The sequence below is a fragment of the Thunnus albacares genome, chromosome 9, assembly GCF_914725855.1.
Source record: "Thunnus albacares chromosome 9, fThuAlb1.1, whole genome shotgun sequence".
Lineage (NCBI taxonomy): Eukaryota > Metazoa > Chordata > Actinopteri > Scombriformes > Scombridae > Thunnus > Thunnus albacares.
The window spans coordinates 27900301-28044479 of NC_058114.1; the positions used below are offsets into that span (position 1 = coordinate 27900301).

At 38.3% G+C, this 144179-nt stretch overlaps 3 protein-coding genes across 8 annotated transcripts; 1 reads left to right on the forward strand and 2 right to left on the reverse strand.

Annotated features, from left to right (window-relative positions):
* Nucleotides 1-4216: 4216 nt before the first annotated feature.
* LOC122989682 (gamma-aminobutyric acid receptor subunit gamma-3) lies at nucleotides 4217-70494 on the reverse strand. Of its 3 annotated transcripts, XM_044362714.1 has the most exons (9): nucleotides 70125-70494; nucleotides 69718-69863; nucleotides 51181-51248; nucleotides 29264-29484; nucleotides 25163-25245; nucleotides 15641-15778; nucleotides 11175-11327; nucleotides 6937-7136; nucleotides 4217-5277 (listed from the first exon to the last, which is right to left on the reverse strand). In XM_044362714.1, exons 1-9 carry the CDS (start codon nucleotides 70175-70177, stop codon nucleotides 4999-5001), a joined length of 1341 nt encoding a protein of 446 aa, XP_044218649.1. In that variant the 5' UTR covers nucleotides 70178-70494; the 3' UTR covers nucleotides 4217-4998. The 3 variants fall into 3 exon arrangements, with proteins under 3 accessions (XP_044218649.1, XP_044218650.1, XP_044218651.1); XM_044362715.1 differs by lacking the exons at nucleotides 69718-69863; nucleotides 70125-70494 and adding an exon at nucleotides 51875-51954 and having other exon boundaries at nucleotides 4218-5277; XM_044362716.1 differs by lacking the exons at nucleotides 51181-51248; nucleotides 69718-69863; nucleotides 70125-70494 and adding an exon at nucleotides 36710-36783 and having other exon boundaries at nucleotides 4218-5277.
* A 9257-nt stretch (nucleotides 70495-79751) lies between these two features.
* On the reverse strand, nucleotides 79752-105716 carry gabra5 (gamma-aminobutyric acid type A receptor subunit alpha5). Of its 2 annotated transcripts, none has more exons than XM_044361569.1 (10): nucleotides 104116-105716; nucleotides 102847-102931; nucleotides 102515-102639; nucleotides 100385-100452; nucleotides 99641-99861; nucleotides 96243-96325; nucleotides 86540-86683; nucleotides 82194-82346; nucleotides 81819-82030; nucleotides 79752-80450 (listed from the first exon to the last, which is right to left on the reverse strand). In XM_044361569.1, exons 2-10 carry the CDS (start codon nucleotides 102927-102929, stop codon nucleotides 80160-80162), a joined length of 1380 nt encoding a protein of 459 aa, XP_044217504.1. In that variant the 5' UTR covers nucleotides 102930-102931; nucleotides 104116-105716; the 3' UTR covers nucleotides 79752-80159. The 2 variants fall into 2 exon arrangements, with proteins under 2 accessions (XP_044217504.1, XP_044217505.1); XM_044361570.1 differs by lacking the exon at nucleotides 104116-105716 and adding an exon at nucleotides 103915-104031.
* Nucleotides 80200-134912, forward strand: gabrb3 (gamma-aminobutyric acid type A receptor subunit beta3). 3 transcript variants are annotated; one of them, XM_044361566.1, is made up of 13 exons: nucleotides 80200-80282; nucleotides 84215-84268; nucleotides 84865-85310; nucleotides 105730-105777; nucleotides 107973-108064; nucleotides 108158-108225; nucleotides 120750-120970; nucleotides 121912-121994; nucleotides 122589-122726; nucleotides 124990-125142; nucleotides 130109-130353; nucleotides 132079-132159; nucleotides 133178-134912. In XM_044361566.1, exons 3-13 carry the CDS (start codon nucleotides 85141-85143, stop codon nucleotides 133523-133525), a joined length of 1647 nt encoding a protein of 548 aa, XP_044217501.1. In that variant the 5' UTR covers nucleotides 80200-80282; nucleotides 84215-84268; nucleotides 84865-85140; the 3' UTR covers nucleotides 133526-134912. The 3 variants fall into 3 exon arrangements, with proteins under 3 accessions (XP_044217501.1, XP_044217502.1, XP_044217503.1); XM_044361567.1 differs by lacking the exons at nucleotides 80200-80282; nucleotides 84215-84268; nucleotides 84865-85310; nucleotides 105730-105777 and adding an exon at nucleotides 105788-107885; XM_044361568.1 differs by lacking the exons at nucleotides 80200-80282; nucleotides 84215-84268; nucleotides 84865-85310; nucleotides 105730-105777; nucleotides 132079-132159 and adding an exon at nucleotides 105791-107885.
* The last annotated feature ends 9267 nt before the right edge of the window (nucleotides 134913-144179 follow it).

Genomic DNA, 144179 nt, shown 5'->3' on the forward strand with positions numbered 1-144179 from the left:
CTTCTTCTAAAATGTCTTAAATTGTTCCATAATTGCATTTAAACAAAACACTTTTAATTGTAAAAAATGATTGCACTCAAATATATTTATGACAAAAAAACTTTATTCCATATTTTCTTGTCCTTTGTAGTAATGCACATCTCAGATATAAAAAGAACTATCGGTATGAAAATAGCATGGGCATCAGAAATGGATTGTAGATGCTGTAGCCAAAGGAGCAATATTATCAGAGCAACCCCACTCACAGGACACCACGCTGTTGAGGAGTACAATCTCAACACTTGCACTTGACTGTACCACTGAGTAATGAGATATCTATGTCACACTGAATCCACAAATATGAAAACACAAAGCAGAAAAAAGTGTACAGTAAGTTAGATAGGAGATAATATGTGTCAATGAAAATATGAATCACCACTGTTGAAATACACTGCAGATAGCAAAAGTCTGGCTACAGAATGAAAGCTTGTGGTAGAAACACTTTCTGCACAGCAGTAGAGACACCCTTTAAAATCCTCCTCAGCCTCTTTCTTCCACAAATAATACAACAGTGGATGAATTGTCAAATGACACAAACCATCTTGGAGCACTTCTATGCTAATTATTCTGGTTACGCTCAGTTTCCAATCATGTTTAAATGACACCTCACAATATTGCACTCAATACATGAAAACGAAAAACAACAATTTCCTCATGATTTCAACTATCAAGGAATAAACAGAAACAGAAATGTCTTTGGCTTTTTCATCACAATAATATTTACTGAATCAATGCATGATTGCACTGAGTTTATTGTACTTCATGTCACCAAAACAATACACATACTCTGAAAATTTGGTCACAGTTTAAGTGACAAAATTTTCCAAACCACAAAAACACCAAAACTTTCTTTGCAAGGGGTTTACATAGCACATTAGTGACAGACAGATAAGTTTCATGTCTAAATGTCTGTCACTGGCTCAGTCCTTCAGATGCCCAATCTGCATATAAGTCCTGCTGATCCTCTGCACAGATGACACGCTGCCCAGAGCTGGTTCACTGGTTCAGTCTGGAGCCACACACATGCCCAAACTGGCCTGGCATCAAATACCAGCCTGAATCCCTCCCTGTGTTTACCTTCTTGGCTTTTCCAGTGTCTGGAAAGATAATTACCGGAAAATGTGGACTGTCCAGTTGGAAAAACTGTCATGCAAAATCATTAAAGGAGAAAGGAAATGAGGCTTCTTAAACTTCAAATGGCACATAGGGCGTGATGGGGACAGCCAATGGAAAACCAATTTAATGGCACATTTAATTCATTTTGTCCAAACGTGCCATCATGTTAAATAAAATCCCAACTTTGCACCTCTATGAATGTTCTATGTAAATCCCTTTTTCAAGAGAAACACCTGCACCAAAAACTCCAATCTACAATTTTTATTTAACCATATTAGACAACATTTCAGTCTGGACTGCATCTTTGTCCTCTGTAAATCCCTTAACCGCCATATGACAAAAGCCTTTTTTAAGTAGAGTAAATAAGGTAAAATACAACCATCCAGAGCCATGTTCACAATAACTCTTATACATTTGTGTATTACTGAGGGAAAGCTACTCAGTTAAATGATACAAGAACTTTCTTGTGTCTGTTGCTGCTGTGTGTTTTAAACACTATTGCCTGATAATACTGAGTGAAACAAGAATGTGTTTAGTTGACAGTCAGTATGATTTTAACAGTCAGGGCCCATTTGGCAGAATACAAATGTACAAATGGGTGCATCCTTTCTCTGTCACATGTCGTCCCTATTTCCTTCTAATAAAGGCAAAAATGCTCCAAAACAGTTTGTAATGAGGCTAAATGTGTATGTTACTTGAACTAAACCTTTTACTTTAATTGGACTCTAATCTCTTTTTATTCCAAAGTGGAAATGCAAGAGTTATTGTAAAGTATAGCACCATTCAGAATACCTTATTGCATCCCCCTTCATCTGTCGGAAGAGGGGAATCAGAACACTGTAACATCCAGGCTGCACAGAACAAACACTGCAAACAAACACTGATCACAAAATGTGCTATAAAACAATAGTTTTGCATTCACATTGTGGACAACATGTGGCAGGTTAACTTTTGTGGTTATTATGAAGTATGATTACTTGTATAAATGACTACATTGCCAAAGAAAGGAACCAAAAAGACTGCCAGAAGAAGTGCTGTCAGTAGTTTGAGTTTGTTGAAGAGACACGATGAGCAGGTGCACATACATACGTGGCTACATCCATTTTCATTCAGCATCTTGTTTGTGTGCAGGCACAGTAGGCGGCACTTAACACCAGTGCTGGCGGAGTTTGCTGTTGTTCTCCTTTTGGAATTAACGACCACTTTCACATCCACTGCATACTGCCACAATGTGAATGCAGCATCAACCCCGGCACTTGCTAAATACTCTAGAATTCAAAAGCCAACATTATATATATTATTTTTCTTCTTGAAGTTTCCAACATCTGCTGTCTACACAGACAAACTCACACAAACGCACACACACACACACAAACACACACGCACACGCACACACACACACACACACACACACACACACACACACACATACACACACATACGCACATGCACACGCACACGCACACACACACCACATTATACTGTATGTGCAGTACCATATTAAACACATTAATATAACCATTTTAGGGTTCAAACTTGAAAACATAAATGACTGGGCACATATGTGAAATATTTGGCACATACATAGCAAATATAATAAAAAGAAAACAGCTCATTAAGGGTTATAAAAAGTTCCACATAAGTATACTGCCCAAGGCATAAGAGTAGCCTTCGCTGAAGTGAGGTCTTCACCACGCAAGGTTATTATCGGAGGTAAATACGTATTTCTGGTGTTCATCTCAGCTCTGGGCGGGCTACACTAAGGCAATTCAACGGTTGCTAATGCCAAGTCTAAACACAGGGAAATCAAATTATGATACAAATAGTCCATATTAAAACTATATTTCTGTCTCCAAACATATTACAACTTCTTCAGGGTATTTTTTAATTGTTGATTGCATGCAAACAAGAGTCAGTGGCCAAACAAAGATGAGTGATCCTAATGAGTGAGATTATTATATTTGTGCCTACAGTAATGTACAAATGATACCAATAATATTTAATATGGGCATCATGTTCACTAACTGTGTTAGGAAAAGAATCGCAAGGTCAGTGTTAGTTTAACGTCTGAAAGAAGAAACACAATTCTTTGCCTATTCACGTTATCTAGTGTGTGTTAACAACTCTAGCAAGAAGTGGCTGCTGTGCAGCACCAATACATGGTGCGACTATGTGTAACATGAAACAGAAACACTTGAATTACACACATGTTCTTTGTTCCCTGGGTGTTTCATCTCAAAGGGCTCCATTTTGTGACAATGCAGTTTGTTAGATATAGTGTATGTTTTTAAGCCATTGGTCTATTATTTTATTTATATTTAACCCAAGATCTGTTCTCTAACAGCATAATGCTGTTACAGAGAGAAAAATATGGACCCAGACATAACTCATATCAATCAATAAACCACTCATTGCTCTCATTTCCCTAAAAATAGTTTGACATTTAAGCTTACTTGATGAGACAACTGATACTACTTTCATGTATGTACGATGCAGTATGAAGTTAAAAACCTGCAGCCGGCTAGCTTAGCTGAGCACAAGGACTGGAAATAGGAACGGCTAGCCTTGTTCTGTACAAAAGTTAGAAAAAATCACTACCACCGCCTCTAAAACACACTATATAATATGTTATGTCTCATTCATTTAATTTGCACAAAAACTGAAGTGCTTGCTGGCTGATATTGTTAACTTTGGACAGAGCTAGGCTAGCTGTGTCCCCCTATTTCCAGTCCTTAAGCTAAGATAAGCTAATGGTCTACTGGCTTTAGCTTCATATTTAGAGTATAGACATGAAAATTGTATCAGTCTTCTCATCTGACTCTTGGCAAGAAAATGAATAAGCGTATGTACTCCCTTGAAGGAAATGTGTTTTTAAAAATATCTCATTTAAAGTGTACATGGGGTTTGTGTTCTGTGCTAGATTGCCTTTTGTACCCATAATAATTTTATGTTCTCTTGGGCCCCAGGACGCCCTGATGATTGATCCAGCCATATATACACACAAATACAAATAAGCTATAAATAACCGTTAAAATTAAAAAAAAAAAATTGACTTCACATCCTAAAATGTGTAAAATGTTGCCAATTAAGTACAAATGATTCTTTCTGCTGTAAAATTATAGATATATACTCTTCCCTGGGAATCCATTTATTTATTATACCGTATACAGTAGAGTACTAATAGTGCTGCAAGCAGAAGGAATAAGTCATTAATGGCTGAGAGTCATTATGAAGAGATAAGAACCTAATGATTCTTTTTGTGGTTGTTACCACAAACAGCTGTTTTATAAATGTAACTCAAAGCTCTGAATGAGAACAGCCATAATCAGTCAAAGCCAGACTCTTCATTCATTTTTTTTTTCATATAAATCATTATTCCCTGATTATTGTAGCAGATTGTATCTACCCCTCCAGAGGAAGGCACTATGAATGGTTTGAATGTCCTTGGATTTTCATCAACTGGGTTTGACTGATGGCTGGATAATAACGCGCCTGTACATTCCCTACAATATAAGTAATCTTCCTGACTGAGAAGTTTAGGGTAGCAAAACCCATTTCCTTCTTTGTCTTCATATTGTCATCAGCACACAGTCCAATCTGTCCTCACTCTGTGTACAGCATATGAAGGGAATAAGGAAAGTGTTTTATTCTCATGCCTGAAATCACAGGCTGTAATGTCTGCCAGGCACAGGCCTGCAGACACACGCTGGCCTCTGTTTTTATGTCCAGATAATTGCTTCAGGTACCACAGGAAAGAGTTTATTTGGTGTTACCTTTAATTAATCTTGAACTTCTTCTGTTAAACTGTTCTGTCCTTGTTTTGTGACAGGCACCTATAGTGTGCTAAAGGTAGAGATAGCCGACCCAGTAGACAATGTTGAACAGCAAGAAGGAGGTGGGAAAAAAGACGCGGGAGTACGCATCCAGTTCAAGTAAATCTATGTGGACACGTCCTTTTCTCCATGCACCTCCTTTACACTCCTCGTAGCAGCAGAAGAAGCTCTGGCAGTCTTTTCCGTCCAGACACTCGTAGACACAAGCATCCTCAAAGTCCTGCCAGTACATGGAGTTGTTTAGAGCGATGACAGTGTGTGGAGGTCTCACATCCAGGACCGAGTAGTTCTGAAAAGATGAAGAGTCAGTCACACAAAAGTACAGCAAACAAAGCTCATTTTGGAGTTTAAGTCCTGCTTACTCATCATATTAGTAGGTTTCCAAATTCAAACATGTGTTTCCTGTTTGGGCGTGATCCCTGGCAGACTTGCAGTTCAGAGTTCACCCTTGTTCAATTTTGTCTGTGAAGATGTGCGCGGCCAAGCCAATAGAAACACGAATGCACTGAATTTGGAAATGTAAAAGTCAGTATTCTAGCATGTTTATCACCTTGTTTAGTACAATTTTACTCTCATTTGCTCTGCTGAATATTTATTATTGTCCACATCAGAACCATGACATCACATATTTTTTTGACGGGTAGTTTTTATGAACAGAGGACCAATGTACCATTAGACCCTAATATGGATCAACCTTGAAAAACCTGCATCCTACACTTCCCATGATACAACTGGGTAGTGTCTTTTCATTAGACTCTCCCTGACTGGCAAAAGCCCACATCTTTCGAACTCCATGTCCCCAGTTTGTAGTGCAGACTTTCTTTTAACAGTTGTAGTCTCCAAGCCCATGTCCAAAATAACCCTGATGACATCATAAGGGTTATTTTCTCAAACTTGTCAAAGCTTCTTAAGAGCCAGAGAAGACATTATACGATTGTTTTCACAGGCTGAGTAGTACTTGTTGCCACTAGTAAACACTAAATCTTCATGTGTAAAACAGGTGGAATGCCCCTTTAGGTTGTTTAGTGTGGCCCTTTTTGGTTTTGGGCAGTTCAGTTTAGACACACTTGAAAAGCTACTGAAGTAAATATCAGCAGGAAAATACTGGACACAAATGAAATAAATGGATAAAATGGTTTAGACAAGCTACATAATATTTTGTATTACTAATGGATATTCCAAGAAAGTAACTACAATACAATACTATTTCCTTAATCTATCATTTAAATGCATAGATGCATGACAAAAAAAGTTGTCCACAGTTTGAAGATGTATTGCAACTTTAGATATCACTCAAAAATATTTCCAAATACAAACAAGTTTCTTGACATATCATCAACTGATAAATTTTGTAGTAGCTCCACTGAATAAGAACAAAAGACCAACTTTGTGAAACACCAGATTCTATATCAAGTTTAACTACAGATATACGAATATTGTAATTTTCACTGCAATGAAAATAAGCTAAAAAAAGCTCACACTAATATCCACAGAGTCAAACTTCAATCCTGCATTAATGCTGGGCAGCCGTACATTTAGTCTGTCTAAAATCACAGATTAAAGCTTTGTTTTTTAATTTTTTGAAGAGGACATGCGGTGACAGTCTGCACTGCCTTCACTTCTCTCAGTTGTCGACGGGCTAGAAAAGTGTCGTCTGTCTTGGAAGCTTGTTCAGATTGATGCAGTGTCCCTTAAAATAGTAACAGTCTTATCAGAAGAGCTTATAAAGGGCAGCATCACATCATCTCAACCCTGAAAGGTTTTCTCGCTTCCATCTTGTGATAACAAAACCAAAGCACTATCAGAGAGAAGCTACTTTTGTAACAAGTGACAGTAATCCTGTACATAGGGTCATCCAATCAATCTATATTGTAGCATTTTTAAAGAATATTTCTGCAAGAATATTTAACAATTCTGTATAAAAAACAGTGATTCAGGGTCAACTTACTGGTCTTTTATTTTCGATGCAACTGGGTCTTCGAGCACTGTATGAGTAGTAATTTAATGTTGCATACTCCATCAGAGCAGCAAAGACAAACAGGAAGCAGACGGTGACAAAAAGGTCCATGGCAGTGACGTACGACACTCTGGGAAGTGAGGTCCTGGCCACAGTACTGAGAGTGGTCATAGTCAGCACTGTGGTTATGCCTGAAGGGCAGAAGAAAGGACAAACTCATCTTAGGCACTGTTCACAAGTAATGATGGAAATTCACAAGGTTTGTGTTGGATTTATTTTTAGTTTGGTTGTGACACTGAAGTGTGCTAAAGGTCATATTTGCAGTGTTCCCTCTGCTGGAAGAAACTCTAGCTAATGCTGGTCTTGCTACTGTAATACAAGCAGCTAAGACCATAACACTCTCTGTTTAATCTAATAGTTGTTGTTCCTTTAAAAATAAAAAATATCACTAAAAAATATTTAGTGAAAGAAAAGCCAAAGCCAACCTGCTTAATATTTTAAATCTTCCCAATACAGAAGGCATATGGCAAACATGTCAGCAAACAGCCTATACATCCAGCAGATACAGAGTAACATTATCATTCATTAGGAGTTGTGTTTGTTCAATATTTGGTGTCTTTTTTAGGTTTTTGGTCTCCACCAATTCCTGAGGGAAATATTTGGCTCTCAAGCTGCTAAATGCTAGTTGCTAACTTTTTTTGTTCTGCCATTTGGTGTTGGTGTTTTTTCACTGAAAAATAGCTGCCTGCTGCATCTGGAAACAAGATTAGCGAGAGTTGTGAGAATGAACCAAAACAGTACAGTTGCAGGCCGTAAAACCAAAACAATGAGCTGAAAGATAATAAAATTTTCTTTAAAGCTGAAGGAAACTGCATAGTTGGGTGATAATTCTCTGTGGGTTCATCACTACGGGCAACGAAATGACGGCATATCTCTGCCAAAAACCTCAGAGCGCAAATGAGATCCATGTGCATGGATGTAGAGGAGTTGTGTGCACAACTCAAACAGCCATGCATGCATATTGTTTTGGTGAGGGCTTTCACAGCACTCACATGCAGAATATCTCTGCTCGCACCAGCAATATTGTGGCCTGCAAGAAAACCAGACTCCGAAGGGGTGCGTGACTGTTATCAATGGTGATTGGGTCTGTCCACTTACTGCCAAAAAGAAAAAACACTCATGAGCCAGCAGGTGAAAGTTTTGCGAGCAGGAGAACAGTGATAGTAGTTGTGCGCTTGGGGATAACAGTCACATGCTCCTTCGGAGTCTGTTCATGCTCAGCGCGTGGTTTTCCCCTTGCAGGCTACAATATTGCTTGTGCGAGCAGACATATTCTGTGGGTGAGTGCTGTGAAAGCTCTTGCAAAAGCTTGCTTGAACTGTGCATGTGACTACTCTACATCCCCACGCGTGGATCTCCTTTACGCTCCCAGGTTTTTGGCAGAGATATGCTGTCATATGACGACTTTCACAGTGCACACCATCATTTGATCCATTATTGATATAAAAATATTAATTAGAGTAGCTTTAAATGCACAATATGTAATTTCAGCCGCTAGGGGTCTCAATCAAAACAATAACAAAAGACGGAGTGTGATGACGGTGTGAAGTAGCAAGGGATCATGGGAGTTGTTGTCTTCGTTGTTAAATAACCAGCTTCACCGGGATGGGATTACTCCAGTGTTAATCGTTCAGGATGTTTTTACCGGGAGCTGAATTACCCGCAGAGGTCTCCTCCTCTCCAGAACAAACGGACCTGGAGATTACAGGTAAAAACACTGAATAAAGCTGTTTCACCTAAAAAAACCATGTTTCTCCGGCGATGTATGGCGACCACCGGATGTCCAATACGCGGGCTGTTGCAGCTGAGCTGCTGCTAACACTTGTTTGCTTTATTTCTCTTATAACTTTAGATCCAGACATACGGCAGGTTTCTCCCAGGAGCCGAATTATCCGCAGAGGTCTCCTCCTCTCCAGAAACAAACGCAGATTAAAATTAAAATTAAAATTGTTAAAATACTAATTAAAGCTGTTTTACCTAAAAAATCAATGTTTCTCCGATGATGTACGGCGACGACCGGACTTCCTGGAGGGGCTGTTAGCCGAGCTGCTGCTAACGTTTGCCCAGTTTATTTCTCTGATAACTTAAGATCCAGACGTCCAATGACTAAAATCCTTCTTCCGGCTAAAAGATACAGTTAAAAATGACTTAAATTTATCATGAAAATGTGGCTTTAAACTGAATAAAAGTCCATTTATAACAGTTTCTGCCAATGTATTATCTTGTGTGTGTGTAAGTCACTCTTTGGTAGACGCCACTGTAGCGGACAAACACAGCGCCGCCGTATGCATCTCGTGCGTGTTTACTCTTTGGTAGAGGAGGTATGACGCCATTGACATGGGACCAAATGAAACGATCCGTTACTTTGATTAAATTACAGATTTCTCTGGGTTTGAACATTGTTGGAAACATTTGGGGTAATTTAAGTACACAACTCAATATATATATGACATGGGTCTAGTTGTTTTTAGACATTTTAATGTGGAATAATTACATATTATGCCTTTAAGGCTCCCTGGATTTACTACAAGTAAAACTGCATTTTCACTTCGACAGATTTTGTTAACGCATCCAATCAGGTGTAAATCTGATTGACAGACATAAGAAAGATATCTGTTTCTCCAGCATCTCTGGATGATTTCATTCATTCCCCTCTCCCATCTCCTTCCTCCACAAGCATTATAGAGATGCCCATAAGAAAAAAAACCATCTGTGACTGTTTCACTGAGGTTCCCATGGTAACAAGCTGGCCCCATCTATTTCAGGCGGACATCTCACACTTTTCCTTTAGCCTCTGCTGGCTACAGTGATTACCCTTACCTGCCTTCTGCCGATGCTTTGGCACAGACTCGAGAGTTTTTCTTTTAAACAATAGAATGAACAGATTTGAAGAGAAGAAAACTTTCAGAGGCATTTATCTTTACTGACAGCTTAATGTGGATGAAATTGTGAGGTTCTGTATGTGACGTATCAAACATAAATGGCTTTAGGGCCCAATATATGTGTCCTTCTTAAAGAATTCAGCCAAAATAATGCTGAAATCTAATGAAAGCGTGCGCTAACTTGCTACTGATACTATGCTATTGAGGCTCAGACCTGAGCTGAAAAGTGTGCTGCCATAGGCTGACTCACCCTGATCCTTTATGCAGGTTGGGATTACATCTAAAGTGCTTTATCTTTTATTCCCTCACTGGCTTGCCTTGTCCCTGTACTTTTACAATCAGCCTACATCTATGATGCATTCATTATCTTCATTCTTTCTCTTGATTTGCATGCAATTGATCCAGAAGCTTTAAAGCAAAGATGACAGATTAATGGCACTCGTTATTCATTTTCTACCTTTGTTCTTTTCATCAGTCGTGAACGTACAGTATCGCACACAACGTCTCTGAGCAGATGATACAACAGCAGGGCGGTGTGACATTGGCTGATGTAACATTTTGGTGATACTGGGTCACCAGTGATAGAAGGCACAGTTTGTTAGGTTCTTCCATTAAATACTGAGGGAAAATTACTAAAAAGCCAAAAATATAATTTCCCGAAAGGCTGGCATAGATGGCTCACTACTTTGCACTTGTAATGTTGAAAAGAGGCATAATTACGTTGAGGTAAACACATACATGTTTGCAGAACAGCTATCAAAGCTTCTTCATATTTTCTGCAACATCCTTCTAAAAGTAACATTTTTCTCTCAATCCTTGATTAAAGATCTAGGCAAACACATCATCACTCAAACATGTGAATAATGGATCAAATGTTGACAGAAAAAAAGCAAAGAAAAATTATGAATCAATTACCTTCACCAAAATGTTCCACAGGACTGCACAACAACAAATAGAGAGCATGTACAAAAGAGGGAAAAAGCATAACAGAATAGAAGAAGCAGATGCAGTGACTCAAGTTAAGTGATGAACAAATATCCATGCAGTGCAGATAACAGCACATAAAGACGGAGCATATTCAAAAGAGGCAAGAAAAACATGATTAAAGTGTACAAATGAAAAAAAAAGCTCAAAAGTAGGAAGTTGAGGTGATGTCTGCAACACTGTTACCTAATTATCTCTACAGCTTTAATGAAAGCTATTCAAAGCTGTTTTTCAAATGTAAGCCTGCAGTGCGTGCCGGTATGAACAGACCTTCTGAACTGCAATGAGTCCACAGTACTTTACCTAAAGCGGTTCTGGCTGGAGTGGCGTCTTTTTTGATCCAGAAGGACACCCAGGAGAGGACCACGGTGAGGATGCAGGGGATGTAAGTCTGAATAGTGAAGTAGCCCATTCTTCTACTCAGGTCAAAGTACACCGTCATCACCACATAATCACCTGTGTGTGAAAACAACTGATTTCTCAAGGACACAGGACATTTTCAAAGATCTATGTGTGATATGACTTCATTACTAACATCCTATATGCTTTGCTGCATGTTGTTTAGTCTGGTTTTCAGTGGCTTGCTGTGAAGGTTAAATTTAATGAAAAATACTATATGCAAATGATATTTAACATTTCTAAAAATAGAGAGCTGAGTCAGCTCTACGCAGATAGCATACAGCTTCCCTTTCCTCTTAGAACGGATTCATCTCTTCAGCTGATATCAGTTAATATTAGTAGTAGAATAATATAATTGCATAATAAGCCTGTGAAATGAATATCAGACTGCAGAAGTCTGGCACACTGGCAGTTATGTCCTTGCTCTCAGGTCGGGGGTGCTGCACTAATAGCGACCGGCAGAAGTAGTCGTGTCTTGTCTTGTCGTTGTTTCCTCGTGTTTCTGACACTTTTTGTGGCTGTGTTCACCCTGTGTGAGTTTGACCAACTTCATGGATTGAAGTATAGTCGGGAGTTTCTTCTTGAGTGCTGAAACACTAATGAAGCAGCACTGGAACCTGAAATTTTTATTCCACCAGCAATCCAGAAAGATTTTGGAGAGAATGCCAACTCTACTAGGAACAGGAGTGTTCGACTAAGGACATGAGGAAGGAGGGGTAGAGAGACTGTGTCCCTGTATGTAAACAGCTGATGGTGCAAAACTGTGGTCATTAGGGACACTGTGTGTACCCCTAATATTGAACTTTTATCTGTTTCACTTCGCCTGTTTTATTTGCTACGTGAATGTCACACAACTATTTGTCACAGTCGTTTATATTCACCATAAGGCAAATGTGGATAACGGAAGAGCAACCCCGGTCAAAACTGCAGTGTTTACAGACTATATGTCCTGATGCACCCAATTTTATCATGGGAGATTTTAATCATTTTTATAGAACTGAGTCTCTGAATCATTTCTTCCAGTACATCACCTGTCCAACAAGACGGGGTAAAGTATTGGATCAGTGTTATGGCACCATTAGAGGAGCTTATAAATTTTACGTGATGACTCCTCTGAGTTTGTCAGACCACAGCACTGTTCATTTGGTCCCCACTTATCAAACAGCCCTGAAGGGACGGAAAAAGTAATTCCGGTCTCGACTGAAGACTTTACACTGGAACTGAAGGACTGCTTTGAATGTACTGATTGGGATCTATTTAAAGACTCTGACTTATGTGATCTCACAAACACGGTCTATAGTTACATCTCTTTTTGTGAAAATACAGTATGGTGATTCCTTGCAAAACATGTACTATTTTCCCCAATAATAAGCCCTGGATTAGTAAATCTCTTTAACATGCTCTTAATCAGAAGAATCTGTCTTATTATGAGGAAGATCACAATGAAAGGAGGGAGGCAAATAAACTAGTTAAAAGAGAGATAAAATTAGATATAAAAATAAAGTGGAGGGTGAGCTGAATAAAGGGTAGGCTACTCAATGCTTGGAAAGGGATCCAGTCCATGGTTTAGATGTAGAACAAGGACAGAAGAATATTTTATCCTGAGAAGCCAGATGCTGAATTGGCAGAAGAGTTAAACAAATTCTACTCTAGGTTTGATATCTATGATTTCAATGATGAGCTTTCTAATTTTAGATATGGGCCTGCAGGCAGTAAGATTAGAATTGATGAGGTGATTGTATGTAAATCTTTTGGTCGTATTAAAGAGAGGAAAAGCCCTGGTCCTGATGGCATAACGGGGAAATTATTGAAGTGATGTGCCTGGCAACTGTACAGTATTTTTGGTTGGATTGCAACAGTGGAGCCAGGCCTACACACAGGAATGTCTGTCCGTCACTGACTGACTAACTGACTGAGTGATGAAGTTACAGTATTGGTGCAACCGGCCAAATGTTGGAATTTCTCCATTGGCTGTAGCTCTTTCAAAATGAATCACCACAAAAGGTTTTCTATTACGTCCTCAGGGGGCATTTACAGTAACCTAGGAACCAGAAGAATCTGTGAGCTCATGTTTTATTTGCTCTGGCCTTTGTGAATTGTGCTGGTGATGCCAGGCTCTGTTTACAGCAGTTTCACTCATTGACTGCAGCTCATTCCAAATTTATTGCATGCTAGAGCGCCCTACAGCCGAGCTAGCAGACACACTACCTCAGTCTGCACCTGGACTCCTGTGGCATGTTTGCACGACTGTTGGAGAAGCAAGTGGAGGCATTGTTGCGCTTGTCCCAGCGCGTGAGGTCTGCCGCCTCAGTGCTGGTGGGGAGCGTCATGTCGCTCCTCGGGATGACGTCGGCAGCTCACCCAGTGGTGCGCCTGGGGCTGCTGCACATGAAAAATGGCTTTGGCTGCATCTGAGCCGGGACAAACAGCGCAAGCTCACAGAGTAGGAGAAAAAACAGCCCTCCATGTGCCAGGAGGCATGAGGGAGAGCGCATAGTTAAAGCACGCCAAATAACCATCACTCTGACAAAACACTCAATACAGAGTGAAAAACAACAGACATCCACAGAGTTAAACACATGAAAGAGCAGGTGGAGTTAACAGGTAATTAGATTAGTTATAATTAGAATTAAAATAAGTTCTATTTCAAATTAAACATCCCAAGATATGAGTGGAAAGTATTGTAGTAGTATTTAATATCCAGGACTTCACATTATAGACACTACCACCGCCTATCCCTGTAACAAACTGGCCACAATTTCACACATTGACCATACGCGGTCCAGCCATATACTAGCTGTTGACCTAATCTCATTTCATGTATTTTCTTGTTTTCTCCTTGGAACAACAGGAAGTTCCTAGCATGCTTTTAATTGTATTCAGCCACATGTCCTTGCACACAGGCTCTTACCTAATTTTAATATGGATTTTAGTACAGTATATTGGCTCACTGACTTCTTAATGAACAGATCTCAGAGGGTCCGGGTTAATGGAACCCTATCCAGAAATCTTCCACTGGATCCCCTCAGGGCTGTGTGCTTTCACCACTTTTACTTGTTTTATATACAAATGAGTGTCAGAGCAATCATGTATCAAGATTTATCCTTAAGTATGTTGATGACTCCGTGATCGTGAGTCTTCTGCAGGATAGTGTGGAGCAAGATCATGGCCCAGTCCTTGATGAATTTGTTAAGTGGTGTGACCAGTCTTTCCTCCAAATAAATGTGGCTAAGACCAAAGAAATGTGTATTGATTTTCGGAGGAGGCCCCTTCCCCCTGTCCCTGCTCTGTGTGATTAAGGGTGAACCAGTGGCAGCAGTGCAGCAATATAAGTATTTAGACACTGTTCTAGACAGATAGAGAAATTTGATGCAGATACAGATTTTACTTACGTAAAAAGGCAAATCAGCCGTTGTTCTTTTGAAGGAAGTTGCAAAGTTTTAATGTGGACATGACACTGAACATGTTTTATTCTTCTTTTATTGAGTCTGTCCTTTCTCTTTCTATGATTTGCTGGTTTGGCAGTCTTAGTCTTAAAAACAGGAACAAAATGGAAAAATTGTCAAGCTGTGCTGTAAGATTACTGGTGCCACCCTAATGACCTTCATCATCTGACCTTCAACATCCTTTATATGTTGAGTTCCAGATGCTTCTATCAGGGCGAAAGTTTAATCTCCCCAAAGGTAGCACTAATAGATACAGATTGTCCTTTGTTCCATCTGCTATTGGTTTTTTAAACAAACTATAACCCCAGATGTCATTGCAACTTTCTTTATTTTTTCCCATGATTCATGTTGACAGTGTAGTAGATATGGATCTTATGCTGTGTTGTGTATGATGTATTGTATGTATTTGTGTTGGAAGCAAATTGACTCGTGGGGACATTAAAGTTTTTTGAATCTTGAATCTTTGATGCAACATGTTTGATGACATGTAAAGCACACGACTGTTGAAAATGCTCCAAAGAGAGTTTTCTCTGACTTTAAACTTAAATATGTCAGAGATCTGAAATATAAGAACCCTGTATTCATGAGGAAGAGGAAATCTATTAGCAGCTCTCATAAACTGAGGGTGATGATTGAGGGACAGGAAAGGACAGCTTACTCAGCAGGGCACCTGCAAAGCAGTCACTGAGAAAGTCATTGTGCAGAGCAAATTAAAGTGGCCTAATGGCAGATTGAGAGGAGGGGAGACAGACGTGTGTTTTTAAGACTTTCAAACACAATTTTGAGCACAATTAATTAAAGGAAATAATGAACTGAAAATGATTTCTGCCACTCATTACAAAACAAATTTCTCTGACAAGTTCTCATTGAGCTTGTTAAAAGCATGGGTACAAATGTTAAACTTGGGGAAGAACCAGTGCTTACCTGCTGTAGTCTTTATTATATCTGTAGTATTTCTCAGGCCCATAAAATCAAACTGGTAGAGGCGCCAGGACTTCTGGTCAGCCGCCTCCACAGAGTTCTTCCTCCACTTGTAAATCATCTCATCTCGTGGGTATCCATCTGCAATTACACAGAGCATGTGTGTGTGTGTGACCCTTGGCGCTACATGGCACATCCTAATGATGGATACCCTCCGCAGACAGACCTAGGGCCACCCAGAGCAACATTTGTCTTGTGCTGGAGGCTGGCTAATGAAAAGACAGTCTGGAATGAAGACAGAGGCAGAAGGAAGGTAGATTAAATGAAAACTTTGGTTCAATAATGTACTGAATCCATCTTGATGTTGGGCCTGACCTTCACATGATGTGCATGGAGGCTGGGAGTGCTTTTACAATCGATCATGCAAGGTTAATGATGGGTTAATCATTCCATTTCTACTTTGGTGTTAGCCTGAATCTTTCCTGTCTTAAACAGACACATAATCATTTTAAGTAGAAAAACTAACAAAATTATGATCTTGCCTGATAGCAATTTGATGTAATAGGCTTTCAATAAACAAAAACATTAACTGTGACGGAAGATGGTGCCCAAACTACTAATTGTTTTCAAACATGCTTTATGAATGAATTCCATTAACATTTGCCACACTTCTCTCATTTGCTATTAATGATGTCATTAAAGATTCAGCAATTACTATTCGAATTCAAAATGTTCAGAAAAAAACAGCTTATTGCTGAAAACAGCTCTTTTTAAATGAGCAACTTTATAAATATTCTGTAAGACATTTGCATAAAACAACTCGAGGCACAATTCATGATGCATTTATAAGATGGATAAAATTGTAGGTTTACACTCTCCAGGTCACATTTTTGTCAATATAATCATATTATCATATTTATCATCTACATAAAACTACATATACATTTAAGTATTATTTCAATATCTGCAATCACAAGTCATCTGTACCTTAAAGAAGTACTGAACCCTGGCATACTCTTAAACATCATCTATCCGTGATGTACAGTATGTTCCATGAGATAAATGTTATAAGTGACCTTTTTGTTGGACTGGCTTTCACTCTGCCTGCCTCATCTACCTCTACTTCAGTTAGTGGTTCTCCACATGCCTGAGTGTGTTTCTATTCAACTGTGGATTATTGTTGGAGATTGTGGTAATAATGACAATAGTGGGTTTTCAGAGTGAGTTTTCCAAGTTGAAAACGTATCAAGCTCTTTACTCAAAATGCAAAATCTTCTAAATAATTTTTCACTGTATTTTCTCTGAGGTCTCTTATATACTCTTGTATATGATTACAGGTTCTATGAATCTGATTGTGAATAGCTGACACAGACAAATGACATTTCTCATGTGCACTGTTTTGTGTTAAACACACAATATGTAATTTCTGCCGCTAGGGGTCTCTCAATCAAAACAACAACAAAAGATGGAGTTGGATGATGTTGTGAAGTAGTGTGGGATCATGGGAGTTGTTGTATTCATTGTTAAACAGCTAGCTTCTCCCGGTTAGGATTCCTTCAGTGTTCATCGTTCAGGAGGTTTTTACCAGGAGATGCATTATCCAAGAGGTTTCCTCCTCTCCAAAACAAACATACATGGCGATTAAAACTAGTAAAAACACAGAATAAAGTAGTTTCACATAAAAAATTAGTGTTTCTCTGAGGCTGTTCGGCAGACAAAGGCTGCTAGCCGAGCTGCTGCTGACGTTTGCTCAGCTTGTTTCTCTGATAACATTAGATCCAGACACCCAATGACTAAAATCCTTCATCTGGTGAAAAGATACACTTAAAAACGACCAAGATCTAAAAAGTTTATCGTGAAAATGTGGCTTAAAACTGAATTTCTTGAGTTTCTGGTGTACAATCCCAATGCTGACGTATTATCTTGTATGCGTATACTCTTTAATAGATGCCATTGTGGTGGACAACCACAACACAGACACATGTGCACAAGACAATTATCATCTTGTGAGCGTATACACTTTGGTAGAGGGGATATGATGCAATAGATAGAGAGATAGATAGATAGATAGATTTCTCTGGGTTTGAAAACTGTAAACATTTGGGATAATGTAAGTACACAATTCAACAAAATATATAAAACTGGTCTAGTCGTTTTTAGACATTTTCATGCGAAATAGTTACATATTATAGCTTTAAAAGAGAGCTACAGTAGCTGCACTTGAATCATCTAGATTTGACCAGTCATCTATTGAAGGTGCAATATGTATAATTTAGTGGCATCTAGTGGAACGGACTTGACAGAAATGGCATATAATATTCATAAGTATGTTTTAATTAGTGTATAATCACCTGAAAATAAGAATCATGTTTTCATAACCTTAGAATGAGCCCTTTATATTTACATAGGGAGTGGGTCCACCTCCACAGAACCCACCATGTTTCTACAGTAGCCCAGAACGGACAAACCAAACACTGGCTCTAGAGAGGGCCTTTCGTGTTTTTCACAAATTTCATGATCATCGTGGGTGCCACTACACGCATATAAGTGGAGGGGGAACGGTATTCAGTTGGTTGCAATCTGCAACTTCACCACTAGATCTAAAATCTAAAACTAAATCCTACACACGGGTCCTTTGGAAGTGGAAAAAGGCCAGTGTCACACTATGGGAAATCCCCTGCCCCCCCAAGAGAACTACTAGAACTACAATCATTGAGCAGTCTGTGCAATCCCTCACTCTAGCTAAATTTGCTCTATTCAATGCTATCTATAATTTGGATTTTCTGATTTTGACGGAGACCAGACCTGGGACTGCTGTCATTTAGTCGAACTCTGCCCTCCCAACTACAGTTATTTGAACTCCCGGAGGTGCACTGGCTGTGGTGGGGACCTTGCTGTTGCCTACAGCTACCATTTAACTTGTAAACACATTGCTGATGATAACTTTCAGAGCTTTGAGATGTTCATGTTTAAAATCAACTGTCAAAACCCTGTCTGCTGTATTTAAATCTATTGCCCCCCTAAACCAAACAACAGCTTTTTAGTAGAATTTTCTGAATTTCTATCCCCCATTGTCCTCAATCATGATAGAATTATACTTGTTGGGGATTTTAATATCCACATCAATGACCTATCTATTCACTTTGCCATTGAATATCTAAACATTACTCATTCATTCAACCTGGTGCAGCATGTTCTCTGGTTCAACTCATAGCTGAGGCCACACTCTTGACCTCATATTTATTCTAGGCCCAACTATAAAATCCCTCTCATTGATAGACCTTGTCTCCAAACATAAATGTATTCTATTTGACTCCTGCATCCAGGCAACTGCTTCAATTAAGAGGCGAACAGTATGTTCCCACATTTTTAATAACATGTCTGTTTTCATCTATTTTCTCTGATTTATATAATAAATAATTTCAACCCTCTAACATTAATGATCTGGTCAATAATTTCAATAACCTGTGTTCCTTAGCATTAAGTGTCATTACACCTATTACAAGCAGGTCAGTAGCTTCCACCAAATCTTCTCAGTGGATAAATGATGCAATCCGTAGCTGTAAGCAGGACTACAGGAGGGCTGAGCACAGATGGAAAAAGACAAAACTCAATATTCATTTTCTACACATGAAAGAGCTTTTGACTTTGCTCAATCAAAAAATCAAGGACACAAGAACAGCTTACTTCTCAGACCTAATTACTACTAATAAACACAATCCCTGAGCTCTGTTTAGCACAATCAGCTTGTACAACCTACTCCCACTGCTATCTCTGTCACCTTGACTGAAGACTGTGAATTGTATTTATCATTTTTTGTCAACAAGATCAATAGATTCAGATCCAAGATTGTGCTTCCGATCCACTTTTGATCCACCTAGGAGTGTTTTAAATTTACTAACCCATTTTGCCCCCATTACCATGCACAACCTCATAGAGACAATTTCTCATCTGTGCCTGTCTTCCTGCCATCTTGATATCTTACTCTCCTTAGAGGTCCTACCTGTCACTGGCCCCGCTGTACTCACTATAATAAACCTGTCCCTCACCTCGTTATGTCCCTGATCAATTTAAGACAGCTAGTGTCCAGCCCCTTCTAAAAAACCTGGCCTTGATCCATCCATTCTGAACAATTTTAGACCCATCTCAAAATTACCTTTAATTTCCAGAATACTGGAAAAACTTGTTGCTGTGCAGCTCCTTCAGGTTGTTGAAGGGAATATTATCTATGATAATGATCAATTTCAATCTGGCTTTCACCAAAAACATAGTACTGAAACTGCTTTGTTACAAGTCACAAATAACATCCTTATGTAGGCTGATAGGGGGAACACTCCATCTTGGTCTTACTTGACGTGAGCACTGACTTTGATATCATTGATCTCTCCATCCTCATTTATCGATTAAATACATGCGCTGGTATCTCAGGGAAAGCTCAAGGGTGGTTTGTGTCATATTTGTCATGGTGGAAAAATGCTAATCTAAAAAGCAAATATGCATTTTAATATCATCATCATAATAAAGCTATAGTAGCAGACTAGTGTAAACTAATAAGTAAATTTGAAAACTTTCATGTTGGATGTAGCACCTTGTAATTTGCACCTCTTTGCACAGCTGTTTTTCCCTGCTATTTATTTATCTATTTTATTTGGCAGGCATCGGCAGCAGGGCTCTCTGTGATGACATCACAACCATTGATTGGCTGGCGGAGTTGCTGTCCCAACTATGCTGCATATTTGCATTGTACTCATGAATGTATAAAGAGAACTGGATACAGCGTCAGAGGCGGGTCCCGTTCATTCCTATGAAAGTCGCTCAGTGGCGCATGAAGCCAAAGAAGTTCATCTTCTTCCACATTTCCTCTGCATCTGCCAAGCCGGCTACTTCCGATTTATACCTCTGGCTAACTTGAATGAGGATAAATTCAATCGTGTGGCTCTTCTAGACATTCGAAATGTGATCAGCCTATACAGATCAAGTTATGAAAGTGAAACGAGTCATTTCACAGGGTTTGTGATGCTCAAAAAAATGTATCCGCTGATTTACAGACATCTCTGTATCTCTGCATCATGTGACGCTGCAATTACACAGTTTTGCCGCTATGTCAAATTTTCTTCAAAGCCTGGTGCTGTCTTTATACATCCATGATTGTACTTCAGTGTTTCCCCCAGGATTTTTTTCAAGAGGGTAGTAGGCCCCTGAAACCATTAGTTTTGTCATGGGACAGGCATGTCACGGATACGGATACATGGTGTCAACACTATTGTCATAGATGTGCGCAGTAAGGTGGTTGTCCTTATTGTTGTATTTCTCTACACTGAGCTTAAATGATGAGCAGCTGACAGTCTTCACAGGACATGTTGATAGAGTAAAAAAAGAGGTGATGTTGTCTGCAGTCCCCATTGGCTAGCTAGCTCCAATGCTAAAAACAAGCCAGTGCTAGCAGCAAATCCGCTTGTGGCAGGCTAACCCAACCAGGGGATTTAAAACTTACAATCCGAGCATCCGATGGCTAAAAAACATATACCTTGTTAAAAAACATATAGGTAAAACAAATCTACATATCTAAAAGAGTAGCATAAAAATGTAGAGTAAAACTGGATAAAATGTCGATTTATGAGAAAGCTTCTGGTGGACAATGTGCTTTTAAAAATATATACAGAACAGTAATTCATCTAGATAGAGGTGTAAGTCAGACCTTAGCAGTTTTTTCTGCCTCCTGCTTTGAATTTGTTCATTTCCCTCCATCACCTGTGTTTCTCTTTCCTCAAATGTTTTCTTCTTGATCTTGAATCAGTTGCACCTTCCTCCTTTTGAATCAGTTCTTTACTTCTTGTTTTTCTTTCAACACCCTAGGGTGTTGTTACTCCCTGCAATTCTTCCTCACTTCTGTCTCCTCTCTCTTGATTCCCTCACTCTGGAAATGTAAAAAGCCTTTCTTTTAAAAGTCTGACATGAAGCGGAACTTTAACTTGTATGGTGTTAATTACAGTAATTGTGGACAAACGACACACAGTGGGAATGCATCAGCAGTCAAGCTATCCAAACTATCAAGCTACATTAACATTACTGTCATGTTAAGCAGCAGCACTAGATACACTAGACAGTTACAGTTTTTGCTAGCTACTTACTTCATTATATTTTTTTACAGATTATTATTTGATGCCGCACATGTCAGTTAATATTATACATGATCCTCTGAAAACAAAACAAACATTCCTAGAAACTATGGTAGGAGCCATTCTGAGCTAACGGCTGTAAAGTGATGGAAGTTTGTGTAAAAACTTTCTGAATTTGAGAGGAGGCTAAACGCATTTACGTGCGTTCAGCCTCCTCTATGGCCCTAATTACAACACACCATATACAGTCTATGCGACGCACATGAACACGTGCGAGCCTATTGTGCTCCCGCTATCCTGATAGTATAAGTTACATTTGTTCTTATTTGTTTCTTTCAGGAGGGATGAGGGGTCCTGTTGGCAAGGTGGGCTGCCCCTCCTAGGCAATGGTAGCGGAAACACTGTACTGAGTTGATTATTCAAATGCCCCAGAGGTATGACGGCTTTAAAGATAAGCAAATCTGACTTAATCAGAAAACAGAGACATCATCATAGAAACCAGTGTAATGTCTAGGTAAGGAAATGGGTTTAATGGATCACAGCAGGATGGGTCCACTGACTCTAATATACTGCACAAGGTGCAAGGTCTTATCAAATTAAATCACTCTGTAGTCTTGATAATAAATCTCTCTGTGAGGCCACTATAAATCCACAGAAGATAACACATCAACAGTACAGTATGCTACATTCTTCACACACTGCTTGATTCCTCAGAGCATCATGAGGTTTAATGTATGTCCTGCTAGACAGGCTGGCAACAGGTCACATCCAAGCATCAAACAGTGGGTATAAAACCTACAATGTGAATTTTAGAGAGCAATTTCTGCTCTGTAGGTAAAATAATTTCACCTTTTAGAGCTGTCTTGAAGCGAGTTTGGACCAAAGGATAGCGTACAGTATTTAAATAGCTTTAGGTCACAGAAACACTTTGGACCAAATCCACAAGAGGATTGTGCAGCTTTTGCAGCTGCTAAACCCATGCAAATGAGACAAAAAGTTAGCATATGATTCACAAAGCATCCGCAAATGGTGAACTGCATTGCAAACTAAGCCAAGCAAATAGTGTCATGGTGCACCTGTTCCATCTGCATGTATATCAATTAGTTAATATTCATACATTTGGTGCAAAATTGGCCCATTTTTATACAAATAAGCCTTGTTGCAAAAACAGTCTAATTCTCAAAGACTAACTGCCACATGCATGGCATTATCAGCATCTTCAGATAGTTGGTGCTAACTGTGTGGACACTCACTCTCTCTCTCACTTCAAATCTTCAAGCTTGTGAGGCCTGAATGATATTGAATTGATATTGAATGATATCAAGGGTGAAATCTTCAGTCAGACATTGGGGGAGATCAAGTGGGTATGGGGTGGGAGGCTTATCTTGGAATTTCAGCTACTTGAAAATAAAAATGTCCTGACAGCTCTGATGGAGCTCAGCATCCATCCATAAGGGCTGCTTGATTACAAACAATTCCACCATATAAACCTGAATCTGTGTGTAACAGCTGATCTGTGTAGATGTGTAGCAGAACACAGAATATTAAATACCGTCAGATCCTGACTGAGCCAGTGTTAATGAAGTTACCGCTGCTGTGCTGCTGTGCTGCATGCGTAAATGCGCACAGCCTCTTTCTCAGTTTGGAGACACAGTTATTGTTTCAACTGCTGTTTGATGCTGCAGCCAGCTGTGACACACAGCCAGCTGTGGGCAACAAACAGAACATCAGTACTGATGTTTCTGCAAAATCCCAGGTACATTCAGTGACACCTGAACAACATAATTGAAATGTTCTGACATCAATCTAATATATTTCAAACCTGCTTGAGTCATATATAGCTGTAGCCTATTTTGATAGACATTTCAGTAGATTATGTTATAGATGAGAAACACTATAGAAGTAAAAGAAGCAAAATACATGAAATTTGGTTTGTGATTGTTGAGAGCTCTGTGTGTGTGCACCTCTGCTAATTAAAGGAACACAATTTAAGGCTTTTGTGCTCTCTGCAGTTTTCATTATGGCCCAATCTGTGTGCTGAAATGTGGAGAAAAGCCTCAAACACTGGAAACCACTCCGCTCCCTCAAACAGATGTAAAATAAGGGCAAACTGCAGTCAGCTCCAAAACTTTATGGGTGTGTTTGCGCCGGCATATCATTAGCGCAAAATCTTTTGTGAATAGGACCTTAAAATGGGGCAGCTTGCAGGTGCAAATGCTGCACAAGTCATGGTGCGGTTGAAATCCATTCTTTGTGGATTTGGCCCTTAGTAGAAAACTGCTCTCTTGTTCTTTTTGACATACATTTGCTTCTTTTACTTCATCAGCTGTTTGCACTGGAAACAGATGTTGATGACATTCACTTCAGTGAATCTGCATGAATTTGCGTCTCTACTGATGCTACCTTTAAGGAATTGTATGTATTTGTGATACAGATGTGTTTCATGGCACCTTATGTACTTATATACTTATTTTTATAAAGGACAGACAGTCTGCTAGTGGTGTTTAAGCAGTTTAGTACTTTAGCGGACCTAAATGCACTTAAGCTTCAGATTACCGTACTTATCTTTCCTTTAGTTCTGTAGATACCTCTGTATGAACTCCCATTAAGCCAGATTGTTCAAATGTTGCCATAGCGACCTGCAAACGGGCCTGAATGTGAAAAAGTAAGGATTTAACATGCTGCTTCCCTATGATGGCTTCTGAATGAACTCAATTCACAGCAGGTTTTGACAAATGGACAGTAATCATTGTACATATTATGTGGATCTCCATGATGTCAAGGCAACAGGGCAGCACAGTCATCAAAGTTAAGATATTTTATACTTGTTGGACAATAGTATAAATACTATGGAAGTATACTTAGGCAATGCAGTGAATCCATAAAGCTCCATATTGTACAAATGTAACTACTGACAGTCTCTGTGTTTAAAGTTTCCCTCTCTGAGTAATAGAACATTGCAAAAAGACTGGCACAAAGAAATGACTATTGACAGAGAAGAAACTAATCTGTACACTCTGAAGTATCAGTACACAGTGTAGTGCAGCAGTGGGCATGGCATAAACAACGGAACATAAATCACTCTTACATGAATGTTTTTGAATCGTCCTTCAGTCCCCTGGCCATCATTGTCCCTCATTACTACTTTTGCTGTTTAAAAATCGATTTTAGATCACTTGGACTTCTAAAAGTGTGTTTGCCTTGAAGTGGCCACTTCAGAAATGATTCTGTTTTTCATCTTCTACCTTTCTACCACGAGCAGCTATATCCAGGTGTTTCAGCAGATACTCACATGAACTAACTGTACATGAGTACTTGCTGTACAGAAAGAAAAAACAATTCAACATAATAACCAGAAACACACGACAGAAAATGGAGTACTTTGTTGATACTAAGGTGTACTCACAGCTGGAGAAGATGAGTGGGCAGGAGTGCTCGTCCATTGGAAAGTTGTGCAGCTGTAGCTGGCATTCTGCATTTATAGTCAGTCTGCGAAGACAACAACAGCATTATTTTGTGATCTAGGGTATGAAAGGATTTTTTTTTTCGTTCTGACCTTTAAAGTGTCATATGCAGTCTCTCTTAATGTGGACATAAATACATGAATGTGGATGTAAATGCTGGTAACTATGTCTCAACCGCCAGTGTGGCAGCAATTCTTCACAAGTGGTGTGAGACATAAATAAATAATGAAGTTACAGTACATGTTCTACAGGGGAGGGGAAGAACCCAGTACAACCACTTCTTGAATTCCCCTAAAGACTGTTTGTAGTCAACAACCGTTACAAAAACACATGAACTTGTAAAGAACATCATTCTCCATTTTTATTACAGTATTTTTTAAAAAGTTTTGCAAACTCTGGCAGAAAATATCTAAATCAAATAATAAGAACTTTGACCCAGTTTGCATTTGATTCTAAATCTCGTCCACACGTACAAGGATACACATTCTTGACCATGCGGGTGACATGATACACATCGCTGCCAATGGTTTCACACTACTCTTCTGATTGACAGGTGGTGGTAACACACACCAAAAAAGGGAGAAAGTGCCAGAAAAATGCACAGGGGATGAAAGCAAGCTAGCAAACTTGGATGTAAGCAATGCAAGTTGAAAAAAAGAAAGCTCATAGAGTATCTTTAATTTCCAGTACTTTCATAACTGATCATTCTTTCAGCTATTTTTCAAGCAAAAACTCCAACCTGATTGTAACTCCCCTGTGAAGATTCGCTGCTTTTCTGCTTTATATTTAAAAATATCTTTGGGTTTTGGACTTTAGTTCGAACAAATTGTGACACTGAGTAAATAAATAATTGAAAGATAATCAATAATAAAATAATTGTTAGTTGCAGCCCCAGTAAATATCAATATCCTCAATTAGAAGCCAAACTAATTTTGTTAGTAGTTCAAGTATCTTGAGCTATAAATCAAATATACAGTAGTTGAAAATATCATTGCATTCTCTCTGTAATGTTGCTATAAACGACATACAGTATCCGTGTGACTCAATACCTCACTAGGAAAAATTAAAGGGGGATTACTTTAATGAGCCTCCAGTGGCAACCAAGGAACTGCACTGTTGACAGACCGTCGGCAGCCCTCAGTGGCCTCTAATTCACCACTCTGATAAAAAACACATTTTCAGGGATATTGAGTGACCAGCTGTATCCACTCTGTGAACCAGGACTGAGAAACACTGGTGTGGAGAGACAATGTGACATTGTATATCTTGATATTTCTCACTGCTCTGGCACCACGTGTGCTTCAACAAACCTGCACAGATATTATCACGTGTAACTGCTCGGGGAAATCTGCAGTTAGAAAGATCGGTGATGTAGCCAAAGGCCAGCTGCCCCTTAAGACCAGACAAAACTGTGGATGTAATCATGCAGCCAATATGTCGTTGACCTTCAATTATAAACCAGTTAAAGCAAGTCACATTTCTTATCTCCCTGGGAAAAGAGGCTGCAGGCAGCGTTAAGAGTGCCCTGACCTCAAACTGGCTGGTTTGACAGATCAGCCTAAATTAAGATGAAGATAAGCATTTCAAATTTGGGTTCCCTTGAAAATACAACCACCTGACTGAGAAAACAGAGAAGAAAAGGAGAGGAAAATATGTTAAAACCTGGAAGTTCCTCTTAACAATGGGCTTTGTCCACTCAATACACAGAGTGCAAAATGAAGTCCACAGTATGAGAAAAAGAAAAATCAGTATGTGAATGAATCAACAAAGATAAGAAAACATAGGAGAAGCAGAGGAAAGAAATCTTTGTACTGTAATTCTGGTATGATCTTTCAACCTCATTAAAGCATGGAATTGGGACAATACCGTGCATGTGGGAGAGGCATGGATATCACAAAATGTCATCTCTGTTTACTCCAGCCAAGCCAATGCTCAATTAATACCAAATGACATTTCATTGTCTTTCTCTCATGCCATCAACGGATATTACTCCTCAAAGTTTGCACGCTCCTGAATAGTCAATATCAATAGAGCTCCATGAGGGAGAATCTCACTGGACTTTGTTTGTGACTTGACTCACTCATAGCAAATGTGATACTTCTTTTGTTCTTGCAGAAATACGCGCGCAATCTCTGAATTGTCACATTTCCAGGAGTCCAACATGTTCTTTTACAGGCAGTGGAATCTTATATATATCCACATATGTACAAAAGATTAAGCTAAAAACTCAGAAAAGTCCTTATAAACATTGTCAATTTAAATCTGGAGATGTCTTATGTTTAAACATAAGGCCAGTGCCAAAAAAGATTGAGGACAGTTTAGAGATGCTTATTACTGAAGGAGCAGTTCATATTAATGTTGAGTGCTCCAATTACAAAAAGGGCTTTAGGGCACGAGAGTGGCTGCCTTAGTAAATTGGTCTTTAAGCTCACACAGGCAATTTGCACTTACAATTGGTAATGACAGGCTAATTACTTTTCCACTGCTCTTTTTGGGGAATGTTTGTGTCCCAAAGTGTTTTGCATAAATTTCTTAGTGAATAAAATGAGTATGCACTACATACTGTACCAATCTTCATAGCATAGTGTTTCTCAGTGTTTCTCATCTTAACTCTTGTTATTTTCTTCATGTTATATGTTTATGTTTTTAACGCTGTAGCACTTTGAGATTCACTGCAAATGAAAAGTGCAGTACAAATTAAATGCATACTAATACTTTCAAACGTTAAGCAATAGTTGGACATTTGGGAAACATGCTTATTCACTTTCTTTTCAAGAGTTAGATCAGAAGATCAATCTTCTCATCTTACTCTCAAGAAAGCAAAATATGCATATTTCCCAAAATGTCGACTATTCTTTGAAGATCTCCTCCAGACATGTTTTAAAATGTATATAAAATACTCTACTTTGAATAATAATTTGTGTGTCGTATGTTTTTTCCACAAAATCCTTAAAATTACATCTCATCCTTCTCCCTCCATAAAAATCCAGAATCAATAAATATGCAAATATGTTTCATTTCAGAAATTTAACTGCTGGACACAAGATGTACTTGTGTCCATATACTTCACTGTAAAGTCCATTCTCAGTGTTTGTGCACTGGAGGCCACAAATCATGCTCACAGGCCCGCTACTAAAATTTGTATTTTCAATGAGCACAGCAGATGAATGTGAAAACAGCTTTCCAGTGTCAGACTCTGCACATACTGTACATCATTCTGCACAGTGAAGCTCAAACATCCAACTATTGGAAGGCGAAAAACATATTTTTGAGTAGAGGGGGACTTTAAATAATAAGCAGTTGTTTTCCTAAACTTTAAAACTTGATTTATTCTTCTTCAAGATTGGAGAGGGAGTTGCCTCATCTCTGTGCAAAATTTGTTTTATCTTTTGGCTCTATGAGCAGCTTCGTTCCTGCTGTGCATTGGGACACATGTCATGTAACTATTCAACAAGTTAAAACAACAGAATCACCAGAATCAGAGTAAAAAGGTTTTGCATGATAGCATTCAGCAGGCAAATAGAGAGAGCAAAGGTACAGTACAGTACATGAAATCAAAACAGTATGCAGTATATGCATGCCTATATGCCTAACTAACCTGGCTAATACTCTTACTGGGTAATATAGTACGTTCAAGCTACTTATTTGGAATTTCACTCAAGAACTTATCCAGACTATTGTTCCCTTTATAATGTGGTTGGCATATGTCCAGTCATAAAACACCGAAACACAACCAAACCTAGTGTTACTTCAGTAACAGTCGACTTTAGTCTGTGCATCCCAACAAGTAATTTCATAATACACATGCATATCAACAGGCCAGCAGCCGTATACTGTAACTAAATGATACTGTAAGTTGTGTACTGGTTATAGTGATAGCACTATTCATTAATGAAGAATATAATTATAATATTTCCATTTCAAATTTGTCTGGGTATGCAAAAACATTAATTCTAAAGCTTTAACTCTGCAGTGTATTTCTTCACTGAGACACTGAAGAGAGGAAGAATAAATTGGCCAAATAAAAGCTTTTCTGTGTTTACCTCAAGGTGTAAAGTATCTTCCCATCATTCCATATTCTGAGGAGCTGGTTCGGCATTGTAATCCAGTGGGAATCTGCATTCTTGGAGTTTCTGAAGATGGTATCTGGGAGCCAAATAAGTCCCACCATATTGCTGTTCAAAGTCAATATTTTCATTGTGCTGTTGTATCTGAGACGGCTGTCTGTCCATGTCTGAGCAAAGATGATGTCGATTTGGTATTCCTAAAAGAGAAAATTAAAAGACGTGAGTGGATTAACAGTGCAGTAATATTTAATTTCAATGACATCACTAATGATGTTTTCTGTCCTTAGTTTAGTGAAGGATAGAAAAAAACAACTTCACTTGCTTCTCAAGAGTATTTATTTTCTTTTTAAATGACACTGAATTGAAGTATTATGAGTTTCAGTAACACATCTCTGTACGGCATTTATCATTCATTATTTTCACCAGCCAGAGCATTTATCATTTTACTGGTTCACTGGTCCGTATGTTGAGCACAGACCTCACCTGGCACCTCTCAGTGATCTGCTTAACCCACCATTGTGCTGACAGCAAACTCTCCAAGGCTGCAGTGCATCTGGGAGTGAGCCTCTGGTTTTAAGCTCCTGTCAGCACCTCCACAGCTACCTCAACTTTTGTTACCAGAAATGAAGTGTTGGATGGATACACATGTTACAGCTAATGTAAAGTTAATGAAGAGACCCAGTTACACTACAGCTTTGGAGAGCATACAGTCAGTTGGACTACTGATGGACTGGCCTATCAATTCTGTTTGTATCATTTAGTTTTTTTTTCCAATCTCATAACAATTGATGCACTTGGGGACTAAATGACCATACAAAAATAAATGACCTATGAGCTGCTAAATACAGAAAAAAGCTGACGGTTCATCTTGTGTTTTCCAAAGGTTTTGGTGCAATAATGTCAGTGCATTGGCCCAAATCTGAGATATACTGAATCATCTCTAGTTGTAAAAAAAATGGAGCCAAATGCAGGTGGAATTAGTAGAAACTTTGGTTAAACAACTTGGATTCATCAACATAATCCGACAAATAAATCTAAATAGGCAAATGGAGGAAGGCAGGTCAGAGACATGCAGCACGTTTTAAACCCAGGTGGCAGATAGCAAGGTGGTTACAGGAAGGTATAGGTAGGAAGGAATTGCTGAAACACTACAGCAGGAGGGCAACAAAGATAATCGGGCAAATGGGAGAAGGAAAGTGGCTGGTATTTATGTACAGTTGCTTAACAAAGTGATGAGGGACAGGTATGCGGGGAGGAGAAGGGTCAGGTGACCGGCAGGAAACTCAAGAGGGACGACTGGTGGACAGACGAGGAGTCACGGTGTCTGTGAAGGACAATGATTAAGTTTTCTGAGGCTGAAGATTGAGATGTCATATTTCTGCTTGTTTCTAAAAGTGATTGAATTGTTCACACTGTTATATTCAATACTTAAATAACTTACTGAAGTCCTTTACTTTTACCTCAGTTAAACTTACACAAGTCGAATTTAATCATCAAAGCTGATCTTTCTTTTACTTGACTTTCTGTAAAATCAAAAATTCAAACTGGCATAGTTTTTGTTTTCATATTCCATTAAAGGGATAGTTTGACATTTTGAGAATTATGTTTATTCTCTATCTTGCTGAGAAACATGTTTTGAATCTTATTTTTACACTTCAAGACAATTGTCTTCTTTTACACATTTTACCACAGTGATTGTGTGTTGAGTTCTGAATGCTGCTAAAACTTTTGCAGGCGACCTGCACTCAATACTGTACTTACATCCATCTTATGACACTGAGAGGACTGAAGCTGCTGCTGCTCTGCTAACGTGCTGCTTTCGCTACTGCAGGCTGTATAGACATTGTGTTAGCTTAGCATAAATGCTGGTGAAACAGCAAGCCTGGCACTGTCCAAAGGTAAGACAATCCACCTACTCCAATGTAATAACAACATGGGATCTTATGGCAGGTTCTGTGCTAGACTATTTCTTGGCTGGGCACAGTGACCTCTAATCGTTTTTACATGTTGGTTTTCATATGGAGATACAACATGTTAATTTGTGAGATTTAGAGGTGCAGTTTTCATTTCTCAAAATGTCCAATTATTTGTTTAAATACATGTGAAAAATACTGTACTGTCTTCCCATGATGCAATCAGGTATGGGTTTGTTCAGGCTTTGCCTGACATATCGTAAAACTACTAACTATGCAGAGTATATTTGCAGTATCATATTCATTCAGGCAGCGATATGTCACATATATCAAAATGACACTATCCACTAGACTGCTGCTGTAGAGTTGAAATGCTTTGCCACTCATCCAGTAGGCTTCAAATGATGAACATATTATATGAGGTTGGGTACATATCATATGTGGTACTGTAATTTGTGAACATCTGAAACTAAACACAAAGATTTTCATTGCTCATGTTTCATGTTGCTATTTTTGATCATGTACAGTATTGTTTACATGAGAAAAGAGGACACCCTATACAGGTCGTAAACCCTCAGATGTGACAGTTCCTGGTACTTGTTGTGATTTTAGCACCTTGAGGTGTGAAGTAATAAGAGTGTAAAGCCAATTCATGTTGGTTATGCCATTACCCAGGGGTAAATGTACATTCCCAGTGTACATTCAGCTTCTGTTGTAGTATAGTATGATACAGGCACATGATTTGACTCTTGGCTCTGTGAACCACTCAGTTTTAGGGGATGTGTACAACAGTGACATAGGAAACAGTATGTGCGTCATACAACGCCAGTGTGTGTTGCCCTTTAGCCTTACTGGAGGTCCTGTCGTGCTGACCTGCAAGTTTAGGAAAGTTGCTTGTATCAAACAAAACCCTATAGCCAGTGGACTTTTACTGAATAAAGCTAATTGAACAAATTGAGCAAGTTAAAACATCTGCAGGTCTTTAATTTGTTTTAGAATCGTACCAGCGTTGTGATTAAAAAAGAGACACTGACTGCTGCCTTACATTAATTACTAGATGCAATTTAATGAGGCGAACAATTTCTCCATTATTTGTGTGTAAGAAGATATGTGGCCACTCATAGCTACTTACATAGGTGATGATGCAAACAATGTCTATGTTGCAACAACAAAAGTTACTAATTATGCAAATAAGTATGCCTAGTCTGTATTCTAACTAGCCTGACACCAGTGCTGCTGTACAAGCTCAGTGGGGCACATATATAGTATCTGGCTTAACGGCAGACAAAACCAAAAATCTCCACAAAAACAACAGTTGAGTTCTTATGGTCCTCTTTAGCAACAATATGTTTGAAGATATACAAGACAATTGAATTAATAATAGTCTTCCCTTCTCCAGCAACCCACATCTTTTCACACTGATGCCACCGCCTGAAATGCATTTGACCTTTTACCCATTCACTGCACCAGTTTGAATAGCTCACCAATTAGAATGAAGTCTATAATCAAGAGAACCACTGGGTGCTTATGACCTTTAATTGTGTGGAGCTCTGGAGATTTGAAAAAAACTGAACATTATCCAGGATTTAATGACCAGTGGAGGGAAAGTGCTGCAAATCAAGTAAATAGAACTTGATATGAGCTGAAGCAATCGCATCTGGAAATAGCAAGCTGCAGATGGAGACTGAGAGGTAAATTTCGTATAATAATACAGCAAAATTTCTAGCATTGTAATCTGTTATATAATTTCACATTGGAGGGTAATTTTAACTATGCTGAAAGAGTATCGATCTCACTTCTGCTCCCCACTGCTTGCAGCTGCTTTCAGCCACTACAGCAGGCGTTGCTGTGAAGAAAATGGGTCTTTCACCTCAACTGCCTCGGAGGAGCTGCTTAATTAAGGTTGCTGATTTACTCACAGTAAAATTAAAGATACTACTGTACATTAGAAATGGACCCCACATGACATATTCATTCAAACTGAAGTACAGAAAAGATTATCCTCTGGGACATGCAGATCTGATTCTGAATACTGCATGGAAATACCATCTGTATCATAGCAGTGAAACTTGTTTTAGTGGCAGAAGACTGAGGCATATAGCCCACCATATGGCTAAAAATATATGTCTGCCCACATACTTTTGGTCTGGGGCTGTTTTTCATTAAGAACCCTGACCTTAACCCCATCCAACACCTTTGGGATGTATTACGATGTCACGATGTCCAGTAAGATTGTATTGCCCAACATCGTTTCTGACCTCTAATGCTCTTATGGTTGAATGGGAGCCGCTCCCTGCAACCAGGTTTCAAACCTTGTGGAAAGCCTTCCCAGAAGAGTATATGCTATATATTAATGGTTTGGGAATTAAATGTTAAATGGTGTCATTTAGGATGTAATTTTCAGGTGTCCACATACTTTTGTATGTATCCACAAGAAAAATGAACAGATCTGAAAAATATGGAAAGTATTAGATCAAAATTTTAAATTAAAGATAAAAATAAAGTTGAATGTTTAACACTACAAGAGTTTTGTGACTCAATTTATTTAAACTTTCTACATAAGACAGACGAAATATTAACTTATAAGGACACTGTTGACCAATAGCAAGCAGTCTTGACAGTGCTGACCTTTGAGGGTCCAAAACAGAGGAAGCTATCTTGTTAGCTTTGCTGCTTTTTATTTAACTCTCCTCTGCTGGAGTATAAACTGCTTCACACCAGAGAGTTTGCAAACAGTTCTGAAACAGGAGTCGATGGTACAAATGTTTATTTTATTAAATTTATTGCCCTGTTAGCAACCAAGTGAACTAGCTTGCTCATTAACATTTAGCAAGCGAGTTAGCTTGGTTGCTAACAGGACAATAGTACACTAAATGAAATTGGATGCAGCCACAATTCTAATTACACATGTGCCTTTTCTGCTATGTCAAAATGTCTGCTGTGAAAAAAGGTCTATTTAGTTGAGAGTTTGAGGGTGTGAGAACAACACAACTACAGTGAGAGGATGGGACTTTATGCAGTCACTGGGGCAAACGTTAAGATGCCTGTTGATGGTCAGTAAATATCTCCTAACTGTAGACTGACTGCATGTTGAACACAGAAGATGTAATTTGGATGTGGAAGTTGTTGAGCTGGATGGAGTAATGAAAGTAATGAGTAATGTAACTAATTAGATTTGCGGTTGAGTAATTATTTAAGTAATTAAATAAAAAATTTAATGAGTAATATGTAATGTGTAAATGATTGCATTTTTCAAGTAAACTGTCCAACACTTATTAACTGTAATTGCAAAACACCCACTCTCTCTGTCCTTTCAGTGTGGTTTTACTTTTTAAAGATGCTGGGGGAAAATTAATTTCATCATTTATCATTCTCTCCTGTCTAAAAGTTGTTACGCTGGGTCACACTGAACAGATTTACTCTTATAATGGAATATTTCCCCATCAATTTTTCAAAATCGTGTGGACACATGGGAATATTAGTCATTATTGAAAATCTGCACATGGCTTAATGTCGACTGATAGGTAAGGAATCATTTTGCCACAGCTCACCCAATGTTTAAAATTGCCAGAATACAAATCAGAAAGCGACTGGGCTGACTAATGGCTCAAGCTGGGATAAACAGCCTGGCAGAAGCCACCTACCATGACGACACAGCAGCTCTGTGCTGCCTGCAGTGATGCAGCTTTTCATTTCTGTGAAAAGTGAGCAGAGGCATAGTCTACTGACCTTCCTGTCCCCTTATGCAAATAAGCATTATTAATGATATTTGAAATGTAAAGCTTTTTAAAGTCGAGATGAAATGAAAAATGCCCTTTTAACCCTTTTAGATCACATCCCTGGTCATATGGCGGACCTATATATATATATATATATATATATATATATATATATATATATATATATATATATATATATATATATATATATATATATATATATATATATATATATATGCCAAAAAAAATCAGTTTCTTCGTATTCTTATTATCAAAATTTGTGTTCTTCCTTTAAACAAAATATGACATGTGCATACGTAGGCTTGAACCAACTAATTTCAACCAATAATATCATAACATCCACCCAGCAATCAATCTTCAACTTTTAGCGGCACAGAGTTAAGATTCATTATGACAAGCCCACTTTTCAACATTCAAATAAAATTCCTCCCAATGTTATGTCCCACCTGTCTATCCTGTTAGATACTCTCGAAATGCTATTTCATCTGGACTTTGAAGATGAACCTCAGTCTAGGCTATGTTGTCTGAACTGGGAAGGATACCCCTAATGACTACATACTGTACCTGCATGGAATTATCAGTCTATAAATGTATAGTGACTAAGAAACATATAACATTACATTACAGTGCCTTTGTTGGGTTGGTGAGCAACATATTGGTTAAAACATGCTGAACAACCTTTTCACTTAAAACTTACTTTTCTTATATTCATGCATGTTTTTTTGTAGTTGCACCTTCATGTTTCTGACATGACCATGAACTCAAGGGTTTTGATAAAACCTCTATTTTTCATCTCTCAGCCATTTATAACTGAACAAAGAAGTACTTTTTTTCTCTTTTTAACAGTGAATAGACTTCCACTCCCACTATTCTATTATCATTTGTCTGTCTTTCTCCTTGTTTCACTGCATTTCAATGTAGAAATAACCCATTCTAATTCAGACAAGGAAATATACCCTTATTTTCAAATGAACATTTTCCCGACAAACTCTGTGATATAAAGTTGGATAGTTTATTTCCTGTTCAGAAGTCCAGTACTGGTCACTGCACCAGATAAACTAGGGCAAACCATACTCCTCTGCAGTGTGAAGTGGGTACTTAATCATTATGCAGGACAAGGCATACAGTACATACTGTATCAGGCCTGTGCATGTTGTTGTGTTCCTTTGTTGTCTTGAAGTCTCTCCTTGTGTCCTCATTAGAGACAGCTAAAGGTCGCCTGGAAGACATCCGTCATCCACCTGGTGTGACTTACACACGTCTTAAAAATATGAAATGTGTCCAACTGTCACTTTTACTGTAAATGAGTATTAGAGAGGGTAAGCAAGCCATTTTTTTTGTTTTCTATGAAAGTATTATTGGAGCAAAACAACTGAGTACCTGCAACAGTGGAATTTGTAGTTGTAGAAAATAGTCACACATGTGTATCAGGAAATTTGAAGTCACAGAGAAAAATGCTTTAGGAGCTGCAAACTTGTAGAATTTTTTTTTCTCACCCACAAACATAACACAACAGCAACACCTTCTCAAATTCTTCACTGCAGGTGTACAAATCCTTTTCTACGAATCACAAATTAAGAAACTCATATGCTCACATTTTTTCTACAGTTGCTGCAGTGAATATGGTGCAAAACACATTCACACACCCGATCCGCAAATCAGTATGTGAATTCACGCAATGAGAGTTGCACACCTGTAGAATATTTTCTCATAAATACATTTTTTACTTGGATATTTTTCTAGAAACACAAGTCTTTAATAACACCTACTTGAATTTGCCGCTACGAGTCTCAAATGTTGTTTTTTTGCTCACAAATGACAAGTCCGCTCGCTCTCACTTTTTCACCACATATCTCAGTGAAATGTGGAGCAAAAGTGATTTGTGCACCTGTAGAGCCAGGGGTGGGCCCTGTTCAGAGTTCAGAGAACGCTTCTGGCCAATCAAAGCAGCTCGTTTGAGAAAGGTCCAGCAGTCGCACCTTATTGGTTAATTATACTTTTGTTTAGACAGTAGTTTAAATATACATGCTGGTCAGCTACATTGGAAATCAGTGTCTCTTATTTAGGTTAGCTCCCCTTGCTAGCTAATCCCTGTTGCTTTATTTAGCAATCAGCTATCAGTTTGCTGGTAGTAACTCTACACTACAAATCTGCCTTTTTGTCTCACAGTAACATTATGCTTTTTATGTCTAGCAGTTTACTCTCAAATCACATCCAGCAACGTTATACAATCCACATTTTTTTTTGAAGTTCTTAAACGTTTGCGATTTGACACTTACTGTTGATAACCAGTGATATAACTGAACAATACTTAAGACCCACTCCACAGATTAATTAAAAATATTTTAGACTATATTTACTCATGAACAGTTATTACCCTGTCTACATGAAATATGTAATACTTTGAAAAGTCTTGTGTTATACTTCTGTCCATCAACAGGCCTGCAGCGAGGAGCAAAGCTGCATCACATTGAGTGATGAAGACCACAGCAGCAACATGAGATGCGTGAAGAGAATGAAACTTGATGCAGGATTGAAGCAGAAGCTGCAGAACATCCACCAACTGTTCCTTAGATTAATATCATCCTCTCAGTCTGCACAGCCAAGAGAGACAGCATGATGGCGCCCTGTGTTGGTGTGTTGATGAGAGCATCAGCTCGTTCAGTTGTTTCAGACAGAAGCATCCAGGGGTTGGGCTGTGGCTGCTGTAATCCTTCACATGCTCCTTTTGTAAAATAAAGTTTTAGTCTATAAAATCTGATGTGGTGTTTTTTCCTTCATATTATACATTAAATATACTGAAGTGTTGGATGTGACATATAAAACTTTTTTTGTAATCATGAAACCTGAACATAAATTACTTGCAGCAGTTTACTGAAAATAATCTAATGCTGTTTGGTTACCAAGTGTCCACATCAATCAAAAATGTAATAATAATCCATGATGACAAGTCTACTGACCTTGTATTGGCTTTAATGCTGTTACTGTACACTACATTCAAACAATTACACATGTAATGTGAGGTTAACTTTTCACATTAACACTGAGAAAAATAAGAATCACATCCAGGTCTACTCAGGTAACAAATACATTAACACAATATAAATGTTTTTGATTTCTGTGAATGTTCAAACTTTTGTCCATCTCTACATTTCTTTCAGAGACTGTTAGAGTAGACATGAACAGTAGAGCTACACTGTACTGTGACACATTCTGCTTCTGTTCATACAATCACATGGGTAAATTAATTGTATATAGATCAGTTTAAGCTCAATGTCAGTATATGTGATCACTGAAATACAAACAATACCTAACTTTCCTCCTTTGTTCAGTATGATTACTATTGTCACTTCACAATAAACTTAGCTAAAGTTCAGATAATTATTGTTCTTCACGCTGAATGGACGCTTCATCACTGTCATAGATGTCTCCCTGCTCCACCACACCTGATTCAAATGAATGGGTTGTTATCAGGCTGCAGAGCTTGATGACGAGATGATCATTTAAATCAGGTTAGTTGGAAGAGGGAAACATTTATGACATGCAGGGCAGGGAAGCCCCAGGACCAGGAATGAAAAACACTGCAATAAACAGTTCAGCATTAGTAAACAAGCATCAATACAGTTAAGCCCATGGCGCCCCAATTTAATAATTTATCCATTTTGCATAAAACAAACCTGAAATAAAAATAAAATACTGGATTTCAGTCACGACACAGCTCCAGGAGGCTCTGATAAATACGACCTATCACTCACTCACATAGTAAACACCATTAATCTCATGTTAAGTGCATACTCATGATATGATACTCACCTGCAAAGACTCACCCTGATCTGAAATTTTTCTAGAAGAGGAAGTAATTTAGTATGAGTGTATCTTCTGCCGACTAATTAGCGTAAACTAATGTAACAGTGTAATTTGTTAGCCAGCTTAACATACCTGTCAGGAGGCAAGAGGAGCTAACCCTAAATAACAAATGTTGATTACCAATGTAGCTGACCGGCGCTCATATTTAAACTACTGTATAAGCAAAAGTGTAAAACATACCTTAAACATCAGAATGTCAGCTCCTCTGCGGAGTCGGGACGGTCGGGTAACATTAGAAGGTGGAGATTTGAGGCTGGTGTTTTTTTTTTCTGTTCAGCGCCAAGGGACAGGACAGCCGTCCAAATGAACCAATAAGATCCGGCTGCCGGACCCGTCTCAAACAAGGTGCTTTGATTGGCCAAAATGATTCTCTGATCTCTGAACAGGACATGCCCCTGGCTCTACAGGTGCATATATCACTTTTGCTCCATATTTCACTGAGATATGTGGTGCGAAAGTGAAAGCGCGCGGAACTTGTCATTTGTGAGCGAAAAAACAGCATTTGAGACTCATAGCAGCAGATTCAAGTAGGTGTTATTAATGACTTGTGTTTCTAGAAAAATATCCAAGAAAAAAAAACTGTATTTGTGAGAAAATATTCTACATATGTGCAACTCTCATCGCATGAATTCACATACTGATTTGCGGATGTGCAAATTTTGTCCATGACTTCACATGATTTGATACACGCGTGTGAATGTGTTTTGCACCATATTCACTGCAGCAACTGTAACAAAAAAATAAAAAGGTAGAAAAGGATTTGTGCACCTGCAATGACATATTTGAGAAGGTGTAACTGTTGTGTTTGTGGGAGAGAAAAAAAATTCTACAAGTTTGCAACTCCTAAAGCATCAAATTTACTGATACATGTCTGACTTTTTTCTAAAACTACAAATTCCACTTTCACAGGTGCTCAGTTGTTTTGCTCCAATAATAATAATCCAATAATAGTTTTCACCCAGTCTAAAGAAATGAAAATCTGGTGAGATGGAAACTCTAAATTGCCCATAGGATGTACCCCACCTCTCACCTAATGCATGCTGGGATAGGCTCCAGCCCCCCATGACCCTGCACAGGTTAAAGGTGTAAAGAAAGCAGATGGATAACAACATGCTCCACTGCCCTGAAGGTAGCTTAATGTTATACATGGAAAGCTTGTTATTGTTGTGTATTATTTATGTTTCACAGTTCAGTTCATTTAATCAACCCCCAACAGAATTAAACTAGTTGTCTCACATAATTTGTTGTCTTTTGCTATGCATACTCCTCAGCCTATCACACAGTTCTACACCGACTCTGCCTCTTTTGCCAAAAGAAGGTTTTCTGGCTCCAGTGATTGCCGAGTGAAGCAAAGAAAAAAACCCAAATCCAAATTTCAAAATGTAGACACAGCAGAGACCAATGGGTACTATGGATAAAATAAGCTCTTTTGTTGTCATTTTATGCCAAGTTTGATTTCAGTGCTGCAAATGCCAGGACAGCAAATGAGAAATATGTGAAACAAGCACCCTATTCACTTAGTAAGTTTACAGTAACTGAAACAGTTGTCCTCCCTTCAGTGTTTTGAAAATCTTGAGGTAGATTATTTGTAAGGGAAACATGCCTTTTGCCTATTTTTTTACAATCTAACTTCGTTGAAAGGAGAAGTGGATCAACAGGTTATGGAGAGTCCCTTGGAAGCACTTTGCATGTGTCAGTAGCTCAGCTTTATCTCTGGGGAACACCCTCAACAAATCATTTTTAAAATATTTGTATGAAACAAATATTTGTATAAAACTTTGCCTTTGCTTTGTCGAATAATGTATTTGTATTCGGGCACACCCCTAGTAGCTACTGTGGCTTGAGTGACATGAGTGAAAAAACTAAAGCATTGCCAGTTTGAAAGTGTTAGAGAGGGTTGGTTGGGAAGCCCTGCTCAGAAAGTTATCTGCATAAAGTGTTCTACATAAACAATGCTAGAAGTTATAACACCAGGATATACAGTATTGTTGCCCTAAATCCATTTGTTTGATAACCGCTAATTCAACTCAATGTCAAACTACTGAATTGTTCCTTTTTTTCCATTTTACAATATCAGCTTTCAAACACCAGTTAGTAATGCATTACTTCTTAAAGTCTCTAGTGGCTTTGATGGTAGAAGGCAGAGCAGTGGTGATACAGTATGTCCACTGCTCCATAAAAACAGTACAAAACAGTTCAAAATGAATCTGTTGTTCTGCAGATCAAGTGCAGTTCTCCTCACACATTATAGCTGCATCATTGTGTGTCTGTCTGCCAACACTATAAAACAGACCGAGGACGCTCTGCACTGTGGTCACACAGGTATCATGAAAGTTATGAACACTGGTAAAACAGGAAAAGATATTTTTTTCTTACTTCATTACATGATGATTGAACCACACTCGCAGCACATTAATATTCCACTGAGATCTGTTCTGTTGTGAGCGTTACCAAGAGCCTCATTATATGATCCTCATGCTGATGACTTCATTACCCAAATCTTCCACCCAGAAAAAAAAAAAATGAAAAAATGAGATGCAGCACTTGAGCTTATTAAGTGAAAGCATGCTTTTCATCTTGTCTTGAGTTAGAGGGTGTGAGAACATAGTTACAGTCATCTTGTAACTAAGTTGAAACAGCCAACCCGCCTATTGTATTGCAGAAAGACTTTTTATGATGTGAATTAAAAAAAATAATCAAGGCCATTTTGTATCACAGCAGGTACGAGCCAAACAATTACAGTAGGCTGCACATTTCAGGAACATTACAAATTAATATTCTGCTGGGAGCTAAACAAAACCGCAGTATCAAGAATGTTGCAGTAGTCCTGCCAGCAGTGGGAAATGAACTGGCATGGATATTGTATTTGTCTTGGTATCCGGTGTGTTATAGCTGGTGAGTGGGCTGCTCTCTCCACAGGGTGAGAATAGCATCGGGGACCCCACTGGCACTGGCTTTTGTTTTGGCAGAAATTCCTCCTGGATTACATGAGGTTGCCTTGGACACTACATGACCCATAAGTATAAAAATAGCAACTTCTTTATAATTACAAAGATGCTGCCCTCTCCAACTTAACATATTGCTTATTAAAACATAGACCGGTGTATTGTTTCTTCTGAATGGCTCATGCATGGGTCTGCTTTTCATTGTCACTGTGCTAAATGAAGAGAAAATGAAGGAAGAGTAGGTAGAGCATTACTTTTCATATAAAGATAAATATTTGTGCATACTTTAATTTGCTTTATTTGAGGAAAACATCATTTTTTGGTCAGGTCAGGTTTAAATGAATCCCTTTTCATATCACTTCTAAGTGGACTCGTGTTATGTTCAGGTTTGTTCAGCCATGCAAATGATGGAAACCGGTTCATTTGTGCACAGGTGTGATGAAGTCATTAAGGCTCTGCAAACAGAATAATTGCCCTGTTTTCACTTCTAGTGTCTTTGTGACTCCAAAGTCTTTTTTTTGTAATCTTCACCTTCTCTTTCTGGGAAGAGGCGCAGGTTCAGCCTTTGAGTCATTTCATGCTGTGTCCTCTACTGTAAATTGGGACTTAGCATAAATTTCCCAGCTTCAGAAAGTCCAAATGGCCAAAACTGAATAAATATGACACCACAAAATAAACATTATGAATAAATACTGACAAAAACATAAAGTAATAAATAAATCCACTCATTATGGGATCTTATTATCATATATATCATTCTACAGTCAGTTTTTTCTGCTGCTAAAACTGGATTTTCTTAACACACTGCAGTTAAAATTGCCTATGTGCTTGTAATAGAAAGCACCAAATTAAGGTTTACAGATTTACATGCATATTTCACTCTACTAAAATATAAGCTTAAAATTATGAGCTTGTAAAGATTAGGTGGTGTTTGATGTTTGAATCTGAATCAAGTACATTGTTTTTTTAATATGTTTTTGAATGCACCACCAGTCATTCATAAAGAAGGAACTTTTGCTTTCGCATACAATTTTGGGTCCTTTTCTTTTGGTAGAACATGGAGGAGGAGTCAATTTGCAAAGCTGTCTGATAGAGTTGTTGAACTCTGAACTGTGGAGTGCTCTTATGTTTGTGAACAGGAGGAAATTTTGGTACATGTAGCACAGAATTATTCTCAAATGAGTCAGTAAAAGCTCTCGTCCTGTCCTTACTTCATTAAGGCAATAGAGACATGACATGCAGTACATTATCTATTGAGTGGACTTGCATGGACCTGACAGGCTTTAAAGACAGAGCTAATTTATCAGCTGTGGCATTTTCTCAGTAGATTCAATAAACAGTCAATTAAGAGCTCTCACCAACAAGATGATCAAATGTTTATTTTATGTGCAATAATTCAATGTTTCCAAGGCATATGGACACTAACATTTATGTCTGTCCAAATTTGCAGCATTTATTGTGATGCTTTACCTATAAAGTCATTTTAATTGATTATTTTTTCATTTTTGCTTTTTAGCAAAAGAAGAGAGTCTGACCTAAGCTCCATGTTCAGTTCCAGGATGTGTTCTTCACATCCTACCAGCTACCATGCAGCTACTTTATATCAGTTTCATTTGTCAGTACACAATATTTTTTTTCAAATCTCTATTGTTTTGGAAGTTGTGCAGGTCTACTAATGATAATAAAGTTGCTCTATGTTATTCCACATTATTGTAGACCGCACATGAAGAGGATAATACTGGAGTTGATTATTCTAGATTTGATTGTGATAAGATGGGACTTCTAAGAAGTTTGGAACCAAGAATGATTTTACATTAAAAACTTTGCACCTTACTTAAGTCTGTCTGTCTGTTATAAACATCACACCTAGAACGATGTCTAAACTTGTGTGTGTTGTTGTGAATTCATTTAATTTTTTCCAGGCCACGAGTCGTGAGAACAGACCTGTTGTTACTGTATGGTCCAGCCTATAGGGATATAGACTTTTCACTGTATCTGCTGTACAGTATATTGATTTAGTCTCAGGGACCAAACTGGTAGAGAGGCGTATTTGCACCCTCTAGAAAGGTTGTCACTGTAGCAGCCAGATTGGGTCTCTGGGCACTGAGTCACGGCAGTTTTTACTGTGACCAGTGTAGATATTGAACTGGGCTGAATGAGCCACCAGGCCTCCAGGTGTTCTTTTATGAACAGTAATATATATATATATATATATATATATATATATATATATATATATATATATATATATATATATATATATATATATATATATATATATATATATATATATATATATATATACACACAGGCAGCTTGGAGGAAAGAACGAACCAGCTGGCCTATCGTAGCTTACTGCACACCTTTTTATTTATTCTAATACAGCTGGTTTTAAAATTCTACCTGACTAATCAAATTACAGGGTGAGCACTCAGTTAACCACAAAAACATCCCAGGTCTGTCATATGGGAAATGAATCAGCCTCAAATTTTAATCAAGTGGAAGATGTTTTTGTGCAGAGGGAGGCGAAAAAAGTATACAACAGCTCAGTCTGTGTTTATGTTTATGGCTAGTTTAGCTGTGTTACCTTTTTGCAGGCTTAAAGATCAATGCTGATTGATATAAGGTCTTTTATAATGTAACAATGTTCAGTCAGGTTTTTCGCAGCTGTTAGTCATAATTAAATTTGATATAGCTTTGGATAGAAAATGCAGCATTTCATTTTACTCTCTGATAAGCAAGTAACTGTGTTCATGTTGTTGAGTCTGATTTTGTTGCCCTTTGAGTGATAATTTTACAGTCATCCCTGCACTGACACAAATATAATGTGCAGTCAAATATCTGCAAGTTTATCTTTTGCAACCAAACACCAAGAATTTCATACAGCTGCAGGTATTGAGGTGTGCAGGTGTTGGCTTGTTTGATTTTGATGCAGTGTGCTCCTCTGCTTCAGGGTATAGTAATATCATTTTAATGAATAATAAATGTATATAAGCCTTTAAAAAGCAATGGGTCTGCATGAGAATGAGCTATAAAAATTGACGTCAACTTTTCACATTCACGTGGATGGATGAATGAATGGAAGGATAGAAGGATGGATGAATGAATGGGTTGTTCGATCACTAACCGTTTTAGCCATTCAGGCATGAAAGTGATGTCACCTTTTGTTAAAAAACAATACAAATGTCACTGTGATAGGGCATAAATGAAAACTCAGTTTCTGTAGTGGTCTCTACTGAACTCAAACCACTCAGGTTCTGTACGTAGGAAGTGCAATCTTTTGTCAAAAGACCTGGTACAATAGTTTAGTGGGCTAATGAACATCAATTAGACCATTTAATTGAAGTTTAAAATTCAAATTTGTCCATATTTGTGCAGAATAGGTTTCTCTTTGATTGTACATTTGATTTGAAAATGGCCTCATTTCTACTGAGTTTTATTCCTAAAGTGAAGGGAATTAATCACCATCTGTCTCCTGGAGAACTCATGACACCCTGAATTATACACTGCATTGTAATTAGAAACAATACAAGTATGACAACTGATATCGTATATGAATTCCTCTCTGACAATGTGGCTTAAAATTAGCTTGTCATGCAGTAAAGAGAGGGTGCTTGTGTGTGTGCTGTAGTAGCACCAAATATACACTAAAAATACTAGAGATGATTTAAATTAAAGTAAGTAACAGGCTCTCATGTAAACTTTCAGTATATGCTGAATATTCTAAGAATGCCAATATAAGCACAGGACTATGCTTTTCATATAGATATGTTACATATAGTGTAGCAATAATACAATGCTTACAAGCACAATATATGACAGGATTAACCGCACTGTTTTTTCAAGACACAATTAAGCAACCACGTAAAACATAATCTGTCCTGTCATTAAAGATAGAGCATTTGGCTCAGAGTGTTATCCTTACCATGCCATCCTTGACATTTAAATGGTCACTTACTGGTTGTTGGATGGTGCACAGCTTACTTGTTTTAGGACTCTGCTGGTCCTCTGACCAAATGTGGCTTTCTGCTTGCACAGCCAGCAGCTGCTCTGTGAGCTAAGCGCTGGATCAAACTCAGGAGAAAAATGCTGATGTCTGCTCAAACAGTAGCTAAATTCCCTTTTGAGATAAAGTCACAAAAGAGGTCTAAACATTTGTTAACTTCAGAGACAAAGTCATGCAAACGACAGCAATGTCTACAAGGCAATTAGAACCACACAAGTGCTTTCACTTATTTTGGCTGATTAGACATTGTCAGTGTGTGTGTGCACAGACTGCTTGATTATGTTGCAAATGTCGGGTTGGAACAACCCATGTCACACCCAAATTAAACCTGAGAGAAGCTTTAATCACCCAGAAAACCTGAAAATAGTTTTTTTTTTTTTTTTAGCAGGGCCTTAAAGGCGACGCAAACATGTAAAACATGTAAATGTTAACATGCAAACTTTATCATTAATCTAAAGGTAACAACTGAGTAAAAGTATAGCAAAGCCTCATTTCCTGAACATTTCAGCTCTCTCTGACAGGACAGGAGAAAACATTCTCTACCTCATATCACCAAAGTCACTGAAAGAAACAGTTCAACATGTTGGGAAATGTTTCACAAATGGCCAGCAGGGGGCAACTCCACTGGCTCCAAAGAGAAGGCCGATTGTATGGAATCTAGGAGAAAATGACCCAACTTCTCACTTGATTTGTTAGCTCAGTAAATATTTTCCTAATGAGTTTATGGTCTCAATCGCTAGTTTCAAGTCTTCTTCAATAAAGCATGATGTTCATTTTGTAAATTATAGTCCCATTGAGAGTAAAATAAATGATAAAGCAGAGTATGCTTTAGGGCATGGCTATGTTGTGATTGACAAGTCGCTAACACCGCGACAATGTTGGTTTGGTAATGTAACCACGGCATAACCCCAGATTCACAGAGTATAGTGAGTATAGTTGTAGTTGTCACTATTTCACTGTTTTCAGTTCATGAAAGTTAACTGTAACATTTTGGTTGCCTAAAGAAGTCTTGTTCAGCGTTTATTTGTACTAAAAGACCCTCTAGGGTATTGGATGTTCAGTTTTTCCGGTAAGAACCATTTGTTTTAATGGTTTTAAGCCTGTTTTTTCACTAGCGAAAATTAGCATTAGCGTTATCACAGTTAACCATAGACTGTAAATGCACCATACTAACCAAGCTAGCAGGTAGCATTAGGGTTATCTCCACCCTCTTGTCCAAGTATGGTCACTTCTGGCTCCAAAAATCCAAGATGGTGACGGTCAAAATGCCAAACTGGAGGATTCAAAATGGGAGTCCACAAACCATTGGGGAACGTCACATTGGCTACATCCATTTTTTTTTTTTTTTTTTTACAGTCTATGGTTTTACCCTGATTCCAGCCTTTATGCTAATTGCCTGCCAGCTCCCTCTTCATATTGTAACTTTAGGTAAGAATGCAAATAAGCACATTTTGTCAAACTATTCCTTTCAGTCATATGAATGACAATAAACTGCTATGAAGGAGCAGCTAAAAATGTATTTACAGGTAGCTGCAGAAATATTTGTGTATAAGTGGAGCAGAATTTTTGACATGGAGCATGCCACTAAAGTCCTGCAATTCACTAACATACATGCCTGTAATGCTGTTCTTCGTGTCATGTATGAAATGTTTGAGAGAATGTAATGATCAGCATTTGATTTTGATTAGGTAAGCTGCCCAAAAAATGTACTTGTTCACCTCAACAGTATCCTCTCTCGACTTAAGATCTCCTCTCTCTGCCTGTCCATTTGATCGTCGATACTCTCTGTATTCTTTTCCAAAACCCATAACTCTCCCTTACTTGATCATTCTTCACATACAGTCACTTCTAAGTATCCTAAAACCTCCTGCCTCTCGCCCATCTCTTACCAATCTCTGTGCTTTTCCTCCTGACCGATGTCTGTCCTAGACTCCCTCATCCCCTCTGATCTCCCTCTCTTTCACTTGGACTTATCCTATTCCCTTCTTCTCAGCCAGTAAGTCAAAGCCTCTCTTTACCATCTTCCATTTAATCCTGCAAATTCAGATACCCTAAAATCTAACAGTATCAAGACAGTTTGACACTCCATTGGACCTCCTGAGTGCATTTTTGCCCAATTAAAACTGGCACTCACAGTCAGTTCTACTAAATCTGCAGTCTCACTCTGGTGACAGTTAATACTATAATTAATTCTTTTCTGGTTTCAGGCTGAGAGAGAGTTTTGTTGATGTTTACAGCTGTTAATTGTCTTATATCATACTAGTTGACTAACATGGACTTTATATGAACTATTGCCTTTTCAACAGTTAAATGTGAGTGAAAGGGCCCTATTTTAATGATCTAAAGTGGACGGTCTGAAGCGCATGGCACAAGTGAATTTAGAGTGTGTCCAAATGCACTTTTGCTATTTTAATGGTGGAAAAAGATGTCGATGCACCAGGCACATGGTTCAAAGGGGTTGTCCTTAGTCTATTAATTAATCATGGCTGTGTTTTCGGCATAACATGCAATAAACCAATCAGAGTGTCATCTCTGATTCCCTTTAAAAACCAGGTGTGCTTGCACCTATGCAGATTGCTATAATAATGGCGCATTTGCCAAGTAGTAAGAAAGAACGCTTCTCTGCAGAGGAAACGTATCTGCTTGTGCACAAAGTGAAAGCGCACGATCCATAACGAGCACACTGGCAACTGCTGCTACCGAACCCTCCTGTGGCCAGCCCCAGACCACAGGTTGATGATCCTGTTCATTGATTTGTTGCAAATGTATTTTCACTCGGTTTTTGAAAAGGTTTATTTTTTTAATTACAGCTTTGGTTTCTTTAAAATCATTTTGCTTAGTCATGGAGTGACAGGTCAAATCAGCAGGGTTTTAATTGCTGAAAGTATGGAAACCTGATCACTGTACTCTCAAAAATGTTTATGAATATTTGTTAAATATTGTTCAAAAATTGAATCATTAATTTTAATCATGTAAAGAATCATCAACACAGTTGTCAGCTCTCCAAGGTGCTGATCCTGCTGCTGGCAGCAGCTAGAAGCTGTCCAGATTTATTTCCTTCGTTAGTTTAATCATTATTTTCACCTCATTTATTTCCTCATGTGTTCCTCATGTCATGTATTGTTCCTCATGTATTGATGCAGCAAGAAAGTCGATCTGTATCTGATCCATTATTGTCTGTCTGTTTAAATACCTATGTGTATTGCCACAATGTGGTCAAATAATTAAACAATTTTATCCATCATTACAGCAATTAGTTAATTCTGATAAATATTATGACTAAGCATTATGACCTGTATTTTTTAAACTGTGTTGATGTACACAATAATAATCGTTCACATTGTAATCCTTTTATTTGTAATCTTTTGCATGTCTGTGCGCTGCTGCGCATCCTGTGTGTGTAACAAGCAGGGTTTACGTTGTGCACCCGCCTATGTAGGCGCATATTACTATAATGATAATGGGCCCTTAAAATAACAGTGAAACACTGTGCCATTGACTTTAGACCAGGTTTTTGTTGGTCAATAGCGCAATCACTCTCTGCTGCCTCAAGATAGCAATGCGCCATCAATGCGCCTGACCACACCTTACTTTAAGACCAACATGCCCATGGGCGCTCTGATGGGCGCAAGTGCCATTGCTATTTTAACAATGTGGGCGCTGGAGGGGAAAATGACAAGTGCATCAGTCTTAAACTAACAAAAACACTTGCGTTGAGCTTGGCGCCGCTTTATGCTGGGCGTAAGATAGGGCCCAAAATCTGTCAGACGCAACATTATTAAAGTTTCCATGTGTCAAATGTTTTATCTGATTATAGCATCTTTAAAATAATTCTGAGTACATTTGTTTTTGTATGTAGAAAAATTAAACACATTTCAGTAAAAACCACAACTACACAAGGATTGCAATTAGATTTGTGGTGCAGCCAACAGAGGCAAATATATGTGACTAAGTGTTAATAAAAGTGTATTAACTTGCATCTGAATTTAAACCAGATACGACAAGTGTAAATGGAGCCTCAGTGTCCCTGGGTTAGATTGGCAGCAGCGTGCATTGCTGTACGTCACAATGTCATTCTTGATACTACCACAGTGTGACACCGATATAAGGAATTGTCAAATCCTAGTTTTAAAGGTATAATGTGTTAGAATAGGCCACCTGATCCAAACACATAGGAGGTAGCATATAACCCCAACCACCAAACACACACACACACACACACACGCTACCCCATCACCATTATCGCTCACTGAATATAGGTTTACAGTGAATCTGTGCTATGGCGTTGTCAAGATATCAAAGTGCTGCAGAGACATTAGAGCCAGCGGTAAATTACAAACAAGTTGCACAGATCGCTTGCACTACGTAGATAAATTACAACATAACTCTAAGTAACAATGTGTTACAATGCCAAATGGCTCATGCCAGCTTTCACATAGCTGGTGCAACTCAGTGCAGTTCCTCGGATCAGCTGACATGACCAGCTGATGCCTCCCCATAGTAGATATGAAGGGCTCATTCTAAGGTATTAAAAACGCAACAATTTTTGTTTTCAGGTGATTTAACACAAATTAAAACATGCTTATGAATATTATATTCCATTTCTGCTAAGTCCATTCCACTACATGCCACTAAATTCTACACACTGCACCTTGCAAGATGAAACTTGAAGGCTTATTTGGGGACAGTAAGGACCTAGCCATCAAATCAAAGCACAGTGATATACGCACAGTGCTACGCGCATAAATGTTGTCTGAGGTGGAGCATAGAGTAAATAAGAAGTCGTCACGAGTTAGTGACTCTGGTATTACTTGCACATGATTTATGAAGGTAACCACAATGGATCACCAAATTAAAGGCTTCAGATACCAAACACATATTTACCTTTGAATGGTTGAGGGCATTAAATAAGCTGAAATGACAGGCTTTCATACTGCCATAACATAACAGATTCTGTTATTCTTGCTATATTCACATTAAACTTGTGTTTTTGATCTGAACCCATATGTGTCTACTGGTTGGAGTTTGTCAATTCAGGGTGTTTATTCACATTAATCAACATTTTTTTGTAATTTATTGGCATTTTGTTTGAACTTATTACAAAACTATCAACTGAGTGATGCTGTGCTGAAAGCAGACCTGCACCTTGGATGCCTACTCTGACCACATCACTCAGTTTTTACCGAAATAAAATGGTAAAAACAGTCTCAGCTGGTTGCAACTCTTCACCTACCTTCCCACCATGTGTGTTTTACAGGGCAGAAAAATACCAAACTCATCGACAACACACAGTTCAAGCTCAGACATGAAAATGTCATAGAGCTGCCATGAAAAAAGACACCTGAACAGAAGCAGAACTGTGTGTACACAACGACTAAACAAAATAGGAAGGACATATCACAAGTACTGTTGAAGGACTTACCATATTTATTGATGATACTGGTCCGATGCTGTTCACAAATATGTCGACATCTATGACAGTTGGTTTAACTGTGGAAAAAAAAGAGCAAAATCATTATTGATTAAGGATTTAATTTAGGCACCATACCTGCTTCTTTTGTACATCAAAGAAAGTCACAGTGAAGGTGGACAAATGAGACGTTATTGTTCAGAATCCTTTGAAGAGCAAGTAGCTGCTGAGTGAAGCAGTCCTCCAACTGTGGTTGTTAATAATGAACACACATTGGTCTTTATTAAATAAGATTGCTGTCATAAAATACCACTATAAGAGTTCTCTTGAATGCAGCAATAATGCATCCATGGCCACACAGACCACAGATAGGCCAGTGGCCTAAAGGTTAGAGAAGTGAGCTTGTGACCAGAGGGTCATCGGTTCAATGCCCGGACCAGCATAAATCTGGGTAGGCAAAGAGAAAAAGCAGTGTTTGCCCCTCCCTCATTACCACCACTGAGGTGACCTGGGGCAAGGCCCTTAATCCCTGCTGCTCCAGCGGAGCTGCTCAGTGGCCAACAGGTCAGACTGTGGTTGTACTGGGCAGCTGTGTGTAACTGTGTGAATCGGGGCGTTCCTGAAAAAGAGTGCATTGCTCTCAGAGAAACTCCTCCTGAATAAATAAAGATGAGAAAAAAGACAGCACCATAACACAACACACTACCTTACTGTCGCATGACAACTCCATTTAGAGTATCCGAGGAACATCAGAGTAGTCAGCTGGTTCTCAGTCCTACTTATCCCTGCTGGTTTCATTCAAGCAAACTAATCATGAACTGAATCACACCTGGGACGCCAGATGAATGTAATTAACTGATAAACCAGCAGTATTTCTATCTCTGATTGGACCAAGATGAAGCACTGTGGTGGTCTACATCCTACCCCCCAATTCCGATATTTTCTCCATAACCTGAAGATAGAAGATAGTTCCACAAATTAAAAAAGCCAAGGCCTCCAGTGTGAGTCAACAAAAAAAAAGAGTTGACACAAGTTTGATACACAACGAATCAGTACAGCTGGTGCGGAGCTAACAGACTGAATGGGTTGTCTGTGCACTAGTCATACTTTATAAACTGCTAATATCAAGAAATTGAATCACCACATCTTAACATAAACATTATTTCACCAGCCTTGCTGGGATCACCCATCAGGCTTCAGTCCTACAGCTGAACGACGCTTAAACGCTGAGGAAAACTGCAGTCAGATAATAATTCTCTGTGGGTTCATCACTAGGAGTTACACCTTTCACATTATATGCAGTTTTTTTTTACATAGTAGAAAATTATTGATCAGTGCAGCTTTAAGCCAAAAATATTTTTATTTTAAAGACATAAGAAAGAAAGAATCTTCAGGTAGTAGGGGGACAAAAAATTGATTAAGTGAAACATGATGACCTTCCTGTGATAAAGGTTAAAGGCTTAGCAAAGCAATGATCTCATATATTTTGTTTAAAGAATTGCAGTTTAGTTAAACATAAATCAACACTTAGCAAAAAATCGCTTCCACCAAGAAGGTACTGGCAAGCCAAGAGGGCTGCCACACTGCACAATATCTTTTAACCAGTATCCCATTGCCTCCAGCACCACATTCTTATACACCATCACACTCCTCATAGCTCATACACACCAAATTCTAAGAATAAATTTGCTTTTGTTCACTACTGTGCACAATCAAATGCCTCCTTCCAGTTCAGTCAGCTTCTCTTGTGGTTGAACACCCCTGGCTTCCCCCAACTCTGCTGCTCTCAAGGATTTCATGCTCAGTGTAAAAGTGTCACTTAAAACTTGAACTTTTAAACCAGCTAAGTGACAGCTGTGACATACTGCTGCCATGAGCATTCACATTTGCATAGCAAAGAGCTCCTCCATCATTTTACATTACCTGTCTTTGGAGTCTTCACGACTCGGCCAATTAAATCCACAGCAAGAATTTTTCCACCTGCCACTCTCTGTGCCAGCGTTCAGTTCACGTGCTAACAGATGGCACACTGGAGAACACTTCTGGAGAGTCCCTGCTGAGGCAGCTTTTCGAAAACACTATATCCATAACTACACAACACCTGGTGAGCAAATTGCATAGTTCTATTGGATAAGCCACTAAAAATAAAACAAGAAAAAAACAGCATTGAAGATCTGAATGTAATATTTGACAAAATCATTCCAAGACCCTTTATGATAACTCATTTGTAGTCATTAGAACATTTCTGTGAATCACAATTTAATCAGCGCCCGTTTCATGCCATATAACCACAGATGGGACAGGGATGCAAACACTTCAAACATACTCCTACGAGTGAGTTAACAGCTCATTGTGTGTACTCTGTCAGGTAATAATCTCAACTCCTGCAGCAGCAGCAGCCACTAAGACAAGAAAGTAATTGGAGACAATCAACCCTGCTGGGTGGCCCTGAGCCCTTTTTTTTCCCACTCTCTCCCAAACACAGTATATTCATGTGCAGACAGACAGGTGGTGCAACCCAATGGATGCGTTCATTAACAGAGATCAATAATGACCACAGGAATCCCAAAATTTCAGGTCGCTCCCCAAAAGTAGTCTCTCTGATAATAGCAAGGTCTTACATTATCAGTGTTTCACACAACAAACACTTTGCAGTCACAATTATTTGGTCTGAACAATGTCAGTCATTATGTCATCTTTGAGATCATATCTCAAATCACATTTTAGAAACTTGACTGAAGAAATAAAGGGAGGACATTCTAATGCTGCTTACATGTCTCATCAAATAAGACAAAGAAAACAAGGAAAACCTTAATATTGTTGTGATCCAACTGGAGAGATTGTTTTCTTAAACCGGTTCATTACATTGTTTCCAAAACTTCATTTAGATTACAAAAGTGATCTTTAGTAAAGCATATGGTAAATTAGAAAAGGCACACTGCTGTGTGACCCTTTCTCCTATGAATTACGCTCAATGCAGCTAATTCACGTTAGTAATTTACATCCAGCAGGAAGTAGTGGGATGTTCATACAATGGAAGGAACAGTATGCATGTGAAGGTCAGTCTAGTGGATGAGCACAAGGACTTTCATGAAATACACTGAGCACTTTTCATCTTCATGCGCAGATTACCTTTGAATTGTCTACTCTCTTTTGTAGATAAGTACCCACTTTAAAATTATAAATGGTTCGTTTAAACATGTCATCTGTGTGACGTTGCATCCAGCTGTACAGTTATACAAAGATGACCAGCAGGGGCAGCTAGACCCACAATTTGTAAATCAAATCTACAGAAAAAAGGTCAGCAGGATATCCACACTGGAATCTAGGGTGAGATCCTGTGGCTCATGGTCGATGACAGCATATGCAAATAACCCTGCTATTTGATTCATACTGTATAGGCACAGTTTGCTATGTACAAAAGAGTCAGGGGAGGTGGAATATAAATCAGTTTCTTGTCTCAGCTGTGCCATAGTAGCACGTGAAAAAAATGGCTCACAAAAAGCTATACTGGTAGAAAAATGGTCTATGTTAAGGAGGCCTTTCAGAGTTGAATTTACATTTGTGAAGTCTGGTCATGTCATAAAATCTGTGCTTTATGTTGTACATTTTAACTTTGCAAAACACTGATCCAAATAATAATAATAATAATAATAATAATAATAATAAGTGGGAAAAATATGTGCATATATCGGCAATCGCCAAAAATGATAGTCAAAAAGTAATCGTGTTAAATAACCGTGAGCAAAAATAATTGTGATTATGCTTTTTGCCATAATCAAGCACCCCTAAAGAGAACATAAATTTTGATTTACATACACACACACACACAAAGCATTTAAATACATCATCGACTGGTGAGGATGCTGACTTTTTGTCTGGGACCTTCTTTTAGCATGTCATTATGTATTAAGACCCTTTTTACAGGGTTCTCATTTTTAAAAACAAGTAAGCCAGAGACAGGGTCATCAGCCATCTCACAAAGTTACATCAATCATCATTTTAGTTGACAAATTTGATGGTGAAAATAGGGTGACCATATTTTCAAACCCCCAAACTGGGACCTTTAAGTGTACCACACGTTCATGCATGTGCTTATGCACACACCATAGACATTGTCATCAGGATGGGAGACAATTATTTCAGCGCTTAGCACACCTACCAAGCACACCTTTCAACACCATGGACAGCTCCTCAGCAGACAAAAAATTATGTTTTGTCTCCCAAAATCCACCAATGTATTTGTAAGTGTGCACATGCCCAGGCTGCCAGCTAAAAAACAAAACAAGGGACAAATCTCTTTGTGACCTATAAATAACTTTATAGGTTATAACATAAAAATAACTTTAACTTACATCCTCACAATGCTATGCCACGAGCTGATTGCAAGTTTACAAAGATTAAAACGTCAAAACATTAAATCACAATTTCACCTCAAGAAAGAGCCTTTAAAGAAACTTACCTTTAAGAAGATTGCCGGGTACTTCATGCTTTGCATTCTTTCCTCTTGGTTAGAGTTTCTATTTTGGAGTTGCTTATGTTTGGCTGTCTTAATATGATCTTTTATACCAGCATTTACACCATGCGTGACTGGAAATATACTCTTGCAGTGTATGCAGAACACAGCATTTTCATTGCCGGGTACTTTATGAAGGAAGGAGTAAACCTCCTGGAGCTCTTTAGAAAAAACAGACTCTCTCTTCGACATGACCGCTAACTGTTAGCATACTAACAGGTTTTGTCAGAAAGAGCCGCAAGCATCATAGGCTAGCAACAGCCTAAACAATGACACATTGATTGATTGACACATGCAGACAAATGAGTGTTAAATTTAGATGCATGGTGCATTGTATATGCTTTTATATTGGATTAGATAATAATGAGTGGGACAGAACATGATAAATATCTATGTAAGCGCTGAAAACAAGTATAATATTATAGTTATTATTTTAATTGTGGTGAAAACTGGGACAATTTGGTAGTGAATGTTGAAAACTGGGACATTTTAGTGTTTTACAGATATTTGTCAGGACTTGGGACACCCAGTTTGAAACTGGGACAATCCCAGACAAACTGGGATGTCTGGTCACCATAGGTGAAAAGCCTGCTTTTATCTGCCTATTTGTCTGAAATCAGGGACCAATTTTTTCAAAACAATTACTCAGAATTTCAATTGGTAAATATGTCACTGTTAACTGCATTTGTGGTGAGTTAAAACAGAAAGCTTGACAGGCATAGAAACAGGGCCAACAGTCAACACAATGAGCCAGTATTCACCAAAATACCATCAACTCACCAACACTCTCATGTTGTTATCTTTGCCATAAGATATCAAAAGCATGCAAAAGCACATTTCATGGTCAGTTGTAGCGCTGCTTATGCCAGTCTGCCCTACAACCAAAATAAAGCCCAAGGTGTGGGCTGTAAAAGCCTAAAGACAATAGGTAGCTCACTTGTTAATTATGTCCTTTTGAAGATTTGCACCTTTGACAATGAAGCTGCGTTAGATTACTTTCTTCATTATACAGTGCTAATTGTGTTACAGGGTATAGTTCTGCACCTTCCTACAGTAGCACTTAGCAGCAGTTACTGTGACTAGTCATTCAGTAAATGGGGACAGCTCATTAACTTTAGGGAAATAGATAACATGAACTAGAAATTAATTAGCTGTTGCATGTGGGGAATTTATCAGTGAATCCATCATCGAAATATTTTGAATGGTCATCTACTAAATATACTGTACTATTCAGGATGTTATCTCCTCAGATACCAATACAATAAAGGTATCTTCTCTGAAGATATGCAGTTTTAAATAACAACAGGAAGACAAGAGAATAACTGAGAATGAACTCTCTCAGGGGAGGGTATAATCTGTTCTGCAATGGTGAACGAGTACTTAGAGACATTTATAAAATCATCCAGTGAGGGGGAGAGGGAAGCCATAACCTCTTGTGAGATTTATTTGTCATTAGGGTGGGCAGAGGATGATGAACAGGTCCATGGAGACATTAGCTAATCTCTCTCCAGGTTTGCACTGGAGCCTGGCCCTGTCTGATGAATGGATGCACATAAGCTGCTAGTGTAGAGAGGGGACAAACTGCAGACTTGGCTCTTTGTTTGACACATTGACAGTGATATTATGTCAAACAACATCATGTGACCATAGCTGGATATTTGCCTTCTTTCTGGTAAAATTAAATTAGAAATGTCCAAGTCATCCGAATTCACTAAAAATATTGGAGTTTGAATCCTTAATTTATCTTTCTCACTTCTGTCTATGTGAACTGTATAACGAATGAGAAAAAATGCTGCAAATGTAGATTCACTGTCTGTGTCCTAACCAAGGGTAAGTCTTTTGTTTACAAAGGGCTGAAATATTTAATGAGTTGATTAAACTTCCATTGATGTGAAGCATCAAACTGATTAATTCTTTTGACCTCTGATGGCCTGAATGTTATCCTGAGTGGGTTTGGATCTTCCCACCTCATCCTCTCCTGAACGGCTCCTCAGTCATGAGGATAATCCAACTTTGATTTTCAATAATTCCTCATCAACAATCACAAAAAGGTACATGGCAGGGAGTAGGTGTTGCCTACACTGCACATTAGTGAGGGCTGGCTGGTGCTGGAATAAAGAGGATTAACTTTTCTCTTTGAACATCAAATAGGGCGGGATGACATGGTTGACATCAATGTCACAATATTAATAAAAATATTTTTCTGATCTTTGTGAATATTATATATATCATGATATAAAAAAATCACAAAATCACATATAAAATAATCAAACTGATCTTCATTGTAACAAACCGTGTTCCACTGTTATCCATTACATCGGACAAAACTCACACGTGTAACAAAAACTTGTTGGACAACAGTATTTTGTAAAAGAGTTACATAATATGATCATTATACCCTGACTGATACTGGATTTTTGAGGCTGACACTGGTACTGATACTTACAGATACAAAAACAAAGTTGCTAAATGTTTCGCTATGTTTACCAGCTAACTGTTGTCTAACTTTGTCTGTAGTGCACAATGTGTTTAATCAGAGCTCGACTGAACAGCTGCCTTCTGCTGCTCATAATGAAGTTGATAAGAGCAGTTGGACTGAATCAAAACAGTAATGTTGGGGGCTGTAAAACCAAAACAATTAGCCAATAGGCGCTAAAAAGCTCAATGGAGTTGAGGGGAATTGCAGAGTTGGATTATCATTCTCTGTGGGTTTGTCACTATGAGCAACACCTTTCACATGACTCATTGTTAATATCAAAATATCAATAAATGCAGCTTTAAACCTGCAATAACTGATTTTTGGCCACTTGGGGGCAGGGGTCGGAAACAACAACTGACACATATCATCACCTTTTAAGTGACTATGGTGAACTTGATGCCTATTTACACATCCAGTAGATATGAAGCAACATTAGCATTCATTTGGAGTCGTGTTTTTAACCACCAGGCAAATGTAAGTCAAATATTCACTCACCTTATAGCTGTTTTGCTCTCTACCTTCTCCTAAATATCTGGCTCATTAACTGCCAAATGCTCCACTATATCCACCAGCTAGTTGCTAACTTTGTCTGTTTGCTGTTTGGCACTGAGCAGGTAGTGTACAGTGGGTTTATCAGAGCTTTGTTTCTGAAAACAGCTGCCTTCTGTGGCCAAAAATGACTATGAGAGCGATGATATTGACCCAAAACAGTAAAGTAGAGGGACAGGATAGATAAAACAATGAGCTGAAAGATGCTATAAAACTCCTTATCTGTACTTCAAGGATCCCTTAAATTTATATTTTTAAAAAGTTGTGACCAAGATATAGTTTACTTTAAATCTCCCTATTCATCATTTATAAGCAGCTTAGAAGTTTATAAGCAATAGTTTATGACACTGTAATGTAGTTCTTAGCAGATCCAAGTGTTTATTAATAATTTTGTTAACATCTATAACTCCTCCATCCATTAGTGGAGGCTGATATATAAACAGATAATGAAGGACAATGTAGTAAAACATAGTTGTACAGTAACAATATAAAATACATATGTCCTTATATCTGCTCACAACTACATTATAGTGTGTTATAAACCATTTATTATATATACTGCATATAAATGCTAAATAGGGAGACTTAAGTTTTACCCCTAAAAAATGGCTTTTGCGTTTCTGTACTTCAATTTCTTATTTGTTATCTGCTGACATACTTGTATGTGCCGATATAAACACATCTACGATGAGCTAACACCAGCTGATCAATGATATTGTCACAAATTAAGACAAAAATGTATACTTTTGAAACATGAAAAGATACATAGAAAGACTTCACTAAACCTGCCCTAATGTGTAAGAATTAAGAGCATCACATCAGTAATGTTACTTTTATTTCCTATACAGCTTAAACCTCCAAAGTAAAGTTTTATCATAGTCTGCATAGTCTCAAACTAGGACTTGTTTCTTGTCTTTCCCCCATCGCTGGAGTTACTGGTCTCCACAGCCGCACATTTTTGTCAACTCATTAATCACATAAGCTAGCAGGAAGTCCCGATGACATAACTACATGTGGGAGAGTCGCAGCCTATTCTTGGTTGGCATCTACATACTCTGAGCCGCAGCATAATGACTGATGGCATAAGGACTTCAGCTTCTCCTCTCACTGTCCAGGCTCATTACTAGAAGAAATGCCAAGGGCCCTGAAATATTCAAAATGCAGAACAGATCACCTGCCTCCGGCTAACTGTCCCACAGCCGATCATCTGTCACCCAGTAAGTAGCAAGACACCAAAGCTAGTTTAAGGAGGGCTTTTTAATGAATGTGTGAGAAAATAACTCCACTGTGGCTACAGCTCAGGTTGGAGTTAAATATGGGAGTTGGGACTTTAGTGTATTTAAAACTTTTCATCTTTATCAGGAGATATTTCTCTTTTGCAACTATTAGTGTAGAATATAGTAAATTTGTCATATTTTTTAAGAGAAAATGTACTAATCTGTTGTGTAGTACTCAGGTGTAAATTTTAAAGTAGTGTACATGTAGTTTGTAGTAGTTTACATGTTGGATTCTTTTTGGATTTTGCACATTTTCCATCAGTCCAGTGTTAGCTACATCTGGCATGTTGATCAAGTAATAAGTTGTGGCAGCTCCTCCAGTGGGCACAGGCACTTTTATTCTGTACATGTATAACTCATGTAAATATTAGAGATCACAGTATGATAAAGCCAAAGAGACGGTAACGCCATAAAACAACAAAGAACTGCTGAGTCTTTGATATCCTGTTTATTCACCTCACAAACAGAGGAGGGGATCATGCATATTTACACAGCAAAGTACCAAAAGCAAATTGGTAATTTTTGTTAACTTCCTTTTTTTTTTACAGTGTATGTGGGTGGCAGCCTATCACACTTCAGTTTTTGTATCTGCCACACTGATAGACATCAGTTGAAGAATTGCAGTGCAGTCAGTGCAATTATCTCTCTACAACCATCAGCCAACTCACATCTTGGCCCGTAACTCATTAATATTCCCTATTAATCAGCAAATGTTTCTCTCCTGAGTTCCTCCGGTCGAGATGAATCCATCAAACATGTAATGTGTTCAATTTAAGGCAATACATTTGGTCAAACAGACATTTTTTATTTAATCCAGTGTTTTGAATTTTTTGGGATCTTGAATAAAGTACATGATTACAATTTTGATTCTTGAAGCTTTAGATGCAAACTAACAGATAAAATAATTTGCAGACAAAAGCTAATTATGACACACCAAGGTAGTTATTGTGCATGCGGCTAATGATCACTTAATTAACCATCTAACTCTAGAATATGATATATTTTTTTATTTCAGAGCAACAGTGTGTATTTATGCAACATTTATTTATTGTGACTGGTTCCATGAGTCTGTCATTCCCTGAGTACTCAAATCAGCATCACTGTATGTATTTTGATACATATCCAAACCTATATGCAAATAAACATTTCCTATGAGAAATAAAACATATTTAGAGGATTCTGCAGCCTGTGCTCTGAGTGCTTTCTAGTGTTACTCTTATCAAATTGATCTTATTTTACAGGGGCACAGGTCCTCTAATGTGGCTGAAACCCTCATCAGATCACACAGGTAGAATATAGCAGTCAGCTATATAACATGGAACATGCCCTGACAATTTTTGACAATAATACATTTTCAATCAGCCAGCTTTACAGAGGATAATCTGCTCAAGGGAAAATGGATACAGTATATTGATAGACATAAATGTTAACTTCAGTCTGATGCTTTGTGTAAAATGCACTTCAAACTTGCCATGAATTATTCTTCAATCCTCAAACACCTTGTTTGATTGTGACTGACTGAGCTTCAACATTTCTAGAACAAAACTCTAAACGTTCACTCCTTTTTCCCTGGACACCACAACACTCAGCTCTGATTAATTGCGGTGAACCAAACATACCATGTGAAAGTGAGATCAATCAATCACTGTCATCTGCTGAACTGATTCTGACAGATCCTGACGGCATCTTTTGTGATCAGCTTATTTACTAGGTGACGGTCCAAACAAAAGCCTCAGTCATTTTTTACTGTGTGAAGTGGCACCATTTAAAACAGCACATTCCTTTTGTACTTCTTTTCAGGCTGATTTCCTTATTCTGTTATGCAATCACTCTTTGAAAGCCTATTATTGTGGTGTGATGGTGTCAGGTTTAAACTGCTTGCTTAGTTTTGTGCATAGAAAAACCACACCTCTTAATTATAAGGGGATTATTTCAAAATCCATCAGATGACAACGCAGGTACTCATGGAATTAGAGTTACATGCAGGTTACTTCTATTTGCTGTTCGGTTCTTACAGTTTTCAACTTTCTTTAGTTTCAGAAAGCAGAATTCTTGAGGCATGATAGAGCGAAAGTCACAGGTCAGACATGTGAAGTTGATTCCAACAATCAGTCCAACAGTTCACAAGTTGATGGAGGGATGTACAGGGTCCACATTTAGGTGACAGAGATGACTGACAAGATCTTGTGTCTAGATGTTTAGAAAATGGAACAAATCTGCCTGAAATGAGTAGAAGTACAATTTGTGCCTCTGTATCTGCCAATACATTGGTGTTATGTACATTCCAACCTGCAAAAACTGCAGTGGAGAATTTTGACATCCCATTCATGATGAATACTGAAAAAAATTTAACTGAAAAGTACTATGCTGAGAAATGAGGGGGGTGGGGGGGATTGAGCCCAAAACAAATCACATTAGTTTTAGATATGACACCATGTGAAAATAAAACAAACAGGCTCGTATCTTGTCTTTCTAGTTCCCATCTGTAAATGTTCTGTCTCTTATCATCACCTTACATTTAAGTCATACAGTGGAAATGCCCCTCGTTGTTTAAGCATGGTCCATTACGAGCTTTAAAAAGTCACATTCATTAATGCTCAAGAGGACAAGGTCAAATGACTTTAGTGCACCATCTGCCATTAAAGGGGCAGCATCACAACAAATGAGTTTCTAATTTACTTATCTGTGGTTTGTGGTCAGGGGAATTGGGAAAAAAAGAAGCTAATTGCCCTCATCCTATTTATCATTGCTTCTGTGAAATTATCCATACAAGTTAATTTAGTCAGCTTTGGCTGGGCAACCAGGGAGAACATACAGATCTCTGAGACACTATAGAAATAATAATTCTCCGAGTGAATGAAGGTGTGTGTGTGCGTGTGAAAAAAAAACGAGAAAAAGAGAGGATACAGCAGTCCTTACAGTAGCTTAGTGAAAAGGTCACTGAGTTTATTACTCAGACACAAAGTTGCTACGTACATCCAGTGTTTGACAGCTAAACAGCGCAGGCTGCACAACATTAATCAAATGTGAAAGTTCTTACATATTTATCACTTCTACACATTTCAGCCAAACAAAGTTTCCATGTGCATGATAAACAACGTGACACTATAAACACATTATGCAGTTTCTGTGATTGATATTTTCCAGCTTAAACAGTATGTTCAAACATAATATTATTTTGGTGGTAAGCATCCAGTTCTTTTTTTGCTGACTGACATTACACCTGGACACCTGTATAAGGCTGGTTTGTGTTATTATGATCTCAAAGGCATCATGGCCACAGAAATGTTTAACATGGTTTACTTTACAAATAATCTGAACTAACTGCCTGAGCATTTCCTTTATTTTTTGAATTCATTATGTTATACACTACTTCTTCTGGCTAGAAAACTTGATTCATAATGACAGTACTCTGAACGGAATAGTTCAACATTTTGGACAATTGGTTTATTTGTTTACTTGCCAAGAGTTAGATGAGAAGATCAATACCATTCTCATACCTCTCTCGTATCCTAAATATGAAGCTAGAGCCAGAAGTGGACAGATGTGTTACAAAAGTGAGGAGAGTGACAGGCTAGGGTTATTTAGTCGAAGTGACACATGAAGAAACTGACACCCAGGAAGTGGCACTTAGGATGTGAAAGTGGGATCAACTCTCTCAGACAGAATCAAAAGGTTTTTTCCACAACTCAGTGTGTAAGTGCAGCCACATCTGCCTCTCAGTGACAGTCTTTGTACCAATAATTCTGTCCCCTCTCTGTCAGGCCAAAAAACCCCCCAAAGCTTTCCTGAATTGGTATCCATAGTAACCGTTGTAGTATACATGCAACCACTGCCTCAAGACTCAGATGCTAAAGGCTGCTTTTGAAAGTTGCACCTACTACCCATATTACTCAAACAACTGTTGATAAAATATTGTTAATAATAAGTTGCCAACTTGCTTTCATCCTAAGTACTTTTTAAACATGCATATTTACTGCTTAAATTACAAACCTGCCTTGAGGCCCCAAAAGCTCAAGGTTGACTGTGTGGCAATTCCTGTGTGGTAATTTGATTAACTGCACATTTATGTGGTAATATACATCACTAATAAGCTGAAGTGATGAGGCCTTAAGGTGGCTCCTAAATTCGTACCTAATACTGATGCTATTTCTTGTAGGCGGACCCTGTGTCAAAATCTAGTTTTAATACCTTAATTATTTTAATTATATTGTACTCATATGGTACGTATTCCTTAATGACTTGTGTTAAATCGAATCACTGCAAACCAACTGACACGTACTTGTATTCCAGTATGGAGGAGCTGGTTGGTTTCTTGGGGTCAAAGCAAAGTATAGGCTAATGGAGCGGGCTTCTGTAGTCTGCTGTGTGCTCTATACTTGATAGAAACTTAAAAGCAAAAAGATATATACACAATGGACACACAGGAATGGGAACAGTTGGTGGCTCACTAGGAGCCGACACCAACAACAAGCAGGTTAACCCGAACCTGACTTTACTATCATGCTGTGAAACATGGGTGATGTGTACTTTTATGTATTTATCATCATACCATTTTATTTATTTATTATTGTTTTTAAGCTTTAAACCTGCATGCATTGACAGATTTCTGGGCCTTTTTGGGGCATCACAACATGCTGTAAACACAACATTCACATGTTATCACCTTTTAAAAGTTGGCGTGCTTGTTAGCGAACAGTTGCCTATTTACATATCAAATAGATGCAGATCGACATTAGCATTCATTTGGAGTTGTGCTTGTGTCCACCTGATGAATGTAAGCCCTATATTCAGTCTCCTTCTAGTTCTTCTGTGGTCTTCACAAACTCCTGAATACTGTATCTGGCTTCTTTAGCTACTAAATACTGCACTATGTTTGCCAGGTAGTCTCTAACTATTTGTCTGCCATTTGGTGTTGGACAGGTAGCGTTCAGGAGGTTAATCATTGCTTTTTGTTAAAAACAGCTGCCTGCTGCATCTGGAAAACACTGCAGGCCTGTAAAGCCAAAACAATGAGCTGAAAGATGGTAAAATGTTCCATAGAGCTGAGGAAAAATCAATTGTTGGGTTTTAATTCTCTGTGGGCTCATCACTATGAGTGAAACCTTTCACATTACACATAGTGATTTGACCCTTTGTTAATATTTAAATACTGCTTACAACAGCTTTAAAGATTCAGTTATCATACATATACTGACTTCTTAACAAAAATAAGAACGCCATCAGCAGTAATATTAACTGTAAGATAAGGTGTGAGTGTTGAAATCCTTATGATACAATTACTGTACCACTTGCCAGCTGGTCCACAACCTCATCAGTGATAGACAGTACAGAATTGCTAAATGTATCACAGACATGATGGCAATCACAACAATAAATGACAAAAGAAAGACTAAGTGCATCAGAAAAGAAGAATGGAGGTCACAACCTGAAGCTGAGATAACAACCATGTGATCTGAGGCAGCTCATCTTGTCAAGACTGTGACTCTAAAACACAACAGACTGTTGAAATCTTAAGTGTCAGCTGGACGTCTCTAAACGTGACCTGCTGACATGCATGCTATTTTACTTCACTTTCTCAGGTGGATGAAACCTGACCTCCAACTCCTCTCTGAGCTGCGGTTACTGTGGCCTCTAACCAATTTGTGCTTCGTCAGTTTGATGGTTAGAAAATAACACAACCTTGTTATGTTTTACCAAGAAATAAATGACATTTTGCTTTTAACTAATATTTTGCAGGAACAAATTACCCCAGGTACATCTATTAAAGCTCACACACCGTGCCAAACATCAGGAAATGACTATTGTTGATCTTTACACCAGAGGCCACTTTTCAAACCCAGTGGAAACAGAGGCAGAGCCTCATTGAAGGAACTGATTGGGAACACTGGCTCAACATGACCAATAAACAACACAATCATCTCATATATGACATGAGTCAGTGAATTACAGAACTTCCCATATCTCTCTCCTCCACTCAAAGTTACAACCTCCAAATGTAATTTATATTCATGAGGATATGCTGATGAGTTACATCTTAACCTTTGTTATTGTAGGTCAGCAAGTAAGTAACAACAGCAGAAAAACTGGCTGATTTTTTCAACTTGCATGAAGCAAACAACCAAGAATATAATGATGTAAATAACAACTTTATAAAAATGGTATGCCTGCCTATCAGCCCTTAGATGCACAGGTGATTCAAAATTGACCCAGCTCAGTTTTCCGGTGACATAAATATTTGAGCATGGCATATTCCAGGTATTCCTCAGAAACCTTCTTCTTTCCATCCCCCCAAAACTTTTGTATCATTACCTCACCTTTCCATAAGTGGGTCAAAAATGACCTGTACTCAAGATGAATGTATACAGGATCCTCATCTCTGTCAGGTAAACTGTATATTTACTGTGGACCACATTTTAACTGTAATGAGCATCACCACTCAGTTACATGTGTTTTAAGAGAGCAAGATGATTTTACATTTGATACATGTAAGTGTGATCTGTATTTATGTAATATTTGCACTATGATCACAGTTATGTGAAAGATTATCTGCTATTAAATCATATTAGCCTAGCTAGCATGACTAGCTGTGTTGTATGTATTGACAACATAACTAAGTAGCTTAGTTGCTTAACTTTGTAGTGCCATATTTCAGAGAGATACACTCTTGCTATAATATTTGCTAGTTTAATAATTTGATGATGGGTAAACCTTTAGTATGTCACCTACCAACCAAATTGGTTGGTAGGTGACATACTGTTCACATACTGTTCATATTTTTACAATTGTATGGTACAATTTGAGTGGCCCATAAAAAAAGCTAAGGCTCAAGTATAAAGACAGTCTGCAGGACAAACTATAAGCTAAAGACAGCAGGGGACTCTGGCAGGGTCCACACATGATCACAGGGTACATGAACAAACTGACAGCTCAGTATGAGGACCCCCTACTCCCAGATAAGTTGAATGAATTCTGTTGCGGATTTGATTTGCAGTCAGATGAACAACTTAGAGCAGTAGATAGAGTAGATCCCTCCTTTGGTAGTGAAAGAGCACAAGGTTAAAGCCCTCCTCACAAACAAAATAGCAGGAAGGCAGCAGGGCCAGACCATGTGTCCGCATTCACTTTAAAATACTGCAGCAACCAACTTGCCTCTCTTTTCACAGGTATCTTTAACTGGTCTCTTCGGCTATGGAGAGTCCCCACATGTTTTAAATTTGCTGTTGTCATCCCTGTACCCAAGAAGTCTGAACGATTCGTTCAGGCCTGTTGTTCTGACTTCTGTTGTTATGAATGTGTTGGAGTTGGACATATTTCCGTTTGCAGGATGCTGTGTCTCTGTGCCTACACACTATCCTGCAGCACCTGGAGTCCCCTGCCACCATGTTCAGCGTTTAATACCATACTGCCCCTTAAACTATTTGATAAACTCCAGATGTTGGGAATTAATCAGTCTCTATGAAACTGGATTTTAGATTTTCTGTCTGATAGGAAGCAAGCTGTTAATGTAGGTAACATGTTCTCTAGACCTATGACCCTCAACACTGGGGCCCCTCAGGGTTGTGTTGTTTCACCTCTGCTGTACTCACTATATACCAAAGATTGTGTATCCCATTCTGAACCTGTGCAGATTATTACATTTGCAGATGACACAACAGTGGCAGACATGATAAGGAATAGTGATGAATCAGCCTACAGGGCTGAGGTGTGACCCCACTGGACTGGTGTAGGGCAAACAAATTGGTTTTAAACATTGTTAAGAAAAAAGAAATGATAATTGACTCCCGGAGGGATAAGGAGGTCCTCCCTCCATTGGTCATCAGTGACCAGATAGTGGAGAGGGTTGACACTTTTAAATTCCTTGGCACCACCATATGCCACACACTGAAGTGGGAAGTTAACATCGGCCACATAATTAATAAGGCCCACTAGAGGCTTCACTTTCTGCTTCAGTTTAAAAGGTTTGGTGTGACTGGGGAGGCGATGCTGCACTTTTACAGTGCTACTGTGGAGAGTGTCCTCGCCTTCTCAGTCACAGTGTGGTATGGCAACACAACCGTCCTTGAGAGGGGAGAGCTGGAAAGTGTGGTACACACATTGTCTAAGATCATTAGCTGTGACCTTCCCTCTTTCTCCTCCATATATGCCACACATGTCAGATGCAAGGTGCAGAAGGTGACGCTGACCCCTCCCCTCGGGAATAAGACTCCAGAGTCTTAAGTGTTGGGCATCTCACCTCAGGTACAGCACACATCATGAGGCTGTTCGATACTCTGACGCACAAACACTTGTAGTAGCAGAGCAAGCATTAGCCAACAAGCACTTTAAAAGTAGGTAGGTAGCAGCACAAAGCAACAAGCACTTTAAAACGAATGTAGCAGCACAAAGCTCTTTAGGACTTTTCTTTTCCACAAGATGATGCTACGCAGGAAATTATATTATGTATGTTTGAATGTATAAATGTGGATGCGCTGCTCTTGTTTTATCTACTTTATCTACTTAATATGTGTTTTTTTGCCCGTTAATTTTAATAGCTTTACTGAGGCAAAGTCCTTTCAACTGTGTTGACATGGCAATAAAGTGTTGAATTGAATATTAATCAATTGATGTGCTATTCAAAACATTCTCTTTAATTTGTATGTTTTATATGTAGTGTTGTCATAGCTGCTAGATACACAGCTGAAAGTCTTACGAATGCTGGCTGAGGGATCAGTGATGGTGTTTGAAGATGACCCTGACTATCACCAGACGATCACAACGTTTCCTCAAGGAACTTACTAAGGAGCTTGTTAACACCACTAACTGGGAGACTTCCCCCCAGTTATCAACCCAGTTCATTGAAGCATAGGGGAGGTGTTGGTGGGGGGGGGGGACATCCAACAGGAGGGAAGTGAAAAGGGTCAGGTGAAAAGACCAGATCAGCCCAAGTCAAAATGACTGTAAGAAATTGTGTAGAAGGCAATATACAAGTGTGAAATGATCAGTGATCAAAGCCAGAAGCAGGTAGTTTGTCTGAAATGCATTTTTTTCTTACTCTTCTGTTTTTTAAGTGTGTTCAAAATTATGAATCTTAAACTCTTGTATGAAATTCAAATAATTATTTTGTGCAGAATTATAAAGATAGTCATTAATTAATAAATGTATTAATTAATTATCGTGTATATTCATTATTAACAAAAACTATCGATTCTAAAACAATGTTTTTCCACTTATGGAAGAGTGTTGATTTTATTGACATATGCATCTAAGGGTTTAGCATGTTATAGATATTAAAACAATTAGTTGTTATAAAGGGGTTATATTAAGTATTATAACCATACCTATAGTACCAAATGATTATTATAAGACATCTTAATGCATTATGAACACTTACAGCAGCTCTTATATTGCAGTTTAAAGCATATAGGATGTTATGCAGGTTCTGACAAACATCATATAATTGAAGCAGCTTTTTTATAAAGTGGTTCTCATTTAATGATCAGTTATTAATTTAATTAAATGACTCTAAAGGTAGACAGACGCTATTTGCTCATTTATTAGATTATAATGTCAACTGAATGTGCAAGTGTCTCAGGTCAGTTCAAGTCATAAATGTCAATATACACGAGCATTAAATCAGCGCCAATTAACCAGCTGACTTACACATTACAATGGATTTACAGTCTGCTGCTGGACACATTCACCATCTCTGATGATATCACAGTGACTGACACAAAAGTGACTATTACCTCCGATATCCGGCCGCAGTTTCTTATCATATTCTTTGAGCAAATTGTTGAGTATTTCCGTGGCGTCGGTTTCCTGTGATTTGGGAGCCAGCATTTGGTTTACAGTGACATCCTCGTAGTCCTCTTCGTATTCGATTGTTAGAGAGCTGTAAAGGTAAAATGAAAGCAGGTGGTAGAAAACAGAAGAGGCACTGACACAGGCTTAAAACAAGCGATGCCATGTATTGTATCTCTGCAGACTGCATGCAAGTAAACATAATGAACTTGGAGCCAAACATAAAGTTTTCTTCAGGAAACAGCTGGTAACATTACCGCAGTGAGCATTAGGAGAGCTGACATTTATCTTATCAACCAACATCCCAAAACATGTTGTCACTTTATAGAGCTGTTTTAAATGCCAGACTTACCAAGTATGAAGAACTGACAGGAGTAAGACATAAGCCAATAATTTGGATGACATGTTTTTCTTTCTTTTTTTTTTTTTTTTTGTAGGATGACAACAGAGGACGGTGCGTATCGGTGTCTGGACACGGTGGTCACAGCTGCTCAGAGGAGAAAGCGAGGGAAAAGCACTTCATAGTTTGTAATCCAAAAGAAATTTTAGTCATTGTTCAAATCAAAATCCTTTGTCACGGGCGTTTTTCAGACGGTGGAGCAGCTTCTCACTTGTACGTAAGGGTTGCAGTTGTTTCCTCGATTGCGGACACTGCTGGTCTTACGCAGGTGCGCACACTCTGAATGCATCCTGTGAAAGCCCCCAATTCATCAAAAACTCCTCTCTGGGTAAGTCTGCGTCACTTTCTTAAGGATTACTTTGCAATTCCCGAAAAGAACTGTTAAACCAGCATAAACAGACTTTGTAAAGACTTTTTCTATTTCTTTCTTCCTAATTATTTTTTGAATATGTGCCAAATAAAGATACAACATGCCTGCTACTAAACTGTAAATAAAAAACAAAAAGTTGGGACTGAGACACTTTTGGACAATATTTTAATTATGTAGCCTATATACTAGTAGACAAGGCATTACCCTCAATTTCAAACTCCATAAATATGTGCCTCTAATATAAATTAGATGCTAATTAACAGTGATGGCCAGCAAATAAATGATTTTTAAAAAGGTAATGGTAAATATCCTTTGTTTCTCTTCTTCCTCTTCCATTTTGTTGATGCATCTGCAGTTTGACCACTCATGATGCCTCCTCTTGGAGCTCTTGTTAGTTGCCTCATATTAATTTGAAAGCTTGCCAATCAAAGTGCCACAAGAGCTCTTTTATAGCTGCTAAATGCCTCTAATTGATATCCAACCTATATCTAGCCACCTTTGTCGAAGTGTTTGCAATTATAACTGCAATGCAATTATATGAGTCCTCTGTGTCCTGTACCTAGCGGTGGCATGCACAATCAGTGGTAGAGATTTATTAAAGGGGAAACACTTTCAGGGGTAATTTATTATGTTTAGTAAGTTGGGGGACTCACAAGAGATTTTTTTTTTTTTTAAATGGTGAAAATTGAAGCAGCAGAGGTCGAGATATTCTGACTTTTAGTATGGGTCAAGCTCCAAAACCCCCGGATCCTATTTCCCACAATGCAATATCGCCCGTCATTAGACCCTCCCTGCTTCCTAAATACCCACTTTTTCAAAGCTCACACCTCCAGTCTACACAGATGACATTATACAGCTATTTTCACACAAAAACTGAATTTAATCGGTTGAGTGCCCCTTTAAATAAAAGTTGCACTATTTTCAGAGACATGCTCCAGAGAGAAATAAAGATTGTGCTGAAGCACAGTAAGTCTAAGTCTGAATGGCAAGATGAAGCAGCCCCTCTCAGCAGCCTCCATAAAGGGTCATTCAGAGGTTTTCTTCAGAGAATAATGTGACTGCTGTTTGGCTCTTCTTGGCTATCATTTAAAATAAATGGACAACTCTGGGGAAACACTGGCTCAGCTTTAGTGGAACACTTGTGCACCAAGAGCAAAAAGGACAACAGCAATTTCTCCCTCTGTCGGCCCCTTGTGTTCTCACACTGACACAGATTCTTGAAGGGTAGAAATTAACTGCTGAGGTAAATAATCCCCTCATGACACTCTAATCCCACAGTGTCTCACAAGTGTAGTTTTATTTTGTTCTGATGGTGCCAAATTATGTGAATTATGTCTTTACACAAACAGTAGAACAATGAAAAAGGCCACAGAGGTTTTTGAAAACTATCAGAAAAATAGCAATAAACCCCCAAACACTGAACACGAAATATGAAATAGTCTCTTCTCATTGACTCTCTGTGCTTATTGCTTTGCACTCTGAGGGCACAGTTACAGCTGCTTTGAGAGACTTGCATGGCTGTACAGTGCAGGGCTGCAGGCAATGGGCTCAATAAACTATATGCAGTTTAACAGACAGTGTGACCCTCTGACATCGATCCTGTCTGCAGTGCTGCTGTTGTAGCTGGCTGCTGTCATCCTCTGGTGGTTGAAAAGAGAAATGCAGACATTAGAGACGGAGCAGTGGCGTCACGGTGAACAGTTCCTGCTCCACGGAGGGAGGGAACCAGAGCAGCTGGAGATGTTCATACACACGTCATCCACATGAATCAACTCGGACCTTACTACTTGGTTAACTGGTCTCAACTGACCCATAGGGGGTGATTAAGAACATTTTCATTTTTTATTATTACCTAAATCATTCGGCATAATGGACTCAGAATGTGGTTGAACTTTTTCAGATTATTTTGTTCTATATTAGAGAAACTAATCGCCTTTTTTTCTGTGCCATTACCCTAACTTTAAGTATAATCAGTCCCACTTATTTAAAATGAGTTGAAATGTTGTGCATATTAATTCTTATCAGAGCAGAATGGAAAACTAGCATAATTCAGCAAAATCATTATAATAGATGATATAATGCTTTCTGTCCCAGTATGTTTGACACATTTATTCTTACTTTACCAAATGGATGCATTCTAACTATGTTTCACTATGAATGCATTAAGCAGACTAAGCACTGTAAAATTATAATAATACAGAATAATTCAGGTATTTTTGTGCTGTTTGTGCATCTCTGCATGCCAGTATTATGCCAATATATTTATATGTGTGCCAAAAGGAAAAGAAACATATGTCACCACACGCAAAAGACATGAAAAAATCTAAAATCTTTGCACTCATGTAGGTTCAAAAATGATTTATTTTAGGGTATTATTGTTCATTATAATGCAGAAGGGGACAGAGAACAGTGACACTCCCATAACAGCCACATGGTCTCACCCTTCATCTTTTTAAAAAGATACTGTAAGCACATACAGTGTTTTATGATATGATTGTTTTGTCTCAGTTTTTACAACAGACTTTCTTTTAGGAGTCAAACTGTCTTTCTAAATTCTAAATGTAGTGTTTACATGTCAAGCTCAAAACACTGAATCACATGGCCAGTCTTCAGAATACAGTCATCATTGCTACTTACTCCACTAGTACTGTCATACAGTACATGTCACATATGGCTATAATGGAGCTTTCTGGTGCGTTCTGGCCTTACAGTATTACTCTACTGTAGATTACTGTATTTTACAGCAGATGATTACTGTAAACTTACAAGTGATGTAAATAATTTAAGTAATTTCATTAAGGTTTAATGTCTTGAATAAAAACAGAAAAATTAAACAGATGCAGTGAACTACAATCACAATCATCATTTTGTCTTGTGTACTGCAAAATCAGACTCTAGTTTTCTGCATAAACTGCACATTTATCTTGAAAAATGACCCATGCAAACATCGGTATGATGAGAATTACTGTAGTGACTGTTTGACAGCAATATTTGATAATCACCAATTTTATTCAAAAATACAACAATGATTAAAAATCAATGATAAACACAAACAATGTTGATGTGATGCGCTGATAAACTGTGTGATGAATTATCTAATCTGATATCTGAGATGTTTTCATTTTGTGTGCTATGTGAGATTTTGAGTCCAAAATCAGAAGTATAACATTTTGTGTCAAGAGTTTAGCAAAGTTAAACTGAAAATTGAGCCAAAACAATTGAAAAAATACTTTGTTTTCTGCTGACATTTCATAGGGCATCTTTATGAACTATTACATATCTACATAGTGCACATTTTAATCATTAATTTATAGTAACACAGTGTGCATTGATTGAGAAGGGTTGATTAGATTAAAGGTCACACAGATAATCTGAGAATATGAAAAATTGTGTAAAATACTTGTGTTAAATAGACACCTTGACATCTCCAAACAGAAAACATCACATAACCCCAATATAGCTTTAGTTTTCAGAGAGTCTTGTTTTTGTGTAATGCCTTTTCTTGTTTATAACCCCCTTTATGATGCTTGCTGTCATTTAGTATTTTTATAATTCTTTGTTAAATATATCTGTAATAGCACATTATTTACACCTTCTTTGCACACGACACCAGGAGGAATATGTGATATGATGATTAGTGAAATTTACCACTCAAAACACTGTGTCTCCCTAAAATCAATATGGAGCTTTAATCAACAGTTTGATTCTTGTATTTTGATGCAGTGCAGTGGCTGAGACACAATATATTTCAGGGAAAGATATGGTCAGTTAAATACAAAAACTGATACAATGTTCCCAATTTACATTTTACAATGTTACAGTCCTTTGTGCCATTGCAGAGGAGAGACCCTCTGTAGATTCACACTTGTATCTCTAGTAATAGTGAGAGTGCTTGCTCAGCAATCCAGAAATCAATCGTATTGCATGAGTGAGCAGTGAGGTACACGCATGGGCTACAGATATTTTGTATAGTGATAAAGTAGCTGTTGTATGTGTCTGAACATCAGGTACAATGAATGTCCTTACATCTTTACTGACTAAGCAATTTTTCAGACATTTCATAGATAGGACCCATAATGAAAAGAACCTTATATAAGAGCTGCATATGTACAAGGTTTTAACTCTGAACACTTTACCAGTTCATCCACCAGGCCTGCATCACCTGAACCACAGCATTTACACACCTTATTAACATCTGTTTGTGGTGTGTTTCTTTCTTTCGTTCCTGTCCCCTTGGGAAGCCCTCATTAATTGTTTCATGCTATGACATTGATAACATGGCCTGACGTATGGTGGCCCTGAAAGCCCAAAACATTTATGCCCAAATGCAAAAAGTCAAAAAACAAGAAAATGGACGAACACATCTTCATCAATTTGACAACATATGCGTAGCATTTAGAAAAAATAGTGCAAAGTGTGAAAACAGAAAACACAACCAAATACACAAACGTGCTGCAAAAAACAGAAAAAAGAACCAAGTACAAAAGCAGATCCCGGACTAAATTTCTGTTGTTTTTTCATTTTGGTTGTGTTCTGTGCAACTTGCAGCGATTCTGTATTTGTTTGTATTTTCTCACTTTGCTGATTTCTTTTCTGAATGCTGTGCATGTGTTGTCAAATTGATGAAGGTGTTTCCTCCATTTGCTTGTGTCTTGTCTTTTTGCATGTGTTTTCTTAAGTTGTAGTGCATTGAGCTTTTAGGGCCACCATACCAATGAAGCTTTTTCATCATGCAGATTCTGAAGGGAGTTGCCTTACAGCATAAAGCCTTCACATTCTGTAAAAATTGAGGTTGATTAAACCTCTACTGCTATTTGTTGAAAAAACACCACACTACTGTAACACCATAATGTGCTTTTTCACAAATAAATAGTGCAGCGGCTTTCTCGAGGGTCAAATTCCGTTTCATTGAGTTGTCTTTTGGGGCACCTTGTGGGCGGTGCTGTGGGAGTGTGGAGTACCGGAGTCATTCAGGTGTTATATAACTGCAGTGAGAGCTGTGTCCACATTCTCGGCAGACTCACTGTCAATGGGTGCTGGGCTCTGCCAGGGTTGTCCCTTGTCACCGATTCTGTTTGTGATTTTCATTGACAGAATCTCAAGGCACAGCTGGGGGAGGAGAATGTCTGGTTTGGGGACCTCAGGATTGCGTCTGTGCTTTTTGCAGATGATGTGGTTCTGTTGGCTTCATCACACTTTGACGTCCAGCAGGCACTAGGATGGTTTGCAGCCGAATGTGAAGTGGTCAGATGAGAGTCAGAACCTCCAAATCTGAGGCCATGGTGCTCTGCTGAAAAAAGGTGGACTGCTCCCTCTGGGTTGGGAGAGAGATGATGCCCCAAGTGGAGGAGTTCAAGTATCTCGGGGTCCTGTTCATGAGTGAGGCTAAGATGGAGCGTGAGGTTAACAGGTGAATTGGTGCAGCATCAGCAGTAATGCAAGCATTATACTGGACTGTTGTGGTGAAGAAAGAGCTGAGCCAGAAGGCAAAGCTCTCAATTTACAGAGAGTCAAAAAAGTATCCCAGCACACACCAGGATTCACTGGAATACTTTTTTGACTTTCTGTAACTTGCCCTGCATCAGCTGGCACCTAGGAGAGAGGCACTGCTGTGCAAAGGGTATTTTCATCTTTTCTTCTTCCAATTGACCAGTCAACGTCCCAACCCTAACCTATGGTAACGAGCTTTGGGTAGTGACTGAAAGAATGAGATCGCAGATACTAGCAGCCAAAATGAGTTTCCTCCAGAGAGTGTCTGGGCTCAGCCTTAGAGATTGGGTGAGGAGCTCAGACATCCGGGGAGACTAGAGCTGCTCCTTTGCATCGAAAGCCAGCTAAGGTGGTTTGGGCACCTGGTTAGGATGCCTCCTGGACGCCTCCCTCTGGAGGTGTTCCAGGCACGTCCAACTAGTAGGAGACCCCAGGGCAGATCCAGAACACGCTGGAGGGATTACATATCTCTTTTAGCCTGGGAACGCCTTGGGATCCCTCAGGAGGAGCTGGAGGGCATTGCCACGGCGAAGGATGTCTAAGGTACCTTACTCAGTCCGATACCACCGCAACCCAATCCCAGATAAGCGGTGGGAAATGGATGGCTCATCAGTGTTTCTGTTAAAAAAAAAAAAAAAAACACAAACTGCACCAATTTTCAAGAACTTACTTCATTACAATAATTTGAGAGATGTAATCAGATAAACATTTTACACACAGTGGCTTTAAAGACAAACATTAGAACTCAGTTTTATAAAGAAAAGCAATTCATTCAATATATATAACATCTATATGTGTTATCTGATTTAGCTATTTTTATTTTTGATAACTTACAGCAAATAATAACTGAACTTTCTCTTTTTTCTTGGCTTGATCAGGTTGTGACGTATAAATGTGTTTATAAAGGTCAGCACCAAGAGTTTTCATAGATTCATGATGCTTCAGCAGCATATACTGTAGCCCATCTTTGCTTCTCAAGCTATATACTATGATTGATGTCATTTGGTGCCATCAGTGACAGCTTAATTTGGTGCAGAGTATGGGCATGCTGAATGGAAAAAGCAACTTAAATGGAGCTAAATCCTTGACAAACAGATGTGAGCCAGATGTTACCGCCACAGAGACCCCCAAGATGGATTTAGCAGTCCACCAACTGTAGAGGCTGCATGATCTGGATGTGCATGTGTATAATCAAAGGAGAAACAGCACGTGTGGACCGTTGTTCCATCAAGCAAGATTAAGCCAGCGTTTTATCACGTCCACAGCATAAATGTATCTTAATATGTACTGTAGACTCATGTAGTATAATATGGTATCTTTCTCTGTGTATTTATCTGGAATCTCACAGGAGAGAAAAGTGATGGAATATGAAAATCCCCGATCAGTGTCAACGGTGACCTGACAGCTATAACATGACACTCCATGTCATAAATGTCATGCCATGACTGACGCTGATAAAGGCTTTTCACGTTTCATTATCACTGAGCTTTTTGATCATTAACAGCAGACAGATGGAGTCAGTGAAGCTTTATTTGGAATCAGATATGCATAACAATTAAGAAAAAAGAAAATAGTGGCCCAGACATTGGTTATTGAAATTTAATATTAAATAAAAATAAAAGATAAATATAATAAAAATAAATAAATATATAAATAAAAAAACAAAAAAACATAACGTAGTGAGAGTGCACTGCTTCCAAAGAGGGAAGGGCGATGCTAAAATTAATCAGAATATAGCCATAATATACATAAATATGTATAATACATGAATATATACATATCCAAAAAAATCAATTTAACAATAACTCATCTGGATTTCATAAAAAGACATAAATGATCACATAGTACCATAAACAGAAGTCATTATTTATATGAGCATTATTTATTGCTTCAGATATTTGCATTTAAAGAACAGCCTGTACCTAAAATGCACTTAAATGTTACAATACAATACAACTGGTGTGCTCCATTAATGTATTAAATAGTGACAGGCCACACAGAAGGCATAAAGTCACATGGATAGATCACGTTCATATTTAAACTCATCCTTCAGCCAAAGAGACAAGAGGCTAAAAATGTCATTTTCAGTTTGAGAGAACTGTTAAGACTGCAAACCTACTGTAATAGTGCATGCAGCCTTCACAGTGGGTATCGAGTAAAAAGCTTGGCTTTATGTGGTCTTACAGTGACCTTAGTGCTATAATTTGGGATTTTTACATTGAATTAAAAGTTCTACTTTTGGGGAAATACACTTATTCACTTTCTTGCTGAGAGTTAAATGATAAGATCAATACCACTCTTGTACTTGTACGCTAAGTATGAGGCTACAGCCAGAGGACAGTTAGCTTAGCTTAGCTTAGCTTAGCCTAGTTTAATGTGACTATTTTTTACAATAATCTGTACAAAAGCCGAAGAATTTTAAAAAGTTGTGGTTTTTAGGCAGGTTTATGTGCTGCATAAATTTACACACTCATAATTCAGACATTAAAGAAATTACCAAAGAAAAAAAGGCACACATAAAATGTATTGCACTAAGGATCTACAGTAGGGAGTGATTTCGGACACAGCCCAGGAAGTCAAAAGACTGTACAGAATAAGTAAACAACATATATCATGTTTGAAAGTGAGCTTTAGAGTTGCTGGCTGGCAGATATCTTTACGTGCAGCTAGTTTCCCATCTTTACTTTAGGCTACCTAAGCTAACGTTCCCCTTGTTGTAGCTTCGTGTTTAGCGTACAGACTCGAGTGGTACAGCTCTTCTCATCTAGCTGAGTCTCAGCAACAAAGCAGATAAGTGTATTTCCCAAATGAACTATTCCTTTAAGATAACACTCAGGTTTTTAATGAGAAATTAATTTTAATAATTCATCTCACATTTTGGCCTGAAACCCTAAAAACTGCAAATGCAACATGATTTAAAAATGCTAATGGTCAAAATGCAATAACCTGGTCACTGTGACTTTTTGCCTCTTTGATAAGCCTGATAACTTGATAAGCTCAAGTCAGTCTCTTAACTACAGCAGTTACTTTAAATCATGACAAAAAGTGATCCTGCTCCAAGCATCCAAATGTTTATCAAGAACTTTTGCAAGTTGTCATCAAAGCTTATTGAAACGACAAACTTATCTAAATAACAAAATGTTAAAAAAAGCATCATATATTCTGTCAAAATTGCTAAAGCTCAAGCTATTCTGTTCATTTCCCAATATCCAGTCAATGAAGCACTAGGCTAGAGTAACACTGTGTTGCTGTATATGCATAACATAGAAGCTAACCTTACTGGCTTAGTGGTGCTTGTCTAAAAGCAGGGCATATATACATGTTTCTTAAACTATGACCATACATACATACATACATACATACTTACATACAGGATTTTCAACATGGTAACCTGGAAACAGAAGCTGCCACTATCACTTTAGCTTGAAATCTGTCCCCGTTTAACCTTTACATAAACAGAAAAACAATATTTATGGAAAACTGGCCATTCTAAATTGAGACAAAAGTAGCAAAACTGAAAAAAAAAGTCAACTGTTCAATGAAAGTTGTAAAACTGGTCTCTGAAAATAGTAATTGCAAGAGATTTCAGTGCATTCATAATGAGTTATCACACTCTGAAGGCATCACATTTAGCATGGCTATTCATCTGCTTTTAACAAGGAAGCAAAGTTCCATGTGCCTGGGCCCAGCCTCGCATATCTGGACCTCCAGCCCATTTGTACAAAGTAAGAGTTACAAAGATAAAAGCCGGTTTTGAGTAATAACACAGTAAAAATGTTTTGCATAGCATTTGGCCTTGCTGTACACCACCTACTGTAGACTCAAGGAGAAAATATAAATGCCAAATGCTAAAATGATTTAATTTGGCAGAAACTTATGAGTGACTGGAGTTCTAAAATGAGACAAATTAAACTGCCTTTTGAGGAGAAGTCACATATCATACATGTACAAACTCAAGGCAAACATGGCAACATTTTCCTGAAGCAACACACATGCAATGTAATCAATGACCTAAAAAAACACATCTGTGATACAAGGACTAAGTGCTTGGCATTGTTTTTGATTGCGTTCCAGTTATCAAATCCTGAAGTGGTTGTCAGGAGGATGAATGACCCTCATCGTGGAGCTTACACGGCTCCTTTGATTACTGGTTCCCTATTCAGATATGTGGCCCAGTACACCAGGTTGAAGGTCCCAAACAGCACTGGGAACACTATCCTGGACATCTTGTCAATCTTGCTCACGCTGTTGTAAGTCTTTTTGGGATCTGGGGCCTTGGTTTCAGAGGGCTTGAGCTGAACAGCCGTGCTATTTGAAATGGTAGAGATGGAGGCGTCCTTCGTAATGTTGGTTGTGTAATTCACACCAGCTGAACAGGTGTTGTTTGGCTTTTTAGAAAGAGCCAGAGGGTCCTTCTTCTGTGGGGAAAAAGGAATACACAAACTTCTGAATACAAAAGGTCCTGCACATGCATAATAAAACAGGTACTTAATAAAATACGTAAACACTTACACAACATCTACAAAAGAGAAAAAAGAAATGGCACAGGGTCATGATGTTGGCAAACCAGACTGTGAATTATTGATCCACTGCTTTTGAATGTTTTGCCTAATTCATCTCTTACTTTATTATTATGTGTGATATGGACTTTTTTTCACACCTCCTCCTTCCTTTATTTCCCACACTACCACTATTATACAAAAACAAAGTAACATGGAGAAGAAAAGAAGAACAGAGTAGAAAGGAGGGAGGGAAAGTGGAGTCTACTGGGGACGTCTACTACTGACATAGCAGTATTATCTGAAGCCACAGTGACGTTAACTAGTTACGTTACAATATATTGTTGTTGTGTCTAACCAAGTCTCGCTCAAGGAAAAGTCTTGTTCTGAAATCTTTGGAGAGTTGAGTAGTTGCAGGAAGGCAGCTGAATCATCAGCTAAATATTCAGCCATGACTTGAAAATCTTTTAGATAACACTAAGCTACGCTTCCTGTACTCCAATACAACAAACTCTTCCTGGCACTCCTCTCTCCAACTCTCACTCATGTCTCCATGGTTGTCTTCCTGCAACAACTCAACTCTCACAAGATTTCAGAGTAATACTTCTTCTTGAGCAACACTTGGTTAGACACAATAACAAACAGACCGGGTCAAGCAAAAGGTAAAGAAAAAAGTTTTATTTCTCTGTAGGGTCCTTTCTATAATGTTGTCAGACACTTAATAACAATCTCACTCTGTCAGTGTCAAAAACAAGCACTTTTAGTGGACGTACATTGACAGGGCGCAATTGCCCCAAAGGATTACATTACAGCCTATTTCACGGCTGCCGGTTGCAGTGCTCTTGCTCAATACTGGACCAATTTCAAAAATTGTTGACCCCATTAGTCACAAGTTTTTAGACACAAAAAGATGGGAGAATATGGTCTAAGTTGAAAAATCCCAAAGTTTCCCTTTAAGGGTATAAGTGGCAGCAAATATTGCACTTATCAATACCTTGCAAATGCTTTATCCTTCTTCTGCTACCCACTGCTACCAACCTATGGACAATACTTGACTGCCAAATAGAAACGCATCAGTCACCCCCTCCATACAAAGGTGAAAAATACAGCAAACCAGCTACTATTGTTGGGAATGTATTCATTCTCTATCCTCCAGTACTTAACCATAAAAAAAAGTCGTAGCCCCAAAATAAATTGTTAAACTTGTGGGAACAAGCTTTTCATTCCCCACAACTACCAGGTTTGGTCCTCACAATGTGATAACAACAAGAACATACAAACACTTACCTTGGGTTGTTGGGCCTCCATTGCCTTTTTTCCATCCCAGGCCCAGCTCCTCTTGGTGAAGTAGTTAACTGTAGCGAATTCGATGAGGGCAGAGAAGACAAAGGCATAGCACACTGCAATGAACCAGTCCATGGCAGTAGCGTAAGCAACTTTAGGCAGTGAGTTTCGAGCGCTAATGCTGAGAGTGGTCATGGTCAGGACTGTGGTCACACCTGGTGGTGGAGAAAACTGAGTCAGTTTTACTAACCAGACATAATATTCTTTTTATGCAAGCAGTAGTGGCTCTTTAAAAATTTAATTTCAACTGTCACTTCAATCATGTGGCATTTCCAAAGTTATACTACGGGCTCATGTGTCTGTGGTTTCCAAACTCACCAAAGACAGTTCGTGCTGGCACAGACTCCCGGTTGAGCCAAAATGAAACCTGGGACAGGATTACAGTCATGAAGCAAGGCATGTAGGTCTGGATGACAAAGTAGCCGATCTTCCTCTTCAGATAAAAGTGAGCCATCATCACGGTGTATTGACCTGTGGAAAACAGCAGAGCAGAAGAGGAGGTGTTATATGGTATGTTGAGAAAAACAACATACAGAAACACTGAAGGAGAAGGAATGACACATATAACAGAAGGTGGTTGAGTGTATGATTTGACACAAAATTACCCAGAAAAGTATGTCAGAAGTAGCAGTATAACAGCTTACAGTACTTAGTACACAAGCCTAGAGCTGCAATGATTAGTCAATTAATTGATTAGTTGATCAGCAGAAAATTAAATAATTAAATATTTTGATAATCGATTAATCATTTCAGTTATTTTTCAAGCAAAAATGCCAAACATTGTCTGATTTCATCCTCTCAAATGAGAGGATTTGATGACTTTATTTTTCATATTTGAAAGTAAACTGAATATCAAGCTAATTTAAGACATCACAGTGGGTTGTGAGAAGTTGTGATGGGCTTTGTTTCAGTTTTTGTAAAACATTTTATAGACTAGACAATCGAGAAAATAACGGGCAGTTAAATTGATAGCGAAAATAATTGTTGTAGTTGCAGGCATAGAGATATTTAGGGAAAGTGTCTATTTGAAATGCAGTTTCATTTGGAAACAATATTGTCACAACAAAATGAATCCATTATAAGCACCTAGTGATACCTTTTGTTTTGCCCAGTTCTTTCATGAAACCCCTCATCAAACATCAATATGATCAGTCTGGTCCTGAACTCACTGTCTGTGATCTGAAGTCCCCTCCTACACACAGACCTTATGTGACCATTAACATGATAAATCCCAAACTGAATTAACCTTTCTGTTTAGCAACTGTGATGACACCTATACAGCCATCATATCCACCTCACAGAGTCACAATACCTGTTGACCTTGGGCTAACAAGCAATTAATTACATGCACTCATTTTTTTTTCTGACCACGTGAAGGCGGAACAGCTGTTGTAAACACAACATTGATGTACTATCACCTTATAAGGTTCTTATGTGTTGGCAAACCTATTGCCTATTTACAGTACACACCCAGCAAACATGGAGCAACATTAGAGTCATGTCTTTAGCCTAATGAATGTAGGTTCCAAATTAATTTTGCTTTAAGGTCTCTTAAAATTTTGACTGACTGCTGAGGGAAATATTTGGATCAGCCAGATGCTCCTCTCTCTTTACCAGCTAGTCGGTAACTTTGTCTGCTGTTTGGGTCTGGGCAGGTATTGTTATCAAAGCTGAAAACTCTCTGAAAACTGACTGAAACACCTACCTGCTGCATCTGGAAACAATGCTGAAGAGGATGGTGAGACTGAAGCAAAACAGTAAAGTTGAGGGCTGTGAAACCAAAACAATTAGCTGAAAGATGCTAAAACGCTCCTAGAGCTGAGGGGAACTGCAGAGTCAGGTGATAATTCTTGGTTGGTTCATCACTTTGAGTAAACCCTTTCATATGAAACATACTGTAGTCATTGGATGACTAAATATAAATACTATTGATTCATGCAAATATTGATTTGTGCAGCTTTAACTAAGCTAGATGGGTAATTACAAGAAAACAAGAAAACAAAAGTACTATGACACTAGTGCAACATAAATAGCTTTCAACTGGACTTAAGTCCTCCTCAGTAGCCAAAACTGCACATTTACAAATTAAAAAGCCCACAAACTCTGCTGAAAACAACAAGAGATTTTATTTGATAATAGTAATAGTAATAAACTCACTAAAAAAACATTCCTTACTGGTGCATCTCTATTTTTTGTCATCAAGAATAATGTTTTACTTATACGATCACTGTAAATCCACCTGTATGGTTTACAACCCTCTCTAGTTTCATTTGGACTATATAACAGACTGTGAATAATGTCAGATGTGTGAGTTTGTCTCCTGCTTTTTCTCATTTTAGATTGCGACTGTTCATCCCAAAGAGGAACACTGGTGGTGGATGTTGATGACAAAGGTAACTTTGTTAGTGTTTGTGTTCATTTAATTTGTTATCATTTCTCATCTTAAAATGTTTAGGAGGGGGATTGCTCTCCAAGACCATTCCTAAAATCTTTATTTTTTTTAAAATAACATGACTTGTTCTTGCTGTCATTAAAAATCTATGCTTTGGGCTGCGTTGTTTTCATTTCCTTCAATCCGTGAGTGTTGTGCCATCCTTTGAGGCTGTAACTGTGATTAAATAAACTTTACAACCTCCAGGACAGACTACTCCTCCAAATGTGAAACCATGAGCAAAATTATTGAAAAACAGGTTGGTGGGGAAATCATCATATCCTGTTAACCAACTGAAGATTGCATTTGAAGGATTTTTTTTTTCTCAAAAATCCTGTCGAGCCATGGAGTCTGATAAACTATAGAAAATCCACAGATGACTGCTGCTTTCTCCTGGCAAAATCGGATTTTTCTGTCTCACTAATCCCTTGTCACAATCTGCATCCTGTATATCTCTCTCGCTCTCTCTCTCGCTCTCCCTCTGTCTCTATCTCTCTTTCTATGTGTGTGAGTGTGTATGTGTGTGTGTGTGTGTGTGTGTGTGTGTGTGTGTCTCAGGGCAACAGACAGTCCATCCCATTCTGTCAGGCCAGGCCACACTTGATTGGGGACATACATCCTTGCCTGAGCTAGAACACTAAAACAGACCTGGATCAGCGGTGATTACAAGCAGGTGCACAGATGACTGAGGTAGAGGGGGGTTGAGAGAGGGACTGGAGGAAAGTTTGGATGGTTTGTGCGATGCAGCAACAAGCATCATGTCCTTAATGAAAAGGGCACCAGTGTTGCCTTCGCTCCGAGGACTACTAGCCAGCAGCCCTGCTCTGTGGTGGCATGACTGGGCGAACCCCACTCAGATCTGACTGCCTCTTGGGCTTGGAAGTTGATGGAAATCTCCGTGGAGTGAAAATGCGGTTGTGGTGGATTTTACTGTTTGGTTTTTGGAGCGTCTGTGGGGAACTGCCATTCATAGCAGAGAACAACGCAGCTATGTTGGTCAACTGGTGAGTACAGTTCAATACGCACTTGTAGAGTTAAACCATCTGTTGAGCTTTGCCGCTTTCAGATTTTGATCTGAAAGCGCTGATGTGTGTGTAATGTAATGAAATGACAAAGGTTTGCCGATCATCTCCATTCAATTCCTGGGTCTATATTTTCATCCTCTTCGGCTTAACCTGTGAGGTCAAAGGTCATCTCAGCACAGTGTTACCATTTGCTGAGCTATTCTTGGCTTGTTAAAGAGGGCTTGTACCTCAGATTAGCAGCGCTAATTAAGGCCATGTGGGCTCTGTGAGTCTTCCTTCATAAACTGGTCTAAGCAGTGCAGGGTGGGGAGAGAGTCACGCACAGAAAAATATAGCAACTTGTCTGTTAACCTGAACTTGTTGAGTGTTTCCGGTGGGGGGGGGGAAGGCTTGATGGCAGGGTCTTCCACTAGCAGCACGGCAGGATTTTCTCCTGCGCTTAAAAAGCACCGTGGCATACTTAGTGGTGAATGTTTAGTTCTCTTACATTATCCAGTGTAAACACCAACATCCCCCGGCAGATACAGGATAAAGCAACTATCTCTGTATACATTACAGATATAGGAACGCCTCCCCTGTAATAAACTTACTACCGACAAGCAGCAGAAATGTATTATCATACTTCTTTACATAACAGAATTAAGCAGATGCCACTCGGACCCCCCACGTGTCACTGCCGCCGCAGCCAATCGCTGAGCTGTGACGTCACTCAGTAAAAGCACAACTGATGGGCCTGCATACGGATTAACCCTACAGACCCAGTGGCTCAGACCACGGATAAGTGATTTTTTTTTTTTTTTGCCCCCCCCCCCACCCCCTCTCTCTTCTCTTGGCAGCCCCAGAGACAGCTGGCTATGTGTGGGAGGCATTCTCAAATCCTTGTGATTCATTCATTGTCTCTATCCAGCTTGATTTGAAAACATTTTCTTCTCACAACATCTTTGGATGGCACACACTGTAATAACGCAGAGCTGAATAATAGGGTTGAAGCCGGAGCTTAAAGTCCCTGCTCCCGCCTGAAGCTACTGTATGACTGGTGTTGTAAGGGAGGAAATAACTGAGTGATAAAAGAAAATGGAGGGGACGGAGCTACATGAATTCCGGCTAAGATGTAGATGATTGTGTGTAATACTGTGAAAGAGGTCATCTGTAATCCGAGGCCTCGTTGTCCCTGATAGGGGGTGAAGTTTACTCTCGCTTCACTTTACCTCGGCTGGTGTAAATGTCCTCTGTCCCTGCCGTCTGACCTATCAGGTGATACTGATTGAGCCGTGAGCCTTCCTCTGCCACCACCACTGACTTGGCTGCTCCCTGAGTCCATGTGTAGACCACCTCCGAGACTGGATACGCATCTAAGAACACAAGACAGGAAGACGTACAAACTTTATTTTTGCATCATCAAGAAATTCAATTTTTACAATATCACTTTGTTTAAATTTTAAATTCAACTGTTTTGCTTGTGATATCAGGAGGTACCCCACAGACCTGCAGGTCAATATGGCTGCATTAATCTCTATGGACTCAACTGATTTAAAGCTGAACAAAGAGAAAACATAACAAAGAAGTTTATATCATACTTAATACACTAGTGTGTTACAGGCACTAGTGTAAAAATATAATTGGAGATTCACAAACATCAACATTCTCAGCATTCTAAACACAAGGTCCTCTTACTTACTAGCTGTTCCCAAAGCTTCTGACAATATGCCACTGTCAAAATATTAAGTGGACCTTGTTTTTACATTCTTCTAGAGGGTTGCACTACACTATGTTGCACGTCTTACCGATAGTACCTGATCTGTTTCATCAGGTCATTCAGATACTGATCTGGATCAGTGGATTACTAATTAGTATATCAAGTGCCACCTATAATGAAATCTGTACCATTCATGATAAATATTATAATATAAATTTACAGATATGGGATATAAGAGCAGCAGTGGCTCAGGTGGTAGAGAGGGCCTGCTGTTAATTTTCAGGTTGGTGGTTCGATTCCTCCACCCTACTGTCTTCATGTCAAAGTGCTTTTGAGGAAGTCACAGAACTGCAAATCGTTCATGATGTGTGTAGGGAAAAATTCTGAGGCTCTTTGGACAAGAGCATTTGCTGGCTGAATGTTATTAAAGTAACGTAACTTTATGTGGTGGATCAAAGCAAAACCACTGGATCATTTCTTGATTTCAAACAGGCTCCTAAAAGCACGTGCATACACGCAAGCCTTTACACAGTGGCTGAAACTAAAAATGCCCCGTCAGCCCTCCATCCTCAGTACATATTCAGTGCATTATACTCATGTTCTCTATGAGCTTTTGCTTTTACTTTTCCTAAAGTAAAGATGAGTTTGATAAATTAAATGTTACATGAATGCTATTACACAAGAGACATGTTTCAAGTCATTTCAGTTTTTCTTCTCTCTCTGAACTCTGACAACACAGAAATCCTTACATGCACACACTGTTAAGCTGCACATTGTTCATTTATTTTGCCAACCTTTTTTCCTCTTTTTAAAAACCTAACAAGCCACTTTATTCCTCTGAACTACACCATCCATTTTGATTGCAATGAAGGAATATGTCATCCAATTTTTTTGAATTCTTTACTTGTTAGTAGGATACATATATTGCTGGGTTTGGTCTCTGTAGGGGGTTTGGTGATAAAAGATAAAGATAATGCCAGCATTATCCTTTAAGAACTGTTTTGCTGCTGTGTCCATATAGAATTTAGAGCAGGAACTGGTGTCTTAGACCTCCAAAATACCTTGCAGAATGCTTCATCAAATGTTGTCCAGCAGTAGCAGGATCTGCCCGTTGATCGTAAATTGTTTACATGGTGCTGTCACTCTATTCTTCGGCTTCTCAGATGCTACTAGCTAAGAAATATGGCGTGGCTGTGATACAACACTTGACCTTTCACCCACTTTGCTTCATTACACAGAGATTAACTTGGTGTCACTGTTAAGAGCTCGTGTTTGGCTCTGATGTTGATGTAATCAGTTATGAGAGTATCACAATACACAGATGTCACTAATAGTATGATGTCAAGTGTGAGTGTTGACATAGTTTGACAGATTGCCTTGAAGGATTGTGCTGTAGGTTTGCTTACAGGGTTTGTCCATTTAGCTTTAAAGTTACTGTGAGTATGAAATGTAGATGATAGGAAGCCTCTTTTATAGGCTGGTGTATTTCAAACACACTTGTCTTTCATTCACAAGTCCATTTAGAGAACAAGCGTGCCCTGCAAAATGCAAAAACACTCTCACTTGCTCATACTGTAGTTTAAACCCCACCCTTACTGTAGATGCACTAAATCTGTGTGTGTGTATCTCTCTCTCTCTCTCTCTCTCTCTCTCTCTCTCTCTCTCTCTCTCTCTCTCTCTCCCTCTCTCTCTCTCTCTCCCTCTCTCTCTCTCTCTCAATCGTACTACAGTGCAGTGTCCAATCTAACAGTATTGCATTAATCCAGCAACTGTGGTGTTAGAAGACTTCACAGCAATTTAGATTGACCCCAGTCAACTAGTCTGTGGATTATCGTCTCAAAGACACTAAGCATTGTCTCAAACCAGTCTTTGTAGAACTGCGTTACATAAGCACACCCTCAACATTATTTTGTTCATAGATATACTTCACCTTCAGATTGTGTGAAATTAAATAAGAGATATCTAAAATCCTTAATATCATAATGACTTCATTATGGTCTTCACTCAAGAGAGCTTTATCTCAGGTCTGAGGTAAAAGCTAAATTATTTTTTTCGTTGGTTTACAAGAATGTTGTGAAATCCTAAAATCAAAGTAAGCCAGTGTAATTAAAGAGTTGGGGTTATAAACCAGTAGATGCTTAACATCTAAGAAGACTCTTTTAAGAGGAGCAGCATCTTGTAGGCAACACCACCCTTGTTTTTATCATTAAGTTGAAGGAAATACCCACTGTTTATTATATGGAAGTCTTTTATTGGATCAAGGTTGTTTGTGTCAGCAGCTTTCATCAGCAGCTGTGTACCCTCGGCAATGAAAACCTTTGCATGTGAATTATGGGACCAAATGGGAATACACTGTGGACAGAGACTGAAACCGGGCCCAAAATGAATCCTTGAGGTACTCCACAGTTTTACTGTGCTGAGGACAATCTGACAGCAGTCATTAGAGTGATTCTAGCTGGATCTCTACCTGTATGTTTATTAGTTGAAGTGTTATAATCAGCTTTATCAAAATCAACAGTAAGGTTAAACTAGAATATTTTGTTACTCTGAGTAAATCAGGTTTTACTTAACAATGGGAATCACATTGGGATTTCTTACATGAAACAGGTATGCTGATACAGTAACAGGAACAGTAACAGTTACATTTACAGACTAGATTGTTGAATGAGGTTGGATATTTCTCTCAACATCTATGAAAACTGAAAAAAAACCTTTTTTCCATAAGAATACAGCTAATTTCCATTTTTGTCATTATTTTAGATGAAATTATTTTGTAAGGTCAATGTTAGGGCTTGATGATTCTGTAAAAAATTCTCTAGTTGAGTCCATGGTCTGCTTGTTCTCTTACATATCATATTAAAACCATGATGTTCTTTATTGAACCTCTGGCCCAAACTGTTAGACGGGAAAGAGGTTTGGAGGGTATAACTATAGTGGGAGAAGAACACAAAGTCTGCCTGTATGCAGATGCTTTATTGGTGACACTACAAAAGCGAGGTTCAGGTGTAGCTTTGCTGATGAATATCTTAAAGATGTATGGGAGTACTTAATATTCACAAAACACAGGCCTTGACATTTAACTACACCCCTGCCCAAGAACTGGCAAGTAAGTATAATTTTAACTGGCATATATTCAGTACCTTGGGGTCTACTTACCAAAAGATATGTCCTGCATGTATGCCATAAATTATAATCAGATTAACGAAAAAATATATAATGATATGGACAGGTGGGCCTTGCTCCCCCTTGATATAGGCAGCAGAGTAAGATCAATCAAGATGAATATTCTTCCCAAGTGATTGTATCTATTCACACCTCTGCCAGTAGAGGTCCCTTTCAAACAGTTTAGAGAATGGGATAAACACATTTCTAGATTTATATGGAACAAAAAGAGACCTTGAGTAAAATACTCAACCCTGCAGCTGTCGAGGGAGGGGGGAGGTATGGCACTACTGTGCTTGAGGGATTATTATTTATCTGCTCAGTTAAGATCACTAGTACTTTGGTGTAATTCAACCTATGAAACTAAATGGAAAGACGGAATTTTCCTTTGTGGTTATACCAGTGCAGTCGGTTCTGGGTTGCCTCGACAGGGTGAAAGACATATTTCAATTACAGAATCAATGTGTCTGTCTTTCTATTAAGATGTGGCTAGGGGTGGATAAATTATTCCAGCTTTATAGAGAGGTAAAAGTACTAAGTTGGCCAGCCTACAATTCACAATTCACACCAGCATTGTCACATCGCAGGTACAGACAATGGACCCAACATGGCATTACTGCTCTCTGTAGAATTATATCAAACAGGGAACTTGATAGCTTCAAGATCCTATGCCAGTCATTTGAACTCAATAGACAGGATTTTTATAGGTTTTTACAAGTCTGCCATTATTTTTCTGAAGGAGATCAGAGATCAGAGGCCCCAACCCTTACATTTTCTCAAAAATGATTCAGATTTTCATAGATGCTTATAAGGGTGACAGTAACAAAGAGGTTATAGGCAAAGTATACAGGACTATCACCTCAGTGAACAAAAACTCAACTGATTATGTAAGACAGTTCTGAGAAAAAGATGTGAGGGTGGAAATACCTGAGGTGTGGTTACATACCTGGAAAACTCAGTGTTCCACCACTAACTCACTGACCTGGAGCGATTTTTTTGGATGGAAGAGCTTGATTCAGTTCTTTTTAACACCAAAGCAGAAATCCAAGTTAACTAAGACCTAGCATTTTTGCTGGAGACAGTGTGGATCAATGGAAGTGGACCATGCCCACATATTTTGGTTGTGTCCATGTATTCAACCTTTTTGGGAAAATCTGGGACTTTTAGTATCTAGGACCCTGGGCCTTAACGTTGACTTGTCATTTTTCTCTCATAGAATTACCCCTGAAGCCTTATGTAAAGGTGATGTCTAACTCCTGATGATTTTCTTGGTTGCATGTAAAAAAAAAACTGTCACCAAATGCTGGTTTTGGAGAAATCCCCCTACTGTGACCTTTTCATAGGAACTGTCCATTATATACGCTCCATGGAAAAGATAACTTAGAAAAATACTGAAGGAAATGGGACTGTTACTCACAGGAAACAGACACTGATGAGGATTTATTTTTTATTTTTAGTATTTTTTATTTTTTTCTCTATCTTATATTAGACATCAATGATGAAATCCCTTTGTAATGAACTTTACCTGTCAACCTGTCTCTGATGTTTATTGATACCACACAAGATCATGTTCTCTGCCCCATATGTTGGTATATCAAACTTTAAATGTTCTTAAAATAAAAAGTAGAGTTAAAGAATACGTATTATGGATTCACTTTGCTCTGGTGGGCCACTGGCTATCTAAATAAACATTAAAATAAATATCAGTATCAGTATATCAGTATCTGATTCATATCCTGCCTCAGTAATGCTGTGAGTGCATGTGTCTGCAAGTGTTTGCAGAACAAGTAATGAAACAAGCTGGTTTTATATCATTTACACCCCCAGGTTATATTTGGGTTATGTATGTAGGTTTAGTATCTTGACAACATGACATGTTTAAGTTTGAAGTTCCAATGCTTTCAGCCCAGCGGGCTGTTTAAATCTTTTTTACTTATTTTCACATTCACACATCCAGCCACACACTGTAAACCATTTTCAATATGGAGTAGCACTTTTTGAGTTTAAGTTTATGTTTAAGTTTGAATTTTTGTTGAGATATTTCTGCCATTTAGCTGATCAAAGATGCCAAACAGAGATTTGGGTCTGTCCTTTTGGTTGCATTTAATAACTCAGAAATTCTTAAAGTTTGATATATGACAATTATCTGTTGGAGGAGCTAATCACAGTAGCAAGCTTTGCAATTTTACAAAACTTTTAAACCAATCCTGCACTTCTTCACTGTCCATCCATATATTTCCCAAATAATGCCTGAATACACACTTCCTGTCTCAAGCCTCACGCATGGCCCTTATGTGTTCGCAAGCATGAGCCCACCACCTGCTCCAAGAAGTATTGAGTGACTTTACATAATGCTGTGATCTACTTGATATAGTGATTCTTTGCAAGTAAACTGTACACTGGAAATATCATATGCTGTTTCCTATGATGTTGTCATAGACATTTAGGGACAGTCCCTAAAGGACTCACAGTCCTCAGCAGTTGTGGTTATTTACTATGATTCGAATATAAAGAAGTCTACCGTCATTGTGACCTTTAGTTGACAGGCATGCTTGTGATGACTGACACATTAGAAGAGTATTGTTAGAATATTGATCATTACAAATGATCCTGAAGTGAAATGAAAGAAGGACAGAACTGTAAAGATGTCAATCATATGTTTAAGTAATACAGTAAATACAGCAATAATATCTATACATATACCGTAAGTTTGAGTGATGAACGCATCAAATTGGTCAAAATATTGGATCCTTTGTTTACTGGCAGTCAGTGCACATTGGTTTACAAGCCAAAGTGATTGTGGGTACTTGTGAATCTACAGACACACAGCTTTTTTCCAGCTCCCTGCCTTATATCAAGTCTTTCTCATGCTGTGTGCCCTTTTGGTAATTCCCTCCATTCCCCCACAGGCTATTTCAGAGGACATCTTAGTGAATAGTTAAACCTGCCTCTGCACCAGCTGTTGGAAATAATGATATATGTCTTACACTGCCGCCTTCCTTTTCTGTCCATCATTAAGTGCAAAGATGTGTGGGCTCATAAAAATCTAAGAAAGCCGCAGAATGTGATCTAAAATAAAAAGGGAGCTATTAGACTTGAGTCAACAGACTGTCTGACAATGAGACAATTCTCTGTCTCATTTTGCTCTCTATTTGCATTTCAGGTCATTTGCAGGTGCATGAGGAAGGCTTCTGCTATTCATTTGTGAGATGCAAGCTATTATTTCCAGCTATGAATGAGAGACTTGCAGGAACACAACATCTAAATTAGCATTTAATATGATGTATGACCCAAATATAATTAAGGTCAGAGCAGCCATAGAAAGGCTTACCAGTCCTAGAAATAAATCAATAGGCTACAGAGGACCACCTTGTGAGATGTTTAAGCTGTTTTTACAGTAACAGAAATAAATTGTGAATAATAAATAAATAAAATGTAAATTTACAACTGCCTAAGTATCTGTCAATGCACAGAAGAAATAAGACACATTTGGTAGTAAGTGTATTTTAAATTCCAATCAATATATTATTAAAACAGAGAGAATTTATTTGTGATTCTGCTTAAATATCAAAGTATATATTTTACGAAGACCAGTTTTAAATTCTATAAGAGTATAGTTATGATAAGCAAACAAATTATGAATGTGGTTTTAACTCAACAACTCTTTACCTTTTCTATCTCTTTTCTTACTGCTGTCTAGTTTCTCTTCCTGCTGTCATTTTCTTCTTCAGACCTCATCAGTATTGCTAGTGAGTTTATAGGAATAGTTCAACATTTTTAAAAATACACTGCTGAGAGTTTGATGTGAAGATTTATATCACTCTCATGTCTAAAAGTATGAAGCTACATTCAGGAGACATTTATTTTAGCTTAGCTTATCTTCACATAAAAACTGGAAGCTACCTAGCATGAGAAGAAATAGTCCTGCACATTACTCCCTATAAAACCATAACTTCTGTTTTTTACACTTTGGTTTTTGTACTAAACAAACAAGATATAACATGTTAATTATTGCGTTTAAAGGTGCTGTTATAGTTTGGTTTTTTGGGGGGGGGGTTTACCTTTGGACAGCACCAGACTAACTGTTTCCAGTCTTTATCGTAAACTAAGCTATTGTCTCCTGGCTGTGGCTTCATATCTCGGCAAGAAAGTAAATAGGTGTGCAGGTGGATAGGGCAGAGAGACAATCATAGTGGATAGTTTCAGGGACATTAAATGGGAGCAAGTGACAACATTAACATAGTAACACTTAATCATGTGTGCCTTTTTTGTCATTTACAACCCAACGAGCTACTGTCAGAAATTAAATGTAAATCAGTGAAAAAAACAACTGCACAAGAACATTTCTCAGACCTAGCTATGTGGCTAGCTGGACACCTTTGTGCAGAAAATAACATTTCTCATATAGCAGTTTATTTCACACTCTTAAGCACTGTTGTATGCTTTATTTAATTCCATTAAACTGTGTCAAAGACACAATCACTATATACAGTATAATGCTACAGACAGTTTAGAGCTTTAGCTACACTAACATGAGGTAGAACAAGACTGATAGTAGAGTTCAGTCCATGAGAGGTGATTAACACAACAGCAAAGGAACAGGTCTACTGTAGCTTTGAAAGCCTTGAGCTCATGGGTGAGTGCTGTCCATTAGGTCAAAGGATTAGCTAGGGTTAATGGAGTCGGAGCAAACAGGATATACTGCACCACCGTAACTTTTACAGCTTAGAACCTCACATGGACTGTATTTTCTACTGTCACACCAGGTTTTAAAAATGATTCAATGGTCAACAAAGTACTTCATTAGTTAGTTTTTGTTAAATATTGTGCAGTTCTCTATGTCACCTCTGTTGTAATGATAGTACTCTTACACAATTTATCAAAGCTCTAAAACTCCAGCATATCAGTGTTTCTGTACAGTTTGATTACTTTGTGTTTTTTTGATATTTAAATTCAATTTTTTAATTATTTATTACCAATTCTACATATAGTTTTCAAGCTTATTACAGCCTTTGATTATTTTTAGGGACAAATAATGTTGTGCTGCATTAAACTGAATGGAATTGAAATAACTCAGTCATCAACCTAGGTATTTAAACTACCGTATAATCAATTGAAGCAGATGTGGTGTTTCTGTGCTGGCTGATGAGTTAATTGACAACAGATAGCTTGGTATCAGTTACACAATCCGATGTAGTCCCAGTCAGTTGCTCAAACTGAGGTGACCAAAGCAGGTGTGGGGGTGGTTAAATGTCATGACACCGAACATGCAGCATACTGTAGCTCTGCCTCTGAGCCCATGGAGCGTTGAGTCCATGGATGTAGGTTGAGCCCCAAGATAACCCTCTATACGTCAGCTGCAGGGAAGACCTTAAATGCTAATCTTAAGCTTACGTGACAGGAGCTCCCCAGATATTTTTGTACCATTGGAGCTGTGTGAGGTAATCTAACTAGCTTAGAAGCCATGGGGTAAGGCTGGGCAGGAGCCACAAGTGTGGTTATCTGTGCACATATAGGTGAAGAATTGGATTTTTAAAGGTTACCTTGGTGGTAAATGTAGGTTTGGTGTGTGTGCGTGTGCGTGTGCGTGTGTGTGTGTGTGTGTGTGTGTGTGTGTGTGTGTGCTCCTAACCGCTTCCACTGTGTGTGTATCTGTTTTAAGTAGCTGAGGCAGTGAAGGATGCAGCACAGCAGCCCTGACATGTTGATTAATGGCTTAATAAGGAGCAGTGTGTCAGTGTCTACATGGCTATCTCCTGCACCACCACAACAATAGCTCTGCACCTGAGGGACAGAGGCTGTCAAACACACTCAGGTACATCCAGCCCTGCATCCCCTGCATGGATAAAGCCTCTGAAACTGGTGCCATGTCAAAACGACATGCTACTTTTCTGACTGGTAAACTTTTGTTTTAAGAAAGGTTTGCCACTTTTAGTGCTCAAGTGTCACTGATGTCTAAGTGACAGACATGACACATTTACACTATACCTTTTCCTGCATCATTTAATGCTGTTACTCACTGTGTGAATTTGCTTAGCGGCGTGTTTACTCACAGCTTCCAAACTTAAGGGGGCAAGCATGGGCATCCATTGGGAAATCCTCCAGTTGCATGGGACATTCTGCCGATATAGTCAGTCTGAAAGAAGAAGGCAAGCATCTAAAGTCAGAAAATAAATGACCGTGTGAGATGAGGCATCATCATCTTCATTATCGTTATGATCACCATTTTCACAAATTAACATATCTGCTTATTATAAATAATTTGTTTCATTTGGGTTGTGTGCGATTTTGTATGGAGTCATTAACCAATGAAAATAATATTCTGTCTTCATTAGTGTGTCTCAGATAGTTGACAGCTGAAGTAAAATGTAATTTTCTAACCACAGAGCAATAACAAACTAAACCACCAGAGGGACCCATGATGATACTCATCTAGAAAGAGTGATGCACTGATGTGTGTAAAAGTGAGCTTGAGAATTATTTGTGAACTCAATTAAGACATATTTTGTGGGGTCAGGCTGCCACCTGCCTGCAGCATGAAATAAAGCACCATTTGCTTTATTGGAAACAAAACACAACACAAAAGAAGTCCTTTAGTAGGTCTAATGTATTAACAGCAGCTGTCCACACAGGCAACAGAGAACCACACAGCCGTATCTAATGCTGCTCTCTGCTGGCCAGACTTATAATAGTCAGAGCTGCTGTCATCACCATGAAACTGAGTCTGTGCACACAAACACAAAGTGATGCCACCAGACAAAATGAGAGAAAATGTGACAATGAATGAAATGACACTTAATTAATTAATAATAAATAATAATAATTACAAATACATTTAAATGTCTACTCCACAATATCATAGATAATACTAGGAGGTACTGTTGTTGAACTTTACTTGAGTATTTCAATTTTCTGCTACTTCTACTTCTACTCCAGTATAATTCAGAGGGAAATCTTGTACTTTTTGGTCCACTACATTTATCTGACTGTTTCTAAGATTTAACATACTCAACATATGATTATCAAATATTGTTCAAGCCCACAGAACTTTAGTTCTACTGGGGAGCCCAAAGTTTCCCATGATACCTACTATGTCAGGCTGAATTTTGGGAAAAATTTGTACAAAACGATGATGTCTAGAATCTCTCTATTTGATGGTATGGTGTAACCACAAAAAACATGAAATCTTGTGTAAACATCACAAAGCTTCAATGAAGACCTGAAACAAGCTTATATATGACACTGTTGGACAGTGTGGATTGTGGAATGAGATCATTTTTAACTAGATGAAATTAAAGAGGAATTAAACTTTATGTTAAAGAGTTTAGCTTCCCAGTAGTATTCATAAAGTAACTAAAATAGTTTTACATGGACAAACTATGACATTAAAAGTTTGCTTCTTTTACATGTGAATGCATCAGTAATGATGATCAAACAATATACAATTATATAAAAATACTTTTGTTACTTTATAGTTTGCTTGTAATAATTATGGACTTAAATTTAAAAAATTGAATGCAGGATTTTCACTTGTAATGGATTTTTTTTACAGTGTGCAATTGCTAATTTTGTTTAAGTAAAGGATCTGAGTCTTCCACCACTGTCAATCCCTCATACTATATTTGTCCAAATACAATGAATAAATAAGATTAAAATGGACCATGAGAGTAGGATTTCAGTATATTAAAGGCCATCTGCTGCCTCAGCAGTTTTAGTGAAAATATGCCCCCACACATCAACACACACTAACCTTGATATGTAAATACTGGGAAAGAGAATAAAAATACTGATGAGTCTGGAATTTATTGCATTATAGTGAATGTGTTATATTACAGAGCACAATATTATACTGTATAATAGTCAAGTCAGTCATTGCTTACTGGCTTATTCAGTGGGTCTCTTGATATGTCAAACATCACCCTCTAGTGGACTTTTATACAAAGCTTAATTATAGGATTTAAATTGCATTGTGTTTGTATACTACAAACAAAGTGTCTCCCTGCCACTGAGGATGACTAACATCCATAAAGGGACTTCACAGTAAATGAGTAGCACTGAATGGCACTAATTAGTGAAGTCAAATGTATAGGGAACTATCTTCTTAATGAATCATAATGACCAATAAGGACAGTGTGGACTAGCAGATGAATTACCAGCTTAAACCAAAAAAAATGCTGCCATCACCGTTTTTTCACACAAGTACAGGTTATGTTTTAGATTAGTAAGACTCTATTGTGTATAACAGTAAGAGTCTGTGAAATATACTGCAAGGCATGCACTGCTTGGATGGAAACTCTGTCTTTCCTCTGAGAGTTATTTTCATGGTACAGTAGCTAGGGCACTGCACACTACTTGTTCTGTGAACAGCCAATGTAGGGGAGTAATGCATGCATAAAATGTTTCTCTAATAACCTTGTTCCCAGAACACAGACGCATTAACGGGCCATTGTGAACCCATTTCTAATGGCTTGTAGTGTTAGCAAATGTACTGTAGATTTGTAGCAATTTTAAAGTCGACGGATCAATAGTCATTTTTGACATGCATCCACGTCCATTTCCTCTAACTTCCTTTGTTAATATTTGATTTGGAGGATTTATTTTCCTGATAAGACGATGACACAGCAATGTCAGGATGTAAATGAAATGTTTCTATATAAGCTATAATTTCTCCTTCTACAGTGTGGACTTTAATGCATTACAAAGCTCTAAATCTCAAAATGGACTTATAATTCATTCTAAACACTAATATCTAATGGATTAGTGAAAATAAATCACTTGTCAACTGTTAGGTGACCTTTTGGTAATAGAACTGCAACCAAGATGTACTTTATATTTGTCCATAGCAGCTCATATAATTATACATCATTCCACCAGTCAAATCATGGCTACAGTACGTTAAATGGGGACAGGGACTGAATGTTAGAGCAGTAATAAGCAGAATAGGTCATGCTGTTTTTCTGTCAAAGTAAAGGCTTCTGTGATGTGGCGACATGGTTAATGGTGGGGGATCACAGTGTGAGGAGGAGGAGGAGGAGGAGGAGGAGGAGGACACAAACCCTCCATTTTCTGAAAACACCCAATTCCCCGTGTCAGAGTGCTGGGTCAAAGCAAACATTATGCTTTCAAGATCCTCTGACCTACAGTATACAGTGCGAGAACAACATGAGTTTAGATGACGCATCAATGCACCACTGAGACATGTAGTATACAATGTGTGTGTGTGTGTGTGGGCTGTACTAGTGCAGCAGGGGTCTTTAAATCCATTACTAAAGAAGTATTACAGGCTGACGGCTGTTTTAGTCATCTCTCCAGCTCTAATTGGATTACACAACATTTCTAAACCACACTAGTCAGCTCTTATGATTCATCTTTTTAGTTGTGAGACTGATTGGAAAATAAATGTTTATCCTGGTCCAAAGCAGGATGAACGGTTAAGCTCGGGGGAGTTTACCTCATGGTATAGAGAAGAGTCCCGTCATCTTTCAGCCGCAGTAGCTTGTTGGGTGTAGTCATATTATGAGCGATGGATTTCTTTCCATTGAGGAAGAAGGTGTCGGGAGTCCAGATGTTACTGGCCAGAAGATTATTCAGGGGAAGCATCTCCATTGGGCCTTTAAAGCAAAGTCTTTCATCTTTCCAACTTTGACGAAAGAACACATCAATAGTGTATTCCTATAGAGACAAATAACACAGTAAACACAACACAAATTAATTGTTTTTTGACCGATAAATATATGAAGTATAATGTGATATGAGGTAATGATACAAGAGGTATCTGAACACATTATGATTATATTCAATACTATATATCCACAGTATGTTACAAATGAGTCTCCACCTTCCTCATGTGACACACTGCTGATGTCAAAAAAGATTTTTTTTTTGTTAGTGGTAGAAAATATTCCAGATGATATATGATACATTTGCACCGAATGTGGGTGTAATTTGAAGCTGTTTTCAATTCATTAAGTGAAGTTAGAACATCATTTTACATCCTTTTTTTTAAATCATAACTGCATTGTGGTTGAAAGAGTCGTTACATAATTATTTTAATGTATTCAGAATATTTCAACGATTTCTTAGAACTTTCAAATAATTATTGGTACAGAGAGGGTTGTATTATGTAAAACCTTTAATAAAATATTTCAAATGACTGTAAAACTGTAAATATAAAATAATAAAATGGCGTTCTTACCATTTCAGTGTCAGAGACCGGACCAAAGCTTGTGACAAAGATGTTGGTTTTGATCTCTGTCACCTTTTCTGTAACAATAGATAGAACACCGTGAGCCTTTACAATACATTACTATGTTGATTAGTCCATGCATTATTATTCAGAACATCTATTCTAAATACTGTATGAAGGCCTAATGCAGGTTTTATGCTTCCTGTGACATTACAGAAACTAAATGTGGATTAAAAGACAAATGTGTGTCCTGAACTTGGCACCACCACAAGCTGTTATAGTATATCCAGCATCAGATTCATTGGAAACTTTTAATTCTTTGGTGAAGGTTGACAGGTGATGACAGTTCCACAGATGTTGGCTGGGAGTTTTTCAATACATTAAAACTTGCTGATAGGTAATAAAGGCTGAGGATTACATAGTCGTGTCAGTTAAGAACCTGATCAATGAAACTGTGTCTCCGTCTGTCACATTTACCACAATGCAACCTCCATGCTCAGATTTTAATGCTCCAACTGATGCAACTGTTCATGAAATATTATACAGCACACAGTGGAAGCTGGACAAAACAAATTACCACTTAGCAATGTGAAAAAGTGAATAAGTGAAATGGCTGATAGGAGTGCCGCCAATAACTGGATGTATAGACCACTGCCTGTTTGAGAGGACTAGATGAAATATCCCACATATGCAGCAAACAATCACTTCTGGTCAAGCATTTATAATATGAGCAGTAACTTTCAACATTTGTATTTAAACAAAGTTGCAGCTTGAAATCAAACTTCTGCACAGTGTCAATCCTTATATCTTTTTAATTAAAGCTGCTATGAGTAGGATTTGAAAAGTTCAGTAAGTCCTCTGAAATAAATGATAAAATGTTGTTGGTTTTGTCATAATTACTATGGCCACTAGAGGGCTTTGTCACACAAATGTAAATATATGCAGTTATGGGACGCTTGCTGAAACGACTAATCTGATGTTTTTGTTGTGAAGATGTCTTGAATAGTTCTGACTTTGGCCACTCCTAGTGATGGTATCAAAAGAGAAATTGTTGCATTTCTGATCTTTCAAGTGCATCAACAAAGAACAGAAACTTCTTTAAAAGGAAAGGCTCTTGATGCCCCAAAACCAGATTTTCTCAATAACATGCAGTACATACTTGAACTTTTTATGGGCTTTAAAAAGACATGGGTAAATAAAACTCCTGCCTCTAGTCAGCAGAGCTATTTATAACTTAATGTTATAATTATACATATGTTGGAGGCTATTTAGAATGAGTCCCGGTTGAATATAAATGTATTTTGCATTCACTGGCACACTCCAGACACATGCAGCATGAACAGCCTTGACACCCTGAAGCTATGAGAGTAGCTCAGAGCCCCACGGGACAAACATCTGCAGCAGGACCAGTGCAATACAGACAGACGGTGTGAACAGCACACTGCTAACCTTAAGGTACAGAATTTGCACTTTTAATAGGGGCAAAGTTCATGATTCTAAACTCTGTATGGTTTCATAAAAATATTACACAACTAATATTACAGAGCAGCGGAAAAACAGGGCTTTTTTTGTATCAACCAGATTCAGCATCTTTAAACCACGGCTTCATTCCTCCTTCATAATTAGAACCGAAAAGTTCTCGTCCACTTTGGCCACACAGCTACTGAGAACAATGGAGCTGCTATTCAATGAAAAGAACAATGCTTTTCTCAAGGTCATACATAGCATACTATGCGCTTCAGCATGTGTTCATAGTACCATTAAATCATACTTAGAGGAGGTCTAGACAGCTGATCATGTCTCTTTGTCACTGACTTGATGAAGGTTTCGTGAATATAAACACATTCTCTCTGTGTGGAATGAGTGGGAGACAGATGTTGCAGTGCAGAGCGTTGTTCTCTGTGTGGACTGAGGGGCTGTAATCTTTCAGGCTGAGCTATCGATACAGAGGCTGAACACATTTTTCTTTTTATCTACAGTATATCTAAAGCAGAGTTTTCTGTATTAGTTATATAGTGCAAACAAGAACACTTGGAGATTTTATATAAGGCCATAATCTGTTCTCACCCAGCATAAGTGTGACTGTATTAATTACTAAAATGGCAGAGGTGTTGAAGTTTATATATTCAACGGCCATACCTCCCAGTCCGGGGCGGAGTCTGTTGTCATAACCATCCAGCAGTCCATCCAGGATGCGTGTGAATATGGTAATATTGTCATTTAACTCTGCCTCTTTGGGAGTTCCAGTTACATCCTGGGAGAGGCTGTAAACAAGAGTGTTTTCAAATAATGTCAAACAGAGAAACACAGAAAAAATGAGGGATAACCTAAGATAACCTGACTTATATTCAAAAAAGTTATTTCAAAATTAAATGTCAATCATTAAAGCAACTATGACAAAAGCATTGTACATTTATGTAGCATGTGGTGAGTATGTTGTCCTGACACAGTTACAGGAGTCAGTTCCTTACCTCAGACGGCAGGTGATGCTCACAAGCAAGACACAGACCCACAGACGTCTCATTGCAAAGCTGTAGCACATTCCATCGCCCATTCCTGAAACAAGACATGCTCACTCTTTTAAAACTGCATTAACTGCTGTTTTTTTTCACCAACTAAGTTGACTGGCTGTTTACATCTGGAAATAAAGCAGTATTTGAAATGAAATTTAATTTTGTGATGATTTGTTGCAGGCTTTAATTAGCTCCCTTCTCTGAGCAGTTCCTATTGTAGAAACTAAATCATAAATAGTAAATCACATACTGTATTTGTCATCATATCAAGGTACATTAAAGGAGCCTAATGAAATCAGCTGTTGTTGCAAGCATTAATTGGCAGTTAATTTAATCATGCTTTTGAGTGTAAGGTGATCACTAAACCTTTATAAGATGCACAAATGTTCACCATCACCGATGTCACAGAAGCAAATGCACACAAACGTGCTGACAGTATCACAAAGCCTGATGCAGCAATCTCTATGTACTCACATGTGTACTGCATATACTGTTTAGTTCTTATCTGCCTTTCAAAACACAGTAAAACAACACAGGGCAAAATGTGTCGAACCTGCAGATGTTGACTGATGTCTAAATAAGTCAACAAAAGGCTGAAAAACAGCTAAGTTCTCCTCTCTCTTCATACTTGCAAACAGTGCTTCCTTTCTTTGTTGGACCCCCTCCTATAGCCCACCCATCTCCCTTCAGCAAGAGGCTCTCTTCAGTTTCACTAATGAAGGTTTGGTCTCTATAAGTTGATGACTCCTGACAGGACACAGGCTGAGATGTATTTTCCATCACTGGATATCCAGTTCAAGCTATTGTGTGAAATACATCTACCTGTATACATCTACCCGTCCGGTGTCCACAAGCACAACTGTAATCCCGCAATCGTGTCTGCACCGCAGCTGGACTCTTCACACACAGTAAATCCCCCTCAGTGATGCTGTGACTGAACGCACCCTACACTGCATCCCCAATTCATTCACGACTCACTCCTGCACTTTGCATCCCAACACAAGCCGAAAGGGAAAGTATGAATACCTCTCTTCCTCCGGCTTTCATCACAAGTGTACAGTATCCCAGTGCAGGTCGTTTCCAGCAGCAGCAGCAGCAGCAGCAGCAGTACACTACTGTAGCCTGCTCTCCTACAATGCCCACACGTCCCACTACATCTCCTACTGTACACTGGCCTGTAACAACGCTCTGCTGCACAGGCGCTGAGCCGCAGTTGCCAAAGCTTACCACACAGGACGATGCGCAGTCAAACTTCTCCCAGCTCCGTAGATCCTATCTTCACACGCAGATTGCACTGTTTAGTATCTGGCATCAATTGTGGGGGACGTCACCTCCGTCCGCGCGCAATAATTGCATATTGGAAAGAGAATGAGAAGAGATAGAGAGAGAGAGAGAGAGAGAGAGAGAGAGAGAGAGAGAGAGAGAGAGAGAGAGAGAGAGAGAGAGAGAGAGAGAGAGAGAATATATATAAAAATGTGGAGTAATTTCACTGTCAGCGAGGTTTATTTCGCCCCAGAGCGTTTAAAAGGTTGGCAGCGAAAAAATAAAGGCTTCCCAACACTTCTGCTGACTGACCATCCTTTAGTTTGGTCTCTGAGGAGAATGCAAGCACACAGCAAGCCTCGCAAAAAAAATCCAATACTGTATCCAAAAAGGCGAAGCAGCTACAATGCAAATAGAAGCTGGTGCGAATTTAAAAAAAAAAAAAGTGCGGCCGTGCGAGCAAGCCAGTAAAGCGGGAGGATATATGGCCAGTGGAGGAGAGATGCTGTACTGAGATGGGGAGACAGAGAGGGGAGGGGGTGATGAAGAGAAAGAGAGAAGGAAACGAAGGAGAGGATAAAGTACTCTACAAATACAACCATAACAGGGATCTCTACAACAGTAACTGCTTAAAAACGTTGATAACCTTCTAATTATACTTAACAAACTATAGCAAAATATCATATACTTCACTATAAGACCCAACATACTGGTTTTCCCAGTTTGGTGTGGAAGAACTTGCACAGAGCCTAGAACCCTAGACCCCCTAGAACCCTAATATTAACCTTAATATTAGGGTGACTGTGACCGGATGTGAGCAAATCCCTGCAGCCAGGTTTCAAAATCTTGTGGAAAGCCATCACAGAGGAGTGGAGGCTGTATGTAACAATCACATTTAGGTGTCCACATACTTGTGGCATTTTAGTGTATTATGGAAAAAATGCAGTCAAGTACCAAGTATGAGTAATATAGCAACAAACCTAGTATTATAGAGACACTTATAGGACTGATATAATTAGTTTAGCAGCGTTTAAATGTTATATCATAACATGATCACCAAAATATAAAGTGAGGATGTTAGACTGTACATAGGAGACAGCTAGGTGCTCTATAACTAATTACTTTAAATAGACTTCATCCATTTTTTCATTGTTGATAGTGCAGTCTATTGTAGGTCTGACTTAAATGGGGCACAAACCTGAAAAAGAGTCCTGATTTTTTGGTTAATGGTCCAGATTGCAGGAGGAGACAATATCACACAGGTCTGCCAGCAGCACAAATATAAGTCTATATTTCATCATTCTGCTTCAATTTCCACAAGGATTCGGGTCAACTCACATCCAGCTGAGTCAGTTATGAAGTTGGAGTTCTTTCAAATTTCAAAAGATGGTTGTTTATGAAACTGTGGCACCTTTATAAATTTAGACTCAAGGTGAAAGCCCTTTTGCACTTCTGTTTCCTCACAGCATACATTAAAACTTCAGAGATATATCTCCAGCAGGGACATGTTGAAGAAGTGGGAGTCAGTCTGTGCTGTATTGATACAGAAAATAATTCCTTCCTTTTCTGTATTTACAGGAATGCTGTTGATGGGAACAAAAAGCTGTACGCTATCTACGACACAAGGTAAGAATCACTCTCCAAATGTAGTTTTCTTGAGGAGAGGAGCAAAGGAAAACGTTATGTAAGAGGTAGTAGAGGTTTAATTCCAAAATGTAACAGAAGACCATGTCGATCTCTTAAATAAATAGAAGGAGGAATGTGTTGGGAAGAGTCCAGTTCAGGCACACTCTCATTCCCTGCAGTAATATTGAACTTCTGCCTCGATGCCAAATACTGAAGCAAACAGGAAAAAGAGAGAAAACATTTTAATGAAATTCTTACAGGAACAACTTGAATTGAGTGACACAAAAGTATTTCAGACCAGATCCAAAGATTCTTTCTCACTTCTGCTTCTCAAGATCCCAGAATAAATCAGATTTTGGGCACTAAATGGGAGACTTGCGTGGGCCCAAATGATGTTTTTATACCCAAATGAGTCTCAATCTAGAGTTCTAAAATAGGTATTATACAGTTATCCTTCCAACACCCCATTCTCTATCTACCATCTTTGTCCTTTTTCAAAAACCTGAAACCATGAGACAGACTGAAATTTGCCAAAGAAAACAAGTACTTTTTCTGAAACTGAGTTCAAAGCGAGCTTAATTTTGCCAAACAGCAGCTGCTATGGCCACAAGTGACATTTACAGTATGATAAATGATAAAACTTGGTGTAACAGTAGCACTAAGCAGTAGCTTATAGACAAGAGTAATAAAGACTGCAGACTGTCTCAGTAATGTCACTTATAAAAACATTATCTACTCTATGTTGGCTCAAGTTTTATAACATTAGCCTCCATAATTGCTGGTCATACCAGACCAAGCAATGAAACCCCCAAGTGTATTGACTTAAGTTACAGTATGTGTTGTATTGCCACTGTAAACAACTTTTCATTTGTAAAACGAAGAATCTGTTATTTTCTTAAGGTAGGTACTCTTGCTTTTTTTAGCAGTATTTTTTCTGTAGACTACAGTATTATTTATGTCCATCATATGTTCACATTCTAGCCAGATTGATGCAATCCAACACTCCGACTCAGTCATATTTACAACTTGGATGTTGGCATTAACACCATTTGCAAGTCTGGAAGTGGTAATCACATTTACTCTAGTATGAAAGCAGCATTAGGGTTCCTACAGTATATAATGAAAAAACACAAACATGAAACCTTCATATGTCCCATTAGGATGATAAAAGTGATAGACTCAGTCTACAAAAGCCCACTTTTTGTAACACCAGAGCAGGATTTGAGCAACTCAAAAGGGGGCATTTAAGGTAACCACAGGGGCACAAGCACATTTGGGACGATCAGAGAGGCTTCTGGGCTGCTTAAGTCCTCCTCTGGTGTGACATTAAAGCAAAAATGAAACACAGCAGTGTCCCGTAAACATGCACACACAGAGTAGAACTCTTGTAAAGGTTTCAAAAACGGGCTTCAGCCCCCCCGCCTCCCCCCACCCTTTAGCACGCCACTGCCTCTCAACATAATTGAACTCCAGGTCCAGCTGAGACTCTCAATTCAGGACAACCACTTAACTAAGCTTGTATATGCAGGCTGTCACGTGGCCCTTTATCATTACCAGAGCAGCCTGGCGCACACAGACAAGAAGACGCATTTTCCAAACTCAAAGTTAGCAATGAGCAGGCTCTGTGAGGGGTTATTCTGAACCCGGCATGGGCGACAACATACAGCCTACCTACGCAATCACTTGGACGGCGGACCTGTGGATTTATATCGTTACAGAGGCCACTAGCGCTTTAAGGGACATGTAACAAACATTTTTGGTAGTGTCTGAACCTGCTAACCGGAGGATGGAGATGCGGAGCAGCCTCCTGCAGCGATGAGCACATCTGACATGCAAGCAAGTGCGCCTCTGCTCCATGAAGCATGATAACGCAGGCTGCGCCAGAGGCACACACACAATGTGGAAGAAGTCTCACCTGATTTAGCGGAGCTCGGTGGGAGTGTGAGCACCGTGGCTTCTCCTTAGTCATTAGTTTAGCGCTGGACAGCCCACATCCGTCCATCCATCCTCCCAGACACCACACAAGGGATGTGGGGATCCCAGAAAACAGGGCTCTTTGACTTTCTTTCATTGCCGCTGGTCGTGGCAGTGATGTGCTGTGCCCAGAGGTGAGAGTCTGGGGGTTTAAACCCGACACAAGTCTGGGTATGGGTCTTCAAAAAGAGTTACCTTCCTTGTTGTCTTTTCTCTTTCAGCGTCAACGAACCGGGAAACATGTCTTTTGTCAAAGAGACTGTGGATAAACTGTTGAAGGGATATGATATTCGTCTTCGGCCGGACTTTGGAGGTATGACTGGGGTTCCTCATTTGGTGTTTCACCTTAGTTTTATTGCACTGAATTAGTGTCGTCGATAGTTAACTTTATTTTGTGTATTTGAAGGTCCACCGGTTGCTGTTGGCATGAGTATAGACGTGGCGAGTATAGACATGGTGTCAGAAGTCAACATGGTAAGTTGTAAATCCTCAATCGTGTTTTGAGTCATTTGTATTTTTGTTAACTTATATGAACTGGTTTTACCATTATTTACCAGGACATTCTTTATAAAGGGTTTATAAGTTGTAACTTATGGCTTGACTACTAATGAGTCAGTAACTATTTATTAATACTTTATTGATCAGTTATGTGTCATTATTAAGATTCAGTTTTGGGTTTCTAGTTTTTAAAAAATCCCTTTAGCTGGTGTTCATTTGGTAAAATGCATTTTGTAAATGTTGGTAACCCATTAATAAATCACTTTCTCATAAAAACCATCATGTCAGCAGTTATATATGGTAGCTAGTCATTTACAATAATCCATCCAGTCTGCAGTTGTAAATCTTAATAAGTTGTTAATAAATGAGTTTTGCTCCTGATGCTCTGCAGACTTTTTTGCCAGAGGGTCCATTGGGGCGATAGATAACTTTACAACCCCAAAGCTGTTGTTAATGGTTAATAACTGATGTATAAAGCATTGGTAAAATATTTATTAATCACTAATAAACATCAGTAGTTTAATAGTAATTTATAACTCCTTAAAATTGTGCCCTGTTAGAAAGTGCTACCAAAAGGAGTAAACACCAGCTAAAATCTATTTAAATCAGAACCTGGCAACCCATTACTGTTCTTGGAAATGGCTTATAAATATTAAGCAATAGTAAATGATGTATTAATTATTAATAAAGCCTCTAGTTATTACTTTTAAAGCCTTTATAAAGGGTGACTTATTAGAAAGAGGTACCAAATCCAGAACTAAAGTAAATTGCAACACATACTACAAGATCCTGAATTGCTCCAGTTGTGAAGTCTTGTAGTATGTAAACAGACACGAACTGTTTATAGAGTCTCTCCTGTATCCTCTAGAACAGTTTGGTCATCTGCTGAGTCAGATTATGGCTAGTTGTATAGTTTTACATCCTGGTTCACTGGCTGTGTGACTCTAGCAGTGATGCCCTAATAGTCCTGTTAGAAGATAAGGTCAGTAAGTTCTGCTGCCATGACTTCTCCTTTCAAACATAAAAAAAACAAGCAAGACCACTAATGTGTGTGTGTGTGTGTGTGTGTGTGTGTGTGTGTGTGTGTGTGTGTGTGTGTGTTGGAGTTGGTACACCATGGGCTCTACAGTTTAATGCCTGTATGCCATATATCATTGGTCTGAACTGCTGACAGAGCTTGATGCCTGATCTCATGCTACCAAGTGGAAATAGCCTCTGACATGCTGTCCTGACAAGTGTGTGTGTGATGAAATGTACCCGTGGTGCATTTTAATGCATCTCCACGCAGCAGCAGAGTGTGGCTCGGTGGGAACCACAGACAAACCACCCACTCGCTTCCAGTGACAATTGAGATTCATATTTTGTAAATGAGTTTGATGGTTAAGGTAGCCATTGTTTGTCATGTTAAACAGTGTGGTTGTATTAAGAGAATACAGCTCACACTTATTTTACTGTTAGAGATAATGGTATCAGGTATTTGTGTGCGACCAGAGTGTACTTCCATGAGTAAAAAATGGATTTGATTTGTAATATCACAAAAGAAATACAATAATTGTCTCTCTTTATGGGAGGAATACAGTCTAACTTCACTTTTCCAATAGTAAACATGAATAATGTCCCTACTTAATACAACAAACACCAGTTATTGTGGGCATAAGTTCAAATATGACTATTTAACTCGGACTATTTTAATATAAGCTTTTGACTGAGTAAAAAAAGAAACACACACAGTATTTTCTCATTAGCTTTGAAAATCTATATCCAGTTAACTACATTTCAGCACTTAATGGACCAAATGTAATTTTCATATTAGAGACCACACCCGCTTTTAACTTGAGAGTGAAAGCATTTGGCCTCCTCAGTGGCGATGGTATCAGACTAAATGTTTCAGTGGCTCAGGCATGCAGATGGGACAGAGGAAACACATCTCCTCCTCAGGCTAGAGGACTCGGACACATCTAGAAAATAAACACTCCCAGCGGCACACGAGCATGTGCTAAAAATTCATTGGCTCGGGATACAAATGATCAGGAGCTGATCGCATCCTGCCCATGAGGCATTAACACAGAGAGTCAGTTTTGCCAGATATCCAAAAATATCCACACCATGAAGAAATATACTAAATATTATTCACACAAAATCAAACAGGATTAGTGATTGCTAGTCAGACTGACTTAGGAGGCAAAGGGACCTCACGTCAGCACCGGAGCTACATCACTTTTTCTGAGTTGTGGGAACGTATCTGTGGTCCTGAACAACAACATTGTTTTGCTCCTCTCTGTTCTGTCGGTTTCCCCTCCAGATGGCTTTGACATTTGTAACTTCTTCTCACATTTTGTTCAGTAGAGCATCTCAAGGCTGCTGGTGAAGCTGTGTGTTTATGGAGAATCCTCCTCACACTCTGGGAATAAAGAATAACCTGCACAATACATATTATATTATAAAACACTTGCAATACCTCACATTTATATCAACTCTTTGCACATTGCAGAATATACAGTGGTGTTCTGTGACTATAGAGGTATGTTATTTTGGGAAGATACACTGAAATCACTACAATTTCCATATATTGATTATATTTGTGCAGACTGCTGAAGTAAATTTACAGCCGCCCAGACGAGTGTTTGATTCAATTTTATAGTGGGTCAGCTGCTGTGAAGCTGGAAATGACTTGGAATTTCTCCTTAATCATATCGGGCTTTCTGCCCACTGTTTAAGTGAGGCTTGCACACAAACCAGTCTATCAATGAACATACCAATAGTCCTGGTCATTGCAATAGCACATCATGTACCATTCTCCTAAATTAGGAAATAGGCTGTTAATAGTTATAAATAGTTCAGTGGCAGTAAACAGTAGCCTATGATGTACTGGTTATGGTGTTCTAGGTGTCTCTGGGTATTAAGTCAGCAAGGTTAATAGTGACACTGTTTGACTGGAATCAAACCTGAGTAAAAGTTAGTTTGAGTAATGTTTGTTGTTGCACCTGATGACTTTTGTCCAACATGTATATAATCCATCATAAACCTTGAATGCAATTATGCGCATGAAATATTTCTTCATTTTCAAATAGTCCTGGTTATTCTTAAAAAGAAGAAGTGCAGCAGTACATCTATATTTCAAGCTAATGAGAGATTATAAGGGTTAATTGAGCGTACAAACGAATTTGCGTTGTTAAGCACTGGAAATTTGCTCGCTATCCTCTTTCACAAATTAACAATTACTTAGAAGTAATGAAAATTAGGTTTGTTAAGAAGAGATGAGCAGGACATAATTAAAAATCTCTGGGCTATAGTGGTAGGCTCCTTTCAAAGTGACATTTGTGAGACCATTATTCACCTCTAGCAGGTACCTAGTCATGGCTGGAGCCTTGGATTTGTTTGAATTGCTGGAGATGATGACCTGATTTCCTCTGATTTACTGCACCTGTAGCAGCTTTAGCTAATAACTGTAGTTTTTCCTCTTTATTACACTCTTAAAAGATTACTTCTCGGCCTCCTGTGTCCCTTTATGATATTTCAGTTATTGCCTTCTCTGTAAAGCCTTGTTCCTAATGCCCTTTGAGTTGTTCTCATAACAATTTAATAAACTTAAGTTTTAAAGTGTAGCCTCACAAAGCCATTCTATATCTCGTGAGCTCAGTTTTCATCATAAGATTCAAAATATCTAGTGAGAATCAGTTGGGCCCAGAAGATACATCTCTGAGCAGTGCTGAGATGACTCAAAACCCTTGTGAACAACCACTTAAGCTAAATGTTCCGTTCACATTACATGTTCGAAAACAAAGCATGATTCTGCCTCTGCTTGGCATATTTTTCTCCCTTCGATTTATACAGAAACTGATTGTGGTGAATAGTTGCTGGTGGAAATTTAACATTTCCAGAGCTGCTGCCATGACTTTACGGTGTAAAAACCTGAAGCAAACACTAATGACAGCCCAGTTAGCGGTGTGTCCAGTGTCCAATCAGATCACAGGAGGGTTCATATTGATGTCTGAGTGAAGATGAGACCTGTCACTCATCTATTGCACAGCTTGATTGAAGATGCATCTGTCCTGAGCAAAAGCTTGAGCCTTCCCAGACCACACTGAGAAAAAAACACTCAAAAACACCAAAAAACACCAAAAATATACCTCAAGTTAAACTAATCATATGTCAAGTGTTTTGTCTCACCTTTGAAATGCCAGAGCTGCTGATTGGTTGCTTTTAAATATGTGATTCTGCGTGCACATGCATGATTGCGTGTGTGTTATTAGCGGTAACTTTTTAATCTGTTAATAGGATCAGTGTGTACATTTAGTAAATCTCTGTCGGTTGTTGGTGCTGAGTATAGAATTATGCTGTAAGAGAATAAGGAGTGGGACACAGACAGATTAGATCTGCAATGCAGTGCATGTCTGTCTCTTTTCATATGCTTCAACAAGGAAGACTTTCTGTCTTCACGTCTCTCTGAATTATCTTGAGTCAAATCGCACTTTTCTTATCAAGCTATGACGATTGAGTGACGATTAGTGTTTCTTGTGTCATAGTCATTATTACACTGGACCTTCTTTTACTTTGAAATGTGATGTTATCAGTGGATTTCTGTGGTTAGTTTGTCGTCAACACTCTCATAACAATGCCAGTAAAACTTAATCTAATAGTAGTTTGTCAAGGAAAAGGTGTTTGTCAAAAAAATGTGTATAAGGCAGCAAAAAATGACAAAACAAAGAAATCATGATTAACAGATGTGTCATTAGTGTGTGTGTGTGTGTGTGTGTGTGTGTGTGTGTGTGTGTGTGTGTGTGTGTTTGTGTGCTCTGTGGCGCTGGCCCAGACCCAAGAAATGATGCACAAGGAGGAAGACCTGTAATTGTGGTCTGTGCTGCAGTGCAGGTTGTGAATTGGGGAGAAGAGGGGCAGAAAACAGAAAACTTGGCCCAAGATCAAGTTCATCTGCCTGACATTTAGAAATAGCTGCGTGCTTTTCGACATGATACACAGCTCTGTTCCACATATCTTACTCTGAGCAGGACTATCCTTTACTTAGCTCAAGTTTTTTCCCCACTGGGAATTGTTTGACATTACTGAAAGTAGTTTTAGAACAAAACTCGAGGCATTTTTAAGGAGGAAGTAACTTCCAAAGTGACTCCCTAAACCCCTCCAGTCTGTTGCTTTAGGTTTTAGACTTAAGAGCCGTACATAAAGAGCCTCAGCCTGTTAAAAATGTTTAATTAAATTTCTCATATCTCAACTTTGACCCCCCTGAATGAATAAGAAAGTGTAGAGTTTAAGTTTTACTTTGTGTGGACTGAAGGAGCCATAAAATAGTTTAATGATCTATTCCTGAAAAAATAAAATCTGGATTTTCAACAGACTGATTTTAAGTAATGCAACAGCTACTAATATTGGTACTCGAAGTTTAATATCTAACATGCAGGATGTAGAGCTGTTTTGATCTTCATATAGCTAACATGCACATTTATTTACACTAATAATTAGAGATGCACCAGTATTGATACTGATATCAGATATCAGCCTGATACTGACTCAAACAGCTGGATGGAGTATCGGTGACAATGGGCCGATCTGGTATCAGATACCATTATTTTAATAAACAACAATTCAGTAAATTTATATCTACGTATTTATCTGTTACATTTTGTTTTACAATGATAGGAAAGAAATATTTAAGTCAAGCCTGATGTTGTCTTGCACATGAAAGAATGATCCCAGTGTCCTTCACACACTGAGTCACACAGCTTATTAATCAAACATTGGTCATAGATCAGTACTCGGTATCGGCTGATACCCAAAGCCCAGGTATCGGTATCAGGACTAAAAAAGTTGGATCGGTGCATCCCTACCAATAATAAATCCTCAGTGATAAATCATGATTTACATGACTGTGATGACTGCTCAGTTATAGTCCTTGTACAGACCAAAGCAGAACTTGCTCTCTCTCCCTCAGAGAAGTGGAGAGCATTAAGGTGTTGGCGGCGTGCTTTCAAACAGCCAGAGTCACACAAGGTATTGGCCCATTATAGCCTGTGTGGGCGAGCTGCAGAGCTTGTTGTCTAGGAGATGAGATTATTAATATATTTCTGACTTTACTTGCTCCTGTCCTTTATTTTTAGTTTGCAAATTTGGAATGTTTTATGTCCTTTTCTATTGTCTTGTTATTTTAATAATCCTAGTCAGTCACTCTAAGGACAAAATGTAGTATTTTGTGTATCTATGATGAATCGTTCCCAGTAGTGAAACCCACTAGAGTTGCTATACTGTACGTTGCAGAGCAGCACCTGTCCAGGCACATAAAGCACTTTAAGCTTTAAAGCAGATCCTCCCAGCAGTGTTGTTACACATTTATTCAGTAGACACAGTATGAGTTAGCTGGAAGAATACATCATGTGCTAAAACAGCCATCCAATTTGACACTATAACATCATCCACCTTGTACCCGAAAAAAGCGTCACCCTTAAAAAACTCAAACTACAGATGTTCTCCCAGATTTATATTGAAGGGTTTAGTTGATAAGTCAGCCACCCAACACATCAAACAGCCTCAGGCTCCAGCTACTTACAAGAAAAACTCAGCTAGAAATACTAGTGTAGTCCTCTATATACAACGTGCTGACATGCAATACTGCACTTACTGAAGTGTTATACAATAGAGGGATGTGACTCTACAGCAATATAACCTCTGTGTGCAGCACAGATTTATTCTACTTTAACAGGATGCTTAAAATAAAAATGGAACTTCAAGAGCTTTTATTGAGCTGATACACCTGATTCCAGGTGAGGCTAATTGTGGCTGAAGAACTTTTGATATGAGGGAATGTTATGAGTACCTCAGGTAAGCTGAGATGACCCCTGCAACTGGCTTTCAGTAGAGGGCAACAATATGTTTGAACCATCTCATTATACTCTACAGTATATATACAAAAAATAAACCTTGCACACCAGCCTCATTATACATCTAACTTCCTGATAAGCTTGATGGTTTCACATACTGGTTAGCTAAAACAACAGAGCACAACACACAGACAGGTTCCTTCACTCAGGTGTAATCTTTGACTGTAAAACCATATTTTAAAGCTGCAATAATCAATATTTTTATATTAACAATGGACCAAATGACTATTTGTACTGTGAAAGAGGTGGCTATTTGTGACAAACCCTCAGAGAATGATACCTGGACTCTGCAGTTCCCCTCAGCTCCATGGTTCCTTTCAGCTCATTGTTTTGGTTTAACGGCCCACAACTTTACTGTTTTGGTTCTGCTTTCATTAGTATTGTGGAGATCTCAGCTGCCAAATATTTCCTTCAGGATTTGGTGGAGAACAAACCAGAGCTGAAAGGAGAGGGAATATTGGACTTCATAACGTAGCCAGAAACGCAACATCAGTGGGATGATATTGTTGCTCTGCGTCTGCTGGATGAGTAAATGAGCAATTGTTAGCTAATAGGTTCACCATAACATCTTTAAAAGGTGATAATATGTTTATCTATCTTGTTGCGCTGCTTCAAAGTAGCCAAAAAAAGTCAATCAATGCAATTAAGGATCCCTCGGACTAGTGTCATTATTTGCCCCCTTCTGATCATCTTCTTCAGCCAAACCATCATTCTATCAGTGCTACATATTACATTGCTAATTAACAAGCTACACTGTGTAAACTTAAATAAATCTGATCAAAATATTGGATTGCAAAATAGTATTACTTCTTCAAGTTTCATTATTTTCCACCAAATTCACAGAACCCCTTCAACCAGAGTGAAGACAGATATTTAGAGATAAATTGTGAGTTTAGTCTTGGTTAATGTTTTTAGTTTCCTCGGTTATTGATATATTGTCTTATGATGCTCCATTATGGCTTCAGGCTTTTAATGTACTGTATCTACAAATGCACTATAAATACTTCATCAAGCTGCTTAATGTGTGGTTATTCTTAAAGGACGGGGAACTGCTAAGCATCTAAACTGACACAAGTCATCTAATATTGTTTGGTTCATCCATAGAAGCGATGTTTATTTTTGTCCATTTTTCATGGAGTAGTTGTCAAATACTACCTTTATATGTTGTTTTCCCCTCAACAATCACTGTGGGATCAAAGAGATATATTCTCTTTCAGCCTGTCAGATCCATCATCACATTTAGAAGATTGTTATTAAGTTTGTCACAGAATCTGTGATGGTTGTATAGAGAATAATTTCTGATTGAACAATTCTCAAAATCAAAAAGAAAAAAAAAGTTTTCTCTTGAACCCCCCCTTCCCCCACCATACATAAACGCCTCCCCCTGTACCATTGCTCTCAAGAGATAATAGTATTTATAAGAAGCCTGTTTTTAAGATGATGAAAGGGATGAAATCATTTCATGAAAGGCTTGTAAAATGCTGCGTGGGAGGATGCAGAGACTGAAATTATTAAACGCATGGTTTGTAAAACATGTATAGTACACTTTTGAATCCTACTGGGAACACTTAGCTGTCTTATGAAATGATGAAAAGCCCCCCTCTTGCACAGGGCAAGCATCTCTGAGTGCTATTCCTGTATTCCCAGCAGATATCCTGGTGTTAAGTTGACGTAGACGATGTTTGACTGGCACACAGTAACCATGTCTGAGTATGAGACTGTGAACCATACGAGCCGAAGATGACACGACAGTCTCATCCTCCCACTGGGCCTCATTTACTCAGTGGTGCTGAGAACAAACCCCTTTCTGTCTCTTGTGGTCTACATATCTGACAACAAAAACACTACCCTTTACCTTCAGTGTGCCTAAACACTAAGCAGAGCAAAGAGTATCTACAAGTATTATTAAAGTGTTTTTGTTAGTCAGGCGATTCATAGTATGATGACAATGTTTTGAAATCTTCTGTAGGATGCTCTTTGAAAGCTTCTGGTTATCAGATATAGCTATTGATAATGTAATTGAGAAATGAGTGATTATTACACACAGTCATTCTCTATACAGACTCATTTTCAATAGGGCTGGGCCATAAATCAATATTATCATTAATGACCTTCAGTGGAATCATATTCATGTTTTACAAAACTTTGTAGCAAAATGTAACTACAAAGTAAAGCATAGCATTAGCTTTGCATTAACTGATTGGCTTCAGCTGTTTCATTGCCTCATAATCAGTGACTCATTCAGCAGCTGATTAGTCACAGCCAATCATATTCATGCAGGTCATTTCATTATACTGATCTCAACCATTTCACCTTTCAACTATTATATCATATATAATATTATGACTACTGCATTGAGAATTGATTTTGAATGTTCAAATAAGATGTAGGCTCACTAAAATATATTCTATATCACAGGTTAAGGAGTGTTGAAGCTGTTCTGGCCCAAATCTTTACTAAGACACTTTTTGTTGGGTTTTCTTTTAATTTCATTTCATTTTGTAGGGATATTTCCTCTGTTATAACATTAATATTTTCTTCAAATACTACCCATGTACATATTCGGTCTAAATAAATAAAAAGTCTGTCGTCATTCCAGTCTGCTGCAGCCAAAGACTGGAACAATCTGCAAAAAATGCTAAAACTGGACAATTTTATCCCCATGTCAGCTTTCAAGGACTGTATTATGGACATTTTCACTGATACATGCAGCTGTTTCCCGTCCCACTAATATTCCCTAACCCTTGTCTGTGTGCTGTTTAGTGTTATGTATATTCTTACTGTCCTGCTGCCTGTTTGTCTGTTTGTCTTACTGCTTGTATGCAACTCTTGTTCTGTTGTTGTATTGCCTGATGCTGTTGTCTGCTAGCTACCTGCCTGATGCTTGTGTGCTAGACTGCATGTCATTTATGTAATGCTTGTTGTGATTGTATGTAAGTAGTGGGTGTGTTGGAAGTGTTTGGATGTGTACTGCTGTCTTTTTAAATTTTGACTTTTCTTTTTAGCCCCTACCCCCGTTTCTCAAAAGGCTTTGCCTTTTGCCAGGCTGTCATTGTAAATAAGAATTTGTTCTTAAGGACTTGCCTGGTTAAATAAAGGTTAAATAGAATAAAAATAAACATTAAAATTATAGAAAGCTAAATGTGTAACAACAGTGCAACAATCTTTTTTCCATTTTTGTTGGAAAAGTTACCTTAACAATAACTTTAATAAGTGCTTATTATTATTCTGTTGATTTGACCAAACAGTTAGTCAACTAATTGTTTCAGCTCTTTTTCAAGGCTTTTAAACATTTTAAAAAATTTATGGAGCATGAGAACAAACAAGTGTGACAGACTTTACCTTCAAAAATACAAAACACATCAAAACACAAAATGTACTGGTGAAAAAATCAAAGTGTTGCAGAAAGTTCACTTGCTTTAAGATAAGATAAGATATACTTTATGTCCCCGAGGGGAAAATTGTCTTGGGCTCAAGTGTTGTTTTTCTATATGCAGCTGTACTGCATATAGAAAAATACAGGGAACATACAGTATAGATACATAATCTCCATATGTACATGACTGAACACATTCACAATGCACTATTGTACCCTAGTACATAAAGTAAATGCTGTGTGATAGAAAGACCAGCTGTTCTTACAATGATGATGAGGTGAGCTGCTTTTGCTTAAAGCAGGAGGCTGTTTCAAATATTTTTGAATTATTATGTGTAATCCGAAGCTTTCTGAGCAGCCAAAACAATACTATTGGACAAGAGCTGGCAACACTGACCCCTGAGGGTGTCTCCCTGTACACAAAGTGAAAACCCTCAGTGGGGAATAAGCTGAGGCCTAGAATAGATCCCTGTGGGACATGCGCAGGGTGTTGGGAGCAGGAGGGCGTACTGTACAGTGTGTACAGTGGGTGCTCAGCTAAGCTTTGTTTCTAAGAAGCTAAAGCAATGTCTAAGGCAGCGGAGGACAGCAGCTGAAGTGGGATCTGAAGAACTGAAACGGACTAAAATAGTTGTGTTCCAGACATGGAGTGAGAGGGTTGGTATTGTAGATGGGCTCCTTCTCTGTAGTATAAGAGCTGTTGTGTAAAGCTGATTCACCCATCCCACACCTCTGCTGTATGTGGGAGAGAACGTAATGAGGGCATCTTGTCTTCACAGGGGTGAAAGAGAATTGGGAGGGTGAAGGCATCTCTAAAGAGACTCTTTAAAAAAAAACAACACAGCCAAACCTCCAGCCAGGGATTTTCTGGAAACTTACCAACATTACTTACTACAAAACCTACATTTCATCTCACAGCTTCAAAAATATCTATCCTCCTTTGTTTAGATGCAGATTTTGGAGAAATGTGATCAGGAGTATGATTCATTTTATTTTCGTCGGTAAGCAAAATGCTCCGTGACAAAAAGGACTGACAAAAACTTAGTGACAGTAGAAAACCCACACAGGCAGAGAAACTAGAAGCAACTTTTTAACCAAGGGTAAGAATAAATACAGCTTCTGATAGTTCATGCACACTGAATTATTCATAGGATTCAATATTATATTATATTTTACTGTCAGTCAAATCACCTTGTGTAAGTCATTCCAAACAGAAAACAAGCCTACAGTTTGTCAGCCACGCATGATGCAGCTGCCCCTTTGCACCAGCTGTGTTGTTTACAGAGTAATGAAAGAATCAACAAAAATAATGCATTTCTTTACGTCGTCAAAATCAGGTCAGCAGTTTCCAAGGTGAGGAAGCCAAACACCGACATATTAGTTCAGCGTTGACAGAAGAAGATATTGATTTTATATATCCAAAGGAAATCTAGGCAGTTTGAACAATTTATTATGAGTACGCCATTGTAGCGGAGGATTGAAATGTCGGCATTTTCAGCATATTTCCCGAGACCTGCTTATTTATTTAAGAGAACATTAGTCAGCAGAACAAAGCCAAGTGAGCAAGTAAAGAGCTCCATTAAAGGTCTGGAAAAGCTTTTGTGTTTGATGGATCCACTGAATGAATGCCTAATAAATTATTGACAGCCTTATGTCATAGCATGTATGGTTGGTAATATGTAATGATGTCTATCTATCTATCTATCTATCTTATCTATATATCTATATATCTATATATCCATATATCTATATATCTATCTACTTGAGGTATGCAGGGGAGTTTTGGCATGCTGAAAAAGTGGTCAGTCACTGAGCTGAAACATAGCATTGATGCTGTGCCGACAGAAATGGAAATCTATAGTCTGAGGCCTAGTGCCAATCTTGTGCCCAGAATGGCTGAGAAGGGTTTCTCATCGAGGCAGGTCTTGAAATATGGTCGCCCAGGGCAGACTGATGAGAACCAGAGTTGTTTGACAATTCTATAAATAAAAATATCACTTTTGTTACAAACAAAAATCCATCCCAAGCTTTAGGCTGTAGACATGCAGAGCTGAACTTGATAACCTTGTAAGAAAGGCAAGTCTGGTTTCAGGCAGACAAACAGTGTTGGCTACGTTGGAGTGACGAAAGTACAAATATCTGAAACAAAAAGGCATTATTTATATTGTATCTACTGTACCATATACATAGTATCTCTGCTCTTGATTTTGATGATGCTCTTTCTTTTCCCACAGGACTACACGTTGACTATGTACTTCCAGCAGTATTGGAGAGATAAGAGACTGGCCTATTTAGGGATCCCTCTCAACCTGACACTGGACAACAGAGTCGCAGACCAGCTCTGGGTACCAGACACCTACTTCCTCAATGACAAGAAGTCCTTTGTGCACGGCGTCACCGTGAAAAACAGAATGATTCGACTCCACCCAGATGGCACTGTTCTCTATGGCCTCAGGTGAGCTCTATTCTCTGTTGTTGACATCTCTTTTCATTCCCAATCCTGCAGGGCATTATGAGCAGAAACACTGGGGTTACTTCTAAGACAGATTTACTGTAAGCATTGATTGCAGATAAAGCCCCTATTTACACTTGCCGTTCAAGTGTCTCATATTCTGATACAATCCAGATATGAAACACTTTTATTACTGTAACACACATTTTCTATATGCGCCCCTATTAGCTAGAAGTCCATCCATCTTGGTGTTCTTCTGCTTTCACACACTCAAGTCTGCTCCTATTGGGAGCACTAAAGATTATGTACGCAGCTCAGAGAAACAAATGTATTTCCACGTTTTCACCATCTCACACCGCCTCTCGAGGTGGTTTCCAGCAACTGGCGGGCAATCCATCTCTAATGCTTATTGGTTGCGATTACTCTTAGCTTTTACGCTATCACATAGTTATCCAATATGCCCAAGACACAAGAAGTGGCTAAGTGTGAATGTTTTATTTGTTTTGTTGAAGCCATTTAAGCTGCAATTCTTACAGCTTAATGCCAATACAGCGGGTCTCACATCGAATTATATCTCATAACTCGTCTCATATGTTTATTTGGACTGCGGCTCAAGATTGGATTCTCAATAAAACACTGCAGCTCTGCAAAGCATGGAAGTGCCATTAACAGTATCTGGCAGGCAGTCTGACTTTCAAACAAATAATAATGAATGTCATTGCATTGCCAAGATGTTTGTGTCTTAATAATTTGTTCCATTTGAAATGAGTTCTTGTTTTTATACAGACTGTAAGAGAGCACATCTCTCTGTGTATTTGTTCTTTGTCTTCAACAGTTTGACAGTATGCTTTGTTAATATGTCTTCATGAACTAATACCTGTGCTGCATTTAAAACAAACAACCCAGGTAATGTGCACCTCTTTTTCGGTCTTGTTTTGATACAGAATCACAACAACAGCAGCCTGCATGATGGATCTGAGGAGATACCCGCTGGACGAACAGAACTGCACTCTGGAAATTGAGAGTTGTAAGTTTAAGCCACACGTCTTGTGCTTAGTAAAGAAATACTGCAGACAGCTCTGCTTTTTCATCACTTAAAAATATGAATAGCGCTGTGATTGTCATAAAAAACTTCATACTCCTCATTTCATGGAGACAGAAAGTGCACAGGCTGCTGAATTGCTCTCAATTTATTAAGCTGTCATATCTCAATGAGATTGCTTGCTTCACTCTCTCCAGTTAGAGCTACCGTGTCTGTTTATCCAGAAAAGTTTTAACCAGGCAGTGATTTCCATAGCAGAGCCCAGTGTAACTTCATCAGTCCTGATGACATGTTTGGCTACCTGAGCTGCCATAAAACTATTGGTGGTTATGGATCCCATGCATGTGGTATAAGTCTGTCTGCCTGCAGTGACACACATCTCTGTGAAGATTTACATCTCGTGCAATCAGCACTTACAGCCAGTCGAGTCTATGTGATTCATAGGGGCTTCCTGTAAATCAACCGTAGCTATTAAGCCCCCAGATTTCACTTAAGCAAATAAAAATACATAATTAATTTTAATCCTCCAACAAAATGAGACAGCAACACTTACCTTGTTTTCTGTGTGCATGTTTGCAGATGGGTACACAACAGATGATATCGAATTCTACTGGAAAGGAGGAGACTCTGCTGTGACCGGGGTGACGCGCATTGAGCTCCCTCAGTTCTCCATAGTCGACTACAAACTGGTCTCCAGGAATGTGGTCTTTTCCACAGGTGAATAAAGAGGCATCGTGAAAGAGGACAGAGTGAACAATAATGCTTCTCACATGCTCTGTAATTGTTTATATGTCTTATTTAAAGGGGACATATTATGCTTTTCCTTATTTTCAGACATATATATATAATGTCACAATGTCGGATATTCATGTTAAAAGTGTCAAATAACGAGGTAAACGTATGTAGAAGTAATCCCCGTGAGCAAAAAGCAGCAGCTTCAGACTGCTCTGAACGCTCGGTTTCCAACGGTTTTTTCTACTTTTGGCCCAAGCTGACATCAGTTTGTGACGGATTTCTTTATATGGACATCTGCTACACAGTGCGCGAGCTCGCTGCTCCTCTGCGAGAGTAGTCATGCCAAGCCATGACGCCATTACACAGCACAGCAAAGTAAAATAAGTAGTTTACCTGCTGGAGGTGTGCTGGTTGTCTGCAGCTCTTCATCAAACATCATCATTACTGTGGCTGTTTCTGCTTGTACTCTTCCTCCCTGCGTTATTTCTAACTGATCCGCTGAACAAATAGCTCCATATGTTGTTGTTTCGACCGGTTTTTAGCACCACTAAAGAAGCTCCGCTAAGTCAGTGAGGAACACGTTTTTACTTCCTGTAAATTCTTCACAATAAAAGTCTCCCATTAGTTTGTTATTTAAAAGCTTTTAATTTGAAGCAGTAAAGCAGGAAATGTTTGGTTTGCAATGACGGTAAAATTACACAACTCTGATACATAAAGTTGGCCAAACAGAACAGAGTGGGCTCATTGGGAGGGGGGCCTTAAAGAGACAGGAGCTAAAACGGAGTGTAAAAGAAAGTGTGTCTATTGAGGGGCTGCATAAAGGGCCAGTATAAGATAAATAAGGAGTTTTTTGAACTTTGAATCATGCAGAGCTACTCTAGTGGAATCCAAAAATAAAAATTTAGAGCTGAAATGAGTATAATAGGTCCCCTTTAAGGCATGGAATAACATCCAAGGACACTCTTTTCTTTGCCAAACAATTACAGCATTTTTTTCAAACTCAGATTGCCCACCACCGGTGTTCATGTTCATGTTTCAAGCATCCAAACATCAGTAAATCCCCTTTACTTGATTTTCCCAGATGTACATATTAGACTTTTCTAATTACAGAATTTGCATCACATCTCGACTTCTCTGACCATACCAGAACTGGGATAATAACAGAGAGGCACCTCTGTTTCCTTAAGCTCTTGAGAAATGAAAGAGGGCAGTAATACAGTGTATTCATGTGGCAGAGCACCGACAGCATAAATTATTCTCTAACAATACAAAAACTCAGAGGCACCAAAACAATGATTATTCCCACTGCCAAAATGAATAACATGTAGGAACTAGTCTGTTTTCAACAAATATTTCTGAGAAACTGATACTGAGAGGACTATTAGAGCTCATTACAATCAGGGTCAACTCTTGATACAAATAGACTTTAAAGAGTGTCTGCAGATGCTTTTAACATCTTCCCAGTAGATGGATCTAGCATGCAGGGAGCAACAGGGGTGTGTGTTTAGTCACTCAGTTAGCTTGCACAGGTAACTATTATAGAGCAACAAGGTCACCTAGTGTTTACAGAGATTCCTGTTAAAAGAGAGACTTGGGTACTGTAAAAAAAAAAAAGTAAAGTAAAAACATGAATTTCTTGCTCAGTAATATCTCAACAGTCTTGTCCTTGTTCAGTGTAACTGAACATGAAACTTAGTTATGGTAGTTGTAGTACTTCTTCAGTTATAGTTGTCTACTATAAATTGTCTAGCAAAAGTTGATCTTTATACTTCTATACTTCTACTTCTAAGAAGTATAAAGTAAAAAGGATGCAATTGTGAATTAGTTCAGCTTGTGAATTATATCAAAATGTTGCATATGCACGTCAAATATCTGTTTTAGTCAAGTTAAAGGAATAGTTTGCTGTTTGGGAAATGCACCAGAGTGGTATCAATATTCTCATCTAACTTTCAGCAAGAAAGCAAATAAGCACATTTCCCAAAATGTTGAACTGTTTCTTTAACATAGTGTGTGTGTGTGTAAACAGCAGTTTAAATATCGCTTTGCATGGTGGTGTTTGCACACAGATAAGCTCAAGGCTGAGTTTCATAAGAAGATTTACAATTTGAACCACGCTTGCTTGTTTCCATGGTGATGAAGCCAGTTCATGAGGCCATCACCATAGGAACCAAAACAAAGCGCTAGACGTCCCCGTGTTCCTCTTGAATTAAAGAGGGGTATTTCTTCTTCTTTGTCTACCCTGCAGGTGCCTACCCTCGACTGTCTCTGAGCTTCAAGCTGAAGCGAAACATCGGATACTTCATCCTGCAGACGTACATGCCCTCCACCCTCATCACCATCCTATCCTGGGTGTCGTTCTGGATAAATTATGACGCCTCGGCTGCCAGAGTTGCATTAGGTATAATGTGTCCCGTGCAGTAGACTGATCTCAGGTCTGTAGTTTCACCTTCAGCCAGATGTCCTCATTTTATAGCTCGGGCTTACAGGCTTGTGAACATGGACCACCTCTGCCCCAAAGCTAGGAGTAAGACAGAGGACTTTAAACCGTGATTTCATCAAAGTGGAGACCTTGCAGTTTCGCACTGAATTAATTTGCGATTGGTGGTAAATGTGTCATAGATGGATTTTCTGGGAATCTTATTACACTCTCAGGTTCAGAGAATCACCGAAAAAACTCATTTGGTCATTTAAAGATCAAATATAATGTGATGCTGCTGAATCAGTGTCCAATTACATTTAGTTAGATTTAGTGTTATGCAGCAAAGGAACTTTGCACACGAAATATCTGAGACACAAAGCACTCTGTGATTTTTGTAGAGAGTAAAGCCACAGTGAGAATCTGATGTGTTGATCTGTTGGAATAAGCAAAAAGCCTTTTATTCATCAAAACATGCCCTGGATGTTATAATTAGTCGAGTTTTAGATAAGTATTTGTCATTGTGTATTTTTAAATCTGATTTAAGGTTACCTGTCATTCAAAATTTCCCCCAGTTGAAACTTTTTTCTTGAAACCAATTTGACCTATTTATTTGTAAAAACAAAGACAAAATGTTAGAATTTTGTCTCACAAATTACACAAGTATCAATTACTGTGATTTATGTTTGCAGTACAAACTTGTAAGAGAGACAGAGATGGATCAGAGAAAAGAAAGAGAGACATGAAGGTTAACCTGTAAAATATTGTGATATATGTTCTTCTTACTATTATTATTACTTTAATTTAAAACTTAACACTTAATAAGATATGATTATTGAGTGTCAGTTGTATACAGAAATATAAATTACAATTTTTTGCTGCATATTTTAGGTGCTGTATTCTGCACATTGCTATCCTGAACCTACATTTATTTTCCTACTTAGAGGAGCCAGTCTGCACTGTTCTATTCCTTTATCGAACCCTTGTGATTATGTGACCGGCAGCTGGTTAAAAGATAAGATATAAGCAATGCAGCTGAAAAGATTTAAAGTTTTTTATAAGCACAGCCTCTGATTTTATTTGTGCATAATACACTGTATGTATGGTCTACAATCTATTTTACATAAACAGGTATAAACTTAACACCATGTGTCAATAGAAAAAATATGACAAAAAACACAGATTACCCATTAAAAGATTAATCTTCCAATGTTTTACTACAGTTATACACTGTCTTACTCACACAGGTGGTAATAAACATTTAAAAATAGAAAGAAAATAAAAAGATGGCATGCAAGTGGGAGGTAATGAGGATGTTCTGAATGGATGGCTACAAGGCAGAAAATGTGACTGTATTTCTATGTGAGATAAGTTTATGATTGATGGCCTCTCTTCCCCCTCCGAGACACTACACAGTAGATGAAGAGTTTGTGGCGAGCTCATGTCAAGCTCATGAAATTTACCGTGCTGTGACCTTAGAGGATGATAGGTTGGATAATGTTGGTGAGCAGAGGACATAAACAGGGGATCTGACCTTTCCGATTTGGTTTTATTTATGTTTTTAAAACTGACTGGCAGTGATCTTTCCAGTGTTTGTGTGAACTTTGTGAAAATCCTTCTGAATATTTTTAAAGCAGCAGTTCTCAAAGTGGGGTGGATGGATATTTGGATGAAACAATAGAAACAATGTTTAATATAAAATGTACCACTCACATGACAAATGCACAGAGAATTATCATCTGACCCTGCAGATCCCCTTTGCTCTATGAAGCATTTTATCATCATCAAATTTAACTTCAACTTCACTCTCACAGCTCTCATTAGTGTTATTTCCAGGTGCAGCAGGCAGCTGTTTTCAGCTAAAAAACTGTAAAAACCCACTGTACACAACCTTACCAGCACCGACTAGCTGGTGAACATAGCACTTTAGCATTTAGTGGCTAAAGTGGTGGTGGAGACCAAAACATAGCTAAAAAGAGAGTGAATAATGGACGTACATTTGCCAGGTATAGGCAACTACTTGCTAAGTTGTTATATCAACTTTATAAGGTGATACTTTACGTGTTGTGTTTACAGATTGTTCTGCTGCCCCTAAGTGGCAAAAACAAAAATCTGTATGAAAAGTTTGTTCCTAAATAGCGCTGGGTAACAAACCTCAATACTTCTACTTTAGTGGCAACCGAGATGTAGTGCTAATTTTTAAAAAAACTGTGAAGCACCAAAACCTAGCATTAAACGGTTGCTCAAATTCCTACTCTTCTTTACTTTATTGCAGTTTCTGATTTAAATCATACTTTTTGCCAATTTAAGCCTGCATTTTATTTAGCAAAAGTTAATGCATGCCAACCAGTTTTTAGACAACGTCAAACATTTGAGAAGGCTCTCTGCTTTGGCTTCTTTTGCAGAGATGACGTTTCAAATTTCAAATGATACCCAGCCTTGGGAAGTGGACAGAGATAGAGGAAAAAGATTGTGACATCATTGACATTACACTCGATTCTCAAGGTGATTTTATCCATAAAAAGCACATGCAGAGCGCTTGTTGTGAATTCTTCCCACATTTTAGCCATATGTGAACAGATTAATATTCCTTTTAGGCTGCTTATGAGGCCGCTGCTCTGTGGTGTCATAGGAGACTGAACAGCATCTAAGACTCACACTTTCCATTGGCCTTTGGGACTGAAACAAATACAAGGCTTGGTTCACCACTGGAAAACACCCTACCTCCCCTCACTGCATTGATCTCTGCTTGAATATTTGTCTTAATGGAAATCCTCATTCAGCCTCTATGCACTTAAAGCACTGCCTGTGTAAGATAGAGCACGTTACCCCAGCGTTCATTAAATACCAGCCGCATGAATGTAATACATTTCAATAGGCCTGGTCAGCTGTTAGATTTGGAAGCTCCTCCTCAGGGTCAGACCTCTTCAGGGGACCTACTTCTGTGGTTCATCTACTGTAACGCCTCCTCATTCAGGAGACCGCTGTCTGAGACCCTGTGAGATCAATGCAAGTTAGAAAGCATTAACACCTACTATACGATCCAAATTCAATCACACTCTATGTGATAATTCACAGTTTCCATTCTCTCTGCTATTATGGTGGCATAAGTATCCTGTGCAAAAATACATTTCCATGGGATCAGGCTTCATACAAGAGCAGTGAAAAATTATGTTTCAAGAGGTCATACAGTGTATTTACTGTGTATCACAATGCAGACACATGCTCTGTCTATACATACTATATCAGGTAATTGACAGCTGGAGTTGTTATCTACAAGATGTCTTGCAATGACATCTGTGCCCATGTACTTCTCACTGATGTCATCTCAAAAATATCTGTAAACTCTACAGTGCCGCACTGAAATGTATTTCGGGGTTTGTTGAGTAACTCTCTCCTTTGAGCTCTTAGTGAGTTTAGATTCTTGCTCTTCCCTTTGTTATGCAGGAATCGATGCCATGTACCCACAGTGCTCTTGACACCCCCACACATACTGTATGGTGCAACATTTTTGGTTTAATTATGTAAGCCTGAAAAGACAGAAATAGACACAGCGTCCAGGTTTGTGAGCTGCCCAGGAGACACAAAAACAACACAGACATGTTTATCGTTGATGGTGCACATTATTTAGAGAATTACTACACTTGACGTTTATTTAGTCGGTGTGTGTGCTGAGTCTGTTCACTCTTTTTGATGCTCCGATATAAGGGAGCATTTTCTTCTAAGCCAAGCTAAGGAAATTCAAAACATTGTGAAGGCTTTTTGACTTGATTTAGCTGTTATAATCAGGTTTAATGTAAGTGTTTGTACCTGCAGCTGATGAAAATGACTCACAGTTAGACCAGAAGGATACAGTGTTCTTTCCTGGTGAGTTAACAGCGTTCTTATGAGTATACCTTCATTTTAAAGATTGGATCCTGGCAAACTATTTCACCCCTGTAATTTTAATTAGTTAAAAAGCTCTTAAAGAGGTTGTAGCAAGCTTGATTTTTCTCAAATGGATGTTAGAATTTGAGCTGTGAATTTTCCCACAATGCATTGGCTCCAGGTGGTGGTAAGACCGACAGGTTAGTTAATAATTTGAATTCACACCACAGCAACTGGTGTCCACTCTACTCTGACACATTACTGATATCAGCAGACTGACCCTCATTTAAAATGGTCTATTTTATTAATTTGTGTCATAAGAAAATCTTGATGTCATCAGGGTTATCTCGGTTTGAGCTTGGAGACCATTTTGACAGAAAGCCTGTTACAAATTGTTGAGACTGAAAGATGTGGGTGTTTACAAGGAAATAACATCTAATAAAAGACACTATTGATTTGCATTATGGGAAATGTAGGATGCATTGTTTTTGGAGCTTAACACATAAAAGTCTTGACCTCTGCTGCTTTATTATGAAACATTCTTGTTTTGAGTTTCGTCTTTCCTGTTCTATGAGTGACTGGGTTGTGCAGAAATATAAAAACACATTTGATCAACCAGTTCTTATCAACAAAAGATACCGACTGCTTCTAGTGATGTTAATACAAGTTAGTGACAGCTGGGGCTGCAACTAATGATTCATTATTGATTAATCTGTTGATTATTTTCTCGATAATCAGTTAATTGTTTGGTCTATAAAATTTTTGAAAATGGTAAAAAAAAAAAAGTGGATCACTGTTTCCCAGAGTCAGAGGTGACATCTATTACACAAAAATATTTAGCTTACTGTCGTAGAGGACTAATAACCCAGAAAATATTCACATTTGATCAGCTGGAATCATTTGGATATTTGTTCTTATTGTTTAACATCATGTTTGTGCTGAACATGTTTGTTTAAGGAGGTTGTCTCTGGAAGATTGCATCTGTGTTTTTTCATTACCATGCGGTTTATATTTAAGATTTGTTGTGTTTTTTATTTGTAACATGGTGATTCTAATTCTTTTTTCTTTTTTTTTCTTCCAGGGATTACCACTGTCCTGACCATGACAACCATCAACACCCATTTGAGAGAGACACTACCCAAGATCCCCTACGTTAAAGCTATAGACATGTACCTGATGGGCTGCTTCGTCTTTGTCTTCCTGGCTCTGCTGGAATACGCCTTCGTCAACTACATCTTCTTCGGACGAGGTCCTCAGATGCAGAAGAAACTGGCTGAGAAGGCACAGAAGGCAAATAATGACCGGGATAAATTTGAGAGGCCCAGGGTGAGAATCACTTCCAAACACCACAGAATCAAGTTACACTGATCATTTCAGATGGAAAAGCTGGAAGGTTCCAAACAAGGGGTCCTGGTCTTGTTAGGTCTACAAGCAGTGTCAGTGGATAATATTTATTCTAAAGCTGAATGTTATGACTCAAAGCAATATGATGCTGATGATATTAATAAGAAGATTTGTCAGATATAGATATAGATTATGCAAATGTCCTGAGATGAACTGTTTTACACTATTATGCTTTTCATCAAACAAAACTCTTTAAACAAAATAAAAGCTGGTTATATCAACAATAAGACAATGTGGCAAACAGCAACACAATCTGTCCATCCAGGCTTCTTCATCTCAAATTAAGCTTGATTTTAAACCAGTGAAAAGTATCAGATGTGTAAGGGATTAACTGGGATTAACTGTGGATTTCACATTTTATACCATGTTTATACCATGGCCACTTGATGAAAAATGAAAATTTACAGTATGTATTGTTCATATTCATTTTGGCTCAATACACTTTTTAAATTGGAACTTTTTATTGGGTCTATCTTGGTAAACTTTAAATAGTTAAAACCAAGACAAGCAGCATCTATATATACTATACTATACTTTACTACTGTATATACGCATACAGTGTGCTAAAGCAATTCTCTGTGGCCATAGTATAAAATATGCATTTATGATTCCTAATTGATTAGTACTTTTTAAAAAACTTAATTTCCACTGTAGTTAAACGGTGCAAGTTTTGGAATTGCACAGCTACAAATATTCATCAAATTGATAATTCATTTCTCATTTATGTGCACATGATTTAAAATTTAATAGTCACATTTTAATTGAAACTTTCATGTTTGAAAATGCATCATTGCAGTCAAAATTACTATTACAATAGAAGCAACAGCGGTATATAATAAGTGCTCAATAATATCATTGACACATATCAAATTTAATTTAGCATTATTTGCATTTGCTGTTCCACACACCCTGAAAATGTGCTACCTAAATTTGCTAAATGCACTTAAATTTGGGTATGTTGTGGTTTTAAAAACAATATTTTTGTTTGAATAAAGGTAAATATGGTTTCTGAAATCTGTCAGTGTTTAAAACTAGTAATTGGTTAGGTAAAGCTAACATTAGCCTCTGTAAGCAGAGCTGGCTCACTCATAACACACAGCAGCCTCCACATGCAGAAGTCAACAATTAAGCAGTAACACGACCTGAAAGATTTAAGTTCCACTCAAACTTATGAAATCCTGCTGCTGAATTGTAGAAACTCCAAAAATCTTTTTCACTTGCATTTTCATTTTAAAGCTGAATTACACTTTGGAATATATTGCAAATTATATCGTGTATTGCATTTTAATTTTAATATCAACAGTAATGACGCATTTTCAAACATGGAAATTAAAATTGCATCATAGATTTTTATTTTAATCTTGCTGGATATCATGTGCATACAAGTGAAAATTAAATTTTACTTTGACTGAATAATTTTAAATGTATCGTCACCACTGGACTTGACTCGTTCATACTGTTCGATAACTCTCTGACTCTCAAAACCATGTAGTCATACACACATCACATGTAGCTGCAAGGCTACCATCTACTGTACCATCATCCTCTCTGAGATGTTTATGTTTCTGAAGTTCTGTGAACACCTCAGCTAACACCTGACCAAAGCTCAGACAAAGGGGTTTGTGTTTGTGTTTCTCTCGTACGTAGTCCATTCTGGAAGGAGGCAATTGCAAGTCTTCGTCTGTTAAACAGTCCAATCAGGTACAAGGGCGTCGTCACTCACGAGGGGTGAGTGTCTGTCACTGCCTGTTGTGTCGCATCTGTGAGCCCTCGCTGAAACTTTGCTGCTGCATGCAAAGTTTTACAAAGAAACGCGCTTAACCACAGCATCTCAATTTCTTTCATCATCACCATCAAATATATTCCCCTTAACATTGACCTTTTCTGAGTTGTGCTTTAACTTATTATTGTCTTTATGTGTTTGTGGCTCTCTAGCTGCTCCTAACTATCCTTTCAAAGAGCTGTGCTGCTACAGGATGCTCCCCTCTCCACTCTGTACTGACTTTTCCAACACTAACTTGCCATATACAGTATCTAATCTAATCTATGCAGTAAATGCAAACAAAACACTCCATGATGAAGACTCTTATTCTTAACCTGTAGGTGAGGTTTTTATGAGGTTTAGAAAGCTGTTTGGAAAATTTGTCTGTATGAAAAAATGTGATAAAATATGATTCATACGGTTTGTTTTCAGCAACTTACAACAACTTAATAAGACTTGAGCTTGAGCCAGTATATACATTATAACAGTGTTCTGATGTGTGTGATGTGTGTGTGGTGGTGGTGCTTGCTAGAGTTTTGTTCCTTTTATTAGTGGCGTTATGGAATAAAACCACATTCTGTCATTAGCTTCCACCAACACTGACAGAGAACAAAATACATTTTCACCTTCTCCCTTCCTCTCATGTCTTGTAACCACATTTTTGTATCACTGTGTACATGTTGTGCCTCTATTTTTGTCACATAAGTTTTAAAGATTTATATGTTTTTGTGTAGGGAGCAATAGCTGTCATGACATTAGTATTAGAGCCATCCGGCCCAACCTTGAGCTGATTTGTGAGACGTGATTTAACTTTGGGACAGGAAACCTGGTTTTGAAGGCTGCTCTCTATTTCCCGAGCTGTAATCTGTCAGCCTCCTGCAAGACGCCAGCCCCGGGCCTGACGCATGCTGCACATGTGTCATCAGTCACTGAAGCCTCAGCTCACCGCCCATTTTTAACACTGCTCCTGTCTGTTGTGCCTAGGTCGACTCCCAGGGGAACATTTTGCTGACGACCTTGGAGATCCACAATGAGGTGGGAGCGAATGAAATCACAACAACCGTGAGCGAGACTCACAACTCCTCCTCCATGGTGTTCGACAACTCGGGGGTCCAGTACAGGAAACCAAGCGGGCCGCGTGACTCGTGCCGCCTCAGTCTGGACAGGAACGCACATCTAAAGAAGACCCGTCTGCGGAGACGATCCTCGCAGCTCAAAATCAAAATCCCAGACCTCACCGATGTGAACGCCATCGACAGATGGTCACGGATAATATTCCCCTTCACCTTCTCCCTCTTCAACTTAATCTACTGGCTTTATTATGTGAAATAATGCACTGATGTTTTTTTTTTTTAATTCATCTCTTGTCTCATTCTTGTTTTTGAATGAGAGGACAACTTCTATATGGTCAAATCCTTATGAACATTTTTTTAATTCAGCGAGTTCAGGCTTTGATGAAATAAAACTCAGACAGTGTGCATTTGTGTATGCACAGTCACAAGGATTGATCCACATGACGTCTATTTTACAGAGACTTTACTGTAAACGACTCTGCTCTGACCCCTGTGAAGACCTGGGACATCTTTATCTCTTGGGTTGAAGCACAGACACTTTGCAGTGTTGGATTTCAGTTACACTGCTTTAGATCAATTATTACAACTATACCCATTACTTAAGTATAAAATGTGGTCAGTCTATTACAACATATTGCTAATGACAAGACAACTGACAAAGATTCATAGTATTATTCCTCGTCTAGCTGTCCATCAATCTGCACATGGACAAATTCGATCACATGCACACACACCAGACTCTGAGTTTATGATCAGGAAACAAAATGCAATGAAACCAGACTTAAAGGATTAGTTTGACATTTTGGGAAATAGACTTGTATACTTTCATGCCGAGAGTTATATGAGAAGATCAATACCAAGCTGATGTCAGTCCATTAAATATGTAGCTACTGCCAGCAGACTGTTAGCTTAGCTTAGTTTAGCATAATGGCTGTAAGTTAGTCTTGCTCCGTCTGAATGTAGCAATAACAGCCTAAAAGCAACTCACTAATTAACACAAACTATCTTGTGACTTCCTGGAGTCTTGTTGTCAGCATGAGGTTACCAGGGCAGACTCCAGAAAGTCACTGCACCCGGTCAAGAAACAGTCCAGCACATAACCCCTGTAAAGCCACCATTTTTATACTTCAGTTTTTGTACAGAGAAAACAAAAAAGATAGTGAGAGTGAGAGGTATTGATCTTTTCATCTAACTCTTAACAAGAAAGCTAATAAGCAGATTTCTCAAAATGTCAAACTATTCTTTTAATTTGCCTTGAAGTTTATAGCTACCAACTACTCACTTCTTGTTCTTAAATGCACACTGTAACTACTGTGACCTTGCTCCCCATGATTAACGGGATTCAACACTGTGTAAGGATGTCAAAACGTCATTTTGATTTCAAAGCCCAGTTTCTATTAGCAAGCGAGAGTCTACCAGCATTTTATAAAATTGCCATTCTGTCATTCACTGCCATTACAATTTTTTTGAGGGGGAATGGACTGATTCACTTCCTTGCTGAAACTTATACTAGAAGATCCATATAACTCTCATTTCTGTCTTTTAAGTGTGAAACTAGAGCCAAGAGACGATTAGCTTAGCTTAGCATAGCATAAAGACTGGAAGCAGGGGGAAACAATTAGCCTGGTTCTGTCCAAATGTTTTTGAAAAAATCTGCCCACCACATTTAAAGCTCACTAACATGTGATATTTCATTTATTTAATCAGCACACAAACAGAAATGTAAAATGTTGGTGTTTCACCAACTATGACTTGGTCGGACACCGTGACTTGTCATTTCCACCCTTTCTGTGTACATATTATACAAATGAGATATAATGTGTTAGAGTAATTAGTTAGCTTAAGAGGTGTTTTTTAAACTCTAGACACAGCCAGGCTAACTGTTTCCCCCTGTTTCCAGGCTTTATGCTAAACTAAGCTAATTGGCTGCTGGCTGTACATAGCTTCATATTTTACACACAACCATGAGGGTGGTATCAATCTTCTTCTCTAACTCTGGGCAAGGAAGAGAATAAGTGTTTTTCCCAATATGTCAACACGTTTACAATTACCCGTTTGCTATTGCATTGCAGTGTTCAAAAATGAATGTTATATTCCCAACAACAAATGGAAATGTATGCATCACATGACATTAGAAAAAAGGCTCCCAGGCTTTCATAGTAAAGTACAGTATCTGATCAGTTTACACAATGTCACCTTTTTGTCATTGTACTTTCAGGACTGCTGTCACAGTATTTTATTGATTTTGTGAAACACATAGTCAATACAGCATAATTCATATGGCAACTTCCTTTTTTCTTTCAGACCGCATGTTGTATTGGGGACTTCTGGATCAACCTTCGTACTGACATTATTCAGTTTTCCCTGAAATTTGATGTACATACTGTAACTGCACATTTTCAATTTTATCAGCTCACATTAATTACATGGCTATATTGTCAACAGTGTTTTTCTCGGTGATTTCTGGCCTCGCTGTTTTGTTTGTTAGTCTTTACACAACATTATGATTTCTTATTTGTGTTGTAAATATAAAACACAATATCACAGCTTGTGATTATTTCCATTCTTTCCTAAAGGAGACGATCATGTAAATAGTATAAGTGAAGAGAGACTGGGGGGTATATACTGTAGAATCTCCAAAACAACAACTGTTGGCATACACAGCTCGCAATGCACCATCTGCACCGCTTGGTTGAGCGACTTGCAGTGCGTAGGAGTGACACCACCTGTCAGAAGTCCACTCAGCTCAGCAACACTCGTGTGCAACCGCCTGACGAAGCCCAACATCCCGTAACAAATCAAATGAAAACGCATAACTACTGTACCAGCAGTCTCCAAGACTTTCCTAATAAGTGTAAAGGCTTGATATTTTTATTGCACTTGAATTTCCTGCATGTTCCTTTAACATTGTGGTTAATATGTGTAGTCATTGCCCACAAGGTCTTTACAGTGAGGACTTTATTTAGTTATACTGACTCTGCATATATACAATTTCAAAACACATACAGTACCAATCAAAAGTTTGGACACGCTTTTTCATTCAAGTGAATGGGAAGGTGTGTCCAGACTTTTGGCTGGTACTGTATAGTAATATATGAACAAACACACACGAATAAATCCTTCACAGACGGGTTTAAAACAGTTTATAAATGTGTTCAAAAGTCATGAAAACAGAGGTGCTGAGTTTGGAGGCTTCATTCCTGACTTTGGAAATAATAGTTCCACAAAACATTCTTAACTCAAGGGGCACTTACTAGCTTTCCTTTCAGGCTGTCATGGTCTTCATCAACGGATGGTATTTTCTCCGTTGTCATGGAGACTGAAGAAGAAGTAAATAAATTTTTTAAAAAATTAAAAAATATAGTAAATACCAAATATGTTGCCATTTATATTTCTATATATTATGTCTGTATAATATTTCTATACGGTTACAACAATGTTAAATTATATTGTCAATCACTAATTAACTGTATATATACAGGTTATGGGTTAGTAATAGTAGTTGACATATACATCTGCTCAAAACTACATTATAAAAGTGATATAAACATTAATAGTTTATGTACTATGTATAAACGCTACTGCAAATATGGGAGGATTGATATAAAGTGTTATCGTCTTGGGATGAAATGAAGTTTCATAGTTTTAACCTGCTCAGTGACCAGAAGAGTAAACAGTCCTGAAAACTGAGCAGAAATCTACAGTAGATACAGAAATATAAATATAAAGGTAAGATCTTACTGAAAAATGGCCTTATCTAATAATCAGTAATACTGAGAGAGGTGTACAAACCGATACTGTGCCTCGGTCTGAAATGAAGTCTAAACAATTAGAGTACAGCCTTGCTAGCTGCTCTATAATTAGCCACAGCAGTGCCTTCAGCTAAATGCTAACATCAGCATGCTAAAATGCTCATAATGACAATATTAACATAGTGATGTTTAAATGTTAATTTTTGCCATGTTCACCATCCTAGTTTAGCATGTTAGCATGCTAACATTTTCTAAATTAGCACTGAACACAAAGTACAGCAGCAGCTGATGAGAATATCATGAGTTAGCTCCCCTCCACTCAAAAATGTTGTTTTCTTCTTGTTCCCTCAGTTCAATGTTTGAGCTTCACTGTGCAGAATGATGTATGTGCAGAGTTTGACACTAGAAGGTTGTTTTCATATTCATCTGCTGAAATGAGGAAGTTTCTCTATGCTCAATGAAAATCTGATTTTAAGGGGTGGGTGTATGAGCAGGATTTATGACATCACAACTAGTTTTGAAGCCAATCCTGGTCCAATATTCGATTTACACAAGTGTGATGTGGAAGCTTGAAGCCTCTCGTGCACAAACACCAAGAATAGACTTTACAGTGAAGTAGGAGACATCTTGTGTCCAGCAGTTCTGAGATTAATTATATTTGCATATTTTTAGATTCTGGGGGTTTTTTTAATGAGGGAGAAGGAGTCGATGCCATTTTAATAATTTTAACATGATAATTTTTTTTTTTTTTGGAACAACAATATCAGACACACATTATTGTTCCAAGTGGAGTATTTTATATGTCTTGATACTGTAAACATCTGATTAATTTGTTAGATGAACAGTTAGTGAGAGGGATCACCAATGCTGAACCTGAATGATCCTCTCAACAAACCAAGTTTCTTTGCAATCTATCCGATTGTTGTTGAGACATGTCACTCAAAACCAAAAATGTGCAAAATTTCATGGCAATCCACCCAATAGCAGTTGAGACATTTCAATATGGACCAAAAGTGGTGGACGACGCTAGCATGGCTTAAAATCCACTTAAACCAGCTCTGGCATCTCAAATATACTTCACAATTTAAAAGTATGCTCATAAAAAAATGAGTTTGTTCCCACTTTATGTACAGTACATCATGTTTATTTACTGTTACAGGATGATAAAGTCAAAGCATAAATGATCCTCTGCAGCGCTGGATATAATAAGCCAAGCAAGAAGAGGCAATTTTCTTCCAGGACCATGTCAGCAGAAACAGGATTGAAACAACCATAACAGCGATATGATCCCTGTTTTATTGTTTGTGTATCAACACCAGTGAGGTCATGGCACCACACCTCTCAAATGAGCGACACCGGTATCATTTTCATAACCCACAAGACATCTGTAACCATGCCCTTAATCATTCATTAGTCATCTACATTCCTCATTTATTCTCTCCAACCTTCTCTACGCTGTATTATATTTCAGCAAACGTTCGTCACTCTAATCTAATTTCTGTCACTACGCCTGTTTGTTCCTTATTCCCCCGCTTGTGTTAATGTTGTGATTGGTGTAGTGTGGGATGAATGGATTGCAGAATTCGGCTGCGTGATATGCTGGAGCTGCAATAATTCAATCCGCAAATTACAACTGATTTATAGTCGTGCATTTGAGATAAATGAGCAGCAGATGTGTGTTTGGCTGTGTGCTGTACATTATGATGATGTGACACACAAGCGCCAGGTTTTAGGACTGAAATCTTGCTCTCTCTCTCTCTCTCTTACTTACATTACCATGAAATCTGAATTCTGCAACCTCTCCCCACTCTGATTAAATGACTTTGTTCTGGTGACAGATGAGATTAATCAAAGCACTGGAACAGTTCTTGGATGTAATGACTAATAATGATTGAGTGAAACAGGGATATTATACATAGAAGTCCCATACTGCCTTTCATTCATTGAGATCTCATGTTAGTTCCTGATAGTTTTCTTTCTTTTCCAAAATGAAGAGGGAAAACAGACAGGCTCCAAAGTTAGTCCAGCTGATGATTAAAAAAGACTTGGCCCATAGCATTTCACACATTTCATATGGCCGAAAGTATTTGGACAGCAAGTCCCAACTAAGGGAAATTTTATATAGCATACAATGATATTTAATTTTTTAAAAAATATTTTAAATACTGTGCTTCAAGCTTTGTTTGGGGAGGGCCCCTGTCCACAAAGTGAGTTACATATAGAAATTGAATTTTGACCCAGTTTGGTGTGGAAAAAATTGACTGGCCTCCCAGAGCCCTGATCTCAACCCCTTCCAACACCTTTGGGATGAACTGGAATGCTGACCGTGAGCCAGGCCCAGTATCAGCTGCAATCTCACCTCAGCAATGTTTTTGTGGCTGAAAGAAAGCAAAACCTTGCATCCAGGGTTCCAAAATCTGATCTGGTGGAAAGCCTTCCCAGAAGGATGGGAAAAGTTACAGCAGCCCACAGTAATGAGATATTTGATGAGATGTTTAAAAAATGAAAATGAGTGTAATGTTTTGGTGTCCATGTACGTCAAGCTGTTCATTTTTTAATTTAGAATACAGAATACAGATGCATGTGTAAGTGTCAATTTCTCCTTCTAATGAATATTTGGTCTGGTCCAATTTTGGTTTAAAAACGGTTGTAGACAGTCACAGAGTGTCGTCCATTTCACGTTTAATAAAGATCCACCTGAATCTGACTTCAAAAGCACTTCAAATACTTCTCAAAGTTTTGCTGTGCAACACATCAATGTGTGTTGTGTTTTGTATTTTTCATACAAAAACTTTTATTTTTATTCATTAATTGGTTGAGAGTAGATTGTCTGAGAGGAATGTCCTCTGCCCATAGAACCTGAGGATTACTGGACATTAAACATTTTTAATAGTTTAGCAATGATGTGAGCTTAACTGGGTTAATAAAAGTTAAGATTGGTTATTATTGAGTCACATATCTTCATATTTTTGGACATTCATGTTTAATATGAATGGACCTTCACCTAGTGTTGTGAGAATACACATAGTTCAGCAGGAGAGTTGAAAGCTGAGATCAATGAGCTGAGTTTGAAAAGCAACAGTAACAAGAGAATAGAGACGGTATCATTGTTGGGTAAGTTTGCTTTTAAAAGACCAGTATGTAGGATTTAGTGGCATCTAGCCGTGAGGTTGCAGATTGCAACCAACTGAATAACCCCCCCCCCCCCTCCAAGCATGAAGGAGAACCTACAGTGGCATGAAAAGCCCTCTCTAGAGCCAGTGTTTGGTTTGTCCATTCTGGGCTCTGTGGAAGAGGACTCGCTCCCTATGTAGATATAAAGGGCTCATTCTATGGTAACATGAATATACTTATAAATATTATATTCCATTTCTGCCAACTCCGTTCCACTAGATGCCACTAAATTCTTCACACCTTAAAAGTTTGTTTTTATGTTGGTGTGTATGTTCTATAACACCCATTTTGATGAAGAGTTCAGTGATTTAGAGCCTGTGTTTTCCTCACAGAGTTCAGATGAGGACTGTCAAGCTGTTTACATCCTAGAATTAGCACTAGCATTAGCCTGCTTCAGCGCCTCAGTGGAAACTGGAGAAAAGTGCATCAAATGGAATTAAAAGACTTAAGAATTCAAACTGTTTATCTACATCTACATCTAAACATCTATATCTTTTGATGATCATCTTTTTCTGTTATTTATCCAAATAAAATACTGTTGCACATCCATTTTGACTCAGTATGTTTCTGTGAAAACGATGCATAGGTATTTTATTAACTTAGATACTCAATTTGTTTGCTGTGTGTTTGATTATATATCATTTATTATCAGGATTATCTTGAAAGAGACACGTCATCAAGATGCATAACGGACATCCAGGTCAGACAGGACGTTGCTTGGACCATTTCAGAATGCACAGCATATTTAATTGTTAATCTGGACATACAGGATGTATGAAGCTACAGAATGCACATTGTGTACATAAACCTTAGCAGAATAGCTGAATAGGCCCATTCGTGGTAATGACTATGATCAATATTTTGACATTGCTGGGACGCCCAGGAAGGACGTTTCAGCTGATGGCCAGGTAACGTCCCGGACGTTGGCACAACTTCCATTAAGGAGCTATTTTTGAACCATAAAAGGACGTCATGATTGGACATTCAAACAATGGTCATTCAGCGTCTATGTGTTTGCTGTGGAGTTATCTCAATATTCTATCGCAATATTTTGTGCTGTTTGTAAGAGTTGCATAAAAAGTGTCCACTCTCTCATTTGTAAATTTGTAACTTGTGCATCATTAACAAAGGAACACATACTGTCAAATAAATCTCTAAAGCATTTGTTTCAAACTATTATTTAAAGCACTGAGCAAGCTATGAAAAACCAATTACTGCACAATGACAATGAAACTGCAACAAAGTTACCACATCAAAGCAGGTGGGCGTATATTCAGAAATGACAACTTGTGGAGAAACAAAAAGCTTTGTGTCTGATTTATTCCCTGAGGATGCCGGACTGCAAATTCTCCTTGAAAAAACGCTGCTTTGAGGATTTGACTGTATAATTAGGGTTTTTACGAGGAAACTGTCACATGGGTGGGTGAGAGAGTGTCACTCATTAATTCCATAAAAAAAAAAATCAAGCATTACAGATTTGTTCAGTAATTGGCATGTAAGTCAGGGATCAGATGGTACAAGGCTAGTAGAAAAGAGACTGCTCCTCAGGGAATCTTAAACGGTGGAGTATAATGACAGGAGTGGAAGTATACAGTCAAATACAAATAGGAGGTGTTTTTAACTATGAGATGAGAACATAATACTGTAGATTAAGGATGAAGGAAATTATTGTTGGAATGAAAAAAAGTTTTTTTTCCTGCCTGTTTCTCACCTTCATGTCCTCAGATTCTCTCCTAATGAACCTCGGGGCGTTTGTGTGCAATAAAAGCGATAAAGGAAACAAATCAGAGACTTGATTGGACTTCTTTGGGAAACTATGAGGACGGTAATTAGACTGAAGCAATAATACATTTCTGTGTGTAATGAGTACAGAGAGTTTGTATATCTGTACATTTGCACAGGATAATTAATCTAAATGAGTGATATTAAAACTGGAGGCGGGAGCAACATCTGCCGTGTGTTGTGAGTAATCCCCTAAGAGCAGGTGGACCCATAACCAGGAGCCAAGGTTGCCAACACAAATTGGATCTCCAGGTTCATCAAAAAAGCTCTTTATCACCAACGGAGTGTGAGCGCTCAACGAAGATGTATGATATTGATATCACCACCAGCAGCCTCATCCTCCCTGTTAGGTGATACATTGTGAAAATTTTTTAAGAATAAACCCTATGAGATTTTCACCATAGTTCAAAAACATCTTACCAGACACTTCCCTTTTACTTTAAATTGTGTTTTAACCCAACAAAACATCTCAGAATGTTTGAAACTCTTTCATGGAGTAAGAACAGTGTAAATATCCAAAGTACAAAGCTTTAATAGCTCTTTTTATGCATGTCTGTTATATATGTAGGCATTTTTTTTCACACAGCCAACTCTCCAAAGGACGTCCATCATACCAGCTACCATTGCTAGGAGATGTGTGACACAACTGTGTAACCCTATATGGGATCTCATGGATTCATTTCATGAATGTTTTTTATATATCTCATTGATTTGTAATTTTTTTTATCCTGGTCCAATTTAACACTCACTGTTAATATTACACAGACTGTAATAATTGGCCTTTAAATTACCTTTTCACTGCATGTGTTGTCATTCTAGTCTTATCCTTCTAATCCAGTTCAAATCTGGACTGTCATGTATATACTGAGAGATTGGTATACTTTAACTACAAATTGTCATAAATGGCCAGAAATGACCAGAACAGGAATTACACTCATTCACATTACTGAGGTCATTCAGGCTGAAGAGAATCTGCACCTGCGACAGAGTTCATAGATTAAATGAATAATTCATCAGCCCAGACTGCTACGTTTTAAACACTGCAAATAGAAGCCCCATCAATTAAACAGCTTAAAGCTACATGTTTGTTTATTTATCACAAATGGTTATGAAGTTAGATTTGGTGGAAAAGGCTCTGCTCTTTGAGGGAACTTTCAAAGAAGCAGGGTGTACTTAATAAATGAAATCTTAAATCAGCAATACCAAAAATATAACACATAAGGAGGAGGTTAGGGTGGTGGAGGGCAAAGTAATAGTGCAAAGTGTCAGGTTATAATGGCTACACTTGCATGAATATGTTTGGATGTTACTAGTCAGTCGATAGCTGTGAATAGATGTGAAGTGATTGCAAAACACAAATGAAACAGCTGATGCTGATCAGCTAATGCAAACGCATCTTCAGTACTCACCCTGAACTAGGTCTATGCTTGATTAATTTTTTAAAGTTTGCACAAAATATTTCATATACTGTAAAAATCTAATATTCTTTTCACTAATCTATGTCTTATCCACATGTATATTTCATTTCATTATAACATGACATGATAATGCTTCAGCATTTATTGATTATCTACACGTTTTGGCAAATGTGTGGTCATGACTTGGACTTGTGTCAGACAAAAGTCAACAGTAGAAATGAAAACATGCTAGATGTTAAGTGGTGAAGTGTCATATTCCATGTTTAGTGAATATTATTTACAATCCTTCAAACCCATTTGATTCAGAAGAATATTGCATTCATGATAAAATATTTAGCAGTGTAAGAACTGCACTAGATTGCCTGACATTTTCAATGTCCCTTTCTATCATAAAATCAACAACTGCCAGCTGACTCTCAGTCATTGCTTAAAGGTCTAAAACTTTCTGTCTGTGAGTCAACATTTACTGTGAAAACAGTTGTATAAGGTGTCTAATGTCTTTCCAGAGTCTGAGAAAATAACCCTAATTACGTCATCAGTTATGTTGGATTGGGCCAAAAAAACTACAAATTTCCTAATAAAGCCTTACAAACTGTGGACTTTGGGAGACATTGGGCATTTACTGTAACAGTCAGGAATGGTCTAATGAAGGACATTCTCACATTGCATCATGGGAAATGTAGGAGTTTAATGTATCCTTATGTGGTAGAAATCACAGAAATGTGAAGCAAAGTAATATTAGGATGATTAAGATATTAATAGATGACTTTTTTATTACACAGTATCT

Coding starts and splice junctions, on each gene's coding strand:
- gabrb3 (XM_044361566.1), top strand. CDS start 85,141: ATGACTGGGCGAACCCCACTCAGATCTGACTGCCTCTTGGGCTTGGAA. Junction 120,971..121,911: donor ACTGTTCTCTATGGCCTCAG/GTGAGCTCTATT, acceptor GTTTTGATACAG/AATCACAACAACAGCAGCCT. Junction 130,354..132,078: donor ATAAATTTGAGAGGCCCAGG/GTGAGAATCACT, acceptor TCTCGTACGTAG/TCCATTCTGGAAGGAGGCAA.
- gabra5 (XM_044361569.1), bottom strand. CDS start 102,929: ATGGGCGATGGAATGTGCTACAGCTTTGCAATGAGACGTCTGTGGGTC. Junction 86,684..96,242: donor CCCCCTTAAGTTTGGAAGCT/GTGAGTAAACAC, acceptor TTGTGTTCTTAG/ATGCGTATCCAGTCTCGGAG. Junction 82,031..82,193: donor GCCAGCACGAACTGTCTTTG/GTGAGTTTGGAA, acceptor CTCCACCACCAG/GTGTGACCACAGTCCTGACC.
- LOC122989682 (XM_044362714.1), bottom strand. CDS start 70,177: ATGTCATCCAAATTATTGGCTTATGTCTTACTCCTGTCAGTTCTTCAT. Junction 29,485..51,180: donor CAGTATCATCAATAAATATG/GTAAGTCCTTCA, acceptor TTTCTCTTTTAG/GAATACCAAATCGACATCAT. Junction 11,328..15,640: donor TATAATAAAGACTACAGCAG/GTAAGCACTGGT, acceptor TTTCACACACAG/GTGATTATGTGGTGATGACG.